The sequence below is a fragment of the Dermacentor albipictus genome, chromosome 1, assembly GCF_038994185.2.
Source record: "Dermacentor albipictus isolate Rhodes 1998 colony chromosome 1, USDA_Dalb.pri_finalv2, whole genome shotgun sequence".
Taxonomy (NCBI): Eukaryota; Metazoa; Arthropoda; class Arachnida; order Ixodida; family Ixodidae; genus Dermacentor; species Dermacentor albipictus.
Genome location: NC_091821.1, coordinates 77,468,774 through 77,612,952, shown reverse-complemented (window position 1 = coordinate 77,612,952; position 144,179 = coordinate 77,468,774). Strand labels below are relative to the sequence as shown.

At 44.9% G+C, this 144,179-nt stretch overlaps 3 protein-coding genes and 1 long non-coding RNA gene across 5 annotated transcripts in view; 2 read left to right on the top strand and 2 right to left on the bottom strand.

Annotated features, from left to right (window-relative positions):
- Positions 1-3,901, bottom strand: part of ftz-f1 (ftz transcription factor 1) — a 350,881-nt gene extending 346,980 nt beyond the window's left edge. Inside the window, exon 1 of the mRNA XM_065451197.1 lies at positions 3,541-3,901. Within this exon, the coding sequence (XP_065307269.1) occupies positions 3,541-3,652 (112 nt within the window). The 5' untranslated portion in view covers positions 3,653-3,901. The remainder of the gene's footprint in view (positions 1-3,540) is intronic.
- Positions 3,902-4,805: 904 nt separating this feature from the next.
- LOC135917628 (uncharacterized) lies at positions 4,806-6,561 on the top strand. Its single transcript, XR_010569352.1, has 2 exons — positions 4,806-4,931; positions 5,317-6,561. It is a non-coding gene; the product is annotated as an uncharacterized lncRNA (long non-coding RNA).
- A 39,956-nt stretch (positions 6,562-46,517) lies between these two features.
- On the bottom strand, positions 46,518-55,864 carry Rrp4 (exosome complex component Rrp4). The gene is made up of 8 exons (XM_065451170.2): positions 55,662-55,864; positions 55,329-55,430; positions 54,815-54,950; positions 53,857-53,922; positions 53,425-53,493; positions 48,548-48,715; positions 47,036-47,164; positions 46,518-46,636 (listed from the first exon to the last, which is right to left on the bottom strand). The coding sequence occupies exons 1-8, from the start codon at positions 55,784-55,786 to the stop codon at positions 46,559-46,561; spliced, it is 873 nt and encodes a 290-aa protein (XP_065307242.1). The 5' UTR covers positions 55,787-55,864; the 3' UTR covers positions 46,518-46,558.
- Positions 55,865-57,770: 1,906 nt separating this feature from the next.
- LOC135917626 (extracellular matrix organizing protein FRAS1-like) lies at positions 57,771-141,115 on the top strand. 2 transcript variants are annotated; one of them, XM_070522711.1, is made up of 18 exons: positions 57,771-57,787; positions 81,126-81,246; positions 104,640-104,683; positions 105,793-105,883; positions 112,024-112,190; positions 114,981-115,064; positions 115,403-115,582; positions 116,207-116,324; positions 116,911-117,032; positions 118,075-118,228; positions 118,436-118,614; positions 119,320-119,602; positions 120,954-121,117; positions 122,145-122,251; positions 127,103-127,272; positions 129,226-129,425; positions 133,786-133,932; positions 139,032-141,115. In XM_070522711.1, the coding sequence occupies exons 2-18, from the start codon at positions 81,162-81,164 to the stop codon at positions 139,473-139,475; spliced, it is 2,739 nt and encodes a 912-aa protein (XP_070378812.1). In that variant the 5' UTR covers positions 57,771-57,787; positions 81,126-81,161; the 3' UTR covers positions 139,476-141,115. The 2 variants fall into 2 exon arrangements, with proteins under 2 accessions (XP_070378812.1, XP_065307268.1); XM_065451196.1 differs by lacking the exon at positions 57,771-57,787 and adding an exon at positions 74,352-75,129 and having other exon boundaries at positions 81,102-81,246.
- Positions 141,116-144,179: the final 3,064 nt, after the last annotated feature.

Genomic DNA, 144,179 nt, shown 5'->3' with positions numbered 1-144,179 from the left:
GTTGCCTAGCGCAGCAACGGCCATTTCGATTGCAAGGCAGCGCCATCAGAAAAAGACAAAAAGGTAAAGCATTATTACTCAAGAAATTTCTCTCCGCTTAGAGTGGGAATACACACACACACACAAACACACACAGACACACAGACACACACACAGACACACACACACACACACACACACACATATATATATATATATATATATATATATATATATATATATATATATATATATATATATATATATATATATATATATATATATATATAGTTTCACCCGCAACAGCGATATGTACTATAGGCTATAGGCAGCGCATATGAGGTGGCTAGCCTGCATGCACGAGGCCTTGCAAGTTGGCCCTGTCTGTAACATTGTACTTTCATTTCATTACATAGTTCATGTGCACGTGAAAAATGTGCTAACCTACGCTGCGCCTTCAACGCTTCAATCGTGAGCAGAAATGAAACACGCAAAAGTGAGTCAACGGCGCCTGAACACAAAATAAAGAAAATTTTGTTAGTGCAGTAGGTCAGGCAGCCTGGAATTAGGCATTACACTCGGGCTGAATACACACACGTACAGAGCAGTTTCCAGAGCACACACATATTGACCCCATTACGGATTCAGCACAGTACGTTAAAGTTAATCAAGAATTCGCAGACAACATAATTGTCGCACCTCTACCCAGGAATATGCACCCAAAACATAATATCAACAGGAGAGTCGCACGAGCCAGGGCGTTAATCGAGAAAATGGATAAAGGGGGCAGAGGAGCCTGCTTTGTCGATTCGGCTGCCTACAAAGATCTAAGTTCGCGGCGGTGGTAGTAGATCACCAGGGCAATTGCAGAAACTGCGCCACGGTCTACACTAACAAACCTGAAGACGCTGAACAAGTTGCCATTGCATTGGCACTAACAGACGATAGATTCATCGAAATATATAGCGACTCGAAAACGGCTATTAGAGCTTTCAATAGGGGAAAGATTGCCCCGCAGGCTGCGAGAATAATTAACAAAAGGCAAACAAATGTTACACGTTACATTTATTGGTTCCCGGCGCACCTTGGTTCACTTGATGGCATTCCCGTCAATCCAAATGAATCGGCCAACAGCGTCGCCCGCGACCTTACAGACCGGGCCGCTTTTACATATGGTTTTGATTCTGCTGGATTGGAGAACTTACATAGAGATACGCTCATTACATACAATGAAATTACAAAACATTACTACATGGGAAGGAGGGAGTTTCCACCCCCTCACTACAGGCTAAACAGAGCACAATCAGTTACACTTAGACAATTACAGACAGAGTCTTATTATTCACCTGCACAAATAAAGAAATGGTATAACATTGCAGACATGAATATTATATGCAAAGCATGCAAACAGGAGATATGCACGCTTGAACATCTGCTCTGGGAGTGTGGGTCGCTCGGCCCTGGCATTTCCCGGAATCGGTTTTTAGGAATGATCAGATCTCCTGATCATATCCCTCAAGTCCTGGCTGTCCAGTACGCCCGTGATAGGGCTAGGAGGCTTGACCTCCCGGTCCCAACATGGAACTAGCCAGGCAGGTGGCAACACCTTGTACAGGACCAGATTAAAGTTTTTCCTCCTCCTCATTGATCGCGAAGCAATTGCGTTTTCTGGCGGAGAAGTGGTTGGTTATGGGGGGGGGGGGGGGGGGGGGGTAGGCCCGTGTTGAGCGCATCTTGCTCAAGGCGGACACGTGAAAAATCCCGCGTATATGGAAGAAAGGAAGATAACGAGGGAAAGCACAAGAAGGAAAAGAGGGTCGCATACCTGTGTTGTCTAATCCCCTCAAGGAGGGTGAGCATAAAGTGATGAACGTTGACGCATCACATACCGGTTTCCTTCATGAAAATGCGGTCATTCGCGATATATATAGGATGTTATGTAATGCCTGTCCAAAGGCGGGGATTTAGCAAGTTACCGCCGCAAGCGATAAACCATGATATCGATATAATAATAATAATAATAATAATCACGAGAAGACACCATGGCGGATCAACCACAAAACAAGAGGTTGCGTTTCACAAGCAGTAATACCTAAGACAAAAAACAAAAAGTAATTTGAATTTTCATGCAGATATTCACTATATTCACATTCAAATATTCAGATTGGGCAGAACCACTTCGGCGCACGCTGCTGCCCTTGTAAAGGGCCAAGTAACGTCCGCGAAGCTGCACAATACATACAAAGTCAAGTGCACACAGGGGGACGGGTAATTTTTATTTGTCGGCGAAACATCAGTGGCATCGACAGTAATCGGGAAAAAAGAAGATCGTACGTCCCCGAACTTCCTGGAAGTGCAGGCTGTTGCGAGCTGTGCTCAAACGATAAGAATTCGCCAGCTGACCGGCAGCACGAGGGCATGCAGAAAGATACGCCGGCGAGAGAAAGCCCGTGATTACGCAAAGAAAGATACGCACCCTCTGGGCATTCGGTCACATGCGTAAAAGCGTCCAGCATAGCGGTCTTCTTGTGCGAGCGTTTTCAAGTATGGAGAAGTCAACCAGTCCGAACGAACGCCTGCGCCGCCGTATTGCATCACAGGCCGTCTGCTGCTCGCCGGAAATTTCCATCTCATTAGACGGTCGCGGTGCTCACGCGTCGCTTTTCTCTGGCGGAGCAAGACACCACTATAGGAAACCGAGTCGCTAAGCTAGACGGCAAGCACAGAATACACTCGTAGGGCACTCGGCTGACTTCGCAGAAACTTCTAGTCTGCAAAGCGCGCATGGGAAAACTGACACCCACCAACTCAACTTCTACGATTAGGATGAAAAAATAAAAAGCATCGCGAAGTGCGATATCCGGGTGCACATCAGTGATGAACAGCCGACGAAAAAGAGAGCAAAAAAAAATTTTAAATAACTTAAATCTCCCAACAGCTGATGTGGTACGAATGCGCCTACGGCGCGACATCAGCCGGAAAATGGGCCATCGGGAAGTGTTCTTATTTATGGCTATTCCGAAGCAGCTGAGTGCGGCGAAAAAATGAGAAATACCCACGATCGCAACTTCCGACACGTTTATCGCGGGCGTGAGGGGGTCAAAACGCGTGCTCGCCGCACGCTCCGGCCGCAGTGCAACGGCGCGCGCGTCCGAGAAACGCCGCCGTTGCTCAGCGGCCCGCTCCAGACGGGAAGCATGGAAGCCGCAAATGTGTGCCAAGGTCGCGCTTCGCTCTCACTGCATTCGAAACAAAGGCGGCACTTTGCGGGACGCCGACGATTCGCGGTCGGCGCTTTCACCTTCGGCAAGCGCCGCTCTTTCCGACACACTTGGGAAGCGGCCCGACTCGTGCAGACGCTAGGGCGGCGACGATCGCGGTTTCCGAATGTATTGCGCATTAAACGCGCATGTGCTCGGGCTGCCGCTGCGCGCGAGCGGCATTCACGAAGTGACGAAGCATGCGCGAGCTCGCGATGACACCGCTCTGGATCCAGAGGCGCACGTAGCAGACCTACGAAGTACCCACCGCGCGCGACATTCAAGGGTATCAAATACCTACCGGACGAGACGACGGGCAGTGCGGCCGTGGAGTTGCCGTTCGACGAGCTGTTGCTATTGTCGCTGCTCATTGTCGAGGCTGAACAAGTGTCGGCCAATCCATCCACCAACATCGCCCGGCGAACCGATTGCACAACAAAATCCCGGTTACTGCACCGACAGTACGACGAGCGCCACTTTTCCTCTTCGTTTGGAGATCAAGGGCAAGGCCTAGCTCCCCAAAGCAACACACACACACGCAACATCACTTTCAGTCGCACTGGGTTAGCGCAGACGGTAGCTTGCTGCAATGGAATTGGGTCACAGTTGGCGAGATCGCTAGCGCTTTACCTGTTATTACATAATAGCATGCGTATACGGAATGAAATAATTAGTATGTTTAAAGTGTCGCTCTGCTGGTATGAAATTATTGATCAATTTTAAAAGTGAACGCTATAAAAAAGCCAAAATGCGTTGCACCAAGCTACCATTACCAACAGTCACGTGGTTCCGGTTTTCGCGGCTCGCATGAAAGCCGCCTCCTCCTCCCAACCGGTTCGGCATATCAAGCCGATTTCAGCTGCTGTTAGGGGCAAGTTTAAATTTTCATGGAAGGTTCTCATGCCTTACTTTTTAATGTTATGCGTCTGTCACGAATGATTAACACGCATGAGAGAGTACTCGGACACCCCAGCGCACGTCAGTTTTTCATTCGTATTACAGTGCACTTGCAAGTTGGATGCACAATGTTTTGTGCAGCCTGTATAAGTAAAAAAAAAAGTGTCATAGTTACCGTACTGTGACACGCAGTGGTAATAATCAAGACGAAGTGTTTCAAACAAGTCAAATATCGATATCATGAGTTATACGGCCAGAAAAACTATATTGACATATTCCCCCATTTTACGCTGTATTTTAACAATGCTCGTTCGAATTCCACAAGACGACTGTACTTCTGCGCACACACAATGTGACGGCCTGAAAATTTTAGTTAATAGTTGTTTGTGTGCCGACAGCTGACGGTCTTCACAGCATAGCAGCCGTATCATAAAAGCTAGCTGGCGCCATCTGGCGATACAAAAATAAACGACTATCTCAGTGTTGCTGCATTTATTTCTGCATTGTCCAAAATAAATTTTTTGGGAAACCTAAAAGTTATTAACAGTAAAATAAAGTGATACGATAATTTTAGCCCTATATTTTGAATTTTACAAAATATTTGAAACCTTTAGGTTTTTATCTTGTGCTCTTGACACTGTGTCATAATACATTAGCATAAATGTAGTCTGGCAACACAATTTCAATAATGAATTTCGGCTTCGATCTGTGCAGCGAGTTACATCGCGGACAATGCATTCCTGATAAGTTATTACCTCTCGTCGTTTGGTCACGCAAGATGAGACGGAAGAGCAGGTCGTTTTAAGCGTGCACACCATTTTTTAGTGCCTGGACATGTCGTTTCAACCGTAGCGGCTGTTCCTTTGTCTCGAGTCACAAAAGCGTTGAATGCTGCCAGGGCGGTAGCCGCAATTAGCGATTGGAATCGATTTCCTAAACTATTTATAATTCAGATAATTCGTGATGAGGTCCTAGCACGTCTGCGCAGTGTGCTACCTACGCCGGCTGGGCGCACATTTATGTCGTACTGTTTTGCTTGGCGTCACTTGCATCAGTACCCCAGTGACGTTTGTGACGCGTTCCCGCCTGTCCCCATTTGGAGGCGAGCGTTGCCTGCCTTGGCGAAAATCTACCTCTCCGGTATTTTTTTAATTTAACGCTTTGTTATTTCTGTGCTCAGGTGTTGACCTGCAATCAAGACTTGAAAGCGACGTTTGGAGGCCAATGCAAGAGAGGCATTTGGGAGCCAGTGCAAGAGAGGCGATTCACCCCTCCATCCTCCTGTTGCTCCTCTGACGCGACTTGCCCGCCAAGTTGTACTAGCTGTCAAGGCCCGTGGAACAATGACGCGTTTGCATGTTACTTCTTACCGATGCGTTGTTTACTGTGCACGGACCCAAGCAGTTAATTATGATAGGATGGTGCGATTGTGTGCTTTTCGTGACGTCACTGCGATGACGGATTTTCGTTTTGCTTTGATCCCCAACAGAATGCGGGCAAAAGTAGCCCACTTGGTTTGGGAACTACACTTGCCTCTGCATTTGAACTGTTAACGCCCCTAAATTGCTAGAGACGTCACTGGAAGAGCGGTAGTCCGCTTTATTGCTGACTGCTGTTCGCTGTATGTGATACGTTTGCCTTTATTTGGTGCTCTGAGTTTGCACTGTGACATGTAATTCTGGAACTTGTTAGTTCAGGCTCGCGTCAATTGCTTGTTGGCTAGCATCATTTTCGTTATTAATCTACCTATTTTGCAGGCTGAAATTCTTGCCCATGCCTCATTAACAGTGGCATTGATTTCACAGTGCACTTCACACCTTGCTTGGGAGTATTTTAAGTATTCACATAGTGTCTATGATACAAGTATTTGTTGTTACACGTGAGTGCTGTTGATGGCCAATTCAGTGCTTTTACTTAAGTGCTTTTGCACCATTGGAATGCATTGTTTTCTAGTAGTTATAAAACATTAAAACTTCAGGAAAACTTAAATATTTTATTTGCTGGTGAATACTAGGGTAATGTATTCAAAGAGCTAGTCTGATCTTGAATTAGTGTAGGTGAGATATGGCAATGCCCTCATTTATGCTTTTTGGGGTGTCATTTTGTATGCATGCAAGTGGTACTCCTATGTGCACCGATTGTTTCTTTGTAACAGATTATTCGGTATGTGGCTCTCTAGGGCATTGTACACAAGGCAGGGATCCATTACCACTGACTGTTTCCTGTGTGTGTTTTTGCTTCAATTATCCAGTTACCCTTCTCCCTTGTTTGCCTTGAAGCAATTTTATTCTTATTAAAGGCTAAGCATCGTACTGTTCATTGCACTCTTGAAAGATCGTGAGTGCTGTTTAGAAATGTTGAAACTCTTGGTTGTGTTCATAGGCAGTGTGCTTAAGTATGTACTAATGTCCAAATAGATATGGCTCATTATTGTTTTGCATATAAGTTGAACTGGGAGGACTAGGCAATATATTGCATGTGTTCATTGTAAATTATTGCAATGTAAGGCACTGTGTAGCTCAGAGATGTTAATGCTTGTGCAGTTTTTCAATTTTGACAACTGCCCTAATTGCGTAACTTTTTTTAACTTTTAACTTTGCTAACTTGCAACTTTTAACTTTTTTAACAGTTTACCTTACTGATCATGCCTTTCACCATTCTTCATTGTAAGATAAATTTAGCATATGTAGTTGCAGCATTCTTTCGGAAAGATTGAAGGCACTTTATTAGACACTTTTTTAATAGCCTTGCATCCATGCAGAATATCTTTGAGTGTGTGAATAGTGGTTTAAGCAACTCTGATACTTCTTGATTGTTTAACAGTGCAATGTTATCTTCAACTCGTTGCCATAGTTTTAAATGTAAAAAAAAAAATGGTAGAAAGGAGAGTTGCACCAATGCAGTTTTCCTCACAACCACCTTAGTTGTCATTTTGCTAATTCACTAAAATGAGACGTCTTCTACACCACATCTGTGGCACATGCTCCAGCTATGACACTCGTGTTGCACTGCAGTTTCCGCAACACCTGCATTCAGCTCTGCTTGCTTTATTCAATATTGCAATTGTTGATATGAATCACTTGATGTATCGACATCATAAAACCGTACCTGGTAAGGTTTTTGCATATTCATGGGCAAATATTTTGAATATTGAGGCACGTGAAAACTGTAGGTTTGGAATTGAACGTTTGTATACTGCATTTCGCAAGTTGACAGTATGTACGCAAGGTGTGTGGGGTCTGTGCGGGTGTAGCTACTTTCACTGCAGTATTGGAACACCCTGGCCACTATTATATGACATGCTAAGCAGAGTGGTGCATAGCAGTGTTTGCTGCCTTACCTGGTTTGTAGTAGGCCCAAGCTCAAAGCAAAAATGCAATTTCAGTAAATTACATATGAGCCTTAATGTGGAAGTGGTTTCTGTGAAATTAGTAGTTTTGTCACTCCTGAGGCAATTTTAATGCCATCCCCCGCTTTTGGTAAATTTTATTTGCTTCTTTTTAGCTATGAGGGATGTAATTGTTAAGTGCAAAGTCATTTGTAGATGGTTTGGAATTACTTGCAGTCATTAATTTTGCTTCAATTTCTAGTGTTCCTAGGATTTACTCCTGCTATCAAGGCGCTATCTCGCTGCATGTTCATGCAGGCAGTGTGGTGCTTTGTACTTGGCATGTGTTAGAGAGATGTAGTAACATCCTGCTCATCTTTGGAAGTTACAGCATGTCATATTTGATGCACAGCTTTTTGAATCTTGCAATTTGCACATTCTTTGAACACCAAATTAATTCTGTTTGGCGCAGTATCTAGTTTTTGTGTGTTGGGTGGCAAAGTTTAACCTTTGATGGATGTGACAAAACGATAATTTAGTTTGACTGGTGTCTAAAGCATTAGAAATGTATTCTTTATCAGGTATGGTTCATAAAAAATTAAATCGTACAACCGAGAAACACCTTGCATTGTAGAAAAAAAGTGGAATTTACGCGCACCACTATGCACCTGGGTCATTTACATCAGTGGCAAGTAAATGTACACGGTGCCATTTCTGCCATCTCATGGCCACCTGTAAGATTATCAAAGTGCCTGTGTGCACTAGTACACGCAAGGCAGTGAATGCATTTTTTGTGGGTATCTGTCGAGTTTATTGAGCACTCTGTGCCAGAATTGTATCAAATGATTTCGGATAAATGCTAGGAAGCATTCAAGACCACGTATTTCTCGTAACACTGATGTGTGGAAAGGCTAACGAATTCATCTATTATTGGTGAAAGTAGGTATGGCAAATTGGGATGCCTGACGGTGTCCCCAAATTGGGAAAGCACGCAGCTGTCGTGAATATATTTAGAATATTTTCGATATATATTTTAAAATATGGGCTTGGACTTTCCCTGTCTTTTTACTCTAGTGCACGATAGAAATTTCGCACAAGAGAGGCTTCACAAAGGGTATGAATGCGATCTAGTTGGTACGGATCCATGGGTGAAAACTGAGCAAAATAAACTGATAAGGGAGGAACACAGGACGCATCCTGTGTTCCTCCCTTGTCCGTGTTTATTTTGCGCTGTTTTCACCCATAGAGAGACTTCATTGATCTATGCGGTGACTGTTTAATGTGGCAGGTTTCTTTCTAAATAATAATAATCAAATAAATAAAGAGGTGAAAGGAAAAAGAAATCAATAGAAAAAAAATATACAGCCACTGCAAGTCTCTTTCATTTCAGTCACTTATTGATGAATATGAAATCTAATGAAGTGCTCGGGTGAATAGGGTCGAAACATCGCTATGTTAAATCGCTTGCCTCTACGGCACAGTGAAGCTGCCTTGTCCAGCCTAATATGTCCCGCTCTTCATCAAAGGGTTAAATAAATTTCGGTCGGGCGACCAACATGAGCTTTACAAATTCAGTTGTCCATAGTTGATGTCGGGATCCAATGAGAGTTCTAAAGCATTAGCTGTGCTGCTATTGCTTCTTGGCTCTTGTTTCATAACAGACCGAGTCTTCCGGAATCTTTGGTTAGGTGTCATTTATTGCTCCGTCTTGTATGCCAGGGTCGAAGACGAGCAAAACGAGAACAAGGTAAAAGCGGAAACCAACGTTTCGACAAGTGGACTTGTCTTTTTCAAGGCTGTCGAAGACAAGCAGATAGAACTTGTCTTTTCTTACATAATGCACTGTTCATGTTGCCTCGGACATAACGCCAAAGGGGCATAGCGGAAAAGAACACTGGTGACGGGTACCAGTGCAGCTTTCTTGGTAAACATGCACACGCAGCACAGCCTATGAATTAAGTTTGGGCACAGCAGTAAGATTCTATGGCCAAGGTTTGTAGTGGGAAAAACATTGGTGTTACTCTCCTTTGCAAGAATTTCGATAAGTGGAAGTGATAGCCTTAATAGGGTGAAAAAAAAAAGTGTATTCAAATGCACCCTTCCACTTTATATTCTCGCAGCGGGCCCTCCACTGCCATCATCCATGACGTTGGGGTTGCTGCGTGTCCGGGAGAAGTCCACTTTCTCTGAGTCTCAGCGTACTACGCTGGAGCAAGCATACAGGTGTAAACCATACGTGGACTACCAGCGACGCATGGAGTTAGCAATGAACATCGGACTCTCGGAGGAGCAAGTAAGGATTTGGTTCCAGAACCGGCGAGCTAAGGATCGCCAAGTTGCCAAGCGACGTACTGAGCCTTCAGACCGGCTCTACTCGCCCAAAGCAGCTTCCAGTTCAGGAACACCATGGTGGACAAACTCTTCTCCCAAGTAACTGGTGACCTCTAGCTCTTGCTGCCATCTATCTTGTGCTTTCCACCTATGGTACTTTGTGTTCCCAGCACATTTTCTTGCAGCATTGTGTGAAGTACCTGCCTTTGGCAGTGAGCTTTACGACTGTCTATTGCTTTTGTGTCCGTTAACTATGCCGAGAAAGCTGGATCTAATGTTTGTGGCATTAGTGCTATGCCTTCTGCACAGTTTCTTTTATCTTTCTTTCTTGTGAAGTGTTGTGATGAAGCTTTTATCTTGATTGTAGGTTACTGTGCACTGAAACTACATACAGAGCACATAAGTTGAGTGCTGACTTATTACAGGAAGACCTGTAGGATTAGTCACTCATGTCTGGCATATTAGAGGGTGAATGGATATGCTACAAATTAGGCTACTGGTTTGCTAGATCTGTATTCATCACTTGTGGAGTTTCTAGCTTTTGCTGAAAAGCAGTAGGGGAAAAAGAGGTTTAAGCATTATAACGGTTTAGGCAGCTAGTTGTGTTGCCATTGTGTTTCTTACATCTTTCTAAAAGGATTATATGACTTGACCTTGTTCATAGTCTACACAAAATATGCAGTTCAAGTATTGACAGGTATGGAGAAAAGGACGCAGGATATTGTTTGGGTAGTGCTCTTCCCAAGCAATACTCATGTGTCCTGGTCACATTTCGTGCCCCCTCTATTTACTGTTTGTCCATGTCTGTGATTGTGTTGTATTTTCATTGTTGACGGCCATTTGTTGTGTTTGATGATACATGGTGTGCCTGTGGGAAAGTGCAGTTAACATTAGGCATGTAAACTCCTGAAAGGCCACCTCTGCTTGATATGTTTGCTTGGATATACAGTAAAGCCTGGTTCATACATCTTGGAAAAAAAATGCAAGAGAAAATAGGATTAACTGGAAGAACATACAATCGAGCAAGAAAAAGTAGCATAAAAATCGTGTGACAGTGCAAGGCACAAGTCATAAAAATGAGACGGACAAATCCTACTTTGTAGAAAAAAAAAGTAGGATTTTTCTTTTAGCTAGAAATTACAGGTTTAAATGCGAAGGGTTGCGTGAACTGTTGTGGTACAAAGCACGAGATGCTGACGCTTCTCGAGCTAGTAGGGTTCTGGTGGCCCAAGACGCATTTTGTTTTTTTTTCCTATTGCTTAGTGTTTTAAGATGGCAATGGGAAATGGAAGCAAAATCGAGCTGGTCGGCAATGCCAGATGCCGCCGGTGCAAAACAAGGGACTCACATAAGGCATGCGCTTCTTGCAGCAGGTAACAGCGGAGCGTTTGGGTTATCGCCTACTAAAAGCCTGAAGTATGCTTCCTATGGCACTATGCCCCATGTACTGTAAAACAGAAAGGTGAAGATGCTTATCACAATGGGGTTAGTGGTGATAGCTGTGGATTGGGATGTGACAACCCGGGAGGAGATTTACTGTTAATGGAATAAGAAACTGACTGTCACCAGCATTTTCATGTGAGACAGGCAGGCGAGTATTGCGGGGAAGCTGCCACGATGGGCGGCTACTGTTCTCGGTTGCGCACACCTTATGAATTTTCTTGTTTACATGCGATCTAGTGGCCGGAAAATGTATCATACGATTGCAGTTTGGCGATGTAGTTTGGTGCCGAAAGATAGTATTTTCTGGGAACATATGAACTGGTAAAAAATAAGTGTAACTACATTGGTTCATTTTTCTGTGTTCTTGACCGCAAACATTGGCACCGGGAAATCATAAGTAACAGGACCGTATCGACGAGGTTCTGCTGTAATTTGCTCTACCTAGTGCTAGGTAGACGCAGGATTGTAGCGTGAAGAAAAACTAAAATGAGTGCCAAGAGTACGAAGCTGTTTAAATCAAGTGTATTAAATGCCTCTGAAAGCAAATAACTAATAGTCTGATTTCTTATTGTCTAATTTCAGAGTAGGTGTGCTTTGCTACTCACAGTTTTGTTTACACTTCAAGTTTTTTGTCAGTGACAGAAGTTCTGTTTAGTTCTTCATGCACACATTTATTGACTGTGTGAAGCCCAGAATCAAAATTACTGTTGCCAGCTTGTACCACTACGTCTCCAAGTATAATTTCCAAGTAATAATGGTAGTATATGCCCTGTAGTACATATTTTATCCCACAGTGATGTTTTGTTTTGACTTGCATGACATTCTTATGCCCCTTCCTGCAAGGTATACTGTCACTTTATTCAGGATTATGGAACAATGATTTTTTGAAGCAGTATATGCCGAACTTATTTTAAAGCTTTTTGCATGGTTGAATTTATAAGTGCTACTTTTATGTATTGTATATATACACTTGACAGTACTGCGTAACTTGTCTATATGACTCACTGAGACTAGTTGCCAAGAGCAGCTGTATTGTCATCAATATTTTTCGTTTGGGGTGCATAGTTTGTTAGGTTTTGTTGAGTGTCAGCATTATTTACTGAAGTCTTCTGAAGGCATTAACATGTGAACCTCTCTGTGATGAAACAAACACTTTTCTGTCTTTGCAAAACACACTTGGGGGGGCAGGTCTCTTGTATACGAGCATGCTCAAGCAAATTTAACCAAAAAATGTCTTCTACAAGCATTATGGAAGGAGTGACTGTAACAACTTTGGCACATTCACCTAAAGGGGCCCGGAAGAAATTTGAGTTTTGCACAAATTCATGAATTTGATAGCTTAGATCCCAACGTTAACAACAGGCTTTAAATTAAAGGTGCTACTTTCTCTGTAAATGAATCTCATCTGTGCAACAAGAAACGTGTGAGGAACTCTTTAAAAGGAACATTAAAGAGGAATGTCAAATTAAACTGTATTAGTAAATTACTCTTCTGCAATAGGCTAAGCAAGCACTCTTTATTGTCAGAGGAGGCTTGGCCAACCAAAAGTGATGCAAGAACAAAAGACGAGTGGTGATTCTGGCCCTGAAATTCCCTCACCAGCTTTCCACACCATAGATATTGACAGCATCAGTAAGAAAGGATAACATTGCATTATTAAAGGAGCCAAGAACTCGACGTAACAAGTTTCAAGAACTTTTCTTCTGCCAAAATGGCCCATATGCAAGCACATAGAAACCCGTGACATCATACTGATGAACCATCATTGAGATTCTGATGTAACTATTTTCATTTTTTCGTTGGAAAGCGGTTGCTAGTGAAGAAAATCAATGCAAGAGTTCTTTTAAATTTGCGGCGTAACCTCGGCGGCCAGTTTGTCTATATGATGTCACGGATCTCAACATATTATCTGGGCCCTTTTGGCGCATGAAATTCTTTAAACATGCTAGTCTGAGTCTACTTCTTCATTGCAATGCAAATGCATTTTATCAATAAACAATTAGAGCCAAGCACACAGTGTCAAAATTTGTCATTGCCATGCATTTGATCTTCGTGTCCTCTCATGATAAATGTGACCATTTTGTTATCGCAGGAGTGTAATTTACTAATATAGCTCAACGGTAAATCTTTTTTCATCCCTTTAAAGTGGTCTTAAACCACCCCTTGGGCTTGAGGAAAAAAACATCCATGGATAGCATGCACTACTGTGAACATCTCAGCCAAGCTTTGTAGTTGTGCTGTGCACGCCGTGTGGAGGTCGTAAGCAGAGCGCAATGTTGCTGTTCTCACAGGCGCTTTCTTTTCAACAAGTCTTCACTCTATTCTGGACGCATTATTTCATAATAGAGAGTTTTAGAATGGGGGCTCCAATATTTGGGGGCCCCAAAGAGCTTTGCGGGTGTTAGCTTTGGGGCACGCAGGAGTGAAGAGATTTAGAATAGGGCTTTGCGTTTGCGGATAGCGTCTTGCGCTGACAGCGCCATTACAGCGTCTAAGAAAAACGATTAAAAATAATTAAATAAAACATACCATTTTATGATATGAATAGTAATTTTGACTTGCGTGTATTCGCGTTTAATTATAATTTAGAGGTTATTCTTTAAGCAGCAAACAATTAGTTGTGCTTAGTTTTGAGCAACAAAACCAACTTTACGTGCCTTCACCAGCTAAGCTTAGCCGTGTTAGGCCTACGAGCCATATAATCCACACTCGAATTCAGAATCAGTGGCGTCTAATGAATCAATCTTCATAACACACGCTATAGTCGGATACAACTTTAGAAAAAAGGGGAGGCCCCGCCCAGGTGACCGATGCGGCGAAGTCACCGACCGTCCGGCGCATGACGTCGGTCCAGAGTTCGCGCCCATTGGTGGATGCTCGTGTGCATCCGCCTCGGAGGAGTAAACGCCCCCTTTTTTCTAAAGTTGTATCCGACTATAGTTGAGAGAAAGCGATAACTGCAGTCACTTCTCCTAGCTTGCGAACGTCACGCGTTGCCGCGAATCGAACCCAGTTTGGTGCTAGGTTAGAGCCGTCGCTTCGATGGGTGCCGCCATGTTTGTTGACGCAAAGCTTTTGGGAACACTATTTGAGCTCCCACTAAATCGCTGAAATAGCGTTCCCAACGCAAAACCCAAACGCAGTTTGCGTCTCGCGCATGCACAGTGGCTTCGACGCTATTTCTTTGGGGCCCCAAAACGTTTGAGGCCCCTATTCTAAAACTCTCTAATATAGCAGATTCCGACATGTGGCTGCTGTTGGCCAATAGCTGACATCAATCAAGAAGGTTGTTTGGATCAGTGCGCTTCTTTCTACTGTTACTGTGTTACTGTGTATATTTATTGACAAAGTTTAATAAACAGTCCAAAGTAAGCGAAAATCACCTTTGGATTTAGATAATAATTGCATACTTCGAAAAGAAGCCAACTGTCGTCTGCCCACGCGGTCTCCCGTGTACAACTAAACCTTGGACCACCCTGCTTATCGGTGTCGTAGCTGTCGGGTCTCGCTAATAAAGAAATTTACTAGCTTTGAGTGCTCAACTAGCCTCAAACCACACAAAACTTCAGTCCAGACCATACGCGCATTTACTAGCACGTGTGCACTCCTGGTCGCTAGGTTAGACACCTTGGCAGACTTTATAGCGCTTCAAAATGTGCAAGTTAGACCTGGTTACTATCTGTCCGTCAAGCTGGCGAAGGACAAAGCCGGTCCGCACCACATAGCATGGTCAGACAAGCATATGAGCATGAGCATGCGCTCCACCCCTTTCGTGCACAAAGCAAACGCTGCGCATACGTACTACAGTTGCATGTAGCTGCAGTCTACTAGTAGCATAGATACCGTGGCTACCACGGATGCCGCAACGAGTCCACTGGCTGAGTGTACTGCAGCTCGCTGCGGTGAACCGCATTTGGCTTACGTTTGGCGTGTTGTAGGTGCCAAAAATCTGAACTAGTGGTGTCTCTGTTAAGATCCAAAATCAAATCTGAACTATGTTCCACAGTGACACTCAGGAGGCGGTGTGTTGCGGGCACGCCCCACTTCACTGTAGCCTTTGCAGTGCACAACATTGATGAAGGAGCAGAAGCACCGTGAAGGGCGTGTTTGATTGCCAATAACTCTGCTTCTTCTGAACGCATTGAAGTATTTTTAGTTCTGAAAATAGCCTATTTTATATTCAAATGCATTTCTCCACTTAGATATAAAGTGGTTCAGGGCCCCTTTAACAGCAAAAACTGATTTAGGGTTGTGTCTTCAAGTGCCCCTTTAACTAATGCACCAAAGCAGTTTTACTGTAAATGTAGCTTGGAATGGGCAGACTTTTCTTTTCTTTCTTTTTTTTTTTTTTAGGCCTGTTGCTGACACCTCCTCCTGTTTGTAGGAGCTGTTGCCAGGTTTTTCACACCTAGCGCCCCATTGACTCATCTTAGGTCGCAAAGTGTAGGTATGCTTAGTTATTCTAAGTTTATACAAGCTTAAACATGTTCCTTGTGTGTTCCTACTAATACCGTACTTGTAAAAGGTGTGCCCGCAAAGCACCTTAACAGGTGCTTTGCGGGCTGATGGGCCACTGGTGCACTTAATGGGTTATTTTTGTTTGACATTACTTTTTTCTCCTTGCAGAGATTTCCAGTATGTACATGATGTCACTATGAAATATAATCTAGTGTGAAACACTTCATTACATTGAGGAAAAGATTCACGATCCACTGTGGGAGTGCTATATGAAAAAGGAATGCTGGGACAATTTGAATGTTGTTAAGTCAAGGTTCATTATAGTGAGGTTCACCACTTTTTGCCTTAGTTTACAGACCATGTCAGACCTATTTTAATGCAACCTTGTGAAGTCTAATCCTTCTGTCTACTAGCACTTCACCTTTAAGTATGCAGCAGTGTTCTATATATATATATAATAGTTGAAAATGCAATGCTTGTGCTTCTTGTCGTAGCCTATTAATTAGGATTACTGGCCTCCTAAATATAGTGGTTATATATTTGCTTCATTTCATGATCGCAGGAGTGATGTGCTTGTAGTTCTATGAATATGTTCTTGAGCACAGGCATATGCAGCAGCTGATGCTTCTGGAACTGCCACTCACTTCCTGGGTTTTGTATTACTGTAAAGCTGTCGAGTACTACAGAGAAAAGGTGGGCAACTTCTTGAAGTTGTAACCTCAAGAGGCCAACCTCAACCTTGAGTGAGGCGAGATTGAAGTAAGACTCAACTACTGTAAATTCTGTGAGGGCTACTGTGATTTCGACCTCAACCTTATTCACGAGTTTGAGATTAAGATTGCACAATTTTGCTACAATTCAACTTGCCTGCTCCTGGCTGCGCCCGCTCAAGTGCCATTTGCGCCAACTGCACGAAAGTGCGGTATTTTAGCATTTTCACGGCAATGCAATGTTTTCAGTAGGGCTATGCAACTACACACTCAACTATACAAATAGACTATACAAACATTCAAATAATTCGGTTCACGACTAATATAAAATTATTTGTAACATACTGTGCATGGTACACCGTCCATGGAAAAGTAAACTTAATTTGTTGCTGTTGGCTTGATGTGTTGCTTCCCTGTTCAGCAGCACATATTGATTGCACAGTAATAACAAGCTTTGCCAAATGGCTACAGATTACTGCTGTACTGCTTCAAGTGTTCCAAAAAGTCCAATTTTTCTGCTCCGAAACTGCTCCAAAATGCTGGTGTGGCTGCACCTAAACTGCTGCAGAACGACATTTTTCATGCTCCAAAAATTGCTCCAAATCCCAAACTGGTGGGACCATCACTGTGTTTGGTTTGAGTTATGATGCAAGTTTTCCACAGCGGCTCAGGTGCAGTTAAGGCAGAATTTTGTGCACGGTCACATAATTCTGAAGTAGTGGCATAGTATGGAAAATGGGCATTCTTTCCTTCAACAAACAGCACCAGATGTGCAGGGTGTACGTAAAACAATGCCTGCGTCTTCTGCCCTATCATTAAATTATCTCATCCTCACACACTCTGCCTTGTTGCCCCCTTGCCCTGTGCCCCTTACCACCCCACGTCCCCAGTTTTGCCCTCTGCAGAAGAAGCCTTCTTGCTATGCACAACTACTGCTCTTTTTCTTATATGTTTAATTTGTTCTACATTTCAGTACATTTCTTTGGTTTCTTGTGTCCTCTTGCTACATTTCTGTAAATCTCTTTAGTTTCTTGTGGCCTCCTGCTAGCAGAACTTTCACGAAGATAGATGCATGCTCGCCCCTATCGCTCACCACTGTTGACCTTGCCTAGTGTGTTATTCAGTTTCTGTAAATTAAGATTCCCCCCCTTTACCATGGTCCCACTAATCCATGCCTGCCATCAGCTGCTAGAAATATTACTAGGTTGCACACCTTGCACACCTTTTCACAAAAAGTTCAATGGCTACTGCAGTATTCCAGACTGGACTGTGGCAGGTACTTGTAAGTAGCTGCTGGGAGCAGATGCACGAGGCTTCCACTCGGAGTGTGCAAATGTTGACATCTGAGACCAAATCAAGTAGTGCTGGAAGAAATAGAGTTGAATATCGAGTGGTTTTCAAATAATGAATAGCCTTTTTTGCCATTAACATTAAGCAAACATTTGTATCCTAATATTCACAACATTAGTAATTTTGTAATTGCATCGCGCATTATAAAGCATGGTTTTTTAGAAGGACAAATGGAACATTGGGAACAAATAAGCAAGCTGTTTGCATACTGGGGACTTGGAGGCAAGTTGTCAGGGGTGCATGCCGTCAAGAGTAATGGTGTTTTTCACTGGTCGATCTGTGGCAGCGAATCCGTATTGCACTGCTTGACCTGGAGTGGGTTCGCGCTTTCCACTGGCTGTTTTGGATCAGCTTGCTTCGTGGCGGATCGCTCTCACTTGTTCTGCTGCCAAGCTGTGGATTCAGGCATAATTAACACGAGAAGCATGCATCAATTCTGCCCGCTGTGGGACAGCAACGTTGGTTTCCGTTGAAACATACTGAGTGGAAGTCAATTGGTGTGATGTGCACTCAAACTTCAGGCAGTAGATCATACTCTCCACTGGCAGATTCGGATTGGTGAAATATGAGCATTCACTCCAGGATTTCGGCGGCCGCTCCAGCCCAACCAGTGGAAAATGCCACAAGTCGGAAATGCATGTCTTCTGTGGCAGCGGCACAGCAAGAAAAAGTAGCATAAAAATCATGGGACAGTGCAAGACACAAGTCATAAAAATGAGACGGACAAATCCTACTTAACAGAAAAAAAAAAGGATTTTTCTTTTAGTTAGAGTGGTCGTGGTAGGTGGTTTCACTATTGAGTAATGTTGCAATGAAAGTGTATTAAGATTAAATATGAAGAGAACACACAGACGCAGCCTTCTTAAGTACTAGTACGAAACATCCACTGCCGAGTGGGCATCTGAGCAAAATTTTTGTGCAAATGATCACAGTGTAGTTGAAAAATGTAAGGCCTCCTAAGTGACACAACATGCTCCACTATTTAACTTATGTTATGGATCACATTTTTGGTTCAGTTTGATGTTTGATCATGCACAGTTCACTGTCAGAAAAATATTTCATTTGCAAATCGTGACTATTCAATTGTAGGACCAAATCAAATAGGCCAATAGTCAATTTATTCTTTGTAAATTTAGAATTTTGCACAGCCCTAAGGGGAAACTGCAAAGAAAGCAAAACTCTTCTGAGCAATGCAATTGATGCTTGGCTTCCAGACTTCATCGTATCTACTAATCTTGGAGGCTTCCCTTGTCATTTTTGTTGACTGCCCTTTATGGTGGGATGGCAGCTTCATTGTTCTTACGCTGAACCTTTCCAACATAGTTGTGTGACCTGTAAGTCTCAGTTTGAAGTGTGGTAGCTGACAGGTGTTGAAGGTTGTGAGGTTTTCTGACAGCGCTGCAATCTCATGGGATGAGGTTGAGTGAGGCCATCAAATCTAAATTGTGGTTGACGTATAAAAAGCCTTGTGAGGTCATTTGTTCACCTTGAGGGAGCATTCAAGGTTTTAATTGTCTTATTTACTTTAGTCTTATTCTTGCTTTATATGGGCTGATGAACAAGCGCCAAAGGCATTTGTTAATGACTGCACAAAAAGCTATCTTGCCTGTTGGTGAGGATTCCTATATCCAGCTCTCGTGACTTTCAGCTTTCCCAAAGACTGTATGCACCTATGCCAAACTTTGGAAGGATTACCATTTTTGTTGCACTACTGTAATCTTGTTTATATGTGTGTTTTATTTTCAAGGTCTTTGGTTTTCTGTCTAATTTACTGTATGAAATCCTATGTGCATCTTGCATGAGGTTTTGATTCTGGGAATGTTGAGTGCCTCTGCTGACTTGTTTAGTGTTCAAATTTGTTAGATCATTGCTGAGCTTTCTTCATAAGTTTATGTATCACACACAAAGAAGAGTTTATCTTAACGAGTTTATTGCAAAAGTCCTCGTTTACATTGTGTGCAAACATTTTATTGCCTCTGTTTTGCTGCAGCTGGCTTCAACAGTGTTGTGGTTCATGTGTTTATTGTCACATTATATTTAACTGAGTAGGAATCTTGTTATTACTTTAGAGTAGATATATGGAATTTAATGTCGATAATTTGTAGTGTTTAGTGAGAGTTGTAATATACCAAGGTTTTTAATAGGCACCTGTGTAGCAACTTCAAATTTTTGAACAAATATTCTGGTTCCTATCTAGCATAGGCACCTTGCATTGACAGTGATTTTATTCCCAGGGCAGGGAGGATTGATAGCAACTCTGGCCAGTTTGGTGGAAGTCTGTAGAGGCATAGTGCCAACATTTCATGTGCCACTAATGACAGATGCTGTTAGACACTAAGTTTCAAACGTAACTGAGAGTCTCTTTTGGCTATAGACTGTGCAAGCTGTAGCTAGTGAATGTAAAAATTGTCATCCACTCGAAAGTTGCATGAAGCTAGGAAGAGATCATGTACAGATTTCTCAGAAATATAAGCTGTTAAGTGAGAAAACTCGAAATTCAAGCAAAAGGAGTACTACCCTTAGTTTAAATTTTCGTGGCTACCAATACTTCCTTTCACTCTACCAGTGACACTATACTTTGTGGCCAGGAGTGAGGTATCGGTGTTGCTGTACAAAGTGGCATGCCATAGTTGCAAAGCCTGCTCGATTTGTTGATGTCGTTACCATTGTTATTGCATCTTTGCCTGGTACTGTCATGGGTACATGCACTTCAAAGCAACACACCCCTCGCACAGCAGACATTGCACCCCAGATGACTTATGCTGCATATATTTGACAGTGTTTGACGGTATGCTGCAGTCAAATCTGAGTTCCAGTGCAACCTAGCATGTATGCGGCACAAGTGTGACCTATGAAGGCTTGCTTGTGTCTCCTCACTTAGCCTTATTAGTGTCAGCCACTGGACACAACAGATGTTCAATAGTTGAATCAAAGGAATAAAAGCAGTTGTAGAATGTGGCTGCACAAAGGGCAGAATAAATTGGGGGTGGATGCTTGCTTGCATCTGTCAAATCATGGTCAAATCAGTCGGCTGTTGGGTAGGAGAACACAGGAAAACAAACACTAATGTCTACTTGATAACCTCTCCACTTTCTGGCTGATGTTTGGTTAGCCCTCGGCTGGTTTTATGGTGCAGCCAGCAGAATTTCTCTTTCTCTTCTTTCTTCTCGCAATTAAAAAAAAAAGTTAAAATATCACATGATCTTCACTTGAACCGGCTGCATTAGCCAGCTAGGAAGCTGAGAAAATGGGTCAGTGATATATTAGTTAAAAAAATGTGACTTGTGATCAACCAATTGCCAGCACCAGTTGTGTGATAGCAGTGAAACTTTTATTTCTTTTGTAAATCATAATCAGAATAGCTGTAAAACATTTAATCCGGCTTTACATCGTATTCCTGATACTGCACAGACACCAACTGAAAATTATATTCTTATCCTATCTTAATAGTCTGCTCTTACATGTAGCTGGCGTGCACAGTCGCTACATGATCACAATGTGATGGGTGCCAGCTGGGAAGCTTTTACGGCCTCATTGCAGGGCCCCTTTTATAAGTGTGGAGCATGGGAGAAGTGATCTTTGATATTGGTAATGAAGCATTGCTTGGTGCATATTATTATAATAGGTAGAGAGGCTGCTAAAAAAAAAACAAAAAAAGGAAAAGTGTTTTGTACCTGCTTATTATAACTAACAGTTGGCTTAACCTAATTTCAACAATTTAATGTCTGTCGTATAGCTGTCTTCACTTGGGCGTTTCTGCATGTAGTAAACTTTGACACAGTGCTGCAGTTATATTCTTTCAGCTGTGAGAGAATGCCTCAGAATTCTATACGCATTTTAATGTTGTCAGAGACATTATTTTGTGTGCAAATTTTTGACTACAGGTTCTGCTAAAAAACAGCGACAATAATCTGAAGCATTCTGAAGGAGCCACAAATTGGGTCATAACTTGAGTGCCTGCCATTTGTCGTTGGGAACTGGCTACCTAATACCAATGGGGTGGAGAAACCTGCATGGTGGTGTTAAATATATTGTCCCTTTATTTTGTAATCATGTACACTCAATGAAAACTCAGGAATTCAGTATGAGCTTCATTCACGAAAATGCATGGCACCTACCTTTCTTTCTTTAAACGTCTAATATGATCTTTCACTTTTAAACTACTGTCTAACATGATGCCAAGAAACCACATTGATCCCTAGGCATGATAGCAAACGAGGTAATATATAATGGTGGAATGTTAGTCCTCTCTTTGTTGCTTGAAGGTAAAGTTTCACTTCTTACGCATACTCTATAGTAATTGGACAGCAAATTGAGCTATTGCAGGTCAATTATTGTGACAGCAAGAGCAATATATTGCATATGTGTCGGCAAATGAAATGGCAGTTTAGAAAGAGAAAATTGGGTTCTATTGCTTCCTCAAGTTACATAATTCTGACTTTGTTGATAATGCATAATTGCTTTCAGTGGTGAATCTCCTTAAAGAAGCATTCATATGCTAGACAGAATCGCCAAATTATTCTGCAGTCTGGGTAGGGTTTGTCTCAATGGCACTGAATTATGCAGTGCAATTCACTGCTACAGTTAAACCTCGATATAACAAGCTTTGGTATAATGAAATTCTCGATGTAATGAAGTATTTAACTTTTCATAACTTGTCCATAGAACACCATGTATTTTCAACCTCAATATAGCAGTGTATTTGTCCACGATTTCAATATAACGAAATTTCGCTGTCGCATGGGAATACCAAGACAATAAATGCAAACTTCCACGAATGCAGATGATCAAATGGTTTGATTACATGCGGCTACTTGCGAACGCATCTCTTAAATCGTGCCTAACAAAAAGGAGCTGCCAAAGTGGAGAAGCATGATGTTCCGTGTAAAGTCCAAGTGCAATAAGATTGTATTGCACGCTGCATGCTATAGATGCAAATGACTGTGTGCGAGGTTGAGCTGAGAAGGATGGTGGCTTGATGGGCACTGTGACCCCATACAAGCAAGGGTAAAGGGGAGAGGAGAGCAAGCTTTCTGTAACGCGATCAAGCATGCGCGAGGGTGGAAGGGAGTGGGGGTTAGGTTGATGCGTGTCTCCTCTTCGAGCCCAACCATGGGTGCGCACGGCTGTCAACGTGCAGCCCGCACCCCCTGTTTTAGAGGTAATCTGCCGTGTGTGTAAGACTGGGCAAGTGTGGCATTGTGTGTGGTTTTTTTGCACGTTTAGTGCTAGAGGTTCCGTAAGCTCGAGCTCTGGAGACGCATTGAAGCAAAAGGCAGACGAAGCATTTGCTCCCAGCACTGCTAGCGCTTATCATGATAGCGACGTCCCACTGCAGGCGACATTGTCAGCCACTGGGGCGGAGTGAATGTGAAAGCGTGGCTGGTTTCGCTTCATACTGTCAATGTGAAGATATTCTCGACACGGCTGTATCTTTTATTGCCGACTCTCAAATTCAGCAAGATGAGTTTGTTTTTTATTCAGATTTGCTTTGACCGATTGCCTGATAATTCCGAAAATTTTGCGGCCTCTTTTTTGTAAGAAAGATCCATCGGTGGCTGTACTTATTTTTATATAGGATATAATGTCAGGGTAACAAAGTTTCAAATATTGACTAACAATTCCCATTTTACTGACTTCATTATATCGAGGTTGAACTATACTTCACCATATAGGGCTCAGTTTGTGGAATGAACCAGTGATTTCGTCTGTCATGTGACTCTTCCACTTTAAGAGTACACTAAAGAGAAAAATAAGTTCAGCTGTATTAGTAAATTACTATTCTACGATACGAAAAAAAGCCGTTGTTACTGTGAGGAGAGGCTCGGTAATCCAGAAAAGGTGCTAAAACGAAACACCGTTGCCGATGACACCTTGAAATTCCTGACCAGCTGATCATGACATCATGGATTTTAATAGCGTCTGCTTATGCCTAGTTAATTTTTTATTGCTAAAAATAGCCTAAATTGTACTCTAGACGATCCAGATGTTGAAGTTGGCGAGTTTCAAGAATTCTGAGGTACAGTGGCCAAAATATGGAAAAATACTTTGAAATCTGCAATATCACACATACTGGTGTCGTGGTTTCATGCCAAATTTCAAGAAGTGGACTTGACCTTCATTTTCTCTTCTAATAATCAACCTATTAACACAATTAATTAGATCAGTGTCCCTTTAATGGACAAATTGCAAATTTTTGCAAGTAAACTGCTCTGCAAGGCTTCCTTCCAGCAGTGAACTTGCATTCCACAGTGATGGCTCTGCTGCTTTTTTTAGCAAACAGTGTTCAACACACCATCTGTTGCTTTGAGCAACAAATAAAGGCTGCTCCACGGTTCAAAGTATACTGGACAACTCCTTTTCCCTTCTTATTAGTGGACATCCTAACTTGTTCATAGCCCCCTCCTCTGAGTATCTTATGTGCTTTTTTTTTGTGTGTATGAATAAAATATAGTTGACAGTATGAGCTGTATAGAAGAGCATAAAGCTGGGAAAATTGATTTAATAGCATTGTTGAAAAGTGGTGCAACATTTTCTGAAAGGACACGAGAAAGGAATACATATAAGCGCTGATGTCATATTTCCATATCACATCCTGTCAGAAAATTTGTTTTTCAGCTACATATCCACAATGTGTTCATCCTTTTCTCCATCGTTTCAGCTAACAGTTATGACTATGTACCAACCGGTTTACATCACAAGCACTGTCATTTTTGGCACAAGGACAGCTGCCTCTCAGACTGCCCAGCTAAATTGTATGCTACCCATATCCCTTAATAGTGATGATGCCTATGTTACATTTGCCAGGTGCCTCTATGTCCGCAAGACTCGAATGTTTCCTTGTTTTTTGCCAGAAGAAAATGTGTCTGGAGAATTCTAGAATGTTAAGGCAATTTGCTTCACATTATCAGTTTCATTGTTGAGCCAGATCTTTTTGAAAAGTTAATTAATGAAAAGTAACATGATGGGCATCCTTACACTGAAGTAATGGAACTGTTTATTTTGAAGCAAATGTTTTAAAAGCTAAGCGGATGTGATTTTTAACAGTCTAATTCACAGATGGAATGCAAGAGCTAGAGTTCATTTACCACTTCCAGAATTCTGACATGTTGGAATCGTGCTTGCTATTTACATTTTTTGTCGTACACAGTTGATCAATAATTTTGTGTCGTGTCATCATGTTGTAATGACTTCCTCCGACTTGCCTAATGAAACATATATTGCTAGCCCATGTGACGGTAAATTAGGTTACCCTGTACATTGCAAATGCTTAGCAACTTGACTGCATTACCTGCCTATAAGTTTACCTAAATTCCAGTCTGTATAATCTTTCTGTGACCTCCTTTTGTCTTTTTTTTTTCATGCTTTGAAATTTATTTTTAGGCATAGTCTTGTAAGAACCTTTGCTGACGAATCTCTAACTCAATAAAATACACAAACTAGAAAGCTGTGTCACTGGTGTTTTCTGTCATAGTAAATATTGGAAACTACACGTAACTTATAAGTGCCCGAGTTACTCTTGTGAATCGCCGTGGCATTTCTTTGAAAGAGAAAACAGACTTGGCCCTAAACACATTAGCATTCACTCTAAATGGAAGCAGCTACTAATGGGAAAACTTGCTCCAGAACTTGTAGGTTTCTAGTTTTGCTCCCAGCATCAATTCCTGGCCAGCATTGACATTCTGCAGCAAGATTACTATTTTTTTCTATTATATGCTGTTTGTGCTTTTGAAATATGCCTTAAACATCTGGTTTGCTGCTTTCTCAATGGGACAAATTCCTGACAAATGCTTTTATGAAAGTAGGCTTCTGAAATTGATGCATCATCAAACAGTTTCTAAGTGTGAGGAGGACATCTTTTTACAGCATAAGTTACTGAGACAAAGTGAATGTTTTGCCACGTGGACAACTCTGTGTTATTCTTGATTGCCTAATGTATGTCAGGTACCGGTCTTATTGTCAGTCCAGAAGCATTGTACGCTCTGCTGGATCAGTATAATATTTCATTTTCACAAGGCATACTAGCACCTTTAAAGGCTTATTTCTTGACTATGAGCTGGCAGAAATCTATTTCCTTGACTGTCCAGTTAGTATGTACAGTCATCAGCAAATGATGCAAGTGCTTGAGTTTCTGTAAATATTACCATTATGTGAAGCTTTACATTCCTTTCTGGATTGTAAAAAGCAGGCATAGCACACATTAGCTCCTTACTCTGAGCTATCTGTGAATGAAATGTTGAACTGCCAATAGTGCTGAAGGTTGTGCACTTCACTGACTGTTTTATTCTTTGATGACTGTAAATGCTAGCAACAAATTCAGTCTGCAGCAGTCTTGTTAATTTTCTTGGCATCTCGGTAGGCTGCATTTAATGATTTGTTAATTTTCTTGGTATCATTGAAGGTTGCATAAATTGCATGATTTTAGCAGTCACCATAGTCTAAAATCATAAAATTGCTGTTAGCACTGTTAAATTCTTTTTATGCGCTTCAAGTTTCGTGGCAAGCGTTATCGATATTCAAAAAAATTGTGTTTTTCATTTTGCAGGAAGGTTGGAATGTGTGCATGCCATTCTTTTAACGGATAACAGAAACTAAAACGAATGCCCAGGCTTAAGTTTCTATTTTTGAGCACAAAAAAATTTTAAGCTGTGTGCATGAAAATTAACTTGACTCCCTTTGGTACCCGTGCTCTGAGCAGTGTTCTTTTTTTCTTTAAAGTTCTGTTTCTCAATTAAATGTGTTGAGGTGATATGAAGAACTAGTGTGTAATTAATCTTTTCAACATCTTCATACTGTTTTTTCTTTAATTTATATTCATTCATGAAAATCCTCTTTTTTGTTTTTCATTTTTCAGGTGCTTAAACTGACAACAACTATTTCAGTGTTTCAAGCATCTCTGGAATAGTATGCTTGCTAATGTTTTAAAGGTGCCACTATGGTTATGTCTTCACTGATGCATTTCATGGCTTTGGCTCAAGCTTTTATGCACTAGCCACGCACACCGGAGGATTGTATTGCTGATCTTGAAGACTTGCAAGTTTTGATGCTGTGATGCAGCTTTTCTGCAAAATCTTGGTGTATGCGTTGGATGTGAGCTTGACAGTAACACTGCAGGAAGAGATCCCCTTTCATTAGGCATTTGGAAGATGGGCATGGTTTATTGAATCTTTTAATACATGCTGTAATACAGGCTTATTGTGTAAAATACATTGTTTTGACTCTGGACTGGTATGCCTGGTATATAAAGTTTAAAACCCTTCAGTTTTTTTTTATCCATGTGAGTGATGAAAGTGCCATTGTCCATTGTGATGTAACAAACCATACAGTGCTGACACTGCTTGAAACATAACATTTAGAAGGAAATTTAAAATCTTAATGTGGCATATTTTGACTGGCACCACTGAGAATAATTTTGAAAGAGTGCTTTTTGGATGGCTTTGTAAAGAAAGTGGGTATATTCTCAATGCTGGCTATTCAATGGCAAAAGGATATGTCTAGCCCGGCTATAACCGACCGCTAATGTACGGGTGCTGTATTATGGACAGGGAAATGCTCAAAGTTATGGCGCGATAATGTGGCAGTGCTTGTACAGTTAAACAGTGTCAGTTAAACTGCATTTTTGGGGGTTCCAGTAATTTTCAATTTACTTGGCTTCACAAATTTTGTTTCTGACCCTTATGTCTTGAAGAATTTGCCATTAGTTCTGCATTCAATGTTGAGTTCTATTCATTGTGTGTGTGTGCATTTGTGTTGAGTTAGGGGAAATACTGCCTTTTGGAAGGATTTTACTTATAAGCTGTATGCATTGCATTTTATGGCCTTTATGTAGGTCTTGGCAGTCCAATTTCCATTGAGACTGGCATGCTCTTATGGTGTTAACCTGCACCAAATTTGCCTCTCAAACATGACTCTTTAGACTTACAAGGCTAAACTTGTCTTGATTGCATCTGATGTTTGCATCTGAGAAGGTTTAATGTGCCTGTTTTGTAACATAAGTAAAATAAAAAAATGGGGGATAAAGTCGGGACTTAAATTTCAGTTTTTGGTGTAATCAGTTTTATAGATAGCTCAGTACTGTGAACAACAGGGTTTTGCATATTCGGTAGATATCTATTAAAATATCTCACAACTGAAACTGAAGCAGAACAGTATTTTCATCCGTGTGCTCAAAATACAGGTGAAATCGCAAGGCAGTCCTTGTGTTAGCATCTCACTGAGGTTGAAAAGTAGTTTCTTATTAAATTTTGTATGCTGTAAGTGAATATGAGCAAGTTATTCTCATGCACTGTGGGCAGAGTTAATACTTATTTGGTAAAAAGCAGTTCTGTAAAAAGTTTTAATGTTGCTACAGGGCTGTTAGTGACTCTGTGATCTGTAAATAGTGTGATGTTGCTTTTGCTGCATCATAACTGAGGTGCGTGAAATGGGGGTGTAGCATTAATTTTCTACTATAAACATTGTCACTTGTAAATGTTTCTTTTATGGCTTTCATGCTTATCTTGCAGTATGACTTTGCCTTTAATTTTTTTCATCTCTTTTTATTATATTTAGCGCTGTAGGTATAGAATAATACCAACTCCAACAAATTCATAATCCCTGTTTACTGGTTAAACTGCAAACCATTCAGTCACTGTCGTGGTCATTTCTTAACTCAGAATATGGTTGCAGCAGGAACATGGAAGCAATTTGATTGTGCCATGTAGAAGTTTAGTGACGTTTGGTGATTGTGAAAATTCAAAAACAGTATGGCAGCTTTTAGCTATGTCGTGTATTTAAGAGCATATCAGACTCTGTCTACCACTGGTCCACAAAATTCGAAAGATTGGACTGGCAGCTTGAGGCAGTTCTATTGACGATTTCCTCAACTGCAATCATCATTTTGTCTTTAGTGCTTTGTAGGCTGCTTTGGCATTACTGAACCATAATACTAAAACAGCCCTACGATTAGGACAAAATTATTTTCTAAATTTTGGTGGTAGGACAGGGATAGTTTGCACAGGCTATTGTTAGTAGTGCTGCTTAAGGCAGATGAACTGCTGGCGGTAATGTCGTGATGCGCAAACATCTGTCTTCCAGAAGTTTGACTTTTCATTGGGCATTTATTGCTAGACAAGTCAAGCAACATGTCAGACCAAGATGTTTTTCTACGTTGTTAGCCTGTTTCACGTCTAACTGGCTTTTTATCTCCCACTCTTGTCCCCTCCCATGCTCCACTGCTTCCTTCCTGTGCCAAGTGCTTCTAGGGCGGACGCGCACCTTCGAGCGGTATTCCTCATATCAGAGGTCCCAGCTGGAGCAAGAATACCAGCGCAGCCGCTTTATCTCCTACGAGCGCAAGGCTGATCTGGCCCAAAGGCTTGGCCTTTCGAAGACCCAGGTTCAGTTCTGGTTTCAGAATCGGCGCAGCAAGGAGAAAAAGCTGCTGCAAAAGAATATGACTACCTTTCAGCAATGACATTAGTAGCATTGTGCCTGGTGGATCAGCAAAGGCCTCGTCTGGGTGAACACCAGTGGTCACAGCAGTGATGAAAGTATGATGCAGTTGTGCAGCTTGATGCTTGTAGCCATGTCGCCTCCCCTGTAGTAAGTTTTTAAGCAGTGTCACACTTTTTACACATGTACGCTGCAGTTTTATCTAGTGTGCAGTTTTTCTGCTTCAGTTTTGTGAATGGCTCATAGGTATGTATAGCCTATAGTCTTTGCAACAGTGTGATTTAACCTATTCTTAATAGAGGCATGGCATGGCTTTTTGTAGCAGCACTGATTTCAAGTGTTTAGGACTCTTCCTGTGTTGAAGCCTCATTGTGTGTACGGCATTGTATTTTTTTTGCATTGAAGGCATTGGAAAAGGTTCATACTGCTATTACCAAAGTGCTACCTTCACTCACTGTGCACTGCTCTATAAAAAAACGCTGAGGCAAGAATCTTTTTGATGAGTGAACATAACTTGCTAATACAACTATGCAGTGGCTTTGTGTTGCTTTGTCCTTGGCTATACAAACAACTTGCTACCTACACTGTGCACAAAACATTTGTTATCTTGCATTTATAGTTGCAACTACAGTCATGCAGCGTTAACAAAGTGACAGATGACCTCTGTTATGCATATACCGCACAGGCCTCATTCACAAGGCAGCATTGTAGCTAGCTTATCCCTCCCTGTGCAAGAGGTGGCAGTGAAAACTTCTATACTGCTTCGGTCAAAGCAATGGGCTGTGCTTTCACACACCTTAGTTGCATCTTCCATGCATGAGAGCCTCTTGTGATGTCATTTAGCCTTAGTCTGATCTATCTACTCTAGCGTTTGTATAATTGTCGCCATGCTCTGGGAAGAGTCAGTGTAATTGTACTTGTCCTGCATTTCTTGCTGTTGTGTCCCTTGTGTCTGTATTGAACAAATTTTTAAACTCAGTATTTTCATGTTTTTAACCGGTTAATAAACCAAAGAAACAGCACATCTTTGGCTTTGAAGCTTCCTTGCCCCAGCCACAGAGCTCACTGCTTAGTGGCTTGGGTTGCATGCTGCCAAGTACAATCCTTACAAGCAACACTGGGAAATTGCATGTCCTCCACTGATAATGCAAGATGTATCAGTATTGCTAAACATCTGCTATTAAGTTCCTAAGAGTTCCACCTGTGGTGTGGTGTGAACTTTATTTTACAGAAAGAGTGCTATTATTGGTTTCATTAAACCTTCAAGGCACTTATCCTTTTCACATTAGGTTAAAATATTTGAATGTATTTTGTAAAAATGACTAAACTAGGCATTTTCACATTTAAAGGAAAGTTGTCAAGATTTTGTGGAATATTTGTTGCCTCTAAGGTCTTGCCTATTGTTTTAACTAGTCATGTTGCTCATCTTGTAACATTTTCTACACAAATGCTAATGTACTTCTGCATGCTTGGAGAGATGCATTTTCATTGAAAACAAAAACGTACAACTGCATTCTATTTGTTTGCATTATTTGTAATCTTGCATGGTGAGAAAATGCTACTTGTATTTGTGCCTAAGCACAAAGCTTTTTCCTCTAGGAAAATTCTGCCTATAGCAATTGCTGTAAGCCTGACCAAATGACAAAACTGTCCAGAACCATCCTGAAACGTGTAATGTTTTCCTGCCTTTGTAGTAAGCCTGTCATGAACTTTTTTTTAGTTTTCTCAACTGTCAAGGCTATGATCTCCATTAATACGAACATAGACAGCTAGGCTATGTATATCTAAGGGTAGGAAAGTGGTGTGTAATAGTACTGGAGTGCCTGCTGTGAACTTGGTACATTGCAATATCTGCAATGATCAGATGTACGTTCTGCATGTTACTAATACCTGCTTTTTACTGGCATTGTGTTTAATCTTAATTTCCATGCCACCTTCTTGACGTACTGGTGCCTAGGTACTAGATTGAGTTATGTATGCTACATTGCATAAACATTTAGTCATAGACTTTCATAATGTTTGCCCTCTGAAGTCTTGTTACCCATGAGCAGTCGTTTTGTAAAACTTTTACCGCTAGTTGTTATCTATACTGTTAAAAAATTGGCACATAAGCTGTCATTTCTGTATAAATTGTGACACAATATATTTTATGGTCTCTTGCTTGTCCCTCCATGCAGGTCGCTACTTCACCAGTTATCAAAAGGATCAGCTGATGAAGGCCTTTATAATGAATGCCTACCCAGACACTACATGCCAGCGATCTCTCGCACTACAGCTGGGGCTCACCACAGAGCAAGTCAAAGTTTGGTTTGCCAACAAGAGGACTCGCGACCGCAAAAAGGCTCTTGTATTTCCCAATTTACAGTTGTTTTAAAATAACTAACTCTCGGAAATCTCGGCAAGTATAGATATGGCACAGACAAGTTCATTTAAAAATCAGTCTCTGCTCAAGGAAGTCGTACCACTTAACTGGAGAACATATACTTGAAGTCTTCTAGTGACAGTGACAGGAAGGCTGTACGGCTGGTAAAACCCACTTGGGCCTCCCCAAGCAAGAAATTTGTAGCATATCTGCATGTTTAATGCCACCTATAATTTTGCAAGTTAGAATGGTACTATCTCGTAACATTATTGCACCTTACAAACTTAAAGTGAAACGCTAAATGCTGCACTTGGCTGTCTCGGCTTTACATCATATGAAAGCAAAAATCTTCCTTGGAATTAAGTCTGTCCTTCATGCTTAGATAGATATTGCCTAGTAATGGTGCTGTTTGGGGGCAGTTGTGGGTAAGGTGCCACTGCAGGCCTTGTGCCGCTACAACATGCCGTCTTCATGTATCAAATACCGATTCCTTAACGTCTCCTACTTGTATACCATGCCCTTGTCTCAGCATCCCCATCTGCAGCTTGGGAACATACAGGAACGTGCGAAGGCCTCTTTATACCAGCTACAGCACAGACACTTTCTGGCAAAATATTTCAACCACTGTATCAGATCAGATTTCTGTTCTGCAGGCAATTGTGCATAATGTAATTGTTAGTTGCAATTTGTAGATCTTGTTAAATGACAAGATTGAGCCTGCGTGGAAGAATCCTAGTGTTCCTAGTGAACTGCAGTTGTGTTGGAGGTGCTGCATCAACCCCAAAGGGGGTAAAGACTTCCGAGCTAGGCTATACACTGCTGTGTGACGTGTAAATCACATGTATAGACAGGCAAATAATTGCTTCTATATGTGTACAGAGTAGATTTGGTAGTGCAAAACTGTCTGCCTAGTGGTATGGGACAGTCTAGTGTTTCCATAGCATTAGCCTTGCTAGTAAAAAGGTTAATTGATACGGAGTGCTGCAATAGTGGTGATGCATTAATTGTGTGCTGTTTGTCATCTGTGAACCAATTTCTGCATGAGGAATGGCTGTGAAATGAAGGCTCACATAGCATGTGTGCAGCCTCAAAGTCTGTGTGTCCACTTGCCTGATCGCTTTTTTGGTGCTGTCTTTCAGTAATCATTTGTCATAAGTAGATTGCAAATAGTGTGCATGATTATGCTTGAAAAGCACATATGATTAGCAAGATAGCAGGAATTTTCCTTTTCCAGCATGCTTTAAATGCCCTGCACTCAATGTGTAGCTGTTACATTGGACACTTAACTCATGTGATAGCGATCTTTGAGAGATGTTGGAAAGTAACAGTTGAGACGGGTTAGTGCCTAATAAGTAGGATTAGCATTTAGTAGGACACATGATCCAGTTTTCAGGTGATTTCTAGTGTTTCTTGCTTTTTTCAGCCACAGCTCATCTTCATTCACACACAGTTGTTGACAGGTCAAGAATGCAGAGGCAAGTCTCCCTCAATGGGAACATCTATACATGTGAGCAGCATTCCGGGCAAGTTGGTAGTCCGTTACTCAAGTATTACCCAAGGCAGCATCACGTGATTCATAAATATGTTACACGAATACGCAGTTCGTTTTCTTCATGTAAGCGCATGCGCAGTCTGTACTCCTTCACATATATAAACCGATTCAGTGGCACAATAAATTTAGTGGAAAGTTTGCGCTTTCTGTGTGTTCTTCTCCTCTTAGGTCCATGTCTTTTTTGTTTCACAATAATACTTGAGTAATCTATACATGTGCCAGCGAGTAAGCTCATCCTTTTTCTTTATCCTTTGTTTGCATGTCCACGCCATCGCCTTGCTCACGTGCTTCGTTGTTTTGAAACAACTCGCCCTGCTGGTAGCTTTTTGTTTTCCAGGTGTGACACCTATAGTCTGAAGGTATCAACTTGGCTATTTGGTCCATTTCACATAGCATTTGGGTGTGGGGCACACCTACAAACAGGAGAACAGGGGTAGTGTTGTAGTGTTGTACAGGGGGCCAGTGGAATCCTTTTCCTAATGCCGTAATCAAATGACCAGTTTTTGCTGCAAGCTGTCATCTGCACTTCATGATTTTGGCTGTTCATGCATGTGATGCATAATTGCAGTGTGTTCATTGCTGCTGAACAGCTGGGCGACTTCCTCTGCAAGCCAGTGGGATTTGTTCGATAACTATTTCTTGGAAGTGCAGAGGGGACGAAGTGTGCCATGCATCACAGTTTTTTGGGGAATAGGTCTCCTGCATTCATGACTTGTTACTGGCTATAGAATAGTTATAGAAGAACTTTACCGAGGCCTCTGTGAGATGATTTGCTGATCAGTGTGATTTGGTGTTTGGTTCTGCATATGCTGCAACAGAAGCAAACCAGTGCTTATATAGGCAGGATCAGTGCTATGACCTACATGGTGCTTCCATGGGTGAACCTTTAACATGAGAGAACCTGTGACTGTCAAGGCTATTTTGTTTTCTACAACACTGTAAAAGAAACAAGACCATTGCAGCTAGTTTGATGACTTATTAATTTGGGATGTTAAAGGAGTGATGTTGATGTGCTCGAAATAGCTGCTCACTGTTACACCTTTTGTGGTTCATCTTCAGATGCACTTGCAGTGGTGGCTAAGTGGCTATGGCACCTTGCTTCTAAATATGAGGTTGTGGATTCAATCACCGAGCTATACAGCTACATTCCAGTGAAAGTGAAATGCAAAAAACGTCTGTGTGCTTAGATTTGGGTATGCTTTAAAAAACCCCAAGGTGCTCAAAATTAATCTCTAGCCTTATAGTGCAATGTCCTCTTATAGCCCACTGTGAATGTTCAGGAGGCTATACCCTAAATATCTTTAATGCCTTGAGATACCAAGTTTTCACTTGCCCATGAGCATAAGCTTCTCACTTTTGTTAGCCGTTTTTCTTTAAAGGTTTTTATTATTTCCACATAATTCATTGCTTCTGAATGACATAAATGCTAGTTGCTTCTCCTGTATTGCAGGAATTGGCTGCAATAATAAAATAGCTTGACTAACAAGCTTATTATATTTGCCTGGAAAGCACTCCAACTAGTCTCAAGACTTGTGCCATGAAGGGCAGTTGATGCAATGAGGTTAAAAAAAAAAATTTAGATACAGCCAACTGTTTTTAGATTAAACACTTGAATTACAAAAATGTCTTCAGTTCATGGAGTGCAAATATGTCTTACCCTAAATTGTTGGTGCTGAATAGTAGGTGGATAAAATACATTGTAGTGATCCAGTGAGCTCACTGCTTTTTGCTCATTAATGTTTCTAGCCATGCATGTATAATCCATCTGTTCCCAGGCAACAAATCCTAAAAGCAATGTTGCTTGAGCTGCATGACTGTGTTGTGTTTTAGTGACTGCTGTAAGATTATTATTTAAGATTCAGGCACACCAATATTACAGGTTGTCACAATCAGTACAGGATCTGTTCGTACTAGTAACATCAGTTAAGAGCATTCAAGACCATATGAAATAGGGGTGTTATTACAAAAAAAAGTGCTGTCCGTGCTTTTCATTTTTTTTTTCTTTTTCAAATGCTGATGTCGGAGATGTGGCAAGTGCATTTCAGCTCTTCTTTTAAAAGAGTTTATTTTGTCATAACTTGTTAAAATAGGACTTCAGCTTTTCATCGGCACGAGAAAAGATGCCACATAAGCTTCGTTGCAATTCTGTCTAGCTTTTGTTTTGCATGATAGTAAAACTTCAAAAGGCTTTGTAACATGAAAAATACAGCTGCCTACAATTGTGTTCAGCTCTGAAGAGCAAGTAGCTATCATGTCGCCGTCCATGGTTTAGTTTGCACGCCTTGATATTTTTTAGCTATTCTTGCGGTTTAATTAACTCATGGTAGAACTCTTCTCCTATTAAGCTTTTAATTAATTCTATTTCTTCTTTGGTGTAGGTTGTGTTAGTGCTGCTTTTTTTTTCCCTCTTGCCACGTTGCATTAAATATGACCATGTGAAATGTACATTCCTCACTTTGCCATTTGATAGTAATTTCTCTACAAAGAGCCATCCGCTGCAGAGAACAGGTTCACTTGTTGCACTCTTAGTTGCATTATTTATGCTCATGATTGTCTTATTGTAAGGAGCTTGATGCATGTATTGTGGTGGTATGCCACTGTTAAGGTATGTCCAGCTTAGCTGGCTGTTACACAGACTGTTTATGGTTTTGATGATAGGCATTTCTTTTTTGTGTGTGGGCTCGTTGAAAAACAGAAGACACAATTGGTACTTCTGGCTAGGATGCAGGGGCATTAGAAATTGTTCACCAATTTTGGGGAATCGGGGCCCAGGGAGCAGAGAAGTGCTGGCTTGTCATCAGCTACTGCTTTGTCTTTAACAGTGTATCCTTGGATGAGTATTTAAGCTCTTCATCTGTCTTTGAAAGCCTCAATTGCTGGCTGGCTCATATCAGATAGACAGTCTGTTGACCTATGTCAATGCCAAGAGCCTATGTCAAGTTTGTGTGTGTGTGACCTTTCTGTGATGTGGCTTAGGGCATCCTGCAACAGCTCACTCCAGCCATTTCAATATGAAGAAAGAAAGTGCAGCTTCTGGCAAGGATTTTGTATATGATCAAATACAGTATCATTGCCTTCTTAAAAATTAGACTGCCCAATGTATGTGTGTAATGCTGCATTCACATACTCGCGTTCCATGACTATTGAAACCAAAGGCCATTGAAATCAGCATGCCTATTGACCTCTTTCTGTGAGCTTGCAGAAGGGAGCCAAGGGGGCTTGCAGATTTCAATTACCTTTGGTTTTAGTGGCCCTTGAAAGTGCGTGATTATGTATGGTATGAGCCTTCGTTACTTCTGGTTCCAAGTGCGAGTTCAATATGTACCTAATAAATATCTAGGTTGCTCAAATGAAAGCTGCTTGAGTGAATTACAGTTAAAGAAGAAAAGTGATGTCTTGTTTGGTTGCATGTTTAATTTCGTGCATTACTTTACATGTACAAATGTAAACCTTTTCTTGCCCCTCACAAAACTGAGAATGCACGTTGGCACTGCAAAATTTGGCATGGTGGCCCTTTGTACTCATGTTTGCTTTTTCTGTTGATGCTTGGGTTGTAAGCATGACAGTTTTATGTGTGTTTACGTTGTCAAAGAGGTCAACTCTGAAGGCCTGAATACTAAGCTTGTACAGGCTTGTGTGTTTGGTAAAGCATCCACGTTGGATGTATGTAAGAGAGGGTTTCAGAAAGTGTCTGCTTTGATAGTCAATTGCAATGTAGAATACTGTCAATTTTACATTTATGTGTGTTCTTTTTATGTACTTAGGGGAAAATATTTTTGTGCACCTTGTGTGCTGAGGTCTTCTATATGTTTTTTTTTGTGCACAGTCATCACATGTTTCACTTATGTTTTGAATGGCATAACAAGCTTAATGGATACCTGTGTGTCACATTTATGCTGCTAAAACTGTTTAAAACCAATTCTTTAGCATGGCTTAGTGAGTCGCATAGAAAATTAAATAATCCTTGCATGTTACTGTTTGTATGAATTGGCTTTGCTCTGTTATCATGATTGAGTCTTGCGGTCATGATACCTATATATTGTGCTGTTTTTGAGAGCATAGTTTGTAAATCCAACGATTGAATTTGTTTTGAAGCTGAGGAATTTGTCACTTTAACTGGCCAAACAGTGTACTGGGAAAGTGCTTGAGAGTCACCACATTGCAGATCACAAGTTAATTAGGAGATGTTTCTTTTTGTTTCATGATATTTTTATGGTGCAATTCTTGGTGATAGCATCAGATCCAGCTCGTAGGACATGGGTGGTATAATTTCCTGTGCATCATTTTCTAATTTGTCTATGAAAACTGTGCATGTGGTACTGTTGTGTTTAGTAAGATAGTGCATTGTGTATAGTGCATTGGCAGTTGTGTTCAGCAGCTGTCACTTTGCTGTGGTGCAGCAGACTCACATTTGTTGTAATGAAGATGAAAACAAATGGCACCTACTGGGATAATGTTACCTTGGCATGAAAAATAAATTTTCACTTGCTTTTGACACTTAAGTCTTGTGTAGTTTGATTCTTGCAGTTAAATACTCTGGTACCGGTTGGTACGGCGCAGAAGTATTCACTAATGTTGCATGTATATGAAGCATGAAATGTCATAATATATTTAATTGATAAGCTCTAGTGCACTGAGCTTTTCTAAATGTTTCAGTATTGGAATGGTGTCTTACTTCATAAGGCTTGTGGAAAAGACAACCTGATAAACATGCTTGCAGAAGTAGGCTCAGCGTAGCCTCGTTCACACTACCATATTGTTCTGTTGCACAAAGGTATTGGTTAGTTTTGCTTCCAAAACATTTCCTTTTTTATTTAGGTTTACGAGTGTTTATTTGTATGATACAAATTTCTCACTCGTAACAGCTTCGGTTTAGATTACACACCATCTTGATTTGCTATACAGCAGGCTTTTGAAACCCTAAAATGTGGTTTGTTCGAAAGGATAAATACAAGTGTATCGATTGCCAGCCTCACAAAAAAGAAGGCTTATGTGTCAGAAGGTTCTCCATTGTCTTAACTTGTTTGTAACAAATACAAGATTATTTTTTTTAAACTGTAGCTGTGCAAAAAAAAAAAAGTAGAAACTAAGTTAGATTTTGTGTCTAAAATGCAATCTGGCGCCATCTTGGTGCACATTTACATACTTTTTTAATGTGTAAAGCACACTGATTAAAAGCCCAGCTGGCATCACATCCGCTGAGGTTAAAGAGTACAAAAACATCCTGCAGATCTTGTTAGCCGAAAAAAAGAAATAGTCTATGTGGTTATTACCAAATTTGAAAATACATTCTTTTAATATGTGCTTACCGAAGGCCTTAACAAAATGTGGAGACAAGCGTTTCCAATTTAGACTGTGATATGAAAGAACATATAGCCACTTCATGTGATTTAATAAGCAGCAGGATAGCGCACAAGTTGCATGACAAGTACACAAATGCTATAATTGTAATGTGTGGCTGACAAAATGTGGAAACAATGTAAGAGGGTTTCTAATTCAACAACGTAAGCACTAATGAGACCTGCATGTTCAATATTAGTATCAAACCAGATCTAGGAAATGAAACCGAAGATTAACCAGAAGGTTAGGTTCTGAAAGGAAAAAGCACAATTTTTTAACGTTGGTATCACTGGATACGAATGTTACTGGATACCACTTCAGTAAATACCACTTTTTGTTAGGGCTATTCAGACGAAGTTTTAAACATAACTGATTAGAATTCACCATGATATATTGTTTCTGTTCCTGCATGAACACTTGGTTGTCATTGCACATCCATAAAATTTATTTGTTTTTTTTTTCTTTTTTAGTGCATACATCAATTTTGTAAATTCAATATGTTGCAATGAATATGAGCCTAGTATTATTTTACTGCTTGCTCTTTCCTCAAACTTCCTGAAATTTTGGCCAGCTTTTATGTTCAGTACATTTATAAGCAAAGAGGCTATTGGCTGGATTTTTTAGACATGACTGAGCAGTGCCTCTGGACGTAGGCTTAAGTGAAAAAAGGTCTTCCATGAAAAGGTTGTGGCGCCACCCGGTTGGTGAGAGCGATACCATTCTGGTGATACTGTGGTGTCTGAGAGTTGGTTGCACACCCAAAGAGTCCCATTACACGATCTTGAGGCCCTCCAACACAGAAGCTCAGCATGATGATATGTGGTGCATGGTGGCCATTGTTTTGCATGCGTATACAGTGCCACAGCTTTGAGCGCAGCTAGAAAAATGAAAAGTAAGGTAAGGCCACCATGTGGCAGTGACAGCATTTGATTACTGATAACTTTGCTCACAGTCGTATACTCGAAGTTTTTTGGAAGAGCTTCATGAGAAGACGCCCTTTAATACAAAACACATTTGACACTGTTCTTGAAAGGTGTAGCAGGGCTCTTTTAAGACTCGATACATTGACCAGAGTTGATGAAGACATGTTGCGTGTGTTCTTGTGAAGCTTTTGGTTATCACATCCATGAAATTCTTTATAATCTGTGAAATGTCTGGCTTTAACATTAGGAAAGTGTATTACTATTTAAGGAGGAGCTCTTGCATAAATTTTACTAGCCTATGTTGTCTGTCATTCTTTTTAAAATAAACTAGATGTCAGAGAGACATTGAGATCATAATAAAAAGGCAGGGAGGTTAACCAAGGCTGCACCCAGTTGGCTATGCTACATGTGGGTAAGGGGAAAAAAAGAGAAGAGTCGTTGTGCATGCATTCGCAGATGGATGGTCACTCATGCATGTAGTTGTAAGCGCTTGTCTAGTCCGATTATCTTCAAGAAGTGCAGTAGCGCTTTGGTGGCCTTGTGCATGTTAGAAGTCTGTGGCCAAAGTTCCAGGATTCTAGCTTCTGAGAATGGTCTATTTTAGGTGGCTAAGACTAGTACACTGAGCATATAGATATCTAAAGTTGGGAAGCAAGGCTATACCATGAACAACATACTAGAGAGCACAAGTAGCATCTCAATATAACATTCAAGATCCTAATGTGAGAGCCCATAATTGCATTCTCCATTCTTTCCTGCATCGTTTCATTTACTTAATCCTGTCTTTGCACATACTTTTTTTCACTTGGCAGCACCAGCATGCCTGACTTTTTAACTTTAGCAAGCTGTTTAAGTACTCCTTCGGATTGAAACAGTACCAATGTATGTCCTTCTATCATCACCTTTCATTCTGCATGCATTTTGCCCTGTGCACATCACTGCACCTCCTTTTTTGGCAGGTGAGCCCGCCGTGGAGACTGAACTGGAACATCCATCAGGACTTCTGAAGCCACATCACAGGAGTCTGCTGGAGGCTCAGTACAAGCGTAGTCGATATGTGAATCGTGAAACATGCATCCAGTTGGCCTGCCGGCTCCACTTGTCTGTCAAACAGGTGCAGTACTGGTTCCAGAATCGAAGAGCCAAGGACAAAAGAACATTACGCCGCCAGGCCATGAGCTACAATGCTAATTTTCTGCAACGATCCAACTTTTGAACCTGGTCTACCGTCTTATCTCTACGAGACTGTATATCCACTGCTTCGTTTTACTGGTGTGGCATTTTGCTACTGAGTACAAGGACACAGGTTCAACTCCTCGCTATGGTGGCTGCATTCTGATGGGGGCAGAATTTCAAAAACACTCGTATGCCACTGTAAAAGCACTGTAATGCCACTGTGGCGCTGTGGGTAAATAAATAAATAAATAAATAAATAAATAAATAAAAATAAATAGTGCTTTGGGTGCATATTAAACAATTCCAGATGGTCAAAATTAATTTGAAGCTCTACACTGTGGCATCTCAAATAGCCTCTGTGTTCCTTTGGGCTGTTAAACCACATTGGTTTACCTAAAAGGCCTGCATTGATGAGTGAAACTCTGGTGCTATTGTGCATTGCGTTCTGTACCTGGTCTGTAGAGTGGAAAATGAGGCTGAGACTAGCAACACAGGGTTACATCAAAGACAATTAGTGCCAAGTCTGGCCAGTTTTGTTTCAAACACCAATGGAAAAGGTGTACCTTCACCACGGAATGACCTTGTGGTTTACAAATTGATTATTCTATTTATAACAGTCTAATTACACAGAATCATAACACTGCCTTAAGGACACAACCAGAAAAATTTTCACAAAATGGCCCAGAGTCGGTTTACATTTGGTCCTTTCTGTGTTTTTTGGGCATTGTGAATGCTGAAGTGCCAAGTGCTCAGCCTGTTACTGGATCAGCTTTGTGAAGAATGTGAAATTCACCCACCGTGGTTGCTCAGTGGCTATGGCGTTGGGCTGCTGAGCACGAGGTCGTGGGATCGAATCCTGGCCATGGCGGCCGCATATTGATGGGGGCGAAATTCGAAAACACCCGTGTGCTTAGATTTAGGTGCACATTAAAGAACCCCAGGTGGTTGAAATTTCCAGAGTCCTCCACTACAGTGTGCCTCTTAATCAGAAAGTGGCTTTGGCATGTGAAACCCCATAATTTCAAGAATGTGAAATTGGCTGCGGAGTATGGAATGTGCACTGAAAAGTGTGCAGAGAGTGAGAATAGAAATGTGGATCCTAGCACTCCTGAAATGTTCTAGTTTCTTCTTTAAAGGGGGAGCATAAGTTCTAGAGACCCCAAAAATTGCAAAAAATATATTTTTTTGAAATTGTATTTTTGAAATTTACGGCTACTCTTGTACATATATACCTAATTTTCTACTTATAAGATCACTATTTTAGCTCCAATGTCATTTTATGCTACATATACAAGCTGAATCAGAGCCAAAATCGACACACAAACGACACTGTTTTTGAAAACATGTTTTTCGGTCACTTTGCTAGTTTGTCGGAGTGATATCTCATTATCTAGAACAGCTAGAACCCAATCAACATATCAGGTAGTGCTGGGAGCAGATTTTTAATTTCTTACCCATATATTTTTAGGATTTGATTTTGTTCTTTCCTTTTAATACTAATGGTACAAACACGGAACTTTGATCATCTGCAGGATGACTAGTTATTTCATTTGAAATCGGACTCCAACACTGCATTTATTTCATATTCCAGTATCGACTTATCCAGTTATATTAGATTTCTGCTGAGCAGTTTTTTTCCTGTTGTCTCCTGAAACAATAGTGTGGTAGCTCTGTCTAGCTCCTGTACTAGTAGACCTACAAGAAAAATTATTTTATTTTTGATGTCAGCATAAAAAGCTAAAAAAATCTGTATTTTTATGATGTTTGGCCATGAAATACAGAAAATACCTCAACCCACATGCCCTATCTTATGCCTTATGATGTGCCCTATCAGAAAAAGCTGATAGGGCACATCATTTCAGCTCAGTCTTTGTCATAAGCTTCGTTACATGCTTTATAGCTGTCATGAAAGCAAGTGCTGTATGTTGAAAAACTTTTCAGACCATAACACTCATGGTTAAACCAGACATAAAACTGTGTTGTATCTCTTGAGTTGCCGCCGCTGGACAGATATAAAAGCGTAAAAGACATCTAGGCTAATATACACACACATGCATACAAAAAGACGAGCATCACTGAGCATAGCACTGTGACATACCTTTGTGTCTAGTGCAGGTGCCTGGGAAATTCTTCAACATATAGTACATACGTTGCAACTTAGAAGAACTTGAGATAGAGTGAACATTTGAAAGAGCATGCGATACCTAAATGCTAAGAATACAGGAGAAACTGTCCATGCTTTTTATCCCTTCCCGCACCAAAAAATAGTTTCATTGTGGCTAACACAGCCACAAAGAGACGACATTGCCGAGGCTCTGCTGTAAATAGTCGGCCTGTTACGGTCACACTTGTAGCACAGACATGCACAGGCACACATGCAAAAATTATTCAGACATTTCATGCACTGTTAAATGGTTGCCAAGATGTCACTTCCTGAAATCCTCCTCGCCTTCCCCTGCAAATAAAAAAGGTTGTGCGCTGCTACCAAGATATGCACTGCGACCAAAGTCCAAGCTAACCCTTTATTAGCCATCATTATCCTCTGTACCGTAGCACAAAACCCCCTTTTCTCAGTTTCGCATTGTGTAACAAATGTGAAAGGCAGGGATGTCAACATCAGGAAGAAGAAAAATGCAAAGAATCCACAAATGTATTTTGCAGGTATATGTGTCCAAATTTCCTTTGAGGTTTATTTTATACTACATTGTTAGGTTGTAACTGACCTTATTATATAACTGGTTATTCGCACCCATTGAGTTGCTTGAACAAATAGATCGATCATATGGCAAACTGTAAATTAAGAGTTTTAGCCTCCCTGTTATAGGTAACTGCTATTCATGGAGGTCCAGGACACTGTAGCACTGTAAAACTGGTGGCATGCATCAGCACTACTACCAGCAATGCCTTGTGGGGCTTAGTTCAACCTCAAAATATTAGAAACATTCTTGTGTTGCATGACGATATCAACGAAAGGAAAGAGCTGTTATACACTAATGATTTCGCTGCTGCCAATGCTTTTATGCCAGCAGCTAAGTGGTGCATAGTCTGTCATGACAATATTGTGTGTTTTATGTGTTCCGGTTGAAACCAGCATCACAAGGTGCTACCACCAGTGCTGCTGCTCATGTCTATGTCTCTGGTATCCTTTAAATGGTAATATGTGACAAACTTAACATTTTCTCTACCTCTGACAAGTATAGTCACTGGAAGTTGTGGCAATACGTATAGTCGATGAAGAGTATGGTTATCATAAAGGCACATACCTTGCAATGTGAACCATGGAGGAAGGAAATTAACTAGGAGAGAGCATTACCTCAAGCAGCCAGCGTTGGCAAGCAAACACTCCATGAAGCCATTCCATTCGCTTTTTCCCTCGCTCTACCATCCCCACATGTGACTTCTGAGACTTGGCATATTGGCTGGGAATGTTTGGTTCCTATTAGTGCCCACTTGTTTGGTTTCCCTGCTGTAGCTCTGCCTGCAGAGTGGGATCACTAAAACCTACTGCGCTCTGATGTGATGATCATTCGTTGAGGCGATAGATTTGGCTTCAATGGTGCTGCACAATGCTCTCTCAATCCTTTCCTTTCTCCATGGTGTGAACTGATGATGAGTATATCTGTCCATTGAGCTTTCTAACTAATTTAATAGAGGGCACTCTGGCTCAATATGGTGGTTCAACTAGTGTGGGAATGAGGGGCAGTAATGTGGAAAGTTGGGCTAGTTGGTGATTAATCATCATACCTTGCTGGTGAAGCAGCGCACTGACACGGACACAGTGAAGACACACAAGACGACACTCGCTGCACTTGCAACTATTCTATTTCAGAACACATACTTCATATTTATATACCTGCGCACCCTCAGGCATCAAAGATAATCAAGGCAAGATTAAAGGCATATTTTAAATTCATTTGCCCTCGCATACTTGGGCGTCAAGGATATGGCACCTGTCTATCATGGTGTGCAATCCTATTGTATTTGTTGCACCCCTAACGAACATTTTTATCTCAATTTTTTTCTTTCTTTAGTGTTCTTCCAAAAAGGCAACCTCACCATGGCTTAGATGTACAGATGGCTGACTGATACAACCCTCTCCCCTCTTGTGAATTGAAAGGCTTCGATTTCCCTGGTCAGCTGATCCTTATGGTGCAATGAAACTGTAGTATTACTGTGAAGCGGCCAGCACCCATGTTGTGAGTAGTGCCCTTTAATGTGGGAATGAGTGTTTCCCCCTAGTGACCTTTTATGCTCCAAAAGTCTTGTGTGTACACACCGACCCGTTTGACCGATGTATACTTTTCCACACGATACGGGCAAACAGTAGACAACGGACGACCTGCACTTGACAAGTTTTTCCTTATGCTTGACCGTGCACTTATGACCATTCACTTTTATTTTTGTTGAAACTCTGCAATCCAGTCTGGCACATAATTTTCAGTTTGTTAGGTGCTGAAAAAACTACTTGTAGACCATATCTGCCACCTATGTTTTTTAAGTTATACACAGTCTTGTGTGCATATGGTATCGACACAATTTTTTGGCTGTCATTCTCCTTTCTGTTACACTCTTTCTGATAGCCATTGTGCGCATAACGAATCAACTTATAGGCTGATGTACACAGTACATGTTTTTCATATCCTGCATTCTTTAGCCTGATAACTTGTTGGCTGAAAGTTTCTTTTATTTTTTCTGGGCAAGAATTGTTCTCGACTGCCTCTACCTTTTCCAGTACAAACATACCCACTTACTGCAGTAAACAAAAAGTTAATTATTAAATTTTAGTTAATTGGGCTACTGACAGCAATAATTATAATCTCACTTCGTGTAGCCCTAGCCACATAACTTATTTGCACAGGTGGTCTTCGAGTGCCTCCCAGTGCCTAATTTTAAGAAAACCATAAAGCTTAATTTTGAACATCCGGTATAACCATGGGGATTTGTTACATAAGACAGGACGTTACTATATATTCTAGAGAGTCTTACCTCGCCTGAATATCTTTCATAATGTGTGCAAATTTATTTTCAAACAATGCTACAGGGATAGGATAGGAATAAACTTTATTTGTCCAGCGGTTATTGGAAGTGCTTCTTTTGCAAGTAAACTGCAGCACTAGTAAGCACTATCCTCTAGCTTTATGCGCTTGCAAAAACTGGAAGATTTAAAAGTGAAAGCGCTTTCGTGACACTACTTGAACATAGCAAGCACCATCCTCTCGGAAATATTGATCTTTCAGTCAGACACAGGTGTATTTAATGTCACATTTATCACATTCTTTTAACTTACACCAGTCAAATCAATGAATGAGGGATGCAACTTTTCTTCCCGAGTTGGGGATGATATTATGGCACACCATATGGTGTGAAACCCCACCAAATGGATGCATTATTAAAATTTCAGTAGCAGTCAAGGCGTATGGGCATCTTTGAACCCACCATTGCATTTAGTCGCCAAATATGACAGCCTCATGAAAATCTGTGCAAGTTAGTTGGGTGTTGCCACACAGCAAAAGTCTCCAAGGCAACATGTCAGAAGTTAAACGGTGTTCCGAGAGGTTTGGAAACCTTCTGCAGTGCAGTGTTGCTATAATTACACAGTTGAGCTTAATTATAATGACTCTGCATATAACATTGTTTATAAGGACCAGATTTGAGTGACACTACAGTAAGCCCACTTATGACTGCATTTAACAGAATTATCAGATTTGTTATAAATGGGTCCTATTGTAGCAAGTAAATGGATGTGTGAAATTAGGCTTGTATGTCATATACCTGAGGCTGCTCATGTGAAATGTTGAAGGCTGCACTTTGCCGACAGTGACTGTGCGAGCTGTACCTACTGCAACATAAAAGTGCTCCCTTTGCACACACAAACAAAGTAGGTGTGCCATGACAGAGAAGCAGCAGACACTTTCCAGACGTGGTCACTAATGCTAGAGTCAAGAGAAGTCAAGCAAATATGTAAAACACCACAATACATGGCAATATTATTTCATCTTTGTTTTATTTTTCACTTCTATGCTTCCTGCAGCAGCTTCTGCTTTGTCAAGTCAGCCACTTCTTGCATTACCTCAGGTTTCAAGAGGGCATTCACCTGAAAAAGGATGGGAGAACAAACATGCCTGAAAGCCCACGAAAACATGCAAGGGGCAAGAAAAGTGCATGGTAGAAAAGCACGGCGGAGTTTAGATTATGACTTGTCGTACAGCCCAGATAATTCACATGCATGAAGTTGTGGTAAACTGAAATATATGTAAAGTTCTAAACCAGTAAATTTTGCACTTAGTTCATACTGAAAGTGCTAGAGTGGCAGGTTTCAGAAGGACTTCAGGACATGATCCTTGTTTTGGTGGTCTAAGAATGGGTAATCAAAGCCATTGAGAAGATTTAAACGGAGTCCTAAGGAGGACATGCGGTGGTAGCAAGAAAATGTAAGAAACACTAAACAAGTAGGCAAAGCAAATGCAGGACAAGATGTGCAGCCTTCCCTAACCTTGTGTTCTAATGAGACGTCATAGGCATACACAATGCTGGTATCAAACAGGACAATGTGATGCCGTGCTAGAGCCAGGGTGCAATTCCTGACTCGTGATATGGCTTCTCTGGTCACTTCAGGCACCATCTGGGAAGAAAAAATGACATACATGGTAATTTAAAGCACTGGAGCAAATTTATCATTGTGCTGAACAGAAAAAAATTGTTGGGAAAAAGAGAGAGGCCAGATGGATAGGAGAGACAGACAGGACAGGTGGCAGGGCAGCCCTGTCTGCCTGACCTCTCTTTTCCCAACAATATGGTATTTCCTCTCAGTACAATAATCAATATGCAATACAAACTAGCCCAACAGTCCTCAGTTCTAAATTGCAGCAAATATTCCCATAAATGTGTACTTTTTTTATTTCTTGTTAAAAGTTCTCTCCACTTCTCCACGTCACGGAAAAGATGAACTTAATTATGCCATATACGGGATGTTTCAATGGTCATAAATGATAATTAATAAAAGGAAGAGATTCAAAACAAAACAAGAATTCTTGCAGGCCAGGATTTGAAGCAGTTGTGGAAATCTGACTCCATGCAATGATCACCTATAAGATTATTAATGATTAATTATCACGAAATAACACTTCATTACTTAGAGCACATATGAAATTGTGGAAATGAAGCTGGTCAGTCATCTTCACTAAGTGGGAACCCTGGGGTGAGATTGCACAAGCACCTCGCTTTCCGAACGTTTGCTTACGTGCTCATGAATCGCTGGCGCTGCGCTTTCATCGGCGGTCGTCTGCTCGGCGAGGCGGGAGTGCCAACTGAACACCATCTACTCGGTAACATAGGATATAAAGCAAACACTAAAAAAGTGGGACACTTGTGCAATTTCACCCCAGTGATTAGAATAAGTTTAGCAGTACCTGCCTGCAACCTTGCAGTGAAATGCACTAGCGTTTTGCCGTTATACCAGAAGGCCTTAATTATGCGCTGCAGGACAAAGCTATGCAGAACACCAAATGTTCTGTGCGGAGGATGTTGGGGATGAATATTTTAAGATTGGTGGTGGCCTAACCATTACTAATAGGTGAAGATGCTTTGAGTTCTCACATGCTTAAATACTACAATTTAATTACTACATGTGCCCCAAAATAATTATTGAAAATTTAATTAGTAAGAATTACATAATTATTTTATTGCCAATTATTGCCCACACTCTAATATTCACCACTACAATTAATACCTAATGGCGGGTAAAAACTCACACTTTGTATCCAAGCACCTATTATTAATAGCCATTACTGAAACACCTGGTGCGGACATTGCGAAATTGCTGACTGGCCACTTGTACAAGAAGCACAGCCTTAATGAGTTCATATGTGGAACAATGAATGCTTGAAGCCAATTGAAGAACTCATCATTGCCAATTGGCAAAGTGCTAGCTTTGACGAGCCCCAGCACATACACTTCTTCAAGTGCTGCTGATGGAAATCAAAGACACGGATGAGCTGTGACTTACATCAACACTCTGAACAAACTTTGTGCCTTCTTCAGATGGAAGGGGGCAGATCCAAACATAACCATTGTTTCCCAAGATGATTTGGACACCACAAGGGAGGTTGTGGAAGTGAGTTTTGCAGCGCTTGATCAACGATGGTGACACGAGCACCAAAGTGCCTTGGCCAAGCTGCGCATCAGAGTTAAATACATAAACAGGTGTTAGATGAACCACCACAATGCAGAGATTGGCCATGAACTCTACGACTCTCTTCTGATGAAAAGAAGATACTCTCTTGTTAAATTCTTCAAATGTGACACAAAAAGACATACACTTGAAGCAAACAATAGTTTTGAAATAACTAAGAAACGTAAGCATACAGGTTCTTTCTGAGGAATCATGCTGAATAATAGAATGCAACCAATTTTCCAAAATATGCTTTTCTTGTTGACGTCCACAATCTTTTAGGTTTGTTGCTTGCATTCATATTAAAAAATGACTGCCAAGCTGTCTAGTAACATCAGTGCTAACTATACTCAACAGCAACAAATGAGTGCAAGAAGCTGCAGACTTTATGTAGAAAGGGAATTTGCAGAGTACTTTTGCACAGAACTGGGAGGAATCAAGCCAACTTTTTTTTGGAAGATGCATTATTGTCATAAATGACCATGTCTCTTGCATGCAGCAATGAAAGTGCTTTGATTTCTAATGTTTACTATTGATGCAGAGCATAGCATCTCTCGAATGTGCACAATATTGTGAACTTAATTTTTGCAAATTGCCTACAATTCACAAAGCATTGGTCTAACAAAAAAATGCCTGGGTTAATTTTTTTTCTTCTGCAGTGCACTGTATAAAACAAAAATTTTCAGCGCTTGTCAGTAGCAGCCATCCTTTTCCAAAACTGCGGGAACATGCGGAATGAATGGTCCCTATAGTGCCTGTTTATATCACATGCTATTTGTCGCCAGTGTTCACTTGCCATCAGCTGTCACATCAAACCTACGGTTGCTGTGCGGACTGCACTGACAGATGGTGACAGGGGCCGAGATTATGTATGCTTGCTCTAAACAAAGGCTTGAGAGTAAAAGATTCTTGCCCACCCCATGAAACTTAGTATATATGAATTATTGCAAAACTTTAGCAGAAAACTTAATTGTAAAAAATTGAGCTCACAAACAAAAAGTTCTTAGCAGTAACAGAAAAGCATACTACAAATGCATGAAAGAATTATAATGCATACCTATCTACATGTGTTCGTGTATGTATGTCTATGTGTCAACGCGATACTGGTAAATCTTGCTTAGGACGAGCTCAGCACGTCCATTTAGTTTTTCCTTTACTACATGGATGGCTGCACAGTGTCAGCGCTAGAAAGCAGCATTTATTGCGCTCTTTCTGTTTTGGCAACACTTTTGTCAGTGCCTGAATTCCGCATTTTTGAAATCTCGCTCGCAGAATAGTTCCGTTTTGAAGCAGTGCGAAATAAAGAATTTTCATTTCCCATGGTACTGTTAGCGGCAATGACAAATACATATACAATCCATAGTGAAAAGGTAAAATGAGGTTTGCACATGCAAAGTATGAAGTAAATTGGTTGAAAACATTTAAGAAGTGCTTTGGAAAAAAAAAGCTTGAAAATATGCCATAAAAAGAAGCAAAATTAGGTCACTTTTAGTCAGAATAGTCAAATGCTTAGGGGGTTAACATGCTAAAACTCTGATTTAGTTCGATAAGTTCATGATAGTACTAGCTTCATTATTACCTACTGCTTGCTTCCCAATGCAGATATGTATGAGCAACCCTTCAGACAAGAAAGTGCCAGAAATTTTGAAAAGAAAGCAAATGTGTGGGGAAAAAAATTTAAATGTAGGCACACACAAACACTGAACTTGTTTAAAAAGTATACCGATATGTACTTGCTTGAACTGTAAAAATAAATGCTGAAACTTTCAGTCACTACGTACTGCATAAATATCACCCATTCAAGCACTATCAACGTTCCAATGCCTCTCTGCAAAACAAAACATTACATAATGATGCAGTACATCACATATATGCAACAGTTAAATTCTGGCTTTTGAAAAGCTGTTTAGAAAAAGTCTGGCAACAAGTAAACTAAGGCAGTGAAATTAGCCAAGCAAATGGGCTTTACATCCCGGAGCTCGTCGCCTGTATTGAGATTGCATAGTGGTCACATGAAATATGACCACTTAAAGGGGCCTTGAAACACTTTTCGAACATAGTAAAAAAAGTCGACGATCTGTAGAAAAGGCTCCTGTGAACATACGGGTTAAATATTATTGCACTGCATGCAGCAGGGAATTTACAATCCAGTTTCAAAAACTGTGTAAAAACACCTGCCCTTGCCTTTGCAATGTTTTTATGCAGCGTCATCGCAACCAGCAATGCCCACCAACAGTTATTGGCTGATTTCGTGATCGCAACATGTTCAGTAATATTATTATTGCTAATTTTTAGTTAATAAATGAAAAAATATATATACTTGCAATCTCCAAAAAGAAAAAAAAAATTATTCCATCTTTGCACTGCCAGCCCACACACTACAATTGTGCGTAGTTGCAGTCTACTGTGGCCATTACGGGTTGCCGCGACAAGCCCTCTCGTCCCCGAGACACTGAACTTTTTGGGCGGGGCTTTGTCTCCTTGGCTTCTCCACTGTGTAGCTTCCAGCGCGCTAGTGGAGAGGAACGGAGAGAGAAAGCCACTTATCGCTGCGATAACTATGTCTAACTTCACTTGATGGATTAAAAAAATTTTTGCGGCAGAGAATTCGTGAGGCAACATACCTTAATTATGAGGTCATTCCATGATATGTTAGAAATGTGTTTCAGAGCCTTTGAAGACAATTTATATTGCAACAAGGTCTTGGTACAAGCATTCTGTCCCCACAGCAGTGCAGGTGTTGCAGTTGGGAATAAAGCCTGCGACATCATGTTCAGTTGCTAAATTCATGAATCACTTAGCCATGTCAATTGTTCATGAAAAGGCGATGATGTGCTGTTGTCTAATACGTGGTGCTGGTCACGTTGTGGTAAGCGGCCTTCGAGATGAGCATGAAAGGACTTTGGTAATCTGTGCAGCGTATCAAAAAAAATTTTCTGGACAGAGTTTGCCCCTATTGGAGTACCGACATATTCTCAAATTTGAAAAGCTCTAGCACATGCTTCTTGCATGTAAAAGGATGACACTTAGCAAGCAAGTATGAAGATAAGAAACATTTACACTGCAAGGTATCTTATTTTACACTAAAGTTGGTCACGAAATGCCTGACCTGGCATCCTCGACGTTACTAGCTGCACTTGCACATGGAAGCCGCAGTGATTTCAGAAACAGAGTGAGCCACTGTATCACATCATGATGCATCTGTCTCCTGAATATTGGAACCAGCTCACAGAAACAAGTATTATAGTACATTACTTACATTGCTCTGACACTTGCCTGTAGTTATACGGTATCGATGGTTTGGAGTTTTATTTAACAAACAAGAATTGACAAGTCGGAAATGTAATGGCAGTACATCTATAAAGTATTCACATTTTTGAGAATAAACAACATTTAATGACTAGCACATGTAACATTAACTGTGCCACTTGTGCTACTGCTTATTTTATATCATTATAATGTACAACTGACCATACAGATATGTACAGAAGACTTGCAATATTTACATGTGTTACTTCTCAGGCGAACTGCAACGAAATTTCCCTTTGGCTAACTCCATAATAGATAAGTAGTGTATACTACTGAAGCAACGTTGCAAAGCTGCATGGATGGAAATCGTTTAATTTTCATATTTGCTGCATGCGCCTGAGCAGACAACGCTTGCACCTGGTGGTTAGCGGACACATCGCAAGTTTCAGCAGGTTGCCTTCTATAGTTCTTGGCGTGCTGCGACCAACGCCTAATCTCAGGGGTCATGCCGAAGAGTTGCAAATTTTTAGTCGTGCGACACTTCCTTTCAACTACTAATGGCAGCATTTCTTTTTTTATCACAATATATGGACACTCCAGGTGAATTTCCACCGCTGGCATTGCTGTTTCTGTGAGGCTCGGTATAAAGTAAAAGTGCGATAGCATCGCAGCCATGCGCTATATGCTGTAGGTGCGAGGGAAGGCATGCAGGAGTGAGCGAAGAAGAATGGTGGCTTGGTGCGGTGGCGTCTACTCGCACACACAAGAGAGGAAGGAGGGGAGGGAAGTATGTAGACTTTTCGTGTGCACAAGGGGGAAGCAAGGAGATGTGCGCTTGCTAGGAGGTGGAAGGGAAGGGGGCAGAGCAATGCTGTCACCGCATCTACTCCGGTGCACATAGCATTGCTTAGCGTAGCCGCATGCTGTTGTCTTATTTTGGAGGTCATCTGCACTGGGTTCGAAGGCTAGCTGACCTGAGATAGCTGATGACTTTGTAGGCGCTGTGTTCTTGCACGCCTGGTTCATGTTGAAGCGAGAGGCAGCACGAAGGGAAAATTGCTCGCCGCTGCAGCTGTTCTTCATCATGCCAGCGTTCTCACGGCGAGTGTACGCGATCATAGAGCAAGATGTGTTCATGTTTGCCTGTGTGTACGTGAAACCATGCTTGTTAATAGAGAATGTTCGCAGCACTTTATACAGCTCATAAACCTTATTGCATACAGCTGTCTAATAACTTGCTATCACAATCAATGCTTTGCCTTTCGGGCGAAACTGGCTTTTGGTGTTAAAACATTTACCTCTGATGCCCTTTCATGGCTAGCACATCCACTTGTATTTCAAATGTAAAATTCTGCACAGAGGCTGCTCTATATGTACACTATCTGAAACTAAGCATTTACATGGCCCAAAATTTTGTTGCAGTCGGACTTTTGGGGATTCAGGAATTGCAACAGGGAACTTGCCTTGCCATACTTGAGACTCCTGGTATGCAGTGACAGTGACCCATCAGCAAAAATTGATTGGACTTCTGCCTGGTGTCACAGCTGTCAAGTTAACAAGTTAGGCAGTAAAGCGTACACAAGACAACACTGAATAAGAACAAGCTACTTCCAGACATCACCGCAAAGTTGACGCTGGGTTTTCAACTGCAGCAGGAGCCCAACCACAGTGGACCTGCAACTTAAGTTTCTCATGGTGCCATGGTAATTTACATGAAAGCACAGTTCCAAGGAATGAAGCACATGAATCAGTACAAGATGCTTTTACAAAAAACATGGACATTTGCATGTGCAGAGATGGGACATACCACCACTGTTTACATAATTTGCATTTCCTTTGCTACATTTAAATTTAGTTGTTCACTTGTTCCTTCGGGTTCAATATTGAAAGGATACACTGATGAGGTCGCCTTCACACAAGTACTGTCTCATTAGCAGTTCATCCTCAGCCGATTTTCTCCTCTGAAAGTGTGTCAGAATATCACATAAAGAAGTCACAGAACATGGGCTAACTATGATCGTCAATCACTGCCAAGATGTATTTACACCAGTCTACAAAATGTGAGCAAGCACAGATGATACAGCGTTTTGTGGGTTTGCCATTTTGCCTCCTGACTAGCAAACTGCAAGTGTGGCAGCCGGTATCATCATCTGTGGCAATAAATGATGCTTGCTTGGTTCTGCTGATTGTACTAGCAAGAATGAGCAAAAGCAACATTTCATGCATTAAAGAGAAAATCATGCTATGTGGGCTTAACCCATTTGTTGCTGTATTATACTGTCTGCAAACAATTTGCCTGACTTATGCACCAGTTTCTGACTTTAGTAATAATCGACATCATAGCTGAAGTGTAAAAGCAATCGACATCACAGTTGAAGTGTAAAAGTATGATTATACAATAGAACCTTGTTATAGTGAACCTAAATAATATAATGAAGATATAGCCATAGCAAAGAGAAAAGCCCCTGTCCCAATTTACCTCGCGAGAAGTCAACTGATTATGTTGAGGGAAATTTCCTCGCGGAATATATCTGAGCAATACTCTGAACAATTGTTACAGTGAAGACTTTTTCTATTTCTTTGAGGACAACTTTCAGGTTCTAGTGGATGTGAACGATGACCGACACAAATGAATACAGGAGACACAAATTAATACAGGTACAGAAATGTAGCCATATTAAATCATTACTCGCTACTAGCAGGAGGCCGCTGAATATAATACTTGCATTAACCACTATAAAACAATGTCTTCATGATAAGAGAGCACTGAGCATCATTACATTTCATTCTGTTTGTACTGCTTCGCAGACACTGTAAAAGCAGCCCAACAGGTGCACAAAGGGACCGTCATACCAATTCTCCTCCAGGTAGGTTAACTGATGAAAGCAGTAGAGACGCATTCAGACGTGAAGCCATTTCAATTTTCCACCGTCTTTGCTGAACTTCAACAATACGTCCGACAACGACGTCGCCAATCTCGCCAATGTAACTGCGCAAAAGAAAATCACCGTTACAGTGGTTGATAGAAACAAAAGGTCAGAGCGGCCACTGTATACTTACGTCTCAACGCAGCCACCTTTAAACAAGGATAATTTCGATAACATATTTACGCTGCAAGCAGCTAAGCGAAACGCTCCTTACATAACACAATCTACAGGCCAGAACTGCTATGGTGTGATGCAGTGACAAGCGAAATTATTTGTAAATAACGAGAACAAAATTTTGAATGGTAGCAACACGTGATAAAAATATATATATATACATCCCCCTCCCTTCCACCCACCCAATGTGCGTCTACAAAAACCTGTCAAACGTTAGTGGCCTGCGCGTGTGAGAAGTCCGCTCGCCGTAGAGGCTGCATACGCACCGTGTTTTGAGAGGACGAACAGTGATGAGTTTGTTTACTTTCTCCACTGCGCCCGCAACAGATGACAGAAGCTGTTCATTGTCCAGATATGTTCCGTGACCTCTGTAACGAATGGGAAAAAAAAAAACGACGTGAACACGAATAGTAAGAACGGCACGGATGCACTTGCCGCCTAGTTTTAGTCAATCAAACAACATGCGAATGAACATTTGACTCGCTCCTACATGACACCATGCCACTTCAATAGGCAAGTCCAGCTACTCCAACTTCCCGCAGCCGGCGTGCGTGCGACACGAGTCCAATAGCGGCATATGTAAAGCAAGTTCTACTTACCTCATAAAGCCCGCATCTGTTGTAATAACATCTCCAGGGGCTACAAGGCCCCTTGGGCGTATGTTTTCGCCGCGATGTTGTTTTCGAGCAGAAAAGAGCCTCACATCAACCGCCATGCCAGACATGCTGCTGTCGGCATCAGATTGATTGCTCTTGGATATGTTTATTAGTCACCAAGCTGCACAAAGTGGTGAATGTAGTGAAAAACGCGTCATGCGTGTCATTTTAATCGTTTTAATGTAAAAATATTTCTATCTTAAAGTTTAGATTATGTGCGAGGCAGTGCTCGAAAACGTTTTGTTCTTACTTGTTCTTACTTACTTACTTGTTCTTACTTCTTACAGCACGGTGCTCGCATTTGCGCCCGCTACAAGCTACTGGCTATGGGTACAAAAATTTTTTATTTGTATTTCTTGTTCAAAACAAAATATTAAAAAATGATTTGAACTTTGCACCATACTTTTCCCATGGCCTTTAAGATTTGTTCGCTGGGTCAATACACGCCGCCCAATCTCGGAGGCTATGTTTCAATAATATGTGTACTTTTTTTGTTTTATTTTTTTGTTATTTTTTCTTTTTTTCTTTTTTACACACACACGCACGCACACAAGAGAGGGTATTTTAGGGCTCCCCATAGAGTTTAATATTAGTACAACTAGAGGGAAATTTGGCGTTGCGATCGTTCAACCATCATGATGATGAAAAGTACAGGCTTCGGATTGGCATTCTGTTGACTGGCAAACTAGTCTACAATTATTTTTTGGCAGTTTTGGTTTCGCTCCAAGCTCAATTGCTATAACCTGCAGTGGGACAGTGCAACGCAAAACTCTCTGCCTTTGTTCTGTTGCTCGAAGTGGCGATAGCGCGCTGGACAAGCGGCTGGGACGATGTTTGTGTTGGGGTGTGGTGTCGAAGCACTGACGAGAAAGCGACGGCATTGTAAACGTTGTAAGAACATGTTTTGACCGTTTGGACCTTGGTTTGTTAGGTGTGTTATTAGATTGGCGCTGCAGCGTTACGTGCTTTATGAAACTTCAGAATAGGAAAAAGAAGGCACTACTGATACAAGACATAGACAGTTGTACTTCTTGTGGCTTGAAACTCAAATTTTATTGAGGGCTTTATTATGCATTGCTCGTTTATGTGCTCATTGAAATGCGTGTTTTAGGACATTGAGAACACAAACTTACCTGTGGTAGGAAAGGTTGCTGCTTCCTGGCTGTAGTCTAGTGTCGCAAGATGTGTAAGTGCAAAGCCACGCCATAACGCTTCGTTAGCGGTACGTCAATATAAAATATAATGAAGCATACTCGTAGGAGGCCATTAGCGTCCTGGATAGCACTGTAGCATATGTGCTTAAAAGTACTTGAAGACGTTCAGCAATCATGACAGCCGACGCAGCCTTTCTAAAGAGTAAGAGAGTTCGCAAGTGCCTGTCGTCTACGAGAAAAGTATCGCGTTTGCAGCGAGCAGGCGTAGTAGCAGACGACACTTGTAGCAATTTCCTCTCAAGGGCGCAACACTTTCTCACAATACACCATTTTTATTTCCATAAATACTTGATGAGTATCTTTATATAAGTACATGCACGGCTGTTATTGCTGTTGCAAAAATAAATAAATTATTATTCTCTGGTGTCAAATCGGGAACAGAATCGCACAAGATGCATACATACCCTGGTGTGTCCTGGTGATAAACCATAGTAAACCGTGCTTCCATCTCAAAGTCATACAATGTTAATGTAACGTGTTGTACATTATGTAACATATTTCAGAAATAAAATTACATTTAACGCGATAATACTTGAGTATAGCTTCGTTTACTGCGCCACAATCAAAAAAATTAAATGCCACTAGTCTAAAGATATAGAAGTCACTCCGAAGCCTGTACTTCCCATCATTTCTATGTAAATTGAGGCAACGCTTATGAGAGCCCCCGTAGACACTAGCGCCACATTTCCCTCTAGGGTATTTATTTAGAAACCATATGGGGCTCCCTAAAGGGAGCCTGTTACGTCGCGCCATTCGTTTCGAGTTTATTGCACGGGTACAGTGATTTCTTTCGTTTCTTGCTCGGGAAAGATGCCGCACAAACTGTTAACAGCGATGTCAAACACTGCTTACAAGGTCCGCGCTCTTAATCAAGCTTTTTATTTGCAGGCGCTGAAGAGACTGCGTAACAGTGTGCGACAAAAAAGGCATGAGTTATGTAGGTCGGGGGGACTGGTTTTTCCACCACGACAATGCACCAGCTCACGCAGCCATCTCAGTGTGCCAGTTTTTGACAAAAAATAGCATGACTCCCTTGCCCCAGGCCCCTTACTCACCTGATTTCGCTCGGTGCGACCTTTTTTGATTTCCTCGAATGAAGAACATGAAAGGACTGCGATTTCACGACGTAGAAGAGGTGAAAAAAAATGAGAAAGGAGCTATCGACCATCAAAGCAGAGTTTGAAAGATGTTACGAAGGTGGGATCGCAGATTCGACAAAGGTATTAAGTGTAATGGCGAGTACTTTGAAGCACTTTTAATTTTTGTTTATGACGCGTAGCAGAGATAGAGGAACTCGCGGGGGCAAACGCCGCTTTACTACTCTTGCTGGAGTGGCATGGCGGGTTCTTCGCATGTGGGCATGCCTGATCAGTATTCTAGGCCATTCTAGCCTGCTGATTCTTTCAGAAATCCCAAAATTTTCTCATTTTTATGCAAGCTTTGTAACGCCACATTGTTCGAATGCCTGTGCAGATCGTTATGTCAGCAGGTGTAGCACAAGGATCTGTACTTGGCCTCCTCCTCTTCCTAATCTAAATGAACGACTGTCCTAATCTAAATCAATGACCTTGCTGTGTTTCTTGACATATCCACGTGTTCGCGGACAAGTGCGTAATATTTCGAGCCCAATAATTGGGCCCAACGACAATACTACAATCCGATCGTGATGCTGTGTCCCTTTGGTGTAAAACTTGGTGCATGGAATTAAACACTAATACATGTAAAGTAATGCCCGTAACTCGGTCTGCTAATTCATTGACTGCATACTACATTGAGAGCTGTCTCTGGGAAGTAGTATCCTCATACAAATATCTCGGCGTTACTATATCGCCTAAGCTCACGTAGAATGGTCACATCGAATCAATGGCGTACCAACTATTTTTACAGCGGGGAGCAGTCACTCCTCTCTCTCTCTCTCATATATATATATATATATATATATATATATATATATATATATATATATATATATATATATATATATATATATATATATATATATATATATAATTTTTTGTATACATACATAAATACCCAATGTTTAATTAGCGATGCGAAAAGTGCACACTCAGCATACTGTAGTAATGGGCGACTTCAATGCAAAAGTGGGGAAAAAGTAGGCTGGTGAACAAGCAATTGGCAACTATGACGTCGATTCTAGGAACGCTAGAGGAGAGATGCTGGTAGAATTCGCAGAAAGGAATAAGCTTTCAATAATGAACACCTTTTTTTCAGGAAACGTAGCAACAGATTAGTGTACCAGGAAAAGCCTTAATGGTGAAACAAGAAATGAAATTGATTTCGTACTTTCTGCCGATCCCAGCATGGTGCAGGATGTAGAAGTGATAGGTGGGGTAAAGTGCAGTGATCATAGGTTAATGAGGGCTAATATTCACCTCAATTTGAAGAGAGAAAGAGTAATATTGGCCCAGAAGAAACAGGTCAACCGAGAGGTAGTAAGCGTAAAAGCAGACAAATTCATGCTGGTACTTGCAAACAAATATGCAGCCTTAGAACAGAGAGATGAAGATGACATAGAAGTAATGAATTAAACCGTATCTAGGCTGGCTTCAGAGGCAGCAAATGGAGGCAAGGCACCAAGGCAACCGTAGGCAAGCTCGGCCCAGTAACAAAGGACCTAATAAAGAAACGACAAAGAATGAAAGTGTCCAACTCAAGAGATAAGATAGAATTCGCGGAACTGTCAAAACTGATCAACAAGGTGAAAATAGGTGATATTTGAAACTATAACGTGAGAAAGACTGAAGAAGCCGTAAGAAATGGATGCAGCCTGAGATGAGATAGCTGTGTCTTACCAGTACTCACCTACGGGGCAGAAACCTGGAGGCTTACGAAAAGGGTTCTACTCAAATTGAGGACGACGCAACGAGCTGTGGAAAGAAGAATGATAAGTGTAACGTTAAGGGATAAGAAAAGAGCAGATTGGGTGAGGGAACAAACGCGAGTTAATGACATCTTAGTTGAAATCAAAAAAAAGAAATGGGCATGGGCAGGACATGTAATGAGGAGAGAAGATAACCGATGTTCATTAAGGTTTACGGACTGGATTCCAAGGGAAGGGAAGCGTAGCAGGGGGCGGCAGAAAGTTAGGTGGGCGGATGAGATTAAGAAGTTTGCAGGGACGACATGGCCACAATTAGTACATGACCGGGGTTGTTGGAGAAGTATGGGAGAGGCCTTTGCCCTGTAGTGGGCGTAACTAGGCTGATGATGATGATGATAATGATGATGATGATGCGATGAGTGAGAAGGAAACTTGGCATAGGACAAACCAAGATGTATGCACTGAAAGATAAGCAGGGTAATATCAGCAATCTCGAAGGTATAGTAAAAGCAGTGGAAGAATTCTATACTGACCTGTACAGTACCCAGAGGAGTCAGGATACCTCCATTCGAAGCAGTAATGAACAGTATACATAAACTCCTTCTATAGTTAGCGATGAGGTCAGAATCCGCGGCCTTGCAAGACATGAAAAAGGGAAGAGCGGCAGGAGTAGATGGAATAACAGTCGATTTAATCAAAGATGGAGGAGACATAATGCTTGGAAAACTGGCGGCTCTCTATAGGAAGTATCTATCGACTTCAAGGGCCCTAGAGAATTGGAAAAATGTAAACATTATACAAATCCACAAAAACGGAGACGTTAAAGAATTGAAAAATTATAGGCCCATTAGCTTCCTGCCAGTATTACATAAAATATTCACCAGGATAATTTGCATTTGATAAGGGTAACACTGGACTTTAGCCAACCAAGGCAACAGGCTAGCTTCAGGAAGGGATACTCTACAATGGATCACATCCATGTCGTTAATCAGGTAATCGAGAAATCCGCCGAGTACAATCAGCCTCTCTATATGGCTTTTATAGATTACGAAAAGGAATTTGATTCAGTAAAGATACCAGCAGTCATAGAGGCATTTGCATAATCAAGGAAAACAAGCAGCTTACGTAACTACCTTGGAAAATATGTACAGAGATTCCGCAGCTACCTCAATTCTACGCAAGAAGGTAGGAAGATACCTATAAAGAAAGGGGTCAGACAAGGAGACACAATCTCTCCAATGCTATTCACTGCATGTTGAAAGAAGTATTCAAGCTATTAAACTGGGAAGGCTTAGGAGTAAGGATCGACGGCGAATATCTCTACAACCTTCGGTTTGCCGATGATGTTCAGGGTGTCTACCAAGTTGACATTTCGAAATTCCCCGAATTTTCCAGGTGTTCTGAGTTCCTTTGCAAAATTCCCTTAGTGACAGAGAACTTTGTTTTATGTCAAGACGGGCTGACACCTGGTCACTCGAGGCTGTCACTCTCTAGTACGCATGATAAAAAAAAAAGACGACTTAATCTAGTTTGAATAGTAAAAAGTAGCGTTTGTTTTATTCCGAAAGAAAACAGAAGGGAGGGATTAATAAAATTCACAGTGAATAAAATATCTTCGAAATAAATGGTAAAACCCATTGCAAATGGAGTCGAACATTCTGAAATACGAATAAAAAGGAGATGCATACCGAAGCAAATATTTTCGAATATGAGCTATCTCTATAAGCTGATAGCAAACTCATTGGTATGAAGCACGTAAGAGTCATAAGTGAGATTCTCTCGCAACAGCTGGTAAGTCAACCTCAACTGTTTTGACATACCCTGAGCGCGCGCCCAACGCCTCAGTGTTGTATTTCACTGCTCTAAAAAGTGTGTTTTCGTTTGGACGAGGGACAACTGCATCTCGGCGTTAGCCAACACGTTGTTTTTTGCACTCAAGCTCCTTCAAAAAAGCAGCGGCGCTTCCTTTCCTGTTCATTCCTCGATGCGCAGGTCCTTTGTGTTCTTGTTCTCCTTTCGCTGCGCGTTCGCCACACGAACTATTTGAAGCATCCTCTTGAACAGCTGTACAGTTGTACAGAAGGGGGGGGGGGGGGGGGAGCGGGGAAGACTAGGTGGGGCGATAAAATTATGAAATTCGCGCGCACTAGTTGGAACCGGTTGGCGCAGGACAAGGGTACGTAATTGGAGATCGCCATAGCCCTGCAGTGGACATAAAAGAGGCTTATTGCCTTTTGCGCAAGATGGCTGTTTGGGCTTGTCGCCGTTCCGCATGGTAGTAAAGGTTCATGTGATGTGGGATGGTGTCCACGTGGATTCTTGCTCGTAGGTCAGGCGGCATAAGGGTCGTCTCGTCTCCGCATAACTGTGGTGATAGGGGTAGCGTATAGTCGGGTTAACACGGAGCGCCCCTGGGGTGTTGAGTTGAGTCTTTCGCGCCGGGCCATGAATGTTGCCGCGGCGAGTTCTTCGTATGTGTTCGTCATAACCAGCTCGCTGAGGCGGTCTGTGCTCGTGTTTCCGGGCAGGCCGACTGCCGCCTTGTAGGCAATCTGGATCAGTCGATTTGCTTGGTCGATTTCGGTTTGTCGGGCGGCTTGGAAAGGGAGAGCGTAGGTGATTCTGCTTATGACGAAGACCGGCACTAGTTTCATAGTGTCCGTCTCCGTCATTCCCTCTCTGCTACGTGCGATTCTGTTAATGAGGCTAGTAACACTGCGCACCGTGCGCTTGAGTTTTGGTAGGACGATGCCGGCACTGCCCATTTCCTGTATAAGCATTCCGAGCACTCTTATTTACTGGGCTTTTCGGATGGGTTCTCCGTCGAGAAGTAGTTTTAGTGGCGGAGCTCTGGCGGCTTGGTGGCAACACCTATGCACCGGGAGTCACATAACGCAAGCAGTCCCATCCGAGTACAAAGTTTCAAGGGCGTTTTGGTCGTGAACGGGCTCGCCGCGGAATAACACTCTATCATGGAATCTACGGAGCTCGTGGATGTCGATTCCGGAACTTTATGGGAATAAAGTTCTCAGAAAATTTTCATGTGAAAGGTGCATTGACATTTCCAAACATGTGCATTAGATTTTCAATTGCGGAACGTTGTGGGTTTAATGCTCGTATAAATATTTGACGCCAAAGGTGGATTGACTTTTCCAATGTCTGACATCGGAACATACAACAAGACAAGCCAAATCAACACACTATCAGACAAGTTGACAAAGCCCGCAGCGATGTCCGATGAGACTAAGCGTTGTGGTGGTTCATTCGTGCTGTCATGTCACATAAAAAAAAAAAAAATATCAACATTGTTTTTTCACCTGCGCCAAAGCATCCATGTGTAGACACTAAAGCCAGCCAAGGTAACTACGTTCTCATTTATTTTTTCTACTTTGATTTTTATTTGCGAGGACACATTAAGCCGCTTCAATTTTTTTGTTCTCGTTACCCTACCTGCGAACTGCCAGAGCCAGCCAGAGCGCATACGTTTTTCTCGTGTTGCCCCGACCACCACGCGGCATACTTCGGTGTGGGTTCGGTTTTTTCTGGCCGAGTGCATTTTCTCCTGGCAGAGTTTAGTACGCTTTCTAGCTATCAGACGAGAAAACGAAACAATGGTCGCTGCCGCCATCACTGTGGGGACTCAACGGATTGCACCGCGTTCGCTTGAATGCAACCTCTCCAGAAAGTCTTGAATCGCCGGTGTAGCATACCGAGCAGTATGCGCGTGGTTCTCGGTGGACCAAGCGTCTCGCGTTTTCTTCGATATTCCTTTGGTAGCCACATTATGTACCCAAGGTAGGCATTCGATTGTTGACGAACATACTTGCCTTTGCGTTTTTTTTTTTCATTTCGGTGTCCCTGCCCCAAAAAAAGGAAAAAAAAAACATTGTTGCGGCGCAGCGAATTGTCGCATGGTGAAAGTTCGATTTTGTTACTTCTTTTGCGGAAAGTAATGGGCCATGGGACGCTTCAGTTGCCCGATACTCTTATTATATTATTGCGATAGCAAATATATGGACACTCCAGGTGCGTTCCTGTCATCGCCATCGCCCTCATGTTTCGTATAAAGTCCAAAGGCGATAACATCGTGACCGCGCTCCGCAAGCTGTATTGGCGGCGAGGAGTTACGAAGTCGCCATCTATCGGAAGCGCCTCGCTGGCGTAGTATGAGGGATCACGTGGCACGCTCCTCATAGGTTTTGCTGTCAGCGGTCACTGAAAACACCACGCGCGAGCTCTCCCGGACATTTTTGTAAGTACTTTCGAAACGAGAGAAGTTTCTTAGTGTCTAAATAATAATCTTGGGCAAACTGAAAGCACACAATCGTTTACAGACGCTATCTCTTTACCGAATACGTACAGTGAACGCCACTGCGCGCGGTTGCCGCGATGGAGTCTCCCGAACCGGCTTCTTGCGTGAAAGGTAGGTAAACGCCGAGAGCAAACTATGTGAAATAGGTTCTTATAGTGTTTGTATAACTAAATGGAGCGTAATAGAACGAAGCCTCAATGCAGCGCGATCGCGCAGATTCGCAGCGACCGACTGCGTGTCTGCATGCTTGTCCGCGCACTGTTTTGATTTCACCGCGCGCGCGTTTTCTCAGCGTGCCATGAGCTTTAGGCCGCAGAATATGAGCATTTGACAGTATACAAGCAACCATTGTTGCGTGGGCGCTATCAGAGCTGTTAAAAAATAATTTCATTGTAGAGACTTCGACGCCTACGGGGACTGTAATATGCCGTCGCGACGATTCAATCTTTCTTTCTTCTAAATTCTTTGACCTTTCAATATTATTCCTCGAGTTGCGTCGCACTGTATGTTTATCGGTGTTCTCAGCGTGCAATTTCCCGCTGCTCCTTTTTTGTAATCCAATGCATTAATTCATAACATAAACATGACCATATGCCATGATTTTTTTAAATGTACTTCTAACCGCTGCCTTTCCACTCCACTGAACTTGCCAGTATCTATAGCATCGACAAGTTCATAGACCAAACCGTCATGACATTAGTCGGATAGCGGACTCGGGCGAGCGTCTCAGTGCGCGTTTTCTGAATCTTCCTCGCGTCTGAGCTTGCTGCATTCCCGAGTTGTAGCCGATGACTGTTTGCCGGTTTTATGTTTCGCGAGCCAAGCTTTACGCAGCTTCTTGTCCTGCGGCTACGTGTGAATAAGGCTGACACCGGCCTCCGTTACGTGCGTCCGGCCCTGCGGCACCGAGCAGTAGCCGACCATGTTGCGCGCCTTCAAAGGCAGCCACTACCTATTGTAGTGCTTTGAAGCGTTGTGAAGGAGACACTCGAAGCGGGAAAATTTCGCCACTAAATGAGGACAGCAGCGTACGAGGGAATTTAAACTCGTTTTCAGCTCGCTTCGGCGCGCCCGAAGCAGCCGACGCGGCCGCTATGTCCACGTGATCCCTCTTAGCACATCACGCCGACGGTGGCGCCAGCTTTTCCAGTGGTGGAGCTCGAGGCCATATTTATGCCAGTGAAAGCGTGGGAAGGGGGGGGGGGGGCGTGATGGCTGAGCCGACGATGGCGGCTCAGTCTTGTGTGCGCAAGGGAGAAAAGTGAGGAGCAAGCGCGCCGCCTTCCGTCGCGTGCGATACATCGGGGGGAGTGGATGGAATCGGGACGAGATCTAGGATTCTGAGAACCTGTGATTGCGCAACATGTTTATTTGCCTTGTTTGACGCATTATATACTTAGACTCTTTTCTCAGATACGTAGATTTATTGGAGACTAATACGTATGTTTATATATCTTGTTGCGAGGTTTTGTGTATACGTACAGTGAGCTTTGTTTCCAGTGGCACGTTCTTTCCCGTTATCAAGCTGTATCTTCGCATTTGTATATTCCATTGTATATTCGCATTTCTAATGTATGAGGGCGAGTCAAATAAAAGTGAGCCTACCCACCCCGCGCAATAATGGTTCGGTTCATTATCTGCGAGGCACGCGCCTAGCACAGACATCTCTCTGTACTCACTTGATCCAACATTAAGTCTTCGAGCGCCATCACAGCTTCGCCATAGAGACGCCACGCTTTTTCATCGACTGTGGTTGGGCGTTGCCTTTACCAAAGCCTATGCGTTCCGCATATAGGGATGACCGACACCCCAACCAGTGACCACTGCGGCCATGAAGAATCAACTGACCATATTTTGTGCGCCTGCCCGCAGTACAGTCCACAGAGGGAATGCTTTCGCCACGAACTTGACCAGCTGGACGACCAACTGCTATCGGAAAAAAAAGTATTCCACACCATCGAAGGGACCTAACGTCACAGAAAAAGACCGTACAAGCGCTATTGTGCTTTTTGCGATCGACCGGCCGTTGCGATCGTCTTTAACTGGAACGACTTTTGTGTGTGTGGCTGCATATGTGCGTGTTTCTTTTTTGTTTTTTTTAGCGTTTTCCTCTCTGTCGTCTTTCTAACCCCTATATCTCCCATCCCCAGTGTAGGGTTGGAAACCGGAGACTGATATCTGGTTAATCTCCCTGCCTTTCCTCTTCACTCTCTCTCTCTCTCTCTCTCATTTACACAAGTGACACGCAGGTGTGAGGATAAGTGTTCTTTAATGCTCCCATACACTGGGTTGAACTTGGTTGCGTGACGTAATGGACGCTCCAGAAGTTGAGCAGCATGTTGCCGTGAGGTTTTTGACAGCAGAAGGTGTTTCCCAAAAAGAAATTAGTCGCCGTATGGCTGCCGTGTACACTGAACATTGAATTTCATTGGCCACTGTGAAGCGTTGGAGGAAACGGTTCAAAGAAGGACGAGAAAGTTGCAAAGACGATCTGAGACCGGGCCAAAGCCATCGTGCAATCACTCCTAACAAAATGGCAAAGGTTGATGAGCTGATGAGACAAGAACGGAGGATAAGCATCGATGATTTGGCAGAGCGTGTGGACATCAGTAACGGTTCGGTTCACGCCATAATTCATTAACATCTCGGTTATCGGCGCTTCTGTGCGCTATGGATGCCCAAGATTTTGAACCACCGCCAGAAGACGGAGAATTTCGGCGCTTCCTTGACTCATCTGATCTGGTATGACAATGAGGGCGACGACTTCTTGTCTGCAATTGTGATCGGGGCCGAACCATGGTGCCACTATTACGAGCCTGAAACACGACGGCAAAGCTTACAGTGGAAACATTCGAATTCACCACCCCCAAAGAAAGCAAAGGCCGTCATTTCCGCCGGAAAGGTGTTGACTTTTTTTTCGATCGTCAGGGGCCATTACTGACAGAATTTGCTAAATCTTGAGAGACTATCAATTGTTTCCGATATTGTGAAAAGTCGGATCGGCTGCGTGTCGCAATCAAGAACAAACTACGTGGAAAATTGTCGAATGGGGTCATCTTGTTCCACGACAACACCCGCCCTCACGTCGCTGATGTGGTTAATACAAAACTGGCAAAGTTCAAGCGGCAAACGCTGCAACGTCCGCCATACAGCTCAGACCTGTTGCCTTGCGACTTCCACATTTTGGGGCTAGCGAAAAAACAGCTCAAGGGAACCAGATTCGTGTCGGACGATGACGTGAAAGGGTCAGTTGCAGACTTTTTGAAGCAGCAACCCAAGGAGCTTTATGAGACGGGAATCGCGCGACTCGTTAGTCAATGGGACAAATGCCTGAATGCTCATGGAGGCTACTTTTAAATAAAGTACCCCATTTGTCATATGTTCGCATTGGCTCACTTTCATTTGACTCGCCCTCATATATTTTGCAGAACTGCTTCTTATACGTGCTCTCTGTTGCGACTATAATTTCGGTGCAATTACTCACGATACACGACCGGTGACAGCTTCTCCTGAGTAATACATTGGAACAAATGACACCGTCATTGAGATTTTTCACTGGCCATTGCATATGTACAAGAATGTAAACAAGGATCTTGAATGACAAAGTTTCTTTAACATATTTGTCCTCAACTTGTTCATTTCATGGCCTTTGCATTTTCCATTTCAGCGGAATGCACTGCTTTGCTGGTTTCGAACTGATGTAGTTCTAAAGTTCGTCTGATATTTTATTTACTCATTAAACAGACAAAAACATGGAAGCGTTGATATAAGTTATGTTGGGCACAATTTTTGGCACATACGAGTACATTCTTTTATGAAAAAAATACGTATTTTACTTGTATTGACAGTGCGTAGCGTTCAAAAATTCGTTTGCAGCATCTTTGGCAATGGCAATGCAGTTGTTATTCATGTATTTGATCCCTAGACAAATTATTTAAGAGGAAGCTTTAGCTCGGGCCCAACTCGGACGCGGCCTATTCAAATACATGCAAGACGCAGAAACACTTTTCTGAGATAACCCCTGGATCGCATTTAATGAAATTTCTTGCATTTGAGTGAGGAAGTTGAATCCTGGTGTCTGTTGGAAACGGAATTTCGATTTAGGGCCTGAACTTTGTTAAAAATTTTAGAAAAATTCGAAAGTTCAAAAAAAAATTAGAAGCACGAAGTTTACAAATTATTAGCTCTGCATCAAGAACAGATATCGCGGTTCTGTAAACGGCATCCATTAGACCATTAAAAGCGGACAAATTCGATATGTCAATTTGTATCTTACGTGAATTGATTACGATGTACAAAGGTTCTGCAAAAGCCGTATTTCCATAATACGTATTTTTTTTTTAGATTCATGTGTAACATATCAATATTGTCCGTTGTAGATGTACTAATAGATGCAATTCACAGAATTGTGATACCAATTTTCATTGCTGATTTACAGAGTTGTAAACTTCATTGTTTAGTTTTCCGAAAATTTTTTATTCTTGCCGCTTTTCAATAAAATGTTGACGACCTAAATCGATAATTCGAAACAAACAGTCACTAGAATTTAAGTTTTCCTTTTAAATGCGATAAACTTCGTCAAATTTAATGCAGTGGTTGCGGAGAAAAACGAATTCTCCTTCTACATGTATTTAGATAGGAGCATCCGACCTAAAGTTTCCTCTTAAGGATGAGGCCGAGCTGCAATGTGAGCCCTCCCCGAACGATATTTCTGGCTACGCCACTGGTGAGCGCGTAAACCCTCCCCCGCAAAGGCGGGTCGGCTACGATGACTTCTGACGCTCCGTTTGGTCGAACGGCCGTTTTCGCTAACTTAGGGATCTAGGGAGGACAGGGTGTTTATAAGCAGTTGTGGCGCGACTGCTGGGAGTGCATTCCTTTTTCAGTCATGCTAGACTGATGAACTGTAGCATTCTCATGTAGATACTGTAAATAAATCCCATATTCCTTGTTCTCGATGAGAACGAGTCCTTCCCTTCAACAACGTGCTCAGCATGGATGAGTTGGACGACGGCATGGGCCAGCTACCATCCATTTTATGCCCGACCCCAAACATTATAATGCCCATGTGTCCAAACTAGGTGAACTAGTTGGATATGTTGGTTTTTGTGTAGCAATTTATGAGCCATCGGAGAAATCCGGCCTTGTGCGTATAGTTTCAACGTGCTTGCTGGGAATCTGTAAGAATATCTGGGGGTTCAGCGCTGATGGCGAGAGCTATAGCACATTCTTCCGCTTTCGTGCAGTTGTCGGTCCGTATTGTGGCTGATAATACTGCTTCGCCCTTTCAGTCGGCCACCGCTACCGCTTGTCGGAGTAACACGTGGCGACTGTATCGGTCCTCTGTGCACGGCATCTGTCGCGGTCGTTGCCGTATGCTCGGTGCAGCGCCATTGCACGTGCAGCGCGCCTGCCTTTATGGTGTTCGGGGTGCATATTCCTAGGATTGGGGGCCACTTTAATGTTTTCTCTGTTGTTTAATGCGATTGACAGGGGCTCGCGTGGGGCAAACTCTGATGTTGCATGTGTATCGTAATTGTCCGAGTACGTGCCTTCCAGTCGATGTGCGTTTCAATCCTTCGATCTGATTGACTTTCTGAGCTTCGATTAATTGGACCATGGTGTTGTGCAAACCAAGCTGTAATAGTGTCACTGTTGAGGTGTAGATTGAAGGCCTGTCGCCGTCTTCACCGCTGTGCGTATGAGGATGTCTAGCAGGTTTGTTTGATTTTGGGTGAGTCGGTGGTAAGGTGCGTGATAGGTAATGCGGCTTACGATTAAGGCGTGTATGATGCACATGACGTCGGATTCTTTTAGGCCGTGGCGGCGGTTAGTGACCCTACGGATCATGTGGGCTACCTGATTAATTTGCTTCTTCAGCAGCGTCAGGCTATATGCCGCCTTCGCGTTGGCTTGGATGTGGAGTCCCAGTAACCGTAATTTGTTTACCTTATTCACAGGTTCACTATCGATAGTCACCGTGATGTCAGGCGGTAGGTGATGTTTCCTTTGGAGTTCTTTTACTATAAGCAGTACTAATTTTTTTAGCTGAGAACGTAAGTCCTCCTGCTCGTGCATATTGGTGAGTGACATCCGCTGCTGCTTGTAGTGCGTCCTGTATTTCACCATCTGAGCCACATGGTGGCCCAGATGGTGATGATCATCAGCATAAAGCGCATGCCTAATTTCTCGGTATGGCATCCAGTAGTGGAGGTATGTAGTATGTTCATAGCTATGTTAAATAGTACGGGGGAAAGCACTGACCCTTGTAGCGTGCCTTTTCCCGCAAGAGGAATGGAGTCGCGCGGCAAACCTGCGTGTATTTGCGGGCTTCTTTCACGTTTTGAAAAACACTTTTATGTAGCACGTATTGAGGAACAGAAAACTGTGTGAGGAGTTTTTCATGCCGCTCTACAATTTTCTCATTGACACTTTTCATCTAATTACAATATTTGAGAAGTTGATTCATTAATTAAGACTTATTATGTAATGCGGCAGAATGCAAAAAGTAATCTGGGTATCTCCAAGCGACGGCAAACAACATTACCTTGGTTCTGTCCAGCTACGTGGCATCCGCATATTTTTAAACTCTGGCTAAAGTTAGCTGGAGCACCCTGTATAACGGGACAACAGTTTGTTCGGACCACTCAAACATTGAGCCCCTCCGAAAAAAAAAAAAAAATCTAGCTCACTGCCGCTACCACCGTTCTGACCAGCCGTCGAAGACGTTCAATTCTGTTCGAGTTGGTACCATTACAGTTCGCTTGTGCTCGTGCGTTCCTGCTGTACGCTCCAGTTGTCGCAGCAGTTGACATTGAGCACCATTTGTATCTAGTATTTTATATATAGACAATCCAGGCGCATTTCTGCCGTCGCCTTTAGGTTCCGTATGAAGTCTGACGGCGATAAAATCTTCGCTGCGCGCCGTATGCTGTATGTGCGAGTGAAAGCGTGCGAGGGTGAGACGACTCTTGCGGCGCACTGCATCTTGAGAGCCATCTGCGGAAAGCCCGTCCGCCGCGCGCTTTTTATGCGAAGCATATTACTAGAGCTCAACCCAGCTCCTCAGGCGCGGCGGTGTCGCCTTCAATACCACGTGACACCGTGACGTCACGACAGAGGAGAAACGGGGCTCCAATTCGCGCCGTCGCGGCGGTATATAAGCAGCTGCGCTTGCCTCTGCTAGACACTCACGAGGTGAGATGCCTCCTGGAGTCAGCGCTGCTCGTTGGAATGAGAAGCGAAGGTTGCGGCGTGCTACAGAGACTGTTTCTAGGTGGCTTTGCTACGGCGCAGCGACTACGCGCCCAGCATCGGACGCGGTGAGCGTCGAGCAACGCAGCGTTCGGCGCGACAACGAAATGTGCGCCTGAGCAAGCGCCGCACGCCTGAGCCGACGCCGACGACACCGGCTTTTCTGCGACACGAGCTCCTTAACGCTGTCGCGTTAAAATAAAGGCTAGTATGCTTCGCATCCTGTGCTTAACCTTAGCTAAGCCACAGCCATTTTTTTTCATCCGAAACGTAGCACGAAGGTCAATTCGCTCGCTGCTGCTGCCGCGCTTTCTCACTCGAGAGTTTTGACAGCGGGTGTGTGCGGTCATCGAGTATTGAGGTTTGCTTGTGCGCGCGTTGCACCATGCTTGCTAATTTAGTTAGTATGTCTATGTTTAGAAGTTTATAACGACCATCCTTACTTCGTACAGCTTTCCACTAAATTGCTATCGCAATCGATGCTTCGCCTTTCGGGCGAAACTGTGACCTATTTCTTTACCCTTCGCACTATGTGATGGATTTTAATTATCTCCACGGCGGTATGTATTCTCATCTTGTCTATCTTTCGCCCCCTCCTGCTACGGCACACGCGGGCTGCTGCAGCATGCAGGAGATAAATAAATAAATAAATAAATAAATAAATAAATAAATAAATAAATAAATAAATAAATAAATAAACTTCACGTTACCACTTTGCTGTTGTGTACATCTCTGGGGGCGTTGATTTCTTCTTTGATGTTCCTATCCTGATGACCCTGTTGCGCCATATGCGGGGTTATCATATTTAAGTTTTATGGAACTTTTAAGAATCGCTTGTGGCAGATATAATTCTTGTCCTTTAAGCTGGATAATTCGAAGAGGCGGACATTGTTAGCGCGAGAAGACGGAACACTTATTCAACTAATTAACAAAAATTAGCTATTTAAATTCCTAAATACGTTACGGCGCTTTAAACGGGGACAAACGGGGCGCTGCGTGAGTGACCGCATGCGCAAACAAGGTCAGTAAGCAAGGAAGAGATCGCCACCTGTCGCTGTGTTGCGTTCAATGTGGCTGTGAGCAATTGTTGAAAGATTGCGCCACATTGTCAAACTATCACGATAACAGGCACGACTAATCTCTGAAGCATTCCCCATCCAGAAGAGTGGCGATGCTTGTGTAAGCATTCCTTCAATTTCGTTCCTTCCGAAGGAAATTGGATTCCTATCGGAGTGATTACATCCTTCTTTTTACTTCCAAGAATGCTCCCTTCACGAGTTTTCTGGTTTTCCTTGCAAAGTGGTATGATGTCATCCACAGAATTGATGATGACAAAATGATGTCATCCACAGAATTCTATACGGCCTCACCGTCTCTGCAAATGCTTTCAGTAATATTTAAAGATCAGCTGTAGCAGAGAGAAGAATTCGAATCCTTGAGCTGGATTACTCACACAGGCGGACACTATTTGCACGTGAAATCGAAATGCACAATAAACAAATTAACAAAAATCATTAATTATGTTCTAACTAATTTTCTTGTGGAACGTATTGCAATTTACAAATTGTATCCGGGAAATTCGCAAGGCGGATCCAATTAGAACGAATTCTCAGGATGACATCATTTTCTAGACATTCATTCCCGAACTTTGCGAACAAATACATTGGAGATGCAGTTACTTTTGTGCTTCAATGCATAAAACGGCGTCTTAAAAAAAGTAAGCGGCACGACAATGCATTTTTACTCCAAGTTTGATGGCCCATATCTCGAAAATGATGTCATCCACACAATTCTTTTTGAAGTAGATATGCCTTGTGGTCACCGGCTATAATTTTTTAAATTGCAATATGTGCCATAAAGTGGTTAAGTAGACACGTCATAACCCGCCGTGGTTGCTCAGTGGCTATGGTGTTAGGCTGCTGAGCACGAGGTCGCGGGATCGAAACCCGGCCACGGCGGCCGCATTTCGATGGGGGCGAGATGCGAAAACACCCGTGTACTTAGATTTAGGTGCACGTTAAAGAACCCCAGGTGGTCAAAATTTCCGGAGTCCTCCACTACGGCGTGCCTCATAATCAGAAAGTGGTTTTGGCACGTAAAACCCCATATATTATTATTAGACACGTCATAAGTTTTTTTTTGTTAATTAGACCATCATGCATTTATCTTCGAGTAGACCAGCTCAATGGCTAGAATTGTGATAGATGCCACAAGCAATCTATAAAAATTACTTAATGTCTTCGAAAGAAGCATCTTGTATACGCTGCTTGAAACAATAAACATTACCCGCCGCGGTGGCGTATAGTGGCTGCTAAGTACGAGGTCGCGGGATCGAATCCAGGCTGCGGCGGCCGCGTTTCGATGTGGGCGAAATGCAAAAACGCCCGCGGTCCCCTGCATTGCGCGCACGTTAAAGAACCCCAGGTGGTCAAAATTAATCCGGAGCCCCTCACTACGGCGTGCCTCGTAATCAAATCGTGGTTTCAGCACGCAAAACCCCAGGATCTTTAAAGAATCAACGTTTGCTTTTATATGTAGTCAGTGTCCATTTCTTACGTCCCATTATTTTACCCTGTTTCTGCTCAACTCGCTTCAAGTTTTCTTTTATTATTCAACATATCGTTGCGAAATTTATAAAAATAGCGTTTTGAAAGAATACTTTCCCAGTTTAAACTGCATCGTTCTTTCTCTTTAGTAGCGCATGCTCTTGCAGGTCCCTCAGTACGACGCATTATTCCATGACTGCCGAGTAGTTTGAGACCTACTTGAAGTTAACGAAGCTGAGCGCAGTTTGTCGAGGTCAATGAACAGTTGACGCCCATCTTTAGTCACGAAAAACCACTGACACGGCCAACATATAGCGGTTCACACGAAGGTGATCGTGCGGATTTCCAGAAAATCGTATAAAGGAAGCCGTATAAGAGTGCAGAGAAAATAGGCAAATAAAAAGCAGATGCATCTTTATCTTTTTTTTTTCACGACTCTTCGCACATCGTTTTGATGCCGTTTACTGCATAATAAACACCTTGAGCGCAGCAATGCGAAAAAGAAGCGGGAAGGGAGGGAGGGAGGGGAGATGGGTGGGTGGGTATGAGCTGGCTGTGTAAATGCGCGCGACTTGGCTCCGATCTTTTTCATCCGGCAGCAGCGAAGGCGCACCGAAAGGTGTTGTTCCTCCCTCGTCTCCCTCCGCAGTTGTTGCATACATTCCTCACCTCCACCTTCTCCTGGGCGACGCGCAATCCCGCCTTTCAAAGTGCAGCCGCGTCTTGCACCCCCTCTCTCCTCTGCCACGCTGGGAGAGCGACAAAAAGCCACGCGCGTCCCGGCGTGTATGTCGCAGTGCTGCAGTCGTGCCGGAGCGCAGCGTGCCCTTCGAAGGATCGGATTGGCGGGGGCAACTCGGTCCCCCAGACGCGGGCCCGTGCGTGGTCGCCGGGAGTCGCTCTTGTTATTGCCGGCTTGCGGTTCGCGCTCTCCCCCCGTGGACGACGGCAGGCGGGCAGGCTCGGGCCGTCCAGGAGCGGGGTCCGTTCTTTATGGGCTTAGTCACACGGCGCCCGCTCGCCCCCCCCCCCCCCCCTCTCCGCGTCCTCCTCCTTAATCTCACGTGGAATCGCCGACTGGTGGCTGTGCGCCGCCGCCGCCGCCACTTGTATAGTTGCGCCGACGATCGCCAGCCGGCCGCAGCGCCGAGCCACCGGTGCCCGGACACGCCGCCACGAGGGCGATCTGCTGCTGACCGCGAACCTGCCCGACGTCGTCTCGCACGCAGCCCTGCAACAGGCGAGTGGTGCATGGCGGGCCGGACACGCTGTGCCGGCACGCAGGTGCTCCCTGCGAAGACGCGTGTTGCGATGCTGATTGATTGATGGGGGCGCGCGTAACGTCGCAAAGGTATACGCCGAGACTGCGAGGCACGCCGTAGCTTGTAGATTCATTTAGACCAACTGGTCCGTCGCATTCTAGCGCATTGTGCCGCGGCTGCTCTTGCATTCTGCATCCGGCCGTGGGAATGCGCGCTCCGCGGCTTGGAATCGAACCGGCCACCTCGCGCTCAGGAGAAGAGCGCCATCGATGCTGGCGTCCTCAGCAAAACGGCGTATAGGGATGAGTCCTGTCATCCTTTCTTGTGTCGTCAAAAAAAAAAAATTATAATAAATAGGATGAATGCTGCCGTGTGTCAGCAAAACACGAAACTGCTGCAGCTTTTCCAAACCTTAAGATATCAGATACTGCTTGAACGCCCGCCCACAAAAACTTCAGAGACGGCGGAAGCTGCGACAACGCTCAAATGCTTCGCCGCCTGAGCAAGCAGCCTGTATGGGCGCTTCGCAGGCTGCACACGAACGAGTGTGCAGCCTGCGAAGCGTTAGTGTGCAGAATGCACCGTTCACTTTCAGGTTCCCGTGTTCTGAAACCTTCCGCCCACGACAGTTTTCGGAAGACAGAACATTTTTGGATGGAGGGGGTAGGTGGGAAACCAGGGCGTGACCGTTGAATTCCTGACGAATCTGAATTTATGCATGAACCTTTCTTCAGAACTCCTTCGAATTCTTATTCGTCTGTGCTTCACAATTCCTGGCATGAATTTACCGTCACACGCCGATAAAATGCCTTTGATGGTGAAATACGAAATTGGCACGTGCGGAAATTGTGTGATCAACTAAACAAACTTGCTGTGATAACTGGCGTCTATGACGCTAGTTCTACGAACTGATATTGTAAAGGTGATGCAGTGTAAGTTTGCTGACACAAGTAAGCGTTACGAACGGAGCGCGCGCTAACCTGTTTTTGCGCCATGGGAGGATGCATACACGTGCCTAGCATCACCTATCATTCGATTAACAGTGCTTACAAGTTTTTGCGAATGACACGAGAACATGTATACTTCAATATAGTTCCTATATATTTCAATGTGTAGCATCCGTATTTGTTATATTCAGGACATAACATTGTTTATTTAAAAAAGAAATGTATTATTTTCTTCTCACCCTGTACATTTTGAATGTCACGCTGGGCCATGTACGCAAAATACTTGTTGAGCAGATATCATAATAGCTGTAGAAAAATATAGGACTCCGCTGAATGATTGGCACGTAAACCCTCCGCGGTGGCTTAGCGGCTATGGTATTGCGCTGCCAAGCCCGAGTTCGTGGACAAATCCCGGCTGCGGCGGCGGCATTTTGATGGAAGCGAAATGCAAAAAAAAAAAAACCACCCATGTGCCGTGCACTGGGTGCAGTCAAAGAACCCCAGGTGATCTAAATTAATCCGGAGTCCTCCACTACGGCGTGCCTCACATTCACATCGTAGTTTTGGCACGTAAAACCCCACGATTTAATTTAATTCGCACGGAACGAAGTGATTTCACATGCTTGAGGTATTGCTGTGCGTGCGCTGCTGGTTTATTACATTCAAAGTCTGCCAGGTGAAAACGTGTCTGCGATCTCAAATATTCGTTTCAAAGTCGCTAAGTTGTTGCAGCGTCTCAAAATGTGCGCGGTGTGCTGAATCTTGCTTGTGCGGGCGCCACCACGCGTTCACGCCAGAAACGGCTGAGAGAGTAACATAGTATATCCTTCTCCTTTCCTGACGACCCACCATTTGTCGTGTTGACATACCAGCGGCTCATAAAGCGGCCAAAGGATCATGCAGTGACGCCAACAGTGCGAGCGGAATGGGAAACATATTTTTGCCCGTCGCGCGCTGTGCACTCTTGCTTATTCTTTGTTTTTCTTCTCTCCACCACTGCAGTTATTTCGGAAGCCAGAACGTAACCAGCACTCCGAGAGTGTCACTATACCGCCACTTGCGGAATGATAACTTACGGGGACGAAGCCTTGTGAGAACTACACAGCGAGTGATCATCCGAGACGGGCCGGCTGCATGGTTGGCGTTACGATCTAGCCTGAATCTGCTGCGCACATGCTGGCTGGCGCCACAAGTGCAATGAAGGCACGTTGGCGTGTGTACGGCGCCGGCGGGAAACACGCAAACGCTATACAGGACTATATGAAGTGGCTGGTAACCGCTGTTTACACGTTCCCGCGAGAAGCCCAAGGCGTCACCTTTCTGTATATGTACCGATGGCCTCTATGCGTGGCTCTTCAACAGGCGGGGTGACCCGTAGAGCTGCTGCAGTCAGCTTTTGCTTACGCGAACTAGGTTGAAAAAAAACGTGTCAGCAGACTCTCTCGTGTCATCAGCGTAGTGTTTAGCGAGACGGGTAAGACGAGACATAAGATATATTTGTTGGCTTATTTTGCGTGCATGGTATCCCGACATGGTGCCTGACGGTAAGGTGAGTGAAGGTGAATAACCGGCAGCCGCGTTTCTATCGTGGCGAAATGCACGCCCGTGTGTTGGCATCTCGGCGCGTATACGAAAACAGCCGCAGGTGGTCGAACGTCGCTCCGCTATGCATGACGCCTCGAAAAGCCAAATGTATGACTTTGTGACATAAAAGAGACTTAGCCTAGGTTCCAACGGGACTCTTCTATATCGCGTGATTGTTAGGCCGTCTTTTTTTTTTTTTACTATGCATTAAAACGCTATCATATATATGTCGTACTTCGTCGAGAACCCCGTCTAATATAGATATCACGAATGTGCGAAATCGCTGCCAACGATGCTATCGAACAAAGGTGCATAATAGCAGGCGTAGAAGCGCCGCAATTGTTATATGGCCTTGCATGCATGCATCATTATCTTCCCTACGCATACTCTCAAAGAATGTTGCATAAAAGGACGAAACACACGCGCACACACAAAAGAAAAACGGGGTGGGAGGGATGTGGGATATTACTGGGGAGTGATTCGCAAAAAAAAAAGGAAAGCAAAGATTAGAAGAAACAATCTACAAAGCAAGAATTTGCCACCTTAGAAAGGAGAGAGAGAGAGAGGAACAAGAACAGGTAACAGAAAAGTCCTTCCAATCACAGGCGTTCACACAGGCCGGTCGATCTCTAGAAGCGCAGTATCGCTTGCACGGCCTTCTGATGCGATGTTAAATCGCGTCGATGTTGTAAAATTATTTCTTCCTGCAGAGGCTGGTCGTCCAACTGGTTCAGCACAACGAAAAGCGATTGTCTCTGCACACTGTACTGCGGGCACTGGCAAAGAACATGACAAATTGTTTCCGCGTCGCTGCAATCGCCACATGCTGCGGTGTCGGCCATCTCTATTCGCAACACGCAGGCATTAGCCTACACAAAAGGGTCACGTCTCTTCGGGGAAGTCTTGGTGAAAGTCGGAGGCTTAACGTTGAGTCCAGGGTATATAAACGGGCGTGCATGAAATGTGGTTCATTCCACTCTGATGTAGTGCGTTAGCGCGCAAGTAGGCGGAACATCATTGCTGTCCGCAACCCAATGAAGAAAAACGAATGATTAAAGAATAAATGAACGGAAATGGTATATACAGAGAAACTAATTTAATAGGTTGAGGAGAGATCTGACGATGATATAAAAAATGCTTATAAAGTCGGTTCTTCGAAACTGAACCGAATGATTAAGAATGCTATAATCACTTACTGATAATTTGATGTTTTCACTATACCGGGTGTTCTATAAGCGCATAGACTAAATAATTCTTGCAAATAGTGAAATAGTAATAAATAGGTCAAGTTTCGGACAGCACATTATTCGCTCAGGCGGACATCAGAAATTCTTTGGGAATCGCTCATTAATTGATAAACTAGGCGATATTTACTAATATAGTCGGCAACTTTAGGACACATATTGCAACAGTAGAATGAAAGCTGGTTAGTTTTGAAGGTGTGTCCACTGAGTACGTACACCGACACTATAGAACCAGTTGCAATATATGTGGGGTGCTTTTTTAATCGTTAACGTAATTTTTATAAATCGCCCGTCCCACTTGGTAAAATTCCAATTCTGGAGCTAGATAACTCTCAAAGGCACACATTTTTTACACGATAAATCAAAATTCGAAAGTCATATTCCCTTGGGACGAATCCTGAGGATGACACAACTTTCGGATATGCGTTCCCAAAGTTTGCGATTATATTTATTGGTTTTCCGGTAACTTTTGAGCTTCAATGCATTAAAAGGATTTAAAAAAAAAGTAAATGGAATAGCAGTGCATTTTTATCGTAAGTTTATAGAACTAGGCTCTACTGTGCCGCAAATCATGCCTACTGCCGATTAAGTTATTTGCAGCAGTACAGGATCAAAAAGCTTTGATGGCAACAACAGAACGCAGGATTCGCAGTTGCCTTTAGTAAATCGTTGCCCGGCCGGTAGGTGCAGGCGGCCGTGTACCTTTATCGCTGGCGGCGATTCCCAGTGGTAGCTGGCCAGCGGAGCAGCATGCCTGGCACTCCGTAACCGGTCCGCTTTCTAGCCTGCAGCCAAAATTCGTTTTCCAGACTCATCCTCAGCGGACAGCGCTAGTAGCCGCAAGTGGCCCCGCTACATGCAGATACATGTTAAATACAAATAATTAAGTGAAAATCAGACATCCACCCATTCGTAGCAATCGCTACAAAGGAAACCCATACGAGTTCCTCGAAAGAAAAGCCTCGTAGTTGAAGAAAAATTCGTCTTGGTCCGGGACTCGAACCCGGGACCATCGCCTTTTCGGGGCAGCTGCTCTACCATCTGAGCTAATTAAGCGGCTAGCAGATGCCAGCGCGACGTTGAGTTTGTCAACAACTCGAAGCAAAGGCAAGAGCTTTGTTAATTACTTCTCTCGGCCTTGCAGGTTTGCGCAGAACTATTACGTCAAGTTATATACAGTGGAATCTCGTTGATACAATTATGCATAATACGTTTTTTCAGATAATACGTTTATTTTCCATTTCCCGCCAAACGTCCCATAGGAGCAATGTATTTTCGTAAGGTTATTGCGATCGAGTTTTCACCTGAAATCGAATACGATTGCAGTGGTGGGCTTGTACCGGTAATTCTAAAATTCACAGCTTTATACCTGCAGTGTAACATTTCAACGACCTACAAAGAACTCGTTAAACCCCAGCCACGCTGGAGGAAAAACGCACGCGGTGCGCCGCCGCCGGTAAAACGCTTTTGCTGCAGTGCGGCCACACCGACTGGCGGTGCGCCGCAGGGAAGTCGAGTAAGGAAACAAGAGGCTTCTTCTTTAAACTTCTAGAATAACATTCTGACGATCATTGAAAAGAATGAAGTTCAGCGCAAACTGACGAGCTGTGTCAACGTTGCTAAATAAATGTGTGCTGGCTGCGGTTCGCGCGTCGTCGAGTGATGCTGATCCGCATGACGTGTTATGCGGAGCAGTATCACTCGACGCCACTCGAACCTTTGCTATTGAGTTTGTCAACGATACGCCTATTTTCATACTTTCTGGAGCTTGCGCTGGATACTACTATTTTCGGATGATACGTTTTATTTTTCGGTTCCCGCGAAGACCGTATGAACGAGATTCCACCGCATATGCTTCGGACTTCGACGTCCGTTCTGACACTCGAGGAGCTTTGTTGCTCTGGTATTGCGTATGTGTGAAGACATGCAACGGCTTCTAATAACGCATCAGCATCGTGTGCGCCAGATTTCGAGAGCACCGAATGCTGCAGGTGTGCAATGCTTCTTGGTTCCCCATGCAACGCTATTTATAGCAAGCGTAAATGCCATCTACTCTGTCTTACTTAAACGCTATGAGAAGGAGGTGTTGCGGAAGGTTGCCATGCTCAAATTCAGACACTGAGTGAGGCGAAGCCTTTTCGATTTTATATTTCGTTATTTTTTTTTCCGTTACAGAACCCGTGTGTTGATCCTCTGCAGAGTGCGCTCCGGTGAGAGCTACCATCGAGAAGGGCGATGGTGTGGTGGAAGGCTTCGGTGCAGCGCGGCTTCTTCGCGCTGTGGTGGCTGCTCCTGTCGGCAGACTGCGGCCGCTGTTCGCGTAAGTTCGCTCGCACACTCGCTGTATTTATGTGTACAGGCTGCACAGCGCAGTAACAGACTGAGCACACCAATACCGTTCTCGTGTCCTCGTCTGCTCTACGCTGTAAACCCAAAGAACAAGCTCTTTGAAATGTCGCACTTAGTAGGCGTATGGGACTAACGACACAATTGTCGCAGGAGTCTTGAGCCGCTCAGGACTATTCGAGTAGTGCGCGTGATTCGCTAATTAGGGCAATACTTGTGCAATATGAAAATAATAATTGAGGACATCGGTTATATTCGAAGAAATGTTGTCGAGCATGTCCGGAAGCACCCGATGCGGTTGTTTCCATAACTGTATTATCCTTTAGAGAGTTCTTTCTTCAAGCTCAGGAAAATTTCGGCTAATTATGAATAGACGCGACGCCAGCTACGCCACTGCGCGTCTCGTTTAGCGCTTTTTAAGGCCCAACCAGAAGCACATGTCGGTACGCGCCGACATGCGCCTATATGCGTAGAAGGTGTCGCAGCTATAACGTTATCCAAGTTGTTAAAAAAATTAGAAAAACACGTTGCAAGATACGATTTTAAGATCTATGGTGTTCGGTCTTCATACCTCTGACGACTGAACAACGTAGGTCTTGTAATCGCATCTTGCACCGTGATTCTTTAATACTTTTTTTTCTTTGAACAGCTTGGCTTATAACGTTAGATGGGACACACGCGACAAAAGCGTCTGTCGGCGTCGGTCACGGAGCGTTTTCAAAGCAACAAGTGCGCATGCCCGTCGTATATTCTCTGCAGCCAATTATCGGGCTCGTAAGTACGAGTCCGTTAGCGGTGGCTCACGTGTGTGCATCGCTTGGTCAACTGGCAGGCCGTGTTCCACCACAGTGAATTCCTTCCATTCATTCTAACTGAACTGCCGAGGTGACCGGGCCGTTATAAATGGAAGGCTCTCAATTGGAAGGCTCTCAAGGCTCTCTCGAGATCTGTTGGTTGATGAGATAATGTTTGTACTAAGCGAGACTTCGCTTGTGGGACCTTTATAACTTGGATCAATGTTACAGTGGGTCAAATGTGAGGAGCGAGAGAGAGAGGAAAATGAAAGCGTGCCTTAACCTTCAGAGAGACACATCAGGGTAACCGCGGCTGAGTAGGGCGCGATCGGGCGTATATAGAGGTTCGCGAATATTCGAGATGTTCAATAAAAATCTGACCATTCTCATTGTTCGATTAGGGCATTTAACAATCGATCGATATACTCATTTGATCATTAATGGCGAATGTTCGAAATGAGCGTGCCATATGAGATTTATGCGGCCTGGCGTATACCGTATACACGAATGGCGGCTGCCCAAAAAAGGGTCATGGTTCACTTTGACCGGCTTAACAGGGCTTCCAATCACCCAGTCCGAGCAGCCCACGGAGGGTGCTTTATTAGGAACAGCAGATAAAGAACGGGGGAAAAGAAAAGAAATGGACAGCGTGAAGTGCAGCGAAACCTATGGGTCATATGGAAAAGAAATGGAAGGATTAGTTGCATGGAACGTGCAGCCTTCCTGGAACACACAGCAGCCTGCTCTCATCACTGATTGGCTGACACGAGTCCTATAGCCTTCGCTATACTACATGGAAACGGTGGGATAGAGTATCTTAGGAAGCGCCGGCTACATCCTTTGCTGTTGCGTTGTAGTTGAAGGTACGGCCCGGTATCTATACTATATATTCGGAATGTAAAGAGTATAGTTCTGCAAGCATTCCGAGGGACAATTGATAATTCCTATTTAGGCAACAATTTTCAGGTAGCCCCAATTTTCAGTAAACGGCATTTCCCGCCAAAAATGCCTCAATCGCCGCTCCATTGAATGAATCAACAGTCGACGAATATTGATTAACCAAACGGGCTCTACGGAAATCTGCAAGGCGGAAGCCCGTACGAGTTTTCTTTGTAGCCAACTTCCCTTTATAACTCATTTAGCCTGTACACGTCGCTCACAGTTATTGTCGCGGTGTCACTTGCCTAACGAATGATGCTTCGTTTGTGGCTGCATTCAGGCTTGTTACGCTCTGTTTACGCGAAACGAAATCCTCCTTTGTTCCCACGGTGCAGCTCGCCATGATTGCTTCGCTCACTCGATGGCTCACTTAAGAGCAACATTTAGGCACTATTTCCTTTTCTGGGCGTTACCGAGTGATATCTTCAATCTTGTATCAGCTAAAGGTTGCATGCACCATTCACGCACAGTTGTGAGTACTTTCCTGGCTGGCCACTGCAACGATAGGCAAATTTTGCAACAGTGACCCAACCTTTTGTTGTTGTTGTTGTTGCCTCAACGCTTGTTGCTGTTCTCCTCCTTTTTTTTTGTTCTTATTTGCCGAACCAGAATAACTTTCACTGTTGACTAGTACGTACAGATGTTCGTACCGCCGGACATCGTTAGTTGTCGGTTGTAAGAATCTGCGAGAGCAATCGACACCGATCCCAGCTCTCACACGCGTAACTTTCTAATATTTACGGCAGATATTTGAATACTAGACTTTAGAACACATTCGGAAATATGTATTTTAGTTGTTTTCGGCGCGCTAGTCTGCGTTTCTTCATTTCTTTCTTTCATTTTATTTTATTTTCCGCGTAAAAAAAAAGAAAAAAAGAAAACGAGAACCCGCGCCGCCGCAGTGCTGCTATGAAAAACACTGCGAACGAACTAATCCTGACCCTGTAATAGCCGATCTCGCTCATAAATATGACATGTTGCCTTTCTTCGAGGTGACCGTTACATTCGTGTTCATGTTTGGGTTGGCCTCATCTGGCAAATCGATAGCCTGCGCTGAAACTTTTTATAACAGTCAGGCTGCTTACTGTTGCAAACGGTCGTGCGTACAAAGAAAAAAAAAAGAAAAGAAAAAGTAACGCAACGCAAACAATGTAGAGTGATAGTTTCTTATGTGATGTAAAACACAGTATTGACATATCGGTCTTTGGTGCAACAACTGAAAAGTTAGCTAGTTAATCGGTACAAGCTAATTCAGCAGAACGCACGAAATTACTGGAGGTTCCTTAAGATTGATGATAACGTACAATTGGCTTCATCTGTACATATAGCTTGGCATTTTTTTTTCTTCAGCTTGCTGTAACACCCGTGTATGCATGTGTACGCATCTTGCGCGGGGGCTGACTTCCTTTGGGAGATCGCATGGGCACACGCTCTTCTCCTTTGGCTCTGCGGGAAGCTTAAAAGCTTTGCAAAGGATACGGAGAAGCAGGTCGGACATCGTCCTTTTACGTGAACGCTCACCCTTTGTCTTTGTCTCTCTCTCTCTCTCTTATTCCCGCGCAACGCCTTCCTTTTCGTTCGCGGCACTTTGAACAGCCGAATGGCACGCAAATCCGCTCGACGCGGCGCCCGGTTCCGCGAACGGCGAGAAGTGACGGGCCCGCACCACCGCTCTGACCATCGGGGGACGGCCGCCGCAAGAAGAAGAGCGGCGATAACAGTAATCATAAATAGACCACCCTCCCGCTGGCCAGGCGCCTCGCGAGCGCCGCGCGCACGTCTTCTTCCAGTTCGCACGCCCCGGCAACGCACTAGCGGCGGCGGCGCACGCACGACCGGAGAGCTGGAGCACCGGGGGGCCCGCGCCGCCGCCTCTGCGCTGCGAGCGGAGGTGCGGGGCTAAAGCTACGGGGAGCTGACAGATGACAACGGCGGCAAACGAGAAGGTGGCGGCGGGGCATCGAACTTGCACCGCCGACACACATCTTGTGCCTCTTCGCGTGCCGCGCTACTCCGGGGCCTCTGGAGACAGGGACCGCGGGACGACGAAGAAGAATGAAGTCGAGAAACACGAAGGCGGAGGGGAGAGAGATGATGTAACCACACGCCGCTATAAACAGACAGCGCGGTGCGGGCCCGAGAGAAGTCGGTGAAACATAAGGCACACGACCGGGTCGCTTATCCTGATTTAAGGGGAGGCGGTTCGGGGCGGGAAATGTGGGAAAGCGCGCGGGCGATTATTCTTCTTGAAGAGGAGAGTCGACTGCGGGCACTGACTGCAGGCGACATGTGTTCGCTGGCCACGGCGGCACCCGCTCGCTTCGCGCTCCCAATGAGCGACGAAAGAAAAGGAGAGAGAGAGAGAGAGAGAAAGTAAAGAAGGAGAGGACCTGCAAATATTCTGTCATCCGGCCGATAACTGCCCGCTTTGTTATTTATTACGTTAGCGACGAGGGAGAGAGAAAAAAAAAACCGGATGTATTGGAATTGGGTCTTTTTGTCACGGGCCCCTTCCGGCTGACAGCTGAGAGAGCGAGAGACAGAACAATGTACAATACTCGGACATGAAAGGCGATCGAATATCGCGAACCCTCAGAGAGTGTATGTGATTTGTTGCGAATTTCGGACGTCAGGTCTAAGGCTCCACGAGTGCGACTGCCTCGCCGTAAGTTTGGATCCAGGGCTAGAGCACGAAGCTTGGCTGGACATTTCAGTAGCTGGAAGACGTACTAAATGCAGCGACTTCCGTAAAGTAGCTGAATCCTAATAAAGCGAAGGCGTGAAATATCGCTTTTCGCCCTGGCTTGGCTCGTCGTGGTCGAAACAACTATTATCACGAATATTTTGTGCGCACGTACGCGAACTGCCGGTGTATCACGCGGATGACGCACTTGGGCTGGCGTATAACAATGCCACGATCCTCCTGGGAGACAGCTAACTCGCCCGAGTGAGAAGTGCCATTATGTACGGGTGCTTCCCATGCGCGCGTACGTGTCGGGACCGAATGCAGTTCGTTCGTTGAACTGCAGAGCATCCGTCCTCTTATTTCCCGTTTCTGTAAAGCGATGCTTTCTGTGCGCTTTGAGAAATACGTGTTCGTGCGCGAGATCTTTGCGGCGTCCGAAGGTTTAGGTGGTCGATGGCGATGCTGCGCGGCGTTTCTCTGCCACCTTGACCCACGGTTTTGGGGCGCGCGTTCGTCGCTGATGTTCTTAAATGAAATGTGCCGTTTCGTCTTGCCGGCTTACCAGAAAGCTTTGCTTGCGCCGATTCCCAGAGTGCGTGGGATCTGCACGATATATATATATATATATATATATATATATATATATATATATATATATATATATATATATATATATATATATATATATATATATATATATCATAAGAAGCCAACAAACAATGACACCAAGGAAAACAAGGGAAATTACTTGTAATTACTGATTGAATTAAAGAAATGATAAATTAATGGCAATGAAAGTGCATGAAAAAACAACCTAATTGCCGCAGGCGGGGAACGATCCCACGCGTTCGCATTACACGTGCGATGCTTTAACGAAAATTAGACCCCTCGGTTTACCCCCCTTTCTTCTCGTTTATACATGTATATATATTCTCTCTCTCTTGTCCTTATCTAAAATGCGCCATGTGGACTAGCGGGCGTTGCACGAAACTAGAAGCACGCGGGGCGTTCCGTAACGCGTCAAGGCTGGCACTTCCGTTGGTTCCTTGTGCCTATTCGGAAGCCCTTAATTACACGCATACGGTGAAAGCTAGAAAAGTGCTTCTCCGGTTCCGTTGCACCCGTATGCCTTGCCGTACCTCGCTTTTCCCTTACGTCGGCAACAACGTCAACGACTAAAGAGAAAAACAGATATGATCTATTCGTTGGCTCCAAACAAACAACGATGATGGCGCGCGATGCGTCAGAAAGCCAACACTTACTCGTCCTCCAGCTGATGGCCGTGTTCTGACGTTCTTTATCCCACGCCGCTGCAGAGGAGGTGACGTGACCCTAATCCGATTGAAGGAAGTTCGTGATCCATCACGCCGCACACGAGTTGCGGCATGCATCCGAGAACCCTCGGGACAGGCCTCGTAATTCTTCGGTGGCCCAGCGCCTTATATAAGCTCGCTATCAGGTCGTTCAGGCCGGCAGTTTTCTTTTCAGCCTATTAAACCAGTCCGACGGCTGCATGTATACAAACCGAGCGGAGGGGTCGCATATACGCGTCCCCCCCCTCCTCTTCCCCTCCCCCCCCCCCTCACGGCATCTGACTCGCTCTGCTCCATCCTGCATAAAACACAGGCAATGAAAGGGCGGTATCTCTACGTGAGATCGATTTCTTTATATGACGTCCCGCATATATGCCGCGGTGCCTCGGACGCAAGGGCAGTTGGAGAGAGCACGAAGATGAGGAGGAAGTAGCTGCTTCTCAGCCGCGCTCTCAGGTTCACGACACGTCGTCCATTTAAACATGGCGTCTTAGGCAAGGTATGGGGCGGCGCGCTCGTTGGTGATTCATGATGCGAATCCACAGCGCGGAAACAACACGAGGGCGGGAAGGACGCAAACGAATACAAGCGCTGAATTGCAACAGATTTTGTTTCTCAAAACCAACAGATATATATACACATAACACACACGTTTCGATTATCAACGAGCCACGTAATCGGACGCGCACCCCTTAAACCTGCCAAAAGGACCACAAGTTAAAAAAAAAGCAAACTAAATGATAACTAAGTAAGCGCGCAACCCACCTGCGCATTCCAAATAGGATATTTCTTTATCCGACACTGCTACCGATGGATGGCTCACGTACGGAACCTGGCCATTGCTAAGTCGACTTTCTTCCCGTCCTTGTCTTGTTTCCGCGCCGTGAATGTGGTTCTGAGGCGAACAAGCTAGGCGTCGCGAGCGGTCGAGCAAATGAATCGGCAGCCAACGCAAGACGGGAGCGGGCGAATACAAAGTAACGCGACGAACGTCCAAAAGGGGCACACAGGCACCGATAAAGCAAAACCAGCAGCAGCACGCTGGCGATATCCGCGGCAGTTATTTTATGGGCGGTGCTGGCGAGTTTGTACCCAGCGCGCGCGCGCGTGTGCTGGCGAACGTGGACATGCCAAGTGGGGATTACACGACGATCCAATCGGAGAGCGCATGCAGCGAGAGCGGCGCGACGTGGGTGCGAACGCGCTCTGGGCCGGTATTTTATAGCGATGCCTTTTCCGATTCTATGCTTTTTCAGGCTTTTCGCGCGTGGCCAGTGGTCAGAGCAACGGCCTGCCCACATTATCAACGGGATCAGGCAGCCGTGTGCGGTGGATGATAAGAATAGCATAGAATAAGGCATAAGGCATCGCTACAAAATAGCGGCCCTGTCTGAACGGTGCAGTACGTGCGTGGAAATAAGATGAGGTTCGCACACTGGTGGGACGAGGACTGGCGGAGCTATACATGCATGTTTAGGACTGTAGCGTCCAGCTCGGGCGTTCCAGTGCGTGGCAACGCCCTCGCCAGGAAAGTTCGCGTGACGGACGCCTGCCGGGAGAAAGAAAAAAAAAACTTCGCAAAACTGAGAGGTTGCTGAAATGTTGATCTGACCGCAGTGCTGGAGCACGAAACCAACGTAATGTGCTTCGCATAGCTTTTGCAGGATTGTTACAGATTAAAAAAAATAATAATAATAACCTCTATTTCGCATGTACGCGGAGTTGTCGTGTCTTTAATATATAATGGAATCATGGTTGTTAAGGGGGAACTTCACACACGCGTAACTAAATTAGATTTAAACTGCTATTGCCAATCGTTTTCGTTGGGCATCATCATGACGTTAGAAGTTGACACTTTGTGAAGTACTATTGCCGGCCCAGCGGTTGGCGTTAAGCTCTGTGTAGTACGTTCGATCACTAATGCCGCGTGCGCGTGTTCACGCGCACGATTATGGTGCATATAAATAACGTGCCTAATAATGCGCGGGCCATATTTTGGAGCAAAACACAGTTATCAGGGGCACATTTCAAAGGGGGTGGTTGGGGTTACCACCGGATCGCCAGGATGTATGCATTGACGCTGGTTTCAAATGTAGAAAGCTTCAGTATGCATATTCAGTATCCATATGCATATTGCAGGAAAAAAAAAAACTTATTCGCTTACCATACGAGAGTCGAAATCGCGCTTGATCCGGTAGCGGTAAACAACGACGACGACAACGACGGCGACGATTTCTTCACCGACAAATACTGGTTTCGTTGCTTATAGCTTACCGGGTTTGCTAATAGTATGTGTGCGACAACAATCCACGTATATTGCAAACGATCTATTTGCAGTTTATATATAAAGAACGAGGTACGCAGGCACTTTATGTGGATTTTTGTATATATAGGAAGACGACGAAGTGTCTTCAGGCAGAACGCCGGCTCTTCCAGCTCTACTCATTTTGTGAATTTCTAGACTTTGCCAGTGGACTGCTATTTCCTCCTTAACTGCGATGGAGATGGAGCCTCACGCGCGTCCGCCGGACACGGCAGTGCCCGCGGCGGCTGCCTCCAGGAAGCGCAACGGCACCGAGAGCGACACGGACAGCGACGACACCATGCAGTACTATATCAGCGGAGAAGATTCTTGTGACGACACCTTCGAGCTGGTGCGGAGTCGTAAAGCAAAGCGAAGATTTCTCAGCGCATCATCGAATTCGAGTGAGTCCACCGTGAGATCTTCGCGGGATACCGAGGAGCTCACCATCCTGTTCTCGCCAGTTGTCGCCACTGACAACCTGAGACGCCTCAACAGGCAAGCCGTGTCTTCCCATCTAGAGGCGCTGGTTCCAAACGAAATCAAAGACATAAGAGTGAACACCCGTAAGAACGTGCTAGCGATTGACGTAGAACACGCGGCTGCGTTGGATTCCTTGCGCAAGATCACGGAACTTGGCGGGATGAAAGTCCGCCCTTATATTCCGCTGGGCAAACAAGTCCGTACTGGCGTTATATACGATGTTGACGAGACCATTGTCGACTCCGATCTGTCAATCTTAATCAAGCCAGCTACAGAGAACACCATCATCACAAACGCGTTTCGTCTCGGCACGTCACGGTGTGTGAAGATCATATTTAAGGGCGAATCCCTCCCATCGCATGTAAAAGTGGGCCACTTCCGACACGCAGTTCGCCCCTTTATACCAAAACCATTGCAGTGCTGGAAGTGCATGAAGCTTGGCCATGTGAGTAGTGTGTGCAATAACACTACCGTCTGTTCTCGCTGCACTGGGCCCCACACCACAAACACGTGCGAGGCCAGTGTGCTGAAGTGCACAAACTGCAGCGGCCCTCACGATGCATCTTCGAAGGAATGCCCTTTGATTCGAAAGGAAATGCAAATATTGAAGAAAATGGTTAGAGACCACTCGTCTCACCGAGAAGCAGCAGAATCCATTAAGCGACGACGATCACGTCGCCGACGTCGATCAAGACCCTCCAAAGCCTCCGCAGAACGCCACACACGTATATCACCACCCACTCTTCCGCCCAGGCCAAACGCAGTCAGCTCAAAGGACATGGGTGCATCGAACAGCACGGCTGCTGACGCGTGGCCTGCACTCCCGAAGCTACATGCCCCTACTGCGCGAAGTGATACTTCTACAGCAGGGGACACTTCGTCTGTTCCTGATAAATTGGCGGACCAAGATCAACAAATTGTTGTTATGATCAGCTCTCTGGTGAGTGCTATTCGTGTCCTTCTGGACAAGCTACAGACACCAACAGCTCGAAGTGCATTGCAAGTGCTGGATGCCATCAGTCCGGTTCTGGCGAGCCTTCAGAAGTCCAGTGCTTGAGAACTTCTACAGCAGAACCATGGCTCATCGACAACAACAACGATCGTTCCGGGATGACGTGAGAAGTGCCTCCATATTCCAATGGAATGCGAGAGGCCTGAGGTCCCGTATTTCGGATTTTCGACAGTTCGTATTTGCAAACCATTTTCCTATACTGGTCATCTGTGAACCGAACTTATCAGCCTCCATAAGACTATCGGGATATGAATCTTTTGTTTCCAACACGTGTGTCCGTAGCAGTAAGGTTCTGGTCTACATTCGCAAGGACCTTACGTATTTTTCCCAACAAGTAGCGCCACACGACGGCAACCAATACGTCTGTGTTACTGTGAAAAAGAAGAAGCTGTCTTTCACTCTTATCGGCGTCTACCTTTCCCCAACAAGTCAGTTTGACAGAAAAAGACTGGAATATATTATGGCTGCTACTATAACAGGGGACTTCAACGCTCACCACCATATATGGGGAAGCTCCAGGATAAATTCTAGGGGCAGGTCACTAGTATCCTTTGCATCAGGCCACAACCTGTGTCTTCTAAATGACGGAAGCCCGACATTTCTGCGAGGAACTACGTACAGTAGCTGCCTTGACTTGACTTTGGTGTCACGTTGCCTGACTTTGAGCGTGCAGTGGTTCACTGATATTGAAACCCATGGAAGTGATCATATCCCGACCTATGTGAGAATTGATGGACTAGACGCCACATTACCGGTTGTTTCTCGCCAAATCGACTGGTCAGTCTTTCAAGATCGCGTAGAAGACACATGCAAGACACATATTGCACGCAGATTAGAAGACATAATTGCGGACGCTATGCAAGATTGTACACGCTGCTTCACACATCCATCAAAGTGTACAGAGAATGACATTGAATTGGAAAGGCTTCGTGCACTACGTCGCCGAGCTGAAAGGAGGTACAGGCGCACGAAGTCAATTCTTGACCTCAGAGAAGCTCGGCGCATGCAAAAGAAGATCAAACGCCGTATGGATAAGCTAGCGGATCAAAGATGGAAATGTTTTTGCGACTCACTAGACCCCCGCAAGCCATTGTCCTGTGTATGGCGTACCCTACGGGGTCTTTGCTCAAGTCCCCAGCAACGACACCCATTCAACGCCCTTGCTCTCTATCAAAACCGCTGTGAGATAGACGTCGCAGAGGAATTTTGTGCGAACGTCGCCGGCGGCACAGTTTCAGTCCCTGACATGGCTCTAGGCAACATCCCCGGCCCACGAGATGCAAGTATGGACGCTCCATTCTCTATGGAAGAGCTAGAAGCTGCTATGGCGCTCTGTAAGTGTTCGTCTTCACCGGGGCCCGATGGCATAACATATACTGCTTTGCGCCACCTAGGCAGAGAAGCACGAAGAGAACTCCTCGGCATTTTTAATAGTTCATGGCAAGATGGTGTCGTCCCACAGGAATGGAAACGCAGCCGTCTGGTACCGCTTCTAAAAGCAGGAAAGTCACCGCTCGAACTGGCATCCTATCGGCCTATAGCTCTTGCCAGCTGCGTCGGGAAGCTCATGGAACGTATGATCCTCATGCGTCTCGAATGGTACCTTGAACACCACAAGATTTACCCTGACTCTATGGCGGGATTTCGACGGGGTCGTTCATCGATTGACAATGTCATCGATCTAGTAACATCTGTGGAACAACAAAAATATCGGAAGCGATTATCAGTAGCACTCTTTCTTGACGTGAAAGGCGCTTGCGACAACGTTTTCCATCAAGCCATTCTAGACGCACTTTTGACAATAGAACTAGGAGGACGAGTATATCGATGGGTCAGTAACTACTTGACACAAAGATCCTTGTTCGTACGAACGGAACATGGTCCGACTACCGACCACTACACATGCCGAGGCGTTCCCCAAGGTGGTGTTCTAAGCCCTATTCTTTTCAACCTCGCGCTTCTTGGGCTGGCCGAATCCCTACCGGAAACAGTGAGTGTTTCAATCTACGCCGACGACATCTGCATCTGGACATCAGCGGTTACTCGCCTGCAGGTTCGCGCACGGCTACAGAAAGCAGCAACACAGGCATCTGACTACCTTCACGCACAAGGCCTTACCATCTCAACAGACAAATGTGCGTTAGTCGCTTTTACGCGAAAAGCGATGACTCCTTATCCGGTATGCATCAATGGTCAGCCTATCTCCTACAAGAGAAGTCACCGGTTTTTGGGCGTCATTGTAGACCGAGACCTTACTTGGAGCCCTCATGTTGCCCACTTAAAGAAGAAGCTCACATCTATTGTTCACGTCTTCAAGTTCATCGCCGGCAAAAGATGGGGATCGTCAGTGGGCTCCATGCTACAGTTATATCGAGCACTGTTCATCGGATTCCTACGCTACAGTTCTCCCGTGCTTGCTAAAACATGCAAGTCAAATCTTCGAGAACTTCAGAGCGTGCAGGCGCAGGCACTACGTGTTTGCCTAGGCCTTCCGCGCAGCGCCTCAACAGCTGGAACCATTGTAATGGCTCAAGACCATCCGATCACGACTTATATTAGTACCGAAACGCTTAGAGCCCATGTTCGTCATGTTTCACGGATGCAGTCCAGCTCTCTTGCGTGCCTGCCGGAACGACGACCACAGGCGTCTTTCTCCAACAAGGTCAGCATCCATCGTGCCTCCTTACCATCAGGTTTCACACCCTCTGCACGTTCAACCTCAGCTTTGTGGTGTTTGAAACAACCTCAAGTGCGTCTTACGGTTCCAGGAATAAGAAAGAAGACCGACCTGCCTACCTTGGCCTTGAAGCAAGCAGCTCTGGATTGTTTGCACACTTTCTACTTTGATCGAATACACATATATACGGATGGCTCTTCCACTCAGACCAGCTCCACCAGCGCAGTGGTTATACCATCACGATCACTAAGCATCCAATACAAGATTTCTCATTTGACAACATCGACTGGTTCGGAGCTTGTTGCCCTCCGAGGTGCCGTTGATTATATAAATAAGCAACCGGCTAATCGGTGGGCTATATTCTGCGATTCCAAGGCGGCCTTACAATGTCTTCTGGCATCTCTTCGTCGCGGGTCATGTGAACAACTCGTGTCGGAGATACGAGAAATGCACCATATCATGATCGCGAAAGGACACGACGTCGTGTTTCAGTGGCTGCCTGGTCATTGCGGTATCTCCGGCAACGACCTCGCTGACGAAGCTGCTAGAAAAGCACACGAAGGAGCAACCCTTGTTTCAATACCTTTATCGCGGACCGATGCAGCCCAACACTTAGGCAAGCTAGCGCGCTTTTTGACATTGGAGAAGTGGCACACACCTGAATTCACTCACCACCGCTTGCATTCCCTCGATCCGTCTATGCAACTGCGGCTGTTACCAGGTCTTCCGCGAAATGAGGAAACAGTGCTGTGCCGCTTACGTTTGGGAGTCGCATTCACAAATGCTTATGCATTTCTGATTGGAATGGCTGATAGCGCCGAGTGCAATGCCTGCGGTGTCGAGGAAACCATAGAACACCTACTGTGCTACTGCCCATCTTATGAAAACGAAAGGCAAGACCTCTGCACAGCTCTCAATCAGCTAGATGGGAAGCCGTTCACCTTGAAGAAGATCTTGGGACCATGGCCTCGCATATCGCAGCTACAAAAGGCCACAAAAGCGCTGCTGCGATATTTGAAAGCGACCGGATTGAGTGAGCGCCTGTGATTCGGACTGAGTTACCGACTGATATCTCCAGTGGACTTTCTCTTCTTTTCATCTTTCCGTCCCCCTTTCCCTTTCCCCAGTGTAGGGTAGCCAACCGGGCTCAGTCCTGGTTAACCTCCCTGCCTTTCTTTTATCATTTTCTCTCTTTTGTATATATATATATATATATATATATATATATATATATATATATATATATATATATATATATATATATGTATGTATGTATGTGTGTGTGTGTGTGTGTGTGTGTGTGTGTGTGTGTGTGTGTGAGGGAGAGAGAGAGAGAGATCATGAGGTGATTAGGAGGTTGAGGGGGGTGATAAATGCCCCTGGAAATGTAGCCGGGAACATCCAGGCAGTTTCGCACAAGGTGTCATCGCTGGCATGGCCGCCGCACGTCGGTCAGCACCAGCGACGTTTGTTTTCGTTGTCGTTTTTGCCGCCCCAAAACATGACTCGTACCCACGAGGGGGACTGACCGCACTGAATTTATTGCAAAGCACACCCAACAAACTCCCAGAAGGGGTAAAGGCGGCAAACGTTCAAAACGTTTCGCACAACTGATTACATTCACTATCCACATTTTCGACGTCTTTTGGCGCATGCTTATCAACTAAAGTGCAAACGATTAATTTGCAGTTTATATAAGGAACGATGTAAGCAGGCACTTGAAATCCAGGGTCAGTGCCGGGGCCACAAGAATGTGCCACTTTTAGCGTGACTATACCGTGCTCCGCAAAATTTTGTGGAATGGCATATATAGTATAGACGCGGTCTGCGGAAACAAAGTATAGCTAACTCTATGTGCGGTAAGGTGCTCTCCACTGCATGTGTTTGCGTCGGTCTGCGGATTCAACGCATGCCATCCTGTTTCCCACCGACATCGACGTCAAATCATTACCCGATAAAGAGGCACCACTGGGACGCTGGGCCGATCTTCACCGGTATTTAAAGATATAGGCACTAAATAAAGACGTGCGCACACAGCGGGCAGCCCCGTTTCCCTCATCCGCGCGACTGCGAGGACGATTGCGCCATAAACGCCGTCCGGCCGCGATAAAAGCCGGGTCGTTAGATGGACGCCGCCTTCTCGATCCCCGGGCATATCCTATACGGCGTATACATTTGGTCCTCCTGCAAAGCACAATCACAACTTTTATTGCAATCCATTTGTCGCAATCGTTTCTTCTCTGCTGGCCCCCGAACGTGGCGTTTCTCCTGGTGCTGCGGAAACTCGCTGCTGCCTGCTGTGGCTACGGGCTGACGATGCTGGCACGCTACTCAAGCGCCTACCGCGATGCGATTGTACCACGTGCACGTCTCTCGATTTGAAACCTGCGGTTGCTGTCGATCTAGTTGTATCTAGAGTTGTCACCTGGTCGGTTTTTCACCGGCACAGCCAGTTTTCCTCACAGTGGCTGCTGCCGGTTCGCGACCCCCTCACCGGCACGCCATTTACCCGTTTTCTGGTTCTTCCTAGTGATCGTGGTAAAACTTTATTTCCCACAGTACTGGTCCTGAAGGACACTCGGCTAGTCGGCTAGGCGCCAGGTGCTTTCTAAATCTGCACATATATAACTTGCATCGTAAGCGCTCTGTCGAGCGTTTATACAAAGCAAACAACCGAATAGTCGCAATTGTATCAAGTCTATAATTCGTTAAGCTATTCACTGTCGTCTTATCCCAAGTTAATCGCGAGACTGATTAATTACATTATTTTTAGACTGATTAAGAATTTTTTCTCTTCTGGTCTTTTTTCTTGAGTGGAAGTGCAACTTCTGCTGCTCTCCGATACGTTTTCTCAGAGGCCACCGACTGTTGGCGCTTATCGCATCAGCTGGCACGACCAGCTTGGCATACGTAAGTGGACGCACATGTTTCATTTCACTACATCTTTAGTGTAACTAAAGATGTAGGTGTTAAATTTCAGAACTGTTCATTCCTAGAGTTGGCATGGCAGATGATCGATGTATCCTTGTATGATCGATGGCCTTGTATGTATCCAAAAATGTTCTCTTAATACTAAGGGTGTTCGAATAGCGAAATCTTAAGAAAAATAGTTAAGAAAAAGAACTTTCGAATATCGGATAGAATAGTGATAGCCAGTGTATTACGGGTAGCGCGAACGGTGTTTGTTCTTTGTAACAGCATCGCCCGTTCTATGAGTTGCACAACTCCTCCAGATGACAGTACAGCAGATAGCGCAGACTTTTGTACATTTCCTCAACCAGAATGGACACGCCGAACAGAAACAGCAAAGCTCAGACCAGGGGCCTGGTGCTCCAGTCGCCTGAGCGTAGCCCTGATGTACTGCAGTGGAACTGCCGTGCTCTACGTCAGAGTGCGGCAGAGCTTAATGAGCTGTTCCGCCTCTCGAGGCAGCTGGCAGCATTTGTACTGCAGGAAACAAAGGGGACGGAACCAGACGTCAGCTGCTATAATGGGTACCTTGAACCTACTATTGAACATGTGGAGGGAGAGACCGGGGTCAACAAGGTACTGTGACTGAGGCTCAAGCGGCGGTGTTCGTGCGCCGTGACCTTGCTGATATACGATGGCTTACGACATAAATGTTCAGGAGGTGGTAGCTGTGCGATGCACCTAGGAAAAGCGCGCAGACTACATTTAGTACCATACTACGGCCTAACGGAACCGAGCTGCTCCAGATGTGGTGAGGTGCATCGGGCAATGTTTCAGTTGATAATTTACGCGCGTCCAGGCAGCCGGAGACTGTCTGCCGGCTCAAGAAGAGACACGATTACTGGAAATAGACGATACAATCCCGACTCCGGACAAGCATCTGGTAAACTTGCCGGGAAACGTTTGATGAGCACAGTGACAAACCCGAGAAACCGAACACCACGCTGAAGATACTAGCTACGGACCTGACGCCGGAAGAGTTTGAGGAAGCCGCAGCCGAGACGTTCTTTCCGCAGCCAACCAATCTGCCAGACCCTCACCTCTAAGAAGCGAAGGAGCCGGAAAGTGACATAAGGCCGGACCATTAAAGACATGACCCTTGCTCCGGACGCCACATATACGCAGAGTGCCCCTGGCAAAGACGGAACATCATGGCAAATGCACCCAGAATCTTATTTCAATAAAAGTGCACACACACACACCAGAATCTCGACGAGCCAGAGAAGCTCAAACTACTCGATGAGCTCAACGACTATAGGCGCACTGGCGACCTCCCTCTGGAATAGAAGCACTCATTTGTGCATCCATTCCAAAAGCAGGGATAAAGCCGAACTGTATTGCCAACCTCCGACCAATATCTTTGACATCAACGCTATGTAAGTTCCTCGAGCGTATTGTGTCGCACCCGTGCAAGTTCCTTTATTTCGAAGAGCTGAAATGGACGCAGTCACATGTTCAATGCGTGTGTGAATTAACGCGCCTATCGTGTTGCGGCCTTTTGTGCCATTTTGTAGTTTGCTGTATAAGTGATGGAGATGAATTATTTTATTACCAAGCGGCACTGCATCCAAAAAGGTTTTGCCTATTTGTATCATTTCGCAAAATTACATTAATCTACATGGTTGACCTATAGTGTCACTTCAAGTACTTGTATACCAAGTATAGCAATATTACGTCGCAAAAAAAATCCTTAAATGTAAGCATGATTTTTTTTCTTTTTACAGATTGGAAAGTCAGTGGGAGGAAAGAATTAACGACAAGGATAATGTATATTCATCTCTAAACTAGATGAGCTATATACTCTAATAAAGGTTGAGTAACTCTCCACAATCGGAATCGGTGGTAGTTTCATCCTATGATAGATTAAGTCAAGTCTAACAAAAATATGGCAAATTCTGCGAAATTCTGCAAGGTGGAGGAAGGCTCATGAAAGGAAAAATATGCTTAGAGATGGCCAAGCCCGCTAATGCACGCAACAGGATTGCAATGCAAGAAATCGACTGGCATTTTAGGAGAGAGTTACCACCAGTACGTTACCACCAGTAACGTTTAACGTTTCTATCTCAATTGAATTAAATGCCGAGTGTTTTAGTCTTTTATGCGTCATCCATCATGAAATATAATGTTTTCATCTGTATCAAATAAATTTATTAGCACTCCGTGCGTCTCAGAAAGCAGCACCGAAACCCTTCACCGTTATCTGCCCAAGTGATACGTCATGTACATTTGAATGGTGAAAATATCAGCGGGCGGCCTAACAAAGAATAATTAACACTAAAATACTATTTCGACATATATTACAAAGCTAACTGTATCTCCGGAAATTTTGGCGTGAGTCTAAGCATTTTCTTTTAAAGGTATTCTGAAGTATAGCATTAAATATGCATTCGAGGACGTGCATCGAGTTTTGTTTTCATAAAGCCAAGTGCACTTTATAAATTGGTCCATTGTAATTCTTCAAATGATAAAGCATAATTCGTGAAATTTACCCAACGCGATTACAGTGCGAAAACTTCATTGGGTATCAAGAATTATTTAGATTCGGCACAGATTTTTCATGAGATGAGCCTAATGGTTTAAAACAGAAAAGGAAGTTGAACAGTATTATTCCGGTTCCTGAGCTGCAGCAAGATGTACGAGTAAAGCGCCCGCACTTTTCATCGCATAAAGGACAGCCTTGGTGGCGCAAAAATTAACAGCATAAACAGTGACAGAACGGAGTTGAGGTTATTTGAAGTTCCCTATTTGAGTCTTGCCCGTAACGTGGCAATAGTTCGGTGACTACGAGAGGCTTTGAGCCTTTGTCCACCGTTTCTCCTCTGACGTAGTTTCCCTATAGCAGAACCGTTGGTCGAATTGGTTCGGAACGGTTCCTCCAGTAAGTTCCGGTTCGGGTTTAGTTCCAAGGTGGCCGGAATATAACGGTTCGGTTCAGTTCCACTAAAAATAACCGTTCAGCTCCGGTTTTCGGTTCCATTCCGGTTCGATTCGACTCCCTGTTCAACTATATAAGTACTCCAGTCTGCCACCACTGCAAGCTATCATCGAAGCTCGCAACAAGGGTGCCGAGCTGACACGGAGGGAGGTCGGAGATCGCGTGGCCTCACATCCAACCCACCACGTACAGACACGCCTGTTCTTCCTCGACTATATATACTGGAACCATGGCGAGACGTCCTCGTCAAGCTTCCGAAACCGCTTCCAAAGAAGTGCAATACTCACGATTACGGTGCAGAGCGTAGATCGATGGCGTCCCGCACAAACAACATTAAGGATAGACGCCCCGCGGGACGCCTCTACCCGATTCACAAGGCTTGCCCTGGTATCACCGTACGACATGTTGCACAGGCATGTACTAGTATGACCATGAACCTAGCTCGGGTCAGCTCCGACGTTGCGCGGTCTTACGTGCGGTTGATAAAGTGCATGAGGAGGCACGCCAGGGGTTGCGTGAATGTGGATAACGCGTCGTCTTTCATACCGACAGCAGGGAAGCGATCAAGCGGCTCCGCAAGACCCCCACAATGGGCACCATTGCCTGTGACACAAAGATGGTGATGGTAGCTTTTCAGGAACAACATGACCTAGACGTGAGGGTGGACTGGAAGGCGGGACACGCCGGCAGCATCGGCGACGAAGTTGCGCATGCGTTGGTGAGCAAGGGTTCTGACGACCACTCCGTCCTGGCACCCCAGATCCTGCCTGCACCGGATGACTTTACAGCGCGAATCTCTGTGGCCAAGCAAAAATGACGCCGCGACCTCAAGGCACAAGTTCCTGTCAACGAGCCTCCGATGCCACAGAGGCTGCTACGCGATGCACAAGTCTTAATACACAAGGTCCGCACGGGAGCCGCACTGACGGAAGGCTGCCTCCATAAATGGAGTGCACGTAAGAGACGTTCATACTTAACGCACAGTGAAGGCGAAAGCGCACACGAATCACAGCCCACCGAATCAGTCGCAAGACCTAAATGCACAACGGGCGCCCGTCCTATCGCCAGACATATGCTGTAGGACTGCCCCGTATACATCCGACAGAAATACAGGCGACCGCATCATCTCATTTGAATACCGGACTACTCCGCCCGACGACCAGAGACCGCGACACGCTGCTCGTTACTGAACCTTCACCCAATTTCGTTTTAGGCCGTGGAGCCATCACTTTTCCCAATACAGATGTTTCATTCATTCATCAAGAAGCAGTATTGTTTTTTAGCTCTCCTAAGTTATGTCGCAAACGAGCAGTTCCACTGCAGGGTTAACTGTTCCATTCTTTTCCTTTATGCTTGTTCTTATACTTAGTTTATACAGGCACTGCAGCCTAAGCAAGAAGGATAAAGTGCGATAATGTGGTGGCCGCGCGCAGTTGAAAAAGTAGAAATTGGATCTCTCAGTTTTTGCCTTCGAGTGCGCTTACAAACAACAATTGTACAGCAGTGTTACCTGAACCTGAAAGCGGGGAGAACAACTGGTGTGAGGGTACTTAAAATGTTGCTTGGCTTGTTGGTTCATATACTTGCAAGGTTTAACACTTGAGACAGGTCGAAGGAAGGTAGGCACCTTCTTTCGTTAAAACCTGCATGTAAGGTGGCTCACGGGCGCTCAGACAAACAGTTTGTTAGAAAAAAAAAGCACTATATTTCACTTTCTTTAAAGTCCTGCGTTTGAGTCTATACAGGAGTCGTCGCGAACCGTAAATGTCAAGATAACTAAACCTGCGCCGAACGCTCCTTCAGTCGTCGAGCCCCGTGTGACCCAAGTTCGCTGAGAGCGAGTACTCATACGATATAGCACTATCCGGCAAATACGACCTCGTTGAGCATATCGGGCCAAGCGTGGCCGAAACCGCACTATACGCTACGCACTTCAAGGAGGGCCTGTTGCGCATTCTGATGTCGTATTGGGTGTGTTCGCGTGATCACGCAAGGCAGCAGGACCGCTGTTTTGTTGCCCAGTCACGTCCACGTTACGCCACACATCCTCGGGGGTGGGGGGGTAGACCCTCTCTTTCCATGCACACACCTCCCTTTCCACGCGCGCTTACGATGTACGTACTTGTAAAAGCAAAGCGAGGGCCGACTGAGCGCCGTTCACGCTCGAACAGTACTGCGTCTAATTGAACCCGCATACAGCGTAGTGGAAGATACGCGGCGCTGGGGTCCGCAACCAGGGAGTAGCATTCACAAAGCTGTGGTCTTACTGTGGTCTTACGATAACTGCTTGGCATCCGGAACTGGGCGGAACGATCGTCAAAGATTCGAAGGCGGCGCCGTAATCGCAAAGTGTTTTGGCGTGCGGCCGCTATAGCTTTGTGAATGTCCTCCCTGGTCAGTTGAAGCCCGCTGCTGCAGACGATGACAGTCACCTAGCTTTCTTGAGCTAAGCGTTTTGCCTACATCTCCTCGATCTTTACTCTGTTCCTTACAACCTGCATATATATATATATATATATATATATATATATATATATATATATATATATATATATATATATATATATATATATATATATATATATATATATATATATACACATATATATATATACCTCCTACATATACCTATATGGATGTAACGGGTCCGATCCTATCAATCTCTTCCCTTGCTTTTATTTCCCCCACCAGTACTTTAAACGTCTCTTGCTGATCTCGACTTCCATTCGCTTCCATTCGCTTTGAATATCGGCGCTTCTGGGAGGTGGACGTTACCTACATCAAGCCTCGCTGTGTACCTTCGCATTCCATAACATCGGATGTGCTGATCTGCCTTTCCTGTGGACACGCTGCGCCTTCTGGCGACGCCGACGTGAAGTCTGCGCATACTCAGTGGCACATATCCAAGTTGCCGTCAGTTCATTGAAGAGCGGCACATGTACAGTGACACATACCAAGTGGCACATACGTATGTGAAGGACCACATTTTAGACTGCGCTACCTCCGCAATCGACGTATACATTTTTTTTTACTGTACTATCTTCGGGATCGGCCCACATATTTAGTGGTATAAGTGGATAGCTAGATAGTCGGGGAAAAAAAGCGAGGTCTGACAATCCCAAGAATGCTATTCGCATTGAAAAAAAATTCTTACCAACCTGCTGTAAAGGGAAAGACCCCAACCTCGATCCATCCGTTGCCAAAGATGTTTTGTTAGTCTTAAAATAGTCGGAACCCTGCCGAACCAGACTTTCAGTTTGCCTTCATAAGTCGTCCACACGCGAATAACCTCGGGAAGGAGGCAATGATACCAACAGTTCACGCAACTGTTGCCAAGATTTTCGCAATGATGAGAGAATACCAGCACATCTGAAGCAACCCACTAAGTTTGACGCTCAGACATCTCGACGATGTGATACTGTGTATTAAGCTGATATTGTATGTTGTACAATCGTCATTCGAAGATCTAACACGAATCGTATTGCGTTTCGGATATCACATATCACAATATCACATCTCGACGATGCGGCATTGTGTATGAAGCTCCGAAACGCCTACGATTCGCGGTCGATCTCCGAATGACGATTGCACAACAAACTTCTTGAATGAGGTGGTCGACTGCTGAAAGTACTTGCTCAGCTTCGACAATGCTGCACTCCATACCGCAGACCGAGCATACAGGGGTACACACGCCCGGCCGGCCTGGCACTCTCTCGCACGCGTCACTGGGGGCAGCGCCCGACTTGGTGCACGCGTGGCGCGGCAACTGCGTTTGCGAACGAGTCCCTCTTCAAGTGGAGCGAGCGTGCGCGTACACGCACTTCGTCATTTCTGCACTGCGCGCACCTCGGAGAAGCCAAGGCGTAGATCGCATCATCGTGGGTGTTCCCTGGAGACGTTCACGCAATATCTTTCGTGAAGTAGCCCGACTTCAAGAACATCTGGACTGAAGATTTAGGGCCCTAGTCTCACCGAGCGCATTTTGATGGCAAAGCTTGGGTGACGACGCTCTTTTTTGCGAGAAAGAGATTTGGAGGAAGAAGGGGACGCACTGAGGACTGGGGTGAACGGTGGGCTAATTTCCATCCTTTCGCATCCAGCTTCCTCCGGTACTGTACATTGTGATATTGTCTTCGAGACTGCAAGGCAGAAAGCAGAAAGAAATGGCCTGTGCACGCGCGGTTCACATTATCCGTGGCTAAATACGAGATGTCTTCTTTTCTTTTTTTTTTGCCATACAGAAATTTTCAAGATCCGTTGAGGCAGATAGCGTGATTGTAGTCCTTGAGCTGGATTACTTGAAGTGGCGGACATTACTCGCACGAGAAATGGAAATGCATAATCACTAATTAACAAAAAAATTCATTATTTGCCTTCTTATTTACTTTACTACACACATTGTAATCTAAAATTGTATCCCGCGAGGTAATTTGCAAGGCATATTCACTAACGAATTCTAAGCATAGCACAGGTTCCGAGATGTATATATGCGCCGTCAGACTTGCACTAAAAATGCACTTTTGTTCCACTTATTCAACTAACCGCCGGTTGACGCACTGAAGCCCAAAAGTAAATGGAACGCCCTTGCATTTCGTCGCACACTTTCGGAATGAATATATCGAAACTAGTGTCACCTTGAGAGTTCGTTTCAAGCAGGTACGCCTTGCGAACTCACCGGCGCTGCCATTTTTATATTGCAACATGTGCCGTAAATTAATTAATTAGAAATAATTAGCGATATTGTTGTTATTTAGTCGATTATAAATTTTGATTTCTCGTGATAGTAATGTCTACCGCTTCGAGCTGACCAGATCAAGGACTACAATTAGGTACGCTGTCTGCCACGGGTGATTTTCTAAAAAAACTGTATGGTCAAAAATAAAAAAAAACCTGGTATATAGTGGAGTGTAGTCGCTGGCACGGCTTTCAGAAATATTGGCTGCGATGCTTGTTTTAAGTTTATCCAAACCAGTAGAATACCGAACCCGAGTCCTGCCCACTCAGCCATACCGTAGACCATGACGAACATCTCACCAAGTGTAAGGAAAATACACGCATTCCCGGCGTGTAGTGCAGGAAGAGAAAAAGTTCACAACAACTCAGAAAACAACATCTGTTGTCCCCACCCTCTGGTGGGGGAGTATTTTGGAGGAAGAACACAGAAACACAGGAAAAGGGCAAACAAACAAACAAGAACGAATGTGGTTCTTGGTGGCAGTGTGTTGTAACATCTTCTTTTCTATTTCCGCTTCCCAGAGAGGAACTCGCCGAGTCACAGCCCAGCGACGTTGAATTTCACGGTGAGTGTACAGAAAGTGACAAACAGTACGTAAATTGCGCGTGCATCCCTGTCAAAAATAGCGCAAAGCCGTGATCACTCGAGCTGTCCGCGAAGCGCTTCCTCCCATGGTATTTATAATAGCATACAGTCGGCGGCAGCATCATGGTTTATGCATGAGCGCTTGCAGAAGCGGGCAATGTGTAGCAGTCGACGGATATTAAGCATTCAACAGCTCTAACTTGATATATATACGACGCATATCTTTATGCCACTTGGCGGAATGTCCCATGGGCCCCTTATGCCGGGAAGAGGCCTGCGTGCTATGCAGAATGAGAGCATGCACAGACATGCAGAGAGTTCTCACTCACTTTCTTTCTTTCTTTTTCTTTCCTTTGTATTTATTTAATATGCGCTTAAAAGATCGCCGACGATTACTATACTCCCTAATGCGAAATTTGGGCAAGCTCTATACGTGTTTTCATTTCGCGATGTATTGGCTGGCGCGGACAATCTGTATCGTGCGGCACGTTGCAAACGAAGCGAAGTGTGGCGCGACTGCCTCGCTAATCTGGAGATCGCGAGAGGCAACACGCGGGTGACGCGGGGGCGCGATTCACAGCAGCCGCCGCAGACAGATTTCCTCTCACGCAGCGCTTTGTCTCCGTGCCTAGTATCGGTGGCGTCATCGGTGAACACACAACTGCGCTAACGGCGCGCTACTCTGGCGCCATCTCGTATAGCCATCGTCGCTGCAGAACCAGTCTTGCGAGGCACTACGCTTTTCTTCGCACGGTTTCGCCATACCCTCCTCCTCCGCTTTCCTCCTCGTGGTAATGCTGCGCCCTCCTCCACCGCTTTCCTCCTCGCACTCGCTTCGCTATCACCGGCTTTCATCAGCCGCTGCGGTACGTGTTCGCTCTTTCGTCCTTCACCGTGCTCGTTCACTCGATTACGCCGAGGACGCCGACGCTTGCCGCAGGAACGGGCGCCTAATAGCTGCGCTCTAAAAACGAATTTATTATATACTTTTCGTAAAACGCTTCTTTCTGTGCATGGCTAGCGCGGTGCTAAGCATTTCAATGATTTACTTTTTTCTGGGTGCTGGTGGCGCAATCTCGCGATTTTCAGGTGAAGCAAGCGGCGGCAACGAAACCAGAAGTTATAGACAGGAAACCACTGGACAATTTTGTGGACACCGGAACACCGGGTGAAGATACTGGTGCGTACGTAACACAGTGAGTTTAAGTACTATAGCATTATATAAAGGGTTACTGGCTTGGAAGAAAGTTGTGTGTACGAACAACTCCTCCACCCTCCCCATTTTTATTATTTTTTGTTTCTTAATTTCACTTCCTCCCAAAGATGGTAGGTTAATTGCCATGGGAAAGAAATATCCAAACGTAACGCCGTGCGACTTCGAATGCCGCATTTGACTACGCTATATAAGCTAAACGTTCAAAAAAACAATAATAACGGGCAGCATGCATTTATTCACGGCGTGCTTTCAAGTCTGCCGCGATCTATAGCTGAAATCAGTGGTGATGCTCTGAGTAAGTACGCACGAAAGAGATGGTTTTCTTGAAAGCCAGCGTTGTTTGTGTGTTATACCGCCCTGCAATGTTTTAGTCATCAGATTTTAACCGTCGAAAGCTCCTCTATTAAGCGCTACGTTCGCACACTCTACACGGGTAGTATGCTACACGATATCAGTAATCATTTCGCAAAATAAAAGCATATTAGTGTACTGAGGCGCTTAATACACTTTACCATTCTAGGGAGCTCGCGCTTTTCGACAGAAAAGGGGTTCTTGCATACGTGTTGATTGGAGCATTTCGTACAACCGCAAGAACGACATTAGCATCGCATATATAGGTGTGTGCACGTTAGGGCCACTTGGGGTTATCACTTGTATCTTGTTTTTTGTTCCTCACCCTTTTCTATAACCTGAATGACTGTTACCAGCTGACTAGGCAATGTGGACGCCTAGTGGTGCTTCGTCCAACTCGCGTCCACTCCCACGCGTTCCTTTTTAGGCGCAATGTAATGCAGCGGCGTTGCGCCAGCATAAATGTCGGACGTTGGTGGTGTTAGATATGGCGCCATTTCCTGAGGCTACTTCGAGTTCCCCAAACCGCTTCGAGTGGCAGCACAGCTAATTGAGGAATGCAGGAGCAGGAAAGCGCATTCCAGAGAAGCGGCCGAGGCAACAAGTTTACGTGCCAACAAGTTCGCGTCCCGCCGGGATTAGAAGGGGCCCTGGGACAATGGAGCTCATTCGACCCCCTTCGTCTTTGAAGAAGGCTGTTGCCACCGCTGCGGAGCCGAGTCGCCGGGATTTGCAGGTGGGCGTCGGACAATGGAGCAGGTGCAGCCCTCCCCTTCTCCTTGTTCGAAGTGTATTGCCAGTCTGCGATGCAAGACCGCAGCAAGCCGCCAGGTGTGACACCACGACACGGGCGCCTACCATTGGCTGAAAGTGGCGTCATCGGAGTGGACTCTCCCATTGGTGAAACATGACGTGACTTACAGTGCTCGAAGGGTTTATAAGAAGCCTTCCAGAGAGACCTGAGCATTCTGGGATATGCCCTGATTCCCTGATTCACCTCTCTCGAACTTCTTGCCGCGGGCCGCAGCGTCCGAGTTGCTGCCGGCCCGTAATGACAGTACGACTGGTACTTGTCGCTCACCTCCCTGTACATAATGTAGAATAAACCCTCCCAAGTTTGTGTCTTCATCCCGAAGCCCGTCCTCCAACCCCTACATCTGGTTGGCAGCGGTAGGATCGCCTCCGAATGCATCAGCTGGTGGCAGCGCTACGGATAAACCTTCGTCGAGAGAGATCCTAAGGAACCGGGAAGAGCGAAGAAGAGAGAGCCTTCGTCGAAAGAGGTCCGAAGAGACTGGGAGTATCGAAGAAGGAGCGAGCCTTCGACCCAGGGAGTCCGGAAGGAACCGGGAACAGCGGACAAATGAACCGGATGGCAGGGTGCTGCAACCGTAAGTGAGCGCGTGGTTTTTTTCCTTATGATTCGCCAGACTCAAAGGTTGTGTGTTCAATTTTGATAGTTCTGGGAATCGGGAGTTTGTTGCATTGTGTGTTTGCACAGATTAATTAAGGAAAACAGTTTTAACCACCTGTCGGGGCAGCTGCCATGGATCTTAGAAGGTTGACGAGGTTAGACTTGTTGTTGGTGTGCGACGATTTGGGAGTTGAGGCGGACGAACGGATGGAAACGCCAGCTATCATAAAGGCGATTAATGATAGTGGCAATGATGACAAAAGCATTGCGCTTGCTTGGGAGGTGATACAGGAGCCACGGGAGCGTGTGCGTCGTGTACGTTTGCGAGAGCGTCGTGAGCTTAGGAGTGAGCGTCAGCGTGAAGAACGCGAGAATGAACGGAAGCAGGAGCTTCAAGAACTTACTCTTAGGTGTGAGCGTCACGGACGTGAGAATGAACGCGAACGTGAGCGAGAGGAAAAGTATGAGAGAGAGAAGGCAGCACTGATCAAAGAGATACAGTATTGTGATCAGTTATTGGCACAGAAACAACGGCTGTCTGAGAATTCTGTAGGTAGTACAGAGCGAAAGGATGCGGAAGCATCGAGCGGATTTTTGCCAGAAGCCGACGAAAAGAGTAGTGCCTGTGAGATTGGCTGCCGATTCATAAGTGAAGGGAAAACGCTAGCTGCTAACGATGCCTTAGTGGCAACAGAGGCCGTTAAAGGCCGTAGTGAGAGCGACGAGGTGCTGTGCCAACAGATGACTGTGGAGACAGCTAGGCCAGCTGCGAACAAATTGGCACAGTTACCGAGCGTGTGCGTCGCTGGTAATGTTAGCGAGGTTGCTAGCGAAGAGAAGGGCACTTCTGACCCGACAGAAGCGAGCACCCATGTAGAGCCAGATGTGCGTGCAGAAGTGAAGTGCGAGCTGGACGATGCAGTTGAGAATAGTTCTCGGGGTGGCGAGCTCCGTAGCTCACGAGAGAACAACTGCATTGTTCAGGGATCGGTGCGGCTCTCCGCCAGTCTAGATGGCCTAGATAGGGATGATTCAGTTAATCATTCGGACTGTGCGCGTGAGACAGCGATCGATACCGACGGGCTGTGTGCCGATTCACAGCGTGCGCTGGGCAATGTAGTAGAGGGCAGTTCGCAAGAGTGCGAGTTGTCTTACTCGAGTAAAGCCTGCTGCATTGTGCCAGAGTCGGTTGAGCTGTCCGCCAGTCGAGGCAGAGAGAGAGTAGATTTAAATGTAAATCACTCAGACAATGCGGGTAAGAGGCCGATCCGGGCCGACGAAATGTGTACCGGCCAGCACGAGGCACGAGAAGGCGACATGAAGGCGAGTGCAAGGAGAAAGCGCCGTAAAAAGAAGCGCGGTAAAGACCGAAAGTCGGTAAATAATGTAGCGCCGCCAAAGATGGCGAGAAACCCAAAAGGGCAGGGCGCGAGGAAAAAAATGCGGTCGTCTAGGACGATGTTGACGCATCCAGAACGTTCGAGCCACAGGTCAAAGGGGGACCGCGAAGAATGTTCTGCACGGACGCGGACAAAGGGCACGAGGCAGTTAAGCTCCTCGTCGTTCCGTAGTTCTTTTCACAGCTCAGCGTGCAGTTCGAAGAAACGCAGGGTGGCAGGACGACACCAGGTGGGGAGTAGCGACGCGGTCAATCGAGTTTGTGTTGAAAGCGGGGCGCGAGGACGCAAATTGGCAGGAGACCGTAACGTCTTGGGGGAGCTGATAGTGAATCAGCCCTTTTGTTGTTCCTCCGTAGCCAGAGTAGCTTTGAAACTGCGGCCTCCCCGGGTACGACTCAAAGTATGAGTCAGACGTAAGCGTTTGGAATGAGAGGCCAAGAGAGCTTCCGTAGTAGGAAAACGTGTTGTTTTGTATTTTATTTTGAGCATCGGAAAGTTTTCGCGATTTGAGACTAGGCTTTCTTTCAAGGTGTAAGGTATGAGCTCTGCTTATGATTTGTTTGAGAAGCTCCGAGATTTGAAAGATGCGTTTTAAGTAAACGTGTAGTCTCGCGAGATGCTCATTAATAAGTAGATAGGCTTTTTTTTTTGTGTGTGTGAGTAACCTGAGGGTCAAGGTTATTGTTGAGAGGCCTATCGTAAAGCGCGTGTGTTATTTAACCTTCTTTCTTTTTAAGCGTTTTTGAATTTTGTAAGGTTAAGCGCGTAGATTTGAGTGAGTGCATGATTTGCACGGAGAAGCGTTCTTAGTTCCATTAGCGCGTGTTCTGTGTGGACAGAAGGAAGCAGATTTATGACTGGGTTGCTAGTGTGTGTGGAGGGCAGCCGTATTCTGACTTCTTTAGTGAGCGTGCGTGGAAAGAGTTAGTAGAAGACGCATCATTTTAAGAGTTCTGCGGAGTGTGTAAGTCCCGCGAGTTTAATTGTTCGTTTACGTCACGTGTCCTGTAGGACCTTCAGGAAAAAAACGTGAGTAAACGTAAGTGAAAAGTTTGCCTACAACGCAAGTACGCGTTTTGTTTAGTGACCACAAGGCTAGTGCGCTTGTGATTACGTACTTGTGAGGTTGACCAGATTGTTCAGTGGCACCAATACGTGTGATAAGTACGCCACTGCGATAGATTGGAAACATGCTGTTCGTGTAGTTAGGCCACTTATGTTATGTTCGGCTGTTTTCATTTGTTGTTTGCATCCTCAACGACCCTTTTGTTTTGCAACAACAATAGTGCTCTGGTCTTGTCGGCAATCGAGGAGAAATGCATGGCTGTTTGGAAGGGTGGTTACAACTGTTTTGTCAAAATTGGGGAACTAAATGATCAGGGTTGATTTTGACTCAGTAATAGCCTGGCGAGTCAGGGGTGAAGAGCCTGCGCTTACACGTGGGGCAGCGCTGTGTTGTTTGGTTTGTTTGACGTATGTTTTCCAGGGTCCAGGATCCCGAGGGTTGTCAAACGAGGCTCGACCCCAGTACCCTGCAGCTTCTTTCAGCGTTCCTCATGGCCAGCGAATTGAGTTCACCGGCCATTCAGAACTACCGGGGCGAGGACGAGCTGTTAGATATGGCGCCATTTCCTGAGGCTACTTCGAGTTCCCCAAACCGCTTCGAGTGGCAGCACAGCTAATTGAGGAATGCAGGAGCAGGAAAGCGCATTCCAGAGAAGCGGCCGAGGCAACAAGTTTACGTGCCAACAAGTTCGCGTCCCGCCGGGATTAGAAGGGGCCCTGGGACAATGGAGCTCATTCGACCCCCTTCGTCTTTGAAGAAGGCTGTTGCCACCGCTGCGGAGCCGAGTCGCCGGGATTTGCAGGTGGGCGTCGGACAATGGAGCAGGTGCAGCCCTCCCCTTCTCCTTGTTCGAAGTGTATTGCCAGTCTGCGATGCAAGACCGCAGCAAGCCGCCAGGTGTGACACCACGACACGGGCGCCTACCATTGGCTGAAAGTGGCGTCATCGGAGTGGACTCTCCCATTGGTGAAACATGACGTGACTTACAGTGCTCGAAGGGTTTATAAGAAGCCTTCCAGAGAGACCTGAGCATTCTGGGATATGCCCTGATTCCCTGATTCACCTCTCTCGAACGTCTTGCCGCGGGCCGCAGCGTCCGAGTTGCTGCCGGCCCGTAATGTCTGTACGACTGTTAATTGACGCTCACACCTCTCTGTACATAATGTAGAATAAATCCCTCCCAAGTTTGGGTTTTCATCCGCGAAGTCCCGTCCTCCAACCCCTACAGTGGGACTCGATGAAGCCGAAGCGGGGCCTTCGAATCAGTTTGCTAATTCTGAAGAAGCCAGAGCGCGCCGTGCTGCTGCGAGGAAACGAGTGAGCGTGTATCGAAAGCATTGGACTCGCACGTCATCGAGTGCATTGCCCGTGGCAGGTTCGCATTTTACCAGGCGAGTCCGGCAGGTGTTGTCGCACGTTGTTTTATGGCAGGCATCCGGATACACAAAAGTATCGACGGGGGGAGAGCACGTGCCCGGTGTGCCACTCCATCCCCCTTCACCTTGGCTGCAGCCCTTCGCTACACCCCTGGACGAGTGGGAGTTTGAGAGTTTCGGGTCGACGGAATGGAGCTATCGTCGAAGTGCTATGACTGGGTGAGATATTGTAGTAACTGGATGAGGTGGGGGGGCGAAGTGGAATAGGGGAGATGGAGGTGGCACAAGAATGGTCTGAGGTATACGCATGACGCGTGACATCGAAAAGTGAGTTGCTTGACGCAGTACTCGATTCAGGCTGGCTATGAGTATGTGGCTTCTTTTTCTTTGTTTCTTCTACATTTTGAATAATGAAGATTTCGAAGTGCGCGTAGCTATAAATGTGCTCACAGTTTGTATCAAGCGATTTTATCTTGTTCTTTCCTTCCTTCGTCTAGATGTGGCTGATAACAACCGAAGACCAGCTGATGTGCGCACGCTGGTTGAAGATATGGAAGGCGTCCAGTTCCATCCGGCTCAGCTCGTAAAATACACCCAGTCAGCCAATGCAACGGCCCTGCCGCCCATCAGCTCGGCAGTTACCAGTGCTCTCACCGTGCCAGTTGTGAGTAAGACTCGAAGGGCCTGAACCAATGCACTGTGAAACAATATTCTGCCCAGAGAGGCGACCACACGCGAAGAGTAGGCCTCTTAGTACTTCACGCGAACGACGTCCGTTCTGAAAGTCATGGGATGACACGTGCACGTGTAGTAGAACATTAATCGAAAGTAGCCGTCTAAGGCGAGCTTGCTTTAAGCACCACTGCAGGCCGCATGCTTGCTTCGTATACTCTCACAGCATCGCGAATTGCCTGCGTGTTATGCGTACGGGGAAGGGGTCCACTCCCCTGCGATGTCCGGGCAGCAACTGTTTGTGCTTTCTTTTTGTTTTGCAGTGCTCGGAAGAGCACTGAAAACAAAAAACTCGACACCACCCTTCCCAGGTGATGTCGAGTGACGAGTCACAGTGCGCGCCGTGGAGGCGCGGTACGGACGTGAAGTAAGAATTCGGAGAACGTGGTCTTGCAAACGAAGTGTTTCGCCGAAGGTCATAATTTGTCTCCGTGAGACAAACTTCGAGTGAGGTTGGTGTACGCGGTGCCGCGGCGGCGCCGTTTCCCGAACTCTTTGCTGGCTGTAGAGACGCCGCCGAGGTTTGAAATGGCATGGCAATAAATTGTGCGTGCCTAGCGTTTTTCGCTGAAGCCGTGACTGACTACGTGGAAATGCGCGAGGTTTACGTAGGTGTAGAAAAAAAATGTTCGTTTTCCAATACCTTTACTTTTAAGAGTAGGCATATCTCTGTGGGTTGTGGCATACGAACCTTTCGACTCTCATTGGCAATTGAATATATGGGAAAAGTCAATGACCCTACCGCCCTTTTCTGTCTGTTTGAGCTATATTAACCCGAGCAATGTCCTGTCTCACAGTCTCGGTTGAAATCAGAATTGCTAATAGATCAATGAGGCTCCGCACAATGTAGGTTAAAAGGAGTCTAGGCTGTAATCAGATTTTATGATCGATCAGCGAGGCACTGTATACAGTAGTCTGGGCTCTAACAGTTATTCAGACAGTCGAAGAATGAGACACTGCTTCAGGCACGTACCCAGGGGGAGATGGGGCAAGCCCCTCCCCCGGATATTAAGCGGCATATCCCCCTCCCCCCCCCCCGCGCGCCACTACTCCTCACTCATATTCCTAAAACGCCGCCAAATCAATCTTGGGACTTGACAGCTATTCGGTGGTCAACAATGGGCTACTGTTACAGTATTATCATGGCCGAGGCGTGGAAGCGATCGCTGATCGAGTCAAGGGAAAGGCCACTGAACTGAGGGCGTGACACAGATTGATATTCTCCCAGCTAAAAAATGGCGGAAAGTTTTCGCCTTTCTCATTATTTCGATGTTTGTTTCGAAATCTCAAGGTGCTGCCGCTGGAAAGGCCCCGTTGATATCCTTTCAACGATCTACATTTTCAAAAATTCAAAATTTCAATCAGACCCTGTAGTAACCGTGGAACCCATAACCAATATGAATGTCGCCCGTTAGCTCGTCTGGTTTTTTCTTCCCCCTAATCGTACAGCACTTTTCGTGCAAAATTGGCAACGGGAGGCAAGAGTCGCAAGAAGTTGAAAAATTAAGCGATCTACTAAGGGAGAGAGCCGAGGCAACAGCCAAACAGGAAGGAAAAGCAAAAATTAACAAATTGAACCGTTGTTGGTGGAAACATTTATGCATGAAAATTCTTTTATGTAAAAAGGAAGTAGAGAAAACGCCGCCGGAAGTGGAGAATGGTTCCCTGTATGAATGAATGATGCTTCTACAGTTGTCATTCGAGCCGCCTGATGTAGCCACTTCTCTGCTGCGCTTACGTAGATATTTTTCTAACCTACCGCGGGGGCGCAGTACGTCCAGATCCGCAGCTTCGTGCGCTTTACGCGGTTGCACGGGACTGGTGGCCACGTTTCATTACGCAACCTCCCGAATAACAATACGAGTAAGTTTCGGCCCCTAACTTGGTAGAGCAGTAAACGAGGGACGCAAAAGAACTGTGATTGTCCCGCAAATATATCTTTCTCGATAATTCTTCCAGAGCTAAATAGAAAAACACTACTAGAAATCTTCATTTTACGCTTTCGTTTGTTTACTTGTTCTTGGCTGTGTCCTTCCTGCGTTTGTTCTTTGCGTGAGCAAGTTTGATGTGATTCCTGGTTTGCCAAGTAAACGATACGTGTATATCACAGGCGTGCTTGTGATACATACACCTTATTTCATTTCTCTTCTGCGGGTTTACGCACCTTTATAGTGAACGGTGGGAATTATTAACGTTTGTACTGGTAAAAGTACACCCCCCCCCCCCCATTCGCATAGAAAAGTTACCTTGCGGGTCCCCCCCTTCCCCCTCCGAAAAAAAAAAATCCTGGGCACGTGCCTGCACTGCTTGCTCTATTGTTCAAGTGGTAATTAATTTGATTTATCTGTGATGTATCTGCATAGAAACATTTATTTTAAGCACTTCTTGTTCATCTGGACTGCATCGCTATTCGCTTCCTCTCTGCGTTTGATCATCACTGCCTATCATCATCAAAGAAACTTCCCGTTCCAACAAAGAACGGACCAGAGAACCGACTAAAACCCCTTACTACCACAGAAGCTAAGCCGAGTGTATGCAAGGTCTTTTTGACTCAGTTGCCCTAGACGCGCGAACCCCTAATGAGGTGGCAATTGTTATTCTCCGATGAATGTTGCACTTTAGTCTGCCAAGATGAAAGTGAACCGCGTAGTCCACTTATCATCGCCATCTTCGTAGTCCTCTTAATTACTGCGCGCGTTTTCATACTTCTTTCCTGACACAGGTGGTGTCCCTGCTGCACTATGACGACGTCAAGGGCCACTTGGGACAGCCGGCACCAGCAGGATACCCCGTCGTGTGCGTCCCGGTAACATGCAGCTTGTAGTTTATACGACGAGTTGAATGCGTATGTGACACACACACACACACACACACACACACACACACACACACACACACGCACGCACGCACGCACGCACACACACACGCAAGCACGCACGCACACGCACGCACAGACACACACACGCACGCGCGCAAGCACGCACACACACACACACACACACACACACACACACACACACACACACACACACACACACACACACACTACCATAAGGTGCATTTAACTTGCGATGACGGGTTAATGCTGCGTCCGGTATTTCGGCAGGATCAGCCATCTGGTTCCCACCCAATTGCTTCTTGCAGCCGTGCGACCCGCATCACCCGGGCTTTGCCACTCTGGGCGCCAGCTGCAAGGGATCCACGAGGAGCGGTCCTCCGAGCACCCTGCAGTACACATGGGATGCTGCAGCTACGGACGACGACGGTTCGGTCACATTCGAGCCCATTTCCCGGGAGACACCTTTCGCATCTGTACAGCAGCGGGTGAGCAACAGAGGACACAGTGCTTCCTCGTAGCCCCGAAGCTGTTGAAGTGAAAAGCAGAGTGCAGGCAAGAATAATTCACTTTTAAATCATGCGGACATCGGGACAAGACTGAAAACTGTTGGACACCCGTCTTCGCAGGCCCACAGAAGACATATAGGAGGAATGATAGACAATGACAGACGGTCCGCTTTTAACTGCGGCTAATTGTTGAAGGGCACGATATAGATCATGAAGGCCCTACAATATATAACACCTTCATACGCACTAATCTCGTTGCGATGATCAGGCGAGCTTGTGAATGCGTAGCATCATATGACTTCGGTTCGCAGAACACATAAGTTAGCACACAATATACTTTGTAAGTTGGTGGCACAGAAGTCTCGTTTCTCAGGTGAAAGGCCTGAAACGCTGCAGAGCACATATAATTCTCGGGGTGCTCGTGTTTTAACACCCAACAGCGTAGCCTAATGCCTTTCAACATTTCCCGGGGAAGTTCTTACACAAATAGTTTATACGCTATCTCAAGAGATAGCGTATAAAGTATATATGGTAATGGCCGGGAGCTTCAACTGTACGTATACGCTCTGGGTTGGGACTGAAGTATTTGGTGAATCTCCGCAGGTCCTTGACAGTATGTACCTCCCAGGAGGATCTACTGTGAGGTGCATCGTTGAGGAAACACGAGGCGCTTTTGGTCACCGACGGACTTTCAGCGACCCTGTGGTCATCAGCACTAAAGGTGGGCGTGTCGCATTTCACAGTATATGAATGAGTTCACCATGTTACATTATTCAGTACGATGTGATCGGCAGTCGAGAGCTGTAAGCTTCACTTGTCGATTAAAATATAAAACACGGGCACTAAAGCGAGGTCCCATGTTGTGATGCTAGAAGCCAGGAATCACGTTTCACCGTGCTTATGCCAAATAGTCTGTAACAACGTTCTGAAAATTTACTTGTAACTTGCTGTAACTGTAACTTGCTATTTATTTATGTATACACGAACAGAGGCATTTCAATAAAAGCAAGCATTTTGGCGACAACTAACAGTTCCTTTTATAAGCAAACAGATGGATATGTAAGCAGCATAATAGCCACATGTAGCATCTGTGCGTGCACCATCTCGTGCTTTCCCAATATAGAATTTGTGCATAGTGTGCTGGCCGATACATTCCACAAACGCTTTTTCCAAAGGCTGCAGAGCACAGTGATGAATTTAGAAAGATGTGCTGCAGAGCACGCACAACTCTTTGTAATCAGTCGAGGTGTATACATTAAAGAAGTCCCACACCTTTGCTGCGACTTTCCTCGAATTTTTTTATGCAGGTATCTGTCCTGCTGGCAAACAACAGGTGCAAGACGTCACTGCCTCCATGGAATATCTGAACGGCACCGGTCCCTCAGCACAACCTGATCGCTTGCGCATTACTGTTCACCTAAAGCACAGAGTGTGTACAAGCGTGCTGTTTGCTTGCCAAATTATTGATAGCATGCGTACGAACTATTATTAATATTTCTCGCTGCTGCAGATCGCTTTAGTTTCGTTGATTCCTGTCATCGTATAGTCCTGACGAGGCACATGATGATGATTTTTTCCTGTGGCTTTGCAGCGGATAGATGATGAGGGTGTTCGCGTTGGTGGGTGGAAAAGAGACGATGGGACTGAGCACGTAATGTTAAATTGAGCATATTAGTTTCGAACAGTTCGCTTCTGAAATCCGTCACTTGCGTATGTGGTTTGGTTTCGGACAAATGCACCACGCCTGATACTTCTTGTGCGCGCTGTTTTGTTTACTGTGTAGCTCCCGAATGACAGCAAATTCATCGAGCGGTAAGCGGGCAATTCCCATAGCGATATTGGCATAAAGCCGCCTGGCGGTCGTACTTGTGGTCGAAGCGCAGGAATAAATTACGTGGTCTGCGAGTTCGACGTAGAAGACCTAAATATTTGAACAACACCTCTATGGTATACTCGCTTTAAAAAGCTCCTAAACTATACACGCTGGCTCACCTCCCCTGTCTTCCCAATCTTTTTTCCTCATACTACTCCTCCTCCTAATTAAGATACAGCGCGAGCGAACATAATACTCATTGTCTTCAGCCGAAATGTGGCGGGGCTCCTGTGGAAGCCGTGGTATGAGAGGCCTTTGAAGCCGCTAGGCTTATAAGCTCAGATGTCCGGTCTAGGGTATATAGCTCTGATCACTTGTGCCCGGTCCTGGTGTTGTGCCGGTATTCATAGTTACTTGCTATGCGTTCCGTGATAAGAAACTATTTTGAGGATCTTCGTCTTTGCTAGCGACCCGCGATGCATGCCACCGCTCTTTCTAGCGTTCCTGCCATATGCGCCCTCGTCCGCTGCCGCGATAGGAAGCGCGAACAGCGCGCGGAGTTCATCGTGCGAGTGCGTGGCTAAATAAAACTGAAACGAGCAGTGCGCTTCCCGTGGCTTGATAAATGCGCGCATTCTTGCTTTCTTTTCTACGAAAGGACTCCATGCTGCCTCTGGTCTCGACGCATCCGCTACCCAGCGCCGAGCAACTCTTCGGGAACGTTGTTTCGCAGAAGCAGCACGTCTGCTCCAATGTAGCGGGCCGCGGAGACCATGACTTGGCGTTTGCCGCCTTCATGAATTCTGCGGCCGGTACGTGGGCGCCGAGTGTTCCTTGCAGAAATGTTTTGTCTCAAAACCCGGTTAAAATTCGCTGTCTCTTTTTTTTTTCTCGTTGAAACACTGTGCTCGTTCTTCCACAAATGAACAGAAAGCACAGTTTGTGCACGGCCTCACCCGCGGTGTTTGTTACTGTGTTCACGCACGAAGACCATGCATGAACAAAACGCGCCGTTTCAGGTGAACCTGTCACAGGGGAGGCGAGGCCTTACCAGAACGACCCAGAGATCCGCGGTTCTCCTACAGTGGCACTGTACCGACACCTTGATCTGGACCGGTGCCTATGGACGTTTGAGGCCGCCATATCACTCAAGGATGCAGTTGGCGTCTGTGGCGGTGTGCTGCTCGAAGATTTCAAGGTGCGCAACCACGGGAAGACTCTTGACAAAACGAATGAGTTTTTGAAAGCGACGCGCAATATTCGAACATAGAAATATGTGCGCTTGGCCATGAATAGCCAATGTTTCTCAGCAGTTTTACTCCACAAACGCTTTGCTCTTCTGCCTTTGCGCATGTTTAGGCGTCTATAAAACGGTGTAGGATAGCCAAGCAGCGAATTGAAGACATACTGGAAAGTCGTTATGGAGCGAGGGTAATCTAACGAACGTTGTCATTGAACATGCTCGTTTCCAAATGTGTTAAGGAGTAGATGGCTTGCTTCTCATTACTATACCGCCCTATTTTGAGTGAAATACTGATCAATACTGGAAGGAAGCACTTATATGTTGCAAGATCCACACGGGACCGATTATACATGCTTCGCACCATGTGCGTGCCTCTGTGCATCCAATGGCCTCTTCACCGTGGAGGTGAGTGAAGTAGCCATCAGCGGGTCCGAGGCCTGTGGAGAGAAAAGAACCGCAGAACTTTTACACGCTCGGAGTATACACCTTTATGACACCATTATAACCTATCCTTTATCGCGGCTTCCGAAGGCACCATCATCATAGCCTAAATGATTTGCATGTTCAGAACATCGTTAAAGCTGATTTATGTTTTCGCGTGACTTCTTTTGCTTAACGTACTTATACGCAATCTTTCAACGCTCCTTGATGCCTGTATAGGAGCCCGATTCGCACCGACGGTTTGTCACGGCGCGGCTACCGCTGTACGCGACGCTGGCTTTCCCGGTAGTTGGCGCAGCCTTTGGAGAGGCGGCCCCTCGATGGACGAGCGTGGAGCGGCGCTCGCAGCTGGAGCTGAGCTTCGCGTACGGGCCGGCGCTGTGGTCAGAACGGCCTCTGGGCACGCGAGCGACGCCAAAGGCCAAAGTTTCAGTGACCAGGGTGTCGCTAAGCCGCGACGGCAGGCTCAGCGTGCATCTGCTCTCCAAGGCGCTCTTCCACGGTAAGCGCCGAGGTCACCGCGAAAGGTTTCTCCTTTTCTAGCGAGCGCAGATGCCGGAACAAGTTCCTTACCGTTGTGCGCGTACTCGGGCACGTTCTCAGGCATTTGGGCGTTAAGTCGTGGAAACTTACCACATACCACATACTGTGGGTAACAGGGGTTCAAACGATGACAGATTGTAGCTGGATCGAATGATTTCGACGGGCGCTTGCTACGCCTGGACTCTACATGGTGTGCGAACTTTTCTTTTGCTTTCTGCCGCCGCTTGAAGTGAGTTCAATCCAAATGCGTACGTGGCTAGGACGCGCTGGTGAGATAAGGACGCCGCTTACGTATCTCCGAACGTGTCATCGCAGAGGTAGTTTAGCGTCAAACGTCACAGACATGGCAGTTTTAAACGTCCAGCATAGGCGCTATAATCGTAGTGCGTTTGGTCTCCATAATTCTTCTTGTTCTGTTTGCTTGCTGCTTTGTTTGTTTGTTTGTTTGTTTGTTTCCGCGGCACGTTGCAAAGGCCTTTCACACATTTCAGGTTTCTCTTATTATTGAAATGAGAGTCACATAAAATGTCAAGCTGTAACCTACCACCGATTAAGTTCTCTCAGTAGTTAAGGGACTTTATTAGCACTGCGTGTGCATAGTTGTGCACGCGGACACCACTGAGCTCGCGTAAATAGCCAGAACCCGGAATGCTCACTATAGCAGGCAAAATCAGCTGTCCTTACAAAGTAGCGGTACAATGTAGCCGTCGCGTTTACGCTGTCGGTATGACCGCATACGTGTGTATGTGCTGTAGGGGGAGCGCACGAGCCTGTAGTGAAGGAAGCGTGCCTGCTGAGAATTTCGCATTGAATAGATTATTAATTCGTTTACTTCCCATATTTCTAAGTTTCTTCTCGGATTAGGGTATCTTTTTTTTTCTCTGCTGGGGGACATCTCCAAAGGTTTCCAGGTGGAATTACATTTCTCTTCTCTTTTTAATAATCGACGATAGAGTAGCCTCGGCAACAATTAATTGAATTGTTGCCACACTGTCTGCCGTAAAAGAAAGATGTCGTTAAAAATTCGTAAGTGGCGTTGCCACGCGTCTTACACTTCGACGTCATTTTCTGTCACACTGAATAGAGAGAAATATCCGGCATTATCTTGTACAGGAAGTATAAAGTGATATATGCATAGTAGTTGTCACAGCAGAAGTGTAATCAATCGTGCCGTGCTCGAAGTAATCGCGTGGAAATATGTTATCTTACTGTTCCTCTAACAACGGGAAGGTGTGCTAGCACAGACCCTGGAAGGCAGAATGTGCCCAGAATGACGTCTCGTTCCCGCTTTCTTCATCGGTTGCGTGCAGGCATGTTGGCGCTGAGCCACACGACCAAGAAGGACGTCCGCGGCCGATTCTCGAAGCCGGCGTCCGGGGACTCGGGCCACTACTCTCTCACTCTGTTGTGGGCCGAGCCATCGTTCGACGCACCGTCGCAACTATGGAAAGCTGTGTCCGAGCACAGCTTCAAGGTGTTTACTCCCGATGTATGAGCGCACGAATCACCCGTAGCGCCATATTTAGTCGTATTTCTCTCAGCGCCCGTGAATGCTAAAAGGGGCTGTATTGCCGATCGATCACATCGCATTCAGATACACCTTCGGAACTATCGACTGTCTCGTACAAGCGCCTAGCTGTGACCGCGTAATGCTGTGTGTGTATGCACGTGCACACGTTCACCGCGCATTCCTATCTCTATTCTTTACATTCCCTTCTCCCCAGCGCAGGGTAGCTACTCACGGTGTAACATTTTCATTTTATTTTACTATTCTTTTTCCTTGTTGCCACGTGAAAATAAGAGGCCATCACACTTGCGCGGCTGCTAAATTTGCTTCTTGTCATTCCAGCGATAAAACAAAAGTGCCCCCAAAAGTGATCGACCGACAATATTCCCTTAGCAGACCCAGCTCGAGGCGTTGAAGACACAGAATATCAGTGAGTCCGGAGCGGAAGTCAGTTGCCGGAGCGACAATAAGAGAGAATGCATCGCATTTTATTCGACGTGTTCATCTCCCTTATATCATTGTACTCTCTATTCACGCTTACGACAACAATGGCTTGTGCTTCTCAGAACGCGCACCGTTCCGAGAGCTCATTTTAAGCACTGACACCCAGTCCGCGCCTTTGAGGGGACGGGATTGTTGAGATAACATAATGCAAAAAAGAGGTGAGGCGTGGAGACAGGACACAAGAGTAGACAAGTGGACAACACGAACGCCGCTTCTCCACTTGTGTCCACTTCTCTACTCTTGTGTCCTGTCTGCACGCCTCACCTCTTTTTTGCATTCTGAATCCTTACCAACTAGCGCAGCTTTCTGTCGTTCTAAGCAAAATGTTGGGATAAGTCTCTTGTCCCCCGGCTTTTCGCTTGAAGGTCACAGCTCTTCGTTGGCAGGCCCAATTTCCACCTTTGGTATAAAAGCGCCAACGAAATGTCCGCGCCGCTGCGAGTTCGAAAAGATACAGTGTACCCTCCTTTTTCTATTCGTTTTCCCCAAGGATTACTCGGGTCTTCACGAGTTGGAACTTGTACCATGCGTCGCCGCGCCAACCCAGGAGTACAAAATACCTCCAGAGGACTTCTGCACGTCGCTCGACCCGCTGAGGTACGAATTTGACTGCGAGCCAAAGTTCGACTAATTCATTGTTGGTCCCTGATTTCGAGGTGGTTTCTACGCACCGACGTGTAATTAGGTGGCTTTCCTTCCATTTAGAGCACCATTCTAAATGGTGGTCGATTTAAGAGTAAACTAAGAAAAGGAAAAAAAAGAGAGTTAAATATTAGACGTGTGCTTACTCCCTCGGAAAGGACCTGGGAGCACTTCCTTTGTTCGTACCATGATTACAGCGTTGCCATAATTATTTGAACCATATCGCCAAAGTAAGGCAGAAGAGTCGCTAAATTTCCATAAAGTTTCCTTGCAATGTTGCTAAAATTATCGCTAAAGCTTTAAAGTAAACTTAGGTAACGTAGGCGTTTTGTAACACTGTAATATACGCTAACGTAGCGTAACTCATTTACCGGAACGTCTGACGTTTTTCTGGGGTCCATGTCGGTTAGGAATAAACAGTGAATTTACCAGCAGTGTGGCTTTTACTTTGCTAATATACAGGGTGTCCCAACTTCCATGCACCAAGATTTAAAAATATTCAAATGCCACGTAGCTGGACAGAACCAAGGTAATGTTGTTTGGCGTCGCTTGGAGATACTCGGAGTATTTGTTTGCATTCCGTCTAATTGCATAATTAGTCGTAATTAATTTATCAACTTTTAAAATATTGTAATTAGATGAAAAGTGACAATGAGAATATTGTAGAGTAACACGAAAAACTCCTGATACAGCTGTATGTTGCTGAATACGTGCTGCATAAATGCGTTTTTCCGAGCATGAAAGCTGAAGTCAGCTGAAGGGTTGACGGACTTTAAGTTACCCGGCATCACCCAGTGTATCGACTGGCCGATGTTCAAATCAATTGTGGAAGACAACTGTCGCGATGGCTTGTCCTCTATAGCCTAGATGACACTATAAAAGGATGCCCTAGAGGCTGGCACGGATTCGCTTTCGAGGACGTCTACAGGCACCGACTACGAAATTGAGCTGGAGAAGCTTCGTGCAATTCGTCGTCGTGCGGAGCAAAGACGTGCAAAATCCGTACATGACTTGAGGTTGGCCAGACGAACTCAGAATAATATTCAGCGGCGCATGGATGAACTCGCACCGCAAAGATGGATGTCGTTCTGCGAGTCCAAGAAAACCTTTGTTTCACATATGGAGAACTGTTCGTGGTCTCCGTGGAACCCCTCAGCAGCGCCACCCTTTCATGTCTTCGACCCTTCACTAACAACGCAGAGAGGTTGACGTCGCTGACAATTACTGAAGGAGGATCGCTGGCGAAACCAGTCCGGCTGGAACACATCGGCGCTCGACCACTCACCGATTACGCGCGACACCGGCATGGGCAGTCCTTTCACTATGGACAAATTCGAAGCTGCCTTGAGCAAGCGTTGATCATCGCCAGGACACGACGGTATATCCTACCATGCGCTATGTAACCTTGGCGAAGAAGCTCGGAAAATGCTCCTGCTCAACAGTTCCTGGCAGACAGGCACGGTTCCCCAGGAACGAAAGACCAGTCGCCTAACTCCACTACTCACGTCTGGCAAGTTGCCTGTAGACATTTCATCATACTGACCGATTGCACTTGCCAGCTGCATTGGAAGACTAATGGAGAGGATGGTCCTAGCACGATTAGAATGGCACCTCGAAGATTACGAGGTATATCCCGATGCAATGGTCGGGTTCAGGCGTGGCAGTTCTTCCACAGACAACGTTGTCGACTTGGTGACGTACGTCGAGGACCAGAAGTCCTGCAAACGATTACTAGCTGCCTTGTTTATGGATATTACAGGAGCATATGATAACGTAACACATGAAGTGATTTTCAGCACGTTAGAGGCAGTAGGACTTCGCGGCAAGATATATTTCCGGATTAGTAAAAGATATCCTTTTTCATACTTACTGCGAGGATGGCCTAACCCTGCAGCATTACAGTAACCGTGGGGTGCCTCAGGACAGACTATTGAGCCCAGCTCTCTTCAATCTAACGCTCATTGGACTCGCTGAAATATTTCCGTGTACCGTTCGGTTATCCATCTATGCCGACGATATTTGTATTTGGACGCCGGGTGTGACGCAACTCCAACTTCGCGCGCGGCGCCTAATGTGGCGCCTTCAGAAGGCAGCCACTTTAACATCATCTTACCTTCGGGAACAAGGACTTCAAATATCATGTGAAAAGTGTGCAGTGGTGGAATCTACCAGGAAAACAATGTCTCCATACGTGATAAACGTCGGCGGACAGCTGATCTCGTACAGCACAAGTCAGATTTTGGGGGCTGGTTATTAAAAAAAATCTCTCCTGGACCGCTCATGTGTATTATGTGAAAAAATGTCTGACGGGAATTTGCCATGTGTTTATGTTCCTAGCAAGAAAGACCTGGGGAGTGTCGATACACCCTATGCTGCAACTTTACCGGTCATCTTCAACACCTGCAAAACTAATCTGAATACGATGCAAGGTATCCAAGCCCAAGCCCTCAGGATATGCCTTGGTCTATTGCGGGGCGCGTCAAGGACAGAAGTTATTGCAATCGCTCAGGATTATACTATCAGAACCCACATTACCATTGAAACAATGCGTGCACATGCACATAAAACACTTCGCCACTTCAACACCCACCACCTCGCAAGGCTCCCAGTAGAAAGGCTCCACACGACATTCAGTGCAACTGTCTTCGCGCACCCTGCCTCTCTTATGTCAGGGTACGCACCTGCGGCAAGGCCTTCGATTACGCCATGGTTTGTGAGCAGTATACTCAAGTAAGCCTTACACTCCCAGGACTTCAGAAAAAGTCGGACTTGCCGTCATCAGCGCTCAAGCAACTAACTTTACTTCTCTTGTACGAGAAATACAGCGACTGCACACACTTTTACACTGATGGATCAACTACATCAATCAGTTCCGGCGGCGCTGTAGTTATACGAGCAATGAGAATAACCAAGCGGTTCAAGACTTCCCATGTCACTACGTCTACAGCTGCAGAGCTCGCGGCTCTCCGCCGTGCGCTTGATGCGATCAATACAGAGGCAATACAATACAGTCCTGGAAAATGGGCAGTCTTCTGTTATTCAAGGTCGACCTTACAACGTTTGCAGTGGTTTCTCTGACATGAACCTCACGATGAACTGACGTTCGAAATCGTGGAACTTGTCCATCACTAGAGAGAAAAAGCCCACGATATCTCTTATCAATGGATACCAGACCATTAAAATATCACTGGAAATAATGACGCAGATAAGGCAGCCCGGACGTCAAACCAAAAAGACCGCTGCGTCCCCATTCCTGTCTCAAGGACAGACGCTACGAGACAGCTTTGCGTTCTAGCACGCACAGTCCCTTCAAGGAGTGTACGGTAGCGCGATTAAAAGACGGAACAAAAGAAGACACACAGGGACACACACAGTGCTAATTTCCAACAATGTTTATTATCGAAAAGCAGGTCGTACTTATACACTCAGCCAACATGAGTCGCAGCAACGTGAACAGATAAACAATCAGAGCGAAACATTTTTATAAGGGATATTGTTAAGCCATGCGCAAAAATTTCAGTTCCTTTTCAGAGAGAGCCAATGACGGTTTGCTGATACAGGAATCCCCTAGGGCATAAATTCTCGACTTCTAAGTCTAGTCAGTTCGCCCTTATTTCTACCAGTAATGGTTGTTGATTCGAAGAGAGGGGAGCACTTATGTTGCTTACAATAAAGGGAGAGAAAACCATCTGATGCAACTTTGCCGACTTTATTTTTATATTTATTTATGAGCTTGTGCAGGAAAACAAGACCAGAAAAGAAAGTGCTCCTAGCTGCCAAGTTAAACACAGGAAGAAGTTTAGAGCTTGTAAGACATCAATTACATATACTGTACTCTTATCGTGTGGAAAGTATTACCTCGGACAGTCGGGCGGACGCAGTAATGTAAGACTGCGCGAACACAAAATAAAGTTAATTAATAAAACCGGCAATTAGTTAAATTAGGTAGTGGAGTTTAACGTCTCAGAAATGCACAGTGGTTTGTGAAGGATGCCGTATAGTGGAGGGCTACAACTTAATTTGTACCAGCTGGGGTTCTTTAACATGCCTTTAGTTATCACGGGATCACCTTGCACCAGACCTTTACACTGATTTCCCCCACCGTTCTTGTTCTTGTATGTATGTATGTATGTATGTATGTATGTATGTATGTATGTATGTATGTATGTATGTATGTATGTATGTATGTATGTATGTATGTATGTATGTATGTATGTATGTATGTATGTATATATATATATATATATATATATATATATATATATATACACGCACTGCACTCTATAAAAAAACAAGAAAGAAATAAAGAAAGAAAAGGAAAGGCTGCTCAATCCTTATTATGAGACACATAATCCCAAGACATGTTTGGGCTAATACCATAGCAGCAGAAGCTTGATGTGGGCGAGTTGGTTTTGCATACTTAATGAAAAGAGCGCTACGAAGACGCGCCTTGTCCGTCGTACATGTTGTTCTTTTAGTCCGCGTCTTTGTAGCGCTCTTTTCATCAAGTATGCTAATACCATAGATTTCCTTTTCCTGTTAATTAAAGAAGGCCACCTTTAGGATAAGGTAGGCGCGTCACTAATAGACGCACTCAGGCACACACAATAAAAAAATAAGAGTGAAAACTGGCAAAGATAGCGCTTGTTTTCTCTCTCTCTTTCTCTCCGGAGCGTGCATGCGTGCGCCTTTGCGACCTTTGTTTTCACGGCTTCGATGCGCAAGCTGACGCAAGCTTGCAAGTTCTAGGGGCAATCTACAGGTCGTGCGCGAGTTTACATACGCGTGGACCGACTCCTGCCGCAGGTTCCAGGTCTTGGTCCTGGCTCCGCAGCCCATTAATGCCCTCGACGGTGCCGTCTACAACATGGACACAGAGTTGCAGTTGCTCAGCAGCAGGGAGGAGTTCCTCTCCGACCCCAGGGACTTGCCGCACGGTTTTGGAGACGTCGACGAGAGGCGCATCTTCTTCAGAGGTACACACGTGTGCTTGTCACCGATTGGCTTGTCACCGTCGAAAGCTTACGATCCGCGAGAGGCACGAAAATGTTGAATTTCCGATCAGCTATTGTTATGCTGCAGCCAGTAAAAGAGTACAACAGTACGTTGTACTGTTGTCGAAGGAGACCACAGTACAGGCTGGAAATGCGGGCCCGTATTCACGAAGAGCTTTTACGCTAGAATTTTTCGTAAGAGGAAATTCCAGCCAATTCTGATGCTGAACATATTATTGGCGAAGGCGGCCGGCCAATGGCACCTACGAACCAAAAGGTTTATGAATATTGGGCCCCTGAATACCAAGCAGCGTTCCCTGCAGGCTGCAGAAATATTCAGCTTCTTCTCAAATCGTGCGGTATGTGAACCTCTGACGCCGACTTTACGTGCTTGTTTCTAAGCTTACCCGCGATTGTCCGACAATGCTGAAAGCTTGGTCGCGCTTTGGTTACGAGCACTTTCGAGCAACCGAAATGGCCTGTATTTGCGGCTAAGATTGCGTGTGCGCTTGCCTAATAAACATAGGCATGTTTAAAAACTCCATGACATATTGTTCCTACCGAGATCGCAATCTGACTGTCATGCTTAGCGTTTTGTTCACTGCATCTGCCTTACCCTCTCCGAAGAAACCCATTCTGCCAGGCAAGCTTGTAGATTTTGTTGACTAAAGAATTAACCACTTGTGAGCTCATTGTACGCTGACGTACCGGCCCTCACTCGTATCCTTCCAGCAACATTTATTGCTGCCTGCATAATGCGTGCAAATTAAATCCAAAGTTTCACGGTAACCCGTCTGGCCGGGGAAATACATATTGAAGAAGTGCGACAAGATACACCAACCAAAAGAACTGAAAAGTTAATGACGTTTCGGCTCTCATACGGGAGCCTTGTTCATAATAAAACCCACAACAGAGACACGCAATCGACGGGATTGCGTGAGGATAGTGGAAAATAGCTTAGAAAATAGCTGAATCGTTACCGCTGTACTGGAGCCAATTGGATGGTCGCATTCCTTCCCTTAGTAAGGCTGTAAAGAAGTAGAGCAAGAATAGTTGTTATACCTAATGTAAAGGTACTGCAACATTTCTGTATATTCTATGTTTTTAGCACACATTTTAAACATGTTCTGTACGTGCCGTTAGACGCATGACATTCTGTACGCAACCTTTACTTCGTTTTTTCCCCTTTCTTTCTTTCGCACGGGTAAGCTGGTAGAAAACTTTCGCGTTGCAGGGAACGCGTGAGTTGCAGAAGAGGCATGGGTTGAAGCCGACATGCTTCTCAATAAACTTTTTATGCGCTCTCATGAGGTGTAGCGCCAACAGCAATTGTGCGACTCATAGCCGGTTTGCAGCAAAATTTTTTAAAGATTGCCTATGGCAGATAGCAGAATTGTAACCCTTGATCTAAATTACCCGATGAGTAACACTCCCCTGTGGTATGCCGCGAAATATACTAATTTCATCGCTCAAAGTGTCGCCAAGATGAACTCTGATGCGGCGATCATTGAGAAACGTATGTATGAAGAGCAAGAGATAAACCGTGACGCCTATAGCTTGTAACTGGCTGATGATGGCTGTTTGAGACACGTATACTCGTAAGCCTTGGAGACATCCATAAAAGCAGCAAGTGTCGGCAGACCGTCTGCAATGTAATGTTCCATGTGACTTAATTAGCAGGTCCAGCACATTGTGTTGAGCACTTAGACGCTGCCGAAACCCAGTCATGCAGGACGGTATTTTCCGACCCTGCTCGACGCACCAAGTGAGTCTTGTGCACGCCATCTTCTCTATTAGCTTCGCTGCACAGGAGCTCAGCGATACCGGTCTGTACTACTGGCAAGTGCTACATCTTAAGGCAAGTGTTGCATCTACTACGCTCGACTTGGCACTGATTGTGGCCTCTCTGTTCTTGCTTTTTTTTTATCGCGGCAGGAGAGACTCTGTTCGGCCGCGTCTTGTGGAAGCCGCTGGAAGAGCTCAGCGCTAGTCTCCGCATCGACCAAGTCTACCTGTGCACAGGAAAGGCGGGCTTCACGCCCAGCTTCGACCCAACGGGCCACGAGCTTGCCCGAGCACCCAGTTTTGGCTGTGTGCAGCCCAGTCCAGACCTCGAACACCGTTTCCTCATTCTGGTAAGATCAAAAAGGCCGGAGGCGCACGTCACGCCGCGAGGCTGTGTGTATCTTAGCGGTCTGAGAGTTGCCACCGCAGTAGCTTCGTTGCTATGGCGTTGCGATGCTAAGCTCGAGGTCGCGAGCCCGTGGCCCCAAATGGTCAATGTAAATCCAGAGTCCCACCTCCCACCCCCAATACGGCGTGCCTCATAATCAAATCGTAGTTTCGGCACCTGAAACGCCAGATCCCTTCTCTCTCTCTCTTTAGAGGAAGAGTAAACCACCCAGAGAGCGACCTTTATTTCCTACGCTGGAAGTTACAGAGCACTCTTTAGTTAACATTTTCTCACAATATTTTTTGTTGTTGTAGCCGAGTTTTGGCGTCTTGGAGTGATTAATCGGAGCAGCGCCGTTCGCCAGTGCGTTTCTGCCCATACCGTGCACCCTTACCAAATGCGGATGCCAACGAAGGCAATTGTAGAAATGTCAGTCCATGCGAGCGCTATATAGGCCAGCGGTGGATTCATTCCGCGTGTTCCCCGATGACGCCTGTTCCTGTTTGGGTTTCTGCTACTTGCATAATTTTGCGATCGATCTACTACAAAGCGTCAAAAAAAGGGCGAAGTCGCTCAATATCAAGTTTCGTTAATGGCGATGACCAGTTCGTCATTGTTGATTGCACGCCTACACATGTTAATGGCTTCGGAAGGCTACCTTCTTTTGTTCATGCAAGGAGACAGGCGCAAATTGACACACATACGCAACTCCTCCAGCGTTTTCATGGGAAAAACGCCATCGCAGCATCAATTTCACGCCAGACCAAGGCGTACATTGCAGTGAAAATGTACTTTACTGCAATGTACTCTTTGCACTCAAAAAGAAAAAGGAGAAGAAATCAGGGCTAAGAAAATGCGGCGCTCAAACTTCCTAAAACAATTAGTTTTACATGTCCTGTTACTAACTGTCTTATAATGTTTTAATGAATTACACCCATAGTCTACTTATAGCAGAACACAGGGCAAATGAGCAATTTTTTTTTCAAATTCAGCCAATTTTTCTCGTACGTTTCGCTTTTCTTACATGCCAAACCATTTTTGACAAATTATATATGTTTAAGATTACTATTCTCAGTTAACAAAATAACTAAGAAGGAAGCTGAACTTCTTATTGAAAAACTGCCAAACCTGCCCGAAATTGTAATTTTCGCATCGACAAAAAATGCAGCAAAAATATTATGAAGGCCTCAATAGGGGGGCGCGCATCAAAACGCTATCTCCCTCAATTATCCGGGAAAAATTGCTGCACTCCTGCTATTTAGCACTTTTTTTTTCTTGTATACCACGTTTTACTTTCCATTGTTAAATTCAAACAGCGCTCAGACAGACAAAAATGGTTTTTGCCAGAAATATTTTTACGAGTGCGTTTAACTAAGTGTAGTAAGCCAAAATGTTAAAATAAAAATGGGAGAGAATTTGGAGAGAGAAGTTCACGGCTTGTGCGTTTGGCGTGGAATGATTTAATACCAACACCGGGAAAGCTTAGTGTGACGAACATATAGTGCTTTATGTCGCTCTGTCGTTTCGTTTCGGTGAAGCGGTATATGAACCAATAAAAGCAGGGTATATTGTTATATATTTTTAATTAGGCTGTAGTTCCACGCATTCGGGTATCTACTTCATGGAGAGTTCCATGTTAAACCGACAACATATTCAGTTGTGCATAACATTTTAGGACACGACAGCGATAGTGTAATATCAGATTTGGATTTATTGGTTCCGAAAAAGTAGTTACAACATCACAAATATACAGACGAGGGTCCCAAAATGAAAGAACTGTAGTGGAACCCTCGGTTAATAATATAACATTGATAATGATATCCACACACAGCAAATGAACGCTATTATCAAATAACATTGACAGATTAAATTCATTGTTACACATTTCATTTCAAATCAAGCAAACTTGAAAAGCATGGCATAAAACAAAGCCGGAAACAAGCACGGATGAAAATAACATCGATAAATCACAAAAAAAGTGACATATGAGAGAGAAGTCCAAGATACACCGCCAAGATCGGTGTACAGTTATCGCAGGAAATGATACTTAATTGAACTTTTAATGCGAAAGCATTATATGCCCAATTACGCAAAAATCCGGCGTCGTAGTCGGCGGCGTGACCGAATCATGGCACCAAAAGCGGCCGACTGCAAAGGGTCAAATTTCTCAGGGAGGTTCCTGTAAACAAAGTAAATTAACGCCTTTGAAAACAGTATTAGGTAAATTTCGGTCTGGGTCTCATGTGGGTGCGACATGAGCGCGCATCCAGAACTGTGCGACATGAGCACGGTTCTTTAATTATGGGGTTTTACGTGCCAAAACCACTTTCTGATTATGAGGCACGCCGTAGTGGAGGTCTCCGGAAATTTCGACCACCTGGGGTTCTTTAACGTGCACCGAAATCTAATACACGGGTGTTTTCGCATTTCGCCCCCATCGAAATGCGGCCACCGGGGCCGGGATTCGATCCCGTGACCTCGTGCTCAGCAGCCCAACACCATAGCCACTGAGCAACCACGGCGGGTATGAGCACGGTTCTGGATGACTGAATGTGTGCCTAGCGCGTGCGTCATTGCGCACGTCACGCGGCAGCCATCTGGCTGACTAAAGGTGTGGCCTATAGAGCGTCCGTCGTTAGGCACGTGACGGCGCAGCCAATGGGTAGGAGGTGGCGCCACGTCATGAGGGTATAAAATGAGCCTATAAAATAAAGATAATAAATGTCCAATTGAACACAGCTCAGCGTTTCTTCGAGTTATGAACTCCTCGCGGGCAAGCGAGCGCGTTGAGACACTTGGCGCGCTTTCACTTGGCCTTACTGGGGCGCAGTTAAAACGCAGGTGAGTGATTGCGCGGACAAGGAAAGCGCAGAAAAAAAAATTTCATCAAAGCGACTATATAGCTTTCGCATTCCCACGCGTAAGCAGTCTTAAGTGTCTCTGCCGAAATTTTAAAATATTTCAAGCGAAGTACAGGATTTTATAGTTAATGGTAATTTATTCCAAAGAGAAACTGCAGCGAATGCAGATTTTTTTTTTCGCCGTAATTGTTGCTAGCAGCAAAATTGATTACACTTTTATTCTGCAAAAAGTCAACTGCAATGAACGAACACGTAGGGTTATTACGAAGCAACTTGTGAAATCAGACGACTATGTTAAACTGAAACAAACAATTAACAGGCAAGATATTGTATCAGCGAAGTAATACAGAGGCATTGGATTGCATGGAACTAGAAGTTATAATGCGTAGTTGACTGATTTTGGATATGTAGCATTGATAAGTGACAAGCGTACGTGTTGCCCCATGAAACAATACCGTAATTAATGTGACTATGAATGAAAGCAAAATAAAATGCTAGCGGAGCCTCCCAATAAAAAGAAAAGGCGAGTTTTGATTAATGCGCGGTTACCAAACGCAGTCTTCTGCTTGAGATGTTGGAATTGGCAGCCAAATGTCAGGGTCAAGATATATGCCAAGAAAAGTAACATCATTGCAAGCGGGAACTGAATGAATTGCAAGCTTTAGTTCAGGAATAAAAATTAAGGGCCTCTGAGCACTTTTAAACAACCTAAATTTAGTTCTAGAGGATTATAGAAGTAAGTAATAGTTGCTACACCATGTCCTGATGTTACTGAATGCAATGCTTAACTTTGAAGTACCTAAGAGTAGTAATAGATTTATCGGATGAAGATATGGTTGTGTCATCTGCGTATAAAATACAACGATCGTAGTTGGAGGATTAAAGAGAATCCGGAAGAACATTAATATATAGAACGAAAAGCAAAGGACCTAGAACTCAGCAATGTGGTACACCCTGGTTAATACATTTTGTTACAGAGAAAGTATTTGCTGCATGTACTGTGTATTGTCGTTAAAGTCTTCTTTAAAGAATGTTAGCTCACAATCGGTTATACCATAACACTCAAGTTTATTAAACAGGACTTGATAGTTAACCGCGTCAAAAGCTTCTAAGTCCAAAAAACAAACCCGACAAACTCTCGCGAATCGATACTTTTTTTATGTCGTCCGTTAGAGACAGCACAGCTAGATTAGTGGAACTTCGAGATCGGTCAGTACGCAGCTTGGCTTAAAAAGCAGCTTCAGAAAAATCGACCTGAAGCAATTGCCTGAGATTCTTAAATTTGTGCATTCTTGCGAAGGTTGGTGTCACGCTATCCTCTACAAAGCGTCCCATCGACTGATTTTCTTAAGGCAGGGGGATCCTTCTCGCCAATACCCGCGTAGGACAGCTCGCAATGGTGCATTAGAAAAGAAAGGTCTGCTTTATAGCGTACACTTCCGGGGTGTTTCTGTCGAATAGGACCGCAGCAATCCAGACCACGTCCATGATTCGGTGGCAGGAGTGCCTTTCAAGGCCAAACTTGCCGAACAGGATTCTCTCACCAGCCGGTTGCGGGACTATCCAGGAGTTGACGGATTCTCCATGCTGGTTGACCCTCTGTATGAGGTGAGCTGGCTTTTCATAAAAGAGCATTCTTCATAAAAGAGTAACTTCCGTGGAGGTCGACTCCAGTACAGTGTCTGGAATGGCCAGTATTCTAGCCACTGTACCTCCAGAACACCGCCGGCGCTACGGTACGCAAATTTGATAGTTCGAAATGGCTAAATACGAGTTGTTATTTAATGCGGGCCCCTTCATAGTGCGCAATGTGACATGTTGCTTCAAACAGCTGTTGTTGTTGTTCTTGTTTCGAGGGGGGGAGGGGTACAACAAGCACGCTTCAGCGACGCGTCACTTTTACCACTCATAACAGTGTGTGTTCCTTTCGCCTCGCGCTGATGTGCCAGCCTCTCTTTCACCCTGTTTATAGGTACAGCTGTTCTTCTCCCATTGTGCTTGTTACATAAAAAAAAAAGATTACTATTCTTTACAGGTGTTTTTGCCTTAGCTGAGATTCATCAGGATTAGTAGGAAACTAACCAATCGCGACTTCGCTAGTCGGTGTTCTTGTTCCGCTTCGCCGCACACCCCGCCTGACATGCAGCGAAGGTAAGTCTCACCGAGATCGGTGGGAGTAAGCTGTAGGGCAACCATCTAAATGTACGCACTTTTTGCAAGCTCGTACTCTGACACAGCTGACTTCGCCACAGAACGTTGGTTGAGCTGAAAAAAAAAACGTACGTTTGATGGAACGTAAATAATTATGCAGATCCAGCACGCATGTTGGAATTTGTGTGAAAAGAAGCCTTCCTGAAGTGGTTAAATAAAATGCACTAAACATTAATGCGACGCGTACGACCGACTTCATTTTCATGCGGTTGAACGTGTAATCTCATGCAACGTTTATGTTTATGGACTACACCATTCACAAGCTATGCCGACATGCAAACAGTGGTGCCACGAGGACAATAATAGTTCGATGTTCGTCATGGGAAAGAATGTGTAGGAGATCGGAACACACACAGAGAGAGAAGTACTCCGGGAAAGACAATGCTATGGTTGACTATTATTCGCCCGTTTCCTTCCGGCGTCGGTGGTCATTATAGAAATTGGCACGCGCGCACGTGCTATCGTGCAAAACACGCGACGCGTGTGCGACGCGCGCACCAATCGTCTGAAATAGCAACTTGGCGTTGACGCGCGACAGCTACTGCCAATTGCTAACGCATTCGTCTGTGTGTTCGTGTTCCTTGCATGCCGTTTGGTGACGCTGACTTTAGTTGATGAGAAAAACAAAATCAGCACATCATTACTCCTTTGCCAATATTTCACGCATCGACCGGAATGGAACATTTAAAATTGAGAACACGGTGGAGTGAGTGGCGATGCCTTTAATTCAATGAATGCATTCTTCAGAAATGATTAAATGAGAGTTAATAATAATGGCGATATAGAGGGAGCGGTATATATACCGTGTCATTCCTCCTTAACACATTTCCTCTCAGCTGTGGCGGGCCGATAGCGATAGGGCCCTGTCTTACTTTCTATTTTTTGCGCGGTGCACTTATGGTGACCCGTTGGGCGTCTAACAAATGTGCCGGAGAGCGACTAGAAGAAGCAGGGATAGGAGCGGCGGGGCGCGTGAACCAGGCACGTACCCAAGGGGGGGCCCGGGGGGGCCCGGCCCCCCCCCCCGAAATCAAGTGGCATCCCCCCCCCCTCACCACCCACACCACCACTCCTCACACATTCCTAAAGCGCCGCCAGACCAGTGTTGAGACTTCGCAGCTGTTCATCGGTCAGCATTATGCTGCCTTTTTCACTCCTTTTAGATGGCGGTAGTTATCGGCTTCTCTCGTAATGTGAAGGACAGTTTTCTCGTAGATTCCGCACCCGCGCGATTAACTCGAGATGCGTTCATTTGTCACGATCTGTTCAACCGTCACGCGCATAGCTGTTGCTTTTGTTAGTTCAACCTTCTTTGTTTAGGCTGATCCTGGGACCAGCAGAGGGATGCGGCTGTTACTCAGCTGGTCTGTACTCTCATGGAACGAGTTGCGGCCGGAGAAAACGCCAATTGCGTTTAACTTATCCCTTTGCTTCATTGTTTCCTTGAGTTACGGCTCGCCCCGACGCTGGCAGATGCCCGGAACCATATACACGTGATATGGGTTAGATAAGGTGGGAAATAAAATAATGTTAAAGAGCGTCCATCATGAAACCCTACAATAACCCTTAAACCCATAAGCAAGATGACTGTTGCCCGTTACCTTGTCTATTTTTCCCCAACTGTATAGCACTTTTCGTGCAAAATTGCCAACTGGAAACAAAAATCGCAAGGAGTTGAGAGTTGAGAAATTAAGCGATCTACTAAGGGAGAGAGCCAAGGCAACAACCAAACCGCAAGCAAAAGCGAGTAATAAAAAAGTTAACCGTTGTTTATGAGAATATTTATGGATCAACATCTTTTTATTTAAAAAGGAAGTAGAGAAAAGGCCGCCGGAAGTGGAGAACAATTACTTGTTTTGAATGACGCTTCTACAGTTATCGGTCGAACCGCCTCACGTAGCCACTTCTCTGCTGTGCTTATGCGGGTGTTTTTCTAACCTTTCGCAGTGAGCGCAGTACTTCTAGAATCGCAGAGTCCTGCGCTATATACGCGGTTGTATGGGACTGGCGGCCGCACAGCGTTACGCAATTCGCGGAACTGTCAAAACTGATCAACAAGGCGAAAATAACTGATATTCGAAACTATAACATGAGAAGGACTGAAGAAGCCGTAAAAATGAACTCAGCCTGAAATCAGTAAAAAAGAAACCTGGAATAGGACAAACCATGATGTATGCACTAAAAGATAAGAAGGATAATATCATCAGCAATCTTGAAGATATAGTAAAAGCAGCGGAAAAATTCTAAGCTGACCTGTATACAGTATCCAGAGGAGTCAAGATAGTTCACTTAGAAACAGTAATGAACAGGATACAGAAACTCTCCTATAACTAGCGATGAGATCAGAAGGGCCCTGCAAGACATTAAACGATGAAGAGCGGCAGGATAAGGTGGAATAACAGTCGATTTAGTCAAAGATGGAGGAGACGTAATGCTTGGAAAACTGGCGGCTCTTTATACGAAGTGTCTATCGACTGCAAGGGTCCCTGAAAACTGGAAGGAGGAGGAAAGAACTTTATTGGGTCCTGAGGAACCCCTCCCCACCCACTCTTGGTTTAGTGGTCGGCAGGGGTCGCGGGCCGCATCCACGTTGGGACGGGAAGCCCGTGAGCCTCCGCCCTTTCGTGAGCCCTTTGGACGGCCCGGAGCTGGGTCTGGTGGTCGTCGCTTCGCAGGGCGTCCAGTATAATTTAAAATATTTACCAAAATAATCTCCAAGAGAATAAAGTTAACACTGGATTTTGTCAACCAAGGGAACAGGCTGGCTTCAGGAAGAGATACGTTACAATGGATCACATCCATGTCATCAACCAGGTTATCGCGAAATCTGCAGAGTACAATAAGCCTCTCTATGTGGCTTATATGGATTACGAAAAGGCATTTGATTCAGTAGAGATACCAGCAATCGTAGAGGCACTACGTAATCAAGGAGTACAGAACACTTACGTAATAAAGCTCGGAAAATATTGCTACATGCGTGAGGTATCTGTTTGTTTGAACGAGGCGCGTAGGCGCCATCACTCCAGAAAAGAGGAGGAAGAACTAACTGGGCTCGCGCTGTGAATCTAACCGGTCAGCGCTGCAACCGTTGTTGTAAATATAATCTGTAAATAGTTTCTCGTCTTACTGACTCGTATTTCGCGTTAGAATATCTGCGAGGTTCTACAGCTACCTTAATTCTTCACAAGAAAAGTAGGGAGATACCTATAGAGAAAGGGGTCAGACAGGGAGACACAATTTCTCCAAAGCTATTTTCTGCGTGCTTAGAAGAATTCAAGCTATTAAACTGGGAAGGCTTAGGAGTAAAGATCGACGGCAAATATCTGAGCAACCTTCGGTTTGCCGATGACATTGTTCTATTCAACAACAATGCAGACGAGTTAAAACAAATGATTGGAGACCTTAACAGAGAGAGTGTAAGAGTGGGGTTGAATATTATTATGCAGAAAATGAAGATAATGATAAATAGCCGGCCAAAGGAACAAGAGATCAGGATGGCCAGTCGGCCACTAGGGACTGTGAAGGAGTACGTTTACCTAGGTCAATTAATCACAGGGAACCCTGATCATGAGAAGGAAATTCACAGAAAAATAAAAATAGATTGGATCGCATACGGCAGACATTTCCAGCTCCTGACTGGAAGCTAACCATTATTATTGAAAAGTAAGGTGTGCAATCAGTGCATTTTGCCAGTGCAATATGTCCAGTGCCAATGCATTTGCCAGTGCATTTCCCAGTGCGTTTTGCCAGTGCATATGGGGCAGAGACTTGAGAGCAAGTTAAGGACCACGCAAAGAGAGATCGAACGAAGATTGCTAGGCATAACGTTAAGAGAGAAAGAGAGTGGTTTGGATGAGAGATCGAACGGTATAGACGATATTCTAATTGACATCAAGAGAAAAAATGTAGCTGGGCAGGTCATGTAATGCGCCGGTTACATAACCGTTGGACCATTAGGGTTACAGAATGGGTACCAAGAGAAGGGAAACGCAATCGAGGACGACAAAACACTAGGTGGAGCGATGAAATGAGGAAATTCGCGGGCGCTAGTTGGAATCGGTTGGCGCAGGACAGGGGTAATTGGAGATCGCAGGGAGAGGCCTTCGTCCTGCAGTGGACATAAAACAGGCTTAAGATGATGATGATGATGATGATGATGATGGAGGTGGTGCCCCCCCCCCCCCCCCGAAAAAAAATCCTGGGTACGTGCCTGGCGTGAACCATCGCTTGCCGGTTTGAGAATATTGAAGGAGTGTGCATTCGTTCGGGGCGAGGTTTCGCTCGGAAGTAACCGGTAATCATGAACAATCGCCCAATGGCTCGCGTCTATTGGCTTTCGCGCGGGTCTACGACGTCACGCACGGTACATATTACGCATAGAGGGTGCCTCGAAAGCCACAGGAGAGAGCGATCGTTTTCTTACCGTGTTCAAAAAGTGCTGCAGCGTCCCGTTAAAGTCCTCCTAACTGGTCCTCCTAACTGGTGCCCTTTCGCAGACAGCGTCCGGCGGCCAGTGGTACTTGCAGGTGCTGTATTCGGTCGTGCCCCACGGCAGAGGCGGACCTAGACGCCGCCGAGGCATGGCTTCACCGAGCAACGAGACGGCGACTGCGACCGAGATGCACTCGTTCCGCATAGGCGGCAAGTCGCGCCGGGCTGGCGTCGCTTCCACAGTGCTAGCAGCAGGGAGCTCTGCGCTCTCGGTGCTGCTGCTGGGCGGTTGGGCCGCATACCGGTACCGCCGAGCAGTCGTCGCATCTTCCGCAGCCACAAGTACTGGCGCGCGAAACGGCGGTCGCTACGCTGCTCTGTGCGGCCATCACCATCATCATAGCCACTGTCACCATTACAATGTGTCGTCGCTGCGCATGCAAGGAGCGCGGGTTGTGTCGTGGCCTCCCGTGTTGGACACTGTGCGCCCTGACACCACCGAAGTGTGACATTTAGCCCCGTGAAGGCGTTGCACGATTTTTCGCTCCCGAGGGTGAAACCGAAAGCCCCCACTTTTGCATGCTCCCGCGAACTATACGACATGTTTCACGCGCACCAAGACGTTTGCACAAGACAAGCACGCGTGAAAGTTCGTCCGATCTGAATGCTGCAGTCATGCTGGCCACGAGTGAAGGAGTAGCGTACATGGAGAAGCTTCATCTTCCGAAAATACAGCGGGCTATGTGCAGCGTCAATCGCGCTTGACTAAAACAAAGGTTACTTGCTTAACGACCACTCCTAAAGGAACGGCTACTGAATCCAAGGAAACGAGCTTCACCGTTATCAAGGGGAGATATTTCAGCAGATGTTAGATCAATGCGCTAAAAATAAGCATCATGACAGCAAAGCCAAAAGTATTAGCGCGATTGTGTTTCCGTAGCAGTACCAAGAAAACACAAAAACCTCAAGGGGTCAACGTTGAGCCATGTGAACTGCAATACAGCTAAGACATCTTTAAGCGTTCGCTTTATGCCGACGATCCAATCCTTAATGGACCGTCAGTTCGAAGGAGTGCGAGGGCAGTGTGCTGATGCGGTTGTGAAGGAGTGAGAGGATGTGGAAGAGGAGTCTATCGCGCTCCTCCAACTGCGCGTCATACCACATAAATAACGCTATAGGCATGTAATCATGTGTACTATACACATAAAGATGTGCCGGCGACCGGCTCTGTTCTCTACTGAATTACGCAGTGAAGCAACAAATGCTAAATGTCGTCACTACAACAAATGCAAGCCTTCGAGCGCATAATTCTTTTATGAAAGCGAAGCTTTCTTTGCCGCCTTCCACGAGTTTTGTGCGTCGCCTCGATTGGTTTCTTGCCGATTAAAGTGGGCCGATCCCAGTTTAATAGAAAGCTGCACCGGTCCTGCAGAAACGAAAACTTGGCCAAACCAATGTAAAGGAATTATATGGAATGACGTGAGGGGGTTATGGAGGAATGAGAGGAGTAATTTGGAGAGGTGGAGGGGGCGACGGAAAGCTGCTTCACCAAAGTTTAGCGCTGGACTAGTTGATGCATGTATAGACAAAATTTCCCAGCGCACCGGACACGAACAAGAAATAGACACTCACAGCGTTTACTAACAACTGCCATACCTCCTCTCAGGGAGATGAACTTTAACTGTTTATTTCAGTGCTGTGAAAGTGTATTTCTAGTTATCCGTTCTATAACGCACTGGGAAATTTCGAAAAAAGTTGCTTTCTAAGCCGGAAGCTCAATGGACTTACAGCGAATTTCAAAGGAGTTAATTAACGCTATCTTTGACAGCCATTATTGATGGTTTCTGCAGGAATGTATTGTAGCGCGGGTGAAGACGCAATGCGCGTTTCCGGTCGTATTGAAGAAGTGCATGTAAATGAACGCAACGTTGTTCCAAGCATCACTGTCTTTAGACAAACTTGATCGTTACTGAGCTTTCGCGACAGCAAAGACGGGTTACGGAACTGCTGTCAGACCCGCCCGGTATGCGCATCCCGTCCAGCCGCAGATGCACAAAAGCGGTATCTTCTATTTATAAATTACACTCGCTCATATTCTGAAAGGAGGTCGATTATGCATTAAATGGACCCTAAAGGGAATTCATGCCTGTCCGGTGTATTTCTCTTGGCAGTCCAACCCAAAGGCGTCCCCACCTCAATAGGTGCATTTGGGGCGCCACGTGGGAAATGGCCGCCATGGGATCGAGCGGCCCAAACATCACTTTCTCTCTCTCTCTCTCTCTGTGTGTGTGTGTGTGTGTGTGCGTGTGCGTGTGCGTGTGTGTGTGTGTGTGTGTGTGTGTGTTCCCCTGCGGAACACCAGGCAGGGGTACACTGCATGGTACTTATTTGAACCAGTGGGTGCCCGGCGGCGGTGGAAATCGAACCCACAACCTCCTGCAGCCGAGGCGGGCGCTCTACAACTAGGCCACGACTAATAACAACAACATAAAAAATAATAATCATCAAAAACGGAGAGCAGACTTTTTTGTGTGACCTTGCATAATCACAACCCGATTTGCAGTGGAGCTATATCTTTCGAGAAGTTGCATTAATAAATTCAGTTCCCTGCAATTATTCTTTAACAAATTACTGCAGGCCCAGGAGGAGGAGGAGGACCTGACACTTCGAACAACGAATGCACAAGGCACACAGTAGAAAGAGCTGTTCGGAAAACAATAAACATATTGTAAGAACAATGATTGTGAAATGTGAGCTATCAAAATACGACAAAACTTTGCGAATTTTACATTTGTTAAACAAAAAATTAAATGGAGAACATATGGACATTTGTAATATGGAAAAATAAGGGAATAGTTCAGAAAGCAACAAACTTGATTTGAGAATAAGGATTATAAATTCGAAACAATCAAAGTACAACAAAACATTGCTAGCTAGTTGTAAACGCTGTTCTCGATATCATTGACGCCGGCCGATGACATCAGTGGGAGCCGGTTCCACTCGTGGGGACAAGGAAAGCAAACTATTTACAGGGTATACTTACAAATCTGGTATCAGGAAGCACTGGCCAAGATGGTAGGTTGGTTGTTCACCAAAATAGCGTAACCCACTGTGGGGTATCGGCCATGACTTGTGTGGTACGAGGGTTCAAGAAAATAATAAAATTACAAAAATAAGTTTAATCGCGAGAACATCTGGAAATTGTGAAATTAATTAATAGTTACCTGATACAAATATATGAAGTGAATAATAACTAAATACTAAAGTAAAGAAATAAGGTAAAATCTGAAAAAAAAAGTGCGCATGCAGTCTTCTTTTCTCGCACAGAAAACTGAAGAGTGTGTCACAATTCTGCGGCTAAAATGGGTAGCATTAATGAAAAGGACCACTGGAAGCGTGAAGATCATGGAAACCTCTCAAAAGGGTTCCTCCAGAGGCCAGGACACAGAAGGGAAGGCGCGTCGTCGCCTTCAGTTCAGTTGCCGCTGCCTTTGTCGAGTGCTCGCGTATCAACGAATGCATTTATTTACTTATATTGCTACAGAAATGTGAAGAAATAGTTGTAATTCTGAGACTTCCGTTGCTTTGGTTATATGTGGCATAATCCGGTATCCTCCCGTTTTGCTATGGCACTCGCTTGCCATAGTAACATTTGAGCACGGCGGCATGACGAGACTGCTTGAAGCCGACGCACTAATGACTATGGAAGGACAAAAACAAAAGACGTCGATGGAACGACCAAGGTGGATGACAAGAACGGCACAATGGCAATTAGGTGACCGTTATTAAATAATGATGTCGGTACACCGAACGTGTATGACGACCCCGTATGACGAAGATGGACTGATGACGACGGTATAACAACGGATGCATGATAGCGACTGTCCGAAGACGACGCCATGACGACGATAGCATAACATCATCAGCAGCAGCAGCAGCCTGGTTACGCCCACTGCAGGGCAAAGGCCTCTCCCATACTTCTCCAACAACCCCGGTCATGTACTAATTGTGGCCATGTCGTCCCTGCAAACTTCTTAATCTCATCCGCCCACCTAACTTTCTGCCGCCCCCTATTACGCTTCCCTTCCCTTGGGATCCAGTCCGTAACCCTTAATGACCATCGGTTATCCTCCCTCCTCATTACATGTCCTGCCCATGCCCATTTATTTTTCTTGATTTCAACTAAGATGTCATTAACTCGGGTTTGTTCCCTCACTCAATCTGCTCTTTTCTTATCCCTTAACGTTACACCCATCATTCTTCTTTCCATAGCTCGTTGCGTCGTCCTCAATTTGAGTGGAACCCCTTTCGTAAGCCTCCAGGTTTCTGCCCCATAGGTGAGTACTGGTAAGACACAGCTATTATACACTTTCCTCTAGAGGGATAATGGCAACCTGCTGTTCATGATCTGAGAATGCATGCCAAACGCACTCCAGCCCATTCTTATTCTTCTCATTATTTCCGTCTCATGATCCGGATCTGCCGTCACTACCTGCCCTAAGTAGATGTATTCCCTTACTACTACCAATGCCTCGCTGCCTATTGTAAATTGCTGTTCTCTTCCGAGACTGTTGAACATTACTTTAGTTTTCTGCAGATTCATTTTTAGACCCACTCTCCTGCTTTGCCTCTCCAGGTCAGTGAGCATGCATTGCAATTGGTCCCCTGAGTTACTAAGCAAGGCAATATCATCAGCGAATCGCAAGTTACTAAGGTATTCTCCATTAACTTTTATAACCAATTCTTCCCAATCCAGGTCTCTGAATACCTCCTGTAAACACGCTGTGAATAGCATTGGAGAGATCGTATCTCCCTGTCTGACGCCTTTCTTTATTGGGATTTTGTTGCTTTCTTTATGGAGGACTACGGTGGCTGTGGAGCCGCTATAGATATCTTTCAGTATTTTTACATACGGCTCGTCTACACCCTGATTCCGTAATGCCTCCATGACTGCTGAGGTTTCGACAGAATCAAGCGCTTTCTCGTAATCAATGAAAGCTATATATAAGGGTTTGTTATATTCCGCACATTTCTCTATCACCTGATTGATAGTGTGAATATGATCTATTGTTTAGTAGCCTTTACGGAATCCTGCCTGGTCCTTTGCTTGACAGAAGTCTAAGGTGTTCCTGATTCTATTTGCGATTACCTTAGTAAATAGTTTGTAGGCAACGGACAGTAAGAGTATGAAGACTATTTCATTTCTAGTCTCG

Bases quoted from the DNA above. Each gene is read 5' to 3' on its own strand.
- Rrp4 (XM_065451170.2), bottom strand. From the start codon at position 55,786: ATGTCTGGCATGGCGGTTGATGTGAGGCTCTTTTCTGCTCGAAAACAA. The intron at 54,951-55,328 runs GTGCGTATGCAG...TCTTTTGCGCAG, and splicing joins GTTCGTCCTCTCAAAACACG to TTACATTGGCGAGATTGGCG. The intron at 48,716-53,424 runs GCAAGTTCCCTG...TCTGATGCGCAG, and splicing joins GGAGTCTCAAGTATGGCAAG to CTTGGCCAAGGCACTTTGGT.
- LOC135917626 (XM_070522711.1), top strand. From the start codon at position 81,162: ATGGTGTGGTGGAAGGCTTCGGTGCAGCGCGGCTTCTTCGCGCTGTGG. The intron at 115,583-116,206 runs GTGAGCAACAGA...GAATCTCCGCAG, and splicing joins TCGCATCTGTACAGCAGCGG to GTCCTTGACAGTATGTACCT. The intron at 122,252-127,102 runs GTACGAATTTGA...CTCCTGCCGCAG, and splicing joins ACGTCGCTCGACCCGCTGAG to GTTCCAGGTCTTGGTCCTGG.